Source organism: Borostomias antarcticus, assembly GCF_949987555.1.
Source record: "Borostomias antarcticus genome assembly, chromosome: 24".
NCBI classification, from domain to species: domain Eukaryota; kingdom Metazoa; phylum Chordata; class Actinopteri; order Stomiiformes; family Stomiidae; genus Borostomias; species Borostomias antarcticus.
Window position 1 is genome coordinate 15,374,746 of NC_140257.1, and position 144,179 is coordinate 15,518,924.

Consider the following 144,179-nt stretch of genomic DNA (forward strand, 5'->3'; position numbering starts at 1 on the left):
ATAGATAGATAAAGATGTAGATACAGATATTGATACAGGTATAGATATAGATACAGTACAGATATAGATAACGATATATACAGATTCAGGTACTGATAGAGATAACGATATATACAGATTCAGGTACTGATATAGATAACGATATATACAGATTCAGGTACAGATATAGATATAGACACAGGTACAATATAGATACAGGTACAGATACAGGCACCGGCGGCCAAAACAACCTGGAGCTCAATTAACGCTCAGTGGAGGTAGTCGGGAACCCAGCCCCCCCCCATCATCACCTAATAGACTCTGTGAAGTCCCTCCCATTTCCTGGGCACCATCATCAAACAGGACCTCAAGTGGGAGCTGCTCCTTCACCAAGAAGGCACAGCAGAGGATGGACTTCCTGAGGCAACTGGAGAAGTTCAACCTGCCAAAGCCATACAGAACCATCACCTCCTCCATCCTCACCTCCTCCATCACCTCCTCCATCCTCACCTCCTCCATCACCAAGTCCATCCTCACCTCCTCCATCACCTCCTCCATCCTCACCTCCTCCATCACCAAGTCCATCCTCACCTCCTCCATCACCTCCTCCATCCTCACCTCCTCCATCACCTCCTCCATCCTCACCTCCTCCATCACCAAGTCCATCCTCACCTCCTCCATTACCTCCTCCATCCTCACCTCCTCCATCACCTCCTCCATCCTCACCTCCTCCATCACCAAGTCCATCCTCACCTCCTCCATCACCAAGTCCATCCTCACCTCCTCCATCACCTCCTCCATCCTCACCTCCTCCATCACCAAGTCCATCCTCACCTCCCCCATCACCAAGTCCATCCTCACCTCCTCCATCACCTCCTCCATCCTCACCTCCTCCATCACCAAGTCCATCCTCACCTCCTCCATCACCTCCTCCATCCTCACCTCCCCCATCACCAAGTCCATCCTCACCTCCTCCATCACCGTCTGGTGCGCTGCTGCCCCCGCCAAGGACAAGAGCAAACGACCGCATATCGTCCTCTGTGCTGAGAGGGTGATTGGCTGCAACCTAGCATCCCTCCAAGAACTGCACGCCTCCGGGGCCCCGAAGCGGGCGAGACAGATTGTGGCCGACCCCTCCCTCCCATCCCAGACACAAACTCTTTGAACCACTTCCCACCGGCAGGAGGCTGCGGTCCAACAGGACCAAAACCTCTCAGTACCAAAACAAACAAAAACTGGCAACTGGCAACTTTGCGCAGTCCTGGTCTTGCACTACTATTGTCATGCACCAACAGACCAAAGGCAAATTCCTCGTAGGTGCAAGCGGATAGCAAGCGGATCTGGGCCATATACATGCCAGATCTGGCCCTTGTGGCTTAGTTCCGGCCCATATATGGCCCAGAACACATCCATTGTTTTTAACAACGTACATGTCTGATGTTTTTGGTCTGTCCTTATCTTGTATGTTTCTATATGTGTATTGTTGTCTTGTGTTGTTTTTATGGCTGTTTTATGAGCTACGTGGCATTTTAATTTCCTTCGGGATAAATAAAGTGAATCAAATCAAATCAAATCAAAGAATCATTACACATCCGCTTGCTATCTGGGTACATATTGACACAGGTACAGATTCAGATGAGCAGAGTGAAAGACCGAGATACTAATACTGAGGCACAGACAGAGATCAGGGGAGCTGTTCCAGACACCGCTGAGCGTCTTGGACCCATCGCCTGTTTAAACACCGTGAAGAGTCAGTGCCACCGGATGAACGGCACATGCAGCGTCACGTAGAAGTACTTACCGTCCGCTGCCGTCATCTCCACTATGAGCCGTACGGCGCCGACGTGCCCTCCCGCCACGGCGTGGTGCAGAGGGCTGGCGTTGGCTTGGTCTCTGAGGGCCAGGAGAGCCAAGTGCTTCTCCAGCGCTGCTGTGTCACCATGGCGAGCCCACTGACACGGTGAGTGGACATATATAAATCATAGTTAGGAAATATTTTACAGGGTGGCTAACTAATATATATATATATTAGTTATATATATATATATATATATATATATATATATATATATATATATATATATATATGCTTCTCCTTATTATTCAACACTTATTGGGATTAGCCCCAGAAAGGAAACGCAGGCAACTATCCAAAAAATCATCAACTGTAATGCTGTGGAGGTGCAGCAACTGAAGTAGGGTAGTCAGTTGAATATTTGTTGATACTGTAGTGAGTGGAGCATCCTCAACAGAGTTTAAATGGCTGAATTGTGGAATATTTCAGAGATTTACCTTTTGGAAGTGAAGTGACTACGAACCTTTTTCATATTTTTTTTTTTTTTTAACTCACCTCAAATATTTGGTCAGAAATCTCTTTTGCGTCGTCTCCAATCATCATACCCTTATAGGTGTTGATTCGATTGGACATTGTGTGGTTTATTGGGCTGCCTTGTTCATGATGACATTTCCTCCTAGTACTCGAGGCTTTCATGAGTTTCCAGATTAAAATGTTAATTTTGAAAAGGATCCATAGTTTAATGATTGATTTCAATCTCAACATTTCACAACTTATAAATCCAGTACAGTAAGCTTAGTTTAAAATGATAGGAAGCGAATGCCACCAACTGAATACAATCAAAATAGAATGAACATAGAATACCCAGCACCATATTATATCATACCACAATGTGGCGTGTTCTGATCTTACCTTGTAGTTGTGGAGTAACGTGAATGATCTGAGCAGAGGGTGTGAGTGCCAATATCACAGAGAGGCGTGTCAACCGACAGCCAGATCAAATGACACTCTCTTTCAGACTTGGGGCTGACGCAGGAGAGCCATACGACTCGCACTTAATTGCCTCCAAGCATCCCATAATGCAACTGATTGGACGGCCAGCATTTCCTGTAAAACAGCATTATCTCTAATGGGAGGGACACTGCAGAGCCATCAGACTTTACACACTCGTTTTATGGTGGCCCTCATGCAGTATAATTGAATTCTGCAAAGTGTAATTGGAAGGAATAACCCTAACCCATCAGCCTGCCCCCACCCCACATGTAAGAGGATTAAGTCATGATTGCCTTCTTGAAATACTTGTTTATTCCAACTGTGTCCATTGGTTTATATAATAAGTTTGGTACGTGCCGCATTTGGACACTACGAGGAGTAGTAAGTAAGGAAATAACAAACTTTTGTCACTGTGTGGTAGTTAGGCCACCTCTGTGGAATAGTTCTTAGCTGAGATCAACAACACATCTTTCTGAAGATATCTTTTAACTAGAAATGATGCTCAGAGAGCACAGACCTCCGACCCAGAATGCATTTTGTGGCTCTCTGCACGCCAAAATTGAGTGAGTTCTAAATGGACCCGTGCTACACCCCTCCACCGAGTTTCATTAAATGTGGTCTCGTAGTTTTTGCTTAATACTAGCCCAAAAAATGATTGGTGGAGAATGGCCAGCCCGGCTGTCATACTCCTACATATTCCAGATGGAAGCAAAAAAACAGTAATCACCCGGGGGCCAGATAAGTGAGCTGTAAAAATTCTTCCCTGACCCCTCTCAACGAGGCGATCGAGCAAGCTCCTGGAGTATGTTTGTCTACCGGCTAAGAACATTTATAGAGCAATAAATAACATTAAACACTACCTCTTGTGCTGTCGCTGGGACGGAGGTAATTATCATGAAAATATGGACAATTAAGGAATTGACAGCTGAAATCTTCTAAACCATTGTAAAGCCATGATCTGTATCTACTCGTGTTGTGTTTGTCATTTGCTATGTGAGGTTCCTCTTTCATGGTCGTATAGAAACTGCAGATATGCAGCCTGCTATTGAATGAATGAATCCACATCATGGCTCTATGAAGAGTTCCTCGCACACCTATCCTAATATTGACTCTCATTCAACGGCTGGTGAAACAGCTGGTCCTTATTTTATTCCTCCATGAGTTGGGGCAAATGCGTTTAGGTTTTACAGTACATTATTAATAACGATGGCTGTACACGGTGTGGGTTATTGAACCATCAATAGGGAGTGGTCAGAACCATCAATAGGGACCTCAGTTAGAAAGCAAATCCCTGTCAATATTTGTTGAGTGGAGCCTTGTGGTAATAGTGTTCACTAGCTGTCTTAGTGTAGTCCCACTATAAACTATAGTATGCTTGATGGCAACGTACTGTAGTTGGGCTATATAAACATAATGAATGAGTCATGGTTGTTATGAAATATTGCTGATCGCGATTGGATGAAAAAGATGATATAGGGTAGTTGTTTGTTCCTGCTGCTGTCATTTCATATCACTAAAGAAAGGGACATACTGTATTGTTGATGTTTCAGTGGAAAAACCTGATACTGCCACAGCATCAAGTTGCCAAGCTGGGAAATGATTATGGTATTGATCTAGTGCAATGTGAGGTATATGACACTAACATTCACCTATCAAGGAAGGATTCTTTAGACCTATTTTACAATATCCACTAACATAAACATGCTTTGTTTCAATTCTCTGTTTTGTGTAGTAGGTCAGCTGCTTAAGTACTGTAAGTAAAACTATTATTTCAGCTATCCAAGCATGTTAGATCAGATATTATCTCCAGAAAGGGAGGACAAAATTACACATTTGAGAGAAATGACCTTTGTTTTGCCTCTGTGCTGTGAGCGATCAATCTACCCCCCCATGTGGTGACTTATGATACCTGGTAGCCTACCTTCTCCAAGGACACACAATTCAATATTTACAAAGTACCAGCTCTTGGTACAAATGTTTTTCTTTCTTGACACACAAATCTAACTTCCATAGCGGATGAGGATGCCAGAGGAGACGCCTCCCAAATGTCCTCCTGCTGCTATAGAAATAAATTGGACTAGCAGAGACTTCCACAGGCCTGGAGATAACTAATTGGACTCAGGTCAAAACAACTTGTAGGCTTGAACCTTAGTTTCCCTGGTTTCAAAGAGGCTGAAAAGTTCCATACGCCTCCATACTGAGGCAGTGTGTCAGTGACAGTAACTACATAAACAAATATGTGATTGCTGTATTCCTCTAGTCAATTTATCTGTCTAAATCAATCAATCTCTCTCTCTCTCTCTCTCACACACACACACACACACACACACACACACACACACACACTTTAATATCTTTATTTGTGTTTACATTTGACAAGAAATCCATGAGCACAAACAATAACACGCTTTGGCAATCTCAACAACATAATTTCTCCGTTTCAGTTCACGGATTCAGGAAGCAGCATCTACTCCACTCCTCCATATATGGCGATTGCCAATTATTGCAGAAATCGAACTGAATTTTGCCATTGCCTTAGTGTTTGGCTTGGGCAACCCTGTCATCTGCAAGCCCCTCACAACTAGTTTGTGGACATTACCTAGGCATCTAAACATAAACACCAGCAATTTACATTTGTAAGGCTGTATTATAGCATCCTTGAGCAGTTGGTACTCATCAATCAATCAATCAATCAATCAATCAATCAATCAATCAATCAATCAATCAATCAATCAATCACTCACACACACACGCGCGCGCGACCGCCCGCCCGCACGCACAATTTCCGCAACAGCTACAACCCCCCCCCCACCCCCCCCCCCCCCCCCCCCCCCCCCCCACCCCGTCCCTCGCCCGTTCATCACCCTTTCATCGCATCAAAGTCTTGTTCTCTAAACTTTGTCCTGCGCTTCATTAGCACGCGAAGCCTCGTCGAGTTGAGGTCTCTCGCAGCAGCGGGTTGATCTGGAGCTGTCCTTGGTGATGAACAGTTCAATCCAATTAGGCTTCACCTCCGGGCTGAGGCAGCCAGCGGGGAAGCAAAGCTCCTCTCCTCCCAGTCGGGTCCTGCTATGCAGATAGGCTCCAGCCCTACGGGTTCTTTACATGTTGGAGATGCGAGTGCTCCCCCTCTCGTTAATCACTCATGGAGTATACGGTCTGCAGTTTGACTTCTCCCGGTAGTATAGTTTTTTTCGTTACGAGGGAAACATTTCTAGTATGTTTATCTCTGGTTATGCCAAACGGAAGATGTGAACAACCCCCTCGACCATAATCACAGGCGGCTCGGAGACGGAATCGGATGGGAGGGGAGAGTAATCGCGGATAATCAACCCAGACTGTGACTCTCTTCAGGGAGAAGAGTTCCGATATAAAGGTGTGAGGTAGGAGTTTTATATGAAGGTAGGGGACGGAAGGTTTGCTCCTATTTTATAAACTTTAAATGAAATGTGTCCGAAATGAAAATTGTATGGAGGCTGGTTGTTTCTTGATGGGATATAGGCTACTGTAGGAAGATGTTGACAGTTGACTTGGCAGTAGAATTCCACCATCCCACTGTCAGCATATTGTATTGGGAAGGTCTACTATATAAAGTTAGTGTTTTGCAATTTATAGCCTATAATAACTTATCTTTGTGTTTAATGGAATAGCCTATGTAATGCATTAATTAAACTCGACCTTACAGAGGAAATCCACATCTGAATGCAGCATAGCCTCTAAAAGTCTAAACCAGGGATGATTTGGGGCTGATTTACTCTCATAGTGACGCAGCTGGCGGCTACTGACGTGTGTCCTATGGTGTCCTCCGCGTAGATATAGCAGCTATAATTAACCCAGGTAGCCTACAGTGGACTGTACTTCCACCAGGATTTGTGGCCCTCCCTATTACACAATCACTTGAAAGCCTCTTGTCGCCGACGCAAAGCTCTTGAACAGCCCGTTCTACAGTTGTAGATGAAGGGGTGGTAAAAAACTTTTGCGAATGTAAAATTAATGATGTTGGTGTGTTTAATAGCTTATATCCTCAAGAGTTGGCAATTTATGTCATTGATACAAGCACATAAGGCGTAGGCTAGTGCAGTAGACTATGTCACTGCCATTTTTCAAAAGAATCTACAGTACCTCTCACAAATACACATACAATATATAAACAAAAACCATTAAAAGGTGCCCGCCAGATAGCCTAAAGACAGCTGAATCTTCAAGTTGACTAGATGAGGCGAAGGCATATATATGACCCTGACTATCGTGTGTCAGCCATTGTGTTGTTGTGCTGTTGTCCCTAAGGTCAGTCTCCATTAAGCCTGTGTGATGAAAAGAGAAAGGAGCACAAAGTGTACTGCCCTCTCTGCTTCAAAGGCCTAAAGACGGCCTCAGAGTCTCATAAAAATAACCTTCCAGAAACCGTTCAATTGCACTTTTCCCCTCAGTCGACTTGCTGTTATTTAATTATTTATCCATCAATCCCTTTCTACCTCCAGCCATGGACCAGTCCGTAGTCTACTGATCGGACAGCGTTGGTGCGGGCCCATCCAGATCCCAGGGTGCAGTGGGAGTCGCCTTCCTACAGAACCGAACCTGACCCCTGAACCCTGACCTCGCCGTCATGGCGGACCGGATGCCCAAGCCCAGCCAGCGGGTCGTGGGCTCCCTCCCGCCCGAGCCCATCGACATCATCCGCACAAAGACGCGGTCCCGGAGGGTCCGGATCAACGTGGGCGGCCTGGTCCACGAGGTCCTGTGGCAGACCCTGGACCGGCTCCCCAGAACCCGACTGGGCCAGCTGAGAGACTGCAACACCCACGAGTCTCTAATGGAGATCTGCGACGACTACAGCCTCAACGACAACGAGTACTTCTTCGACCGTCACCCCGGGGCCTTCTCCTCCATCCTGAACTTCTACCGCACGGGAAAGCTGCACATGATGGAGGAGATGTGCGCCCTGTCGTTCGGCCAGGAGCTGGACTACTGGGGGATCGACGAGATCTACCTGGAGTCGTGCTGCCAGGCGCGCTACCACCAGAAGAAGGAGCAGATGAACGAGGAGCTGCGGAGGGAGGCGGAGACCCTCAGGGACAAGGATGGGGAGGAGCCGGAGGAGGGGTGTTGCCCGGATAAGAGGCAGAAGCTCTGGGACCTCCTGGAGAAACCCAGCTCCTCCCTCGCCGCCAAGGTAAGGAGGGGGAGGGGATGTGGGGGAGCGGTTGACGGTTTGAGTCCTTGGCGGTTATTTGAGCGGTGTTGTTTTGAACGGGAGTTTCGATGCCGCCAGGCAGGTCCGCGTCCAGGCGGGGTTGGTTGGGGTTCACCTGAGCGTGTTGTAGAATTTCTCGCGCAACATTGGGTTAGGAAGCCAGAACAGTTCAACAGAGATAGAAGAATTTAGTTCATCCGAAAATAAGTACAACACTTGAAGTCGCACTGAAATGAAAAAAACATTCTGTCCCATTTTGGTTCACATAATTGGTCATAGTGTTCACCTATTCAACGATGTATGCTAAAAAAATTTACAAAATTCTACTTTTGTTGTAATCGTATATCAAAGTATATAATTTCTTACTTCCTGGAAAACGGTAGGTCACGTGCAATGACGACAACAGGTACCTTAGATTTTAGGCCAATAATCTCACGACATCCACCCGTCAATCAACGCTATCCTTCTATCGAATCTGTCTAAAGTTCTTAAAACCCGTCCACTTGTCAATGTTCCAATCAAATTCCTCTAAACGCATGTCCCACCCTCATAGCTTGTTTGCGTCGGAAATACGTCAAACTACGGAAGTTAAATGATCTCAAACGTCCGTTTCAGTGCGACTTTAAGTGTGGCTCTCTGACAAGGAACCTGCACAGAGCGCGGCCAGTTGAGCGAGAGGCCGATGTTCTCTGGAACTTAGAATTCATCCACACAGTGTTCATCTTCCCGTCTACTATCCATAAATCAGAATGTAGATAAAACTCAGAGAACTAAACATGGGTAGAGACACTATGCATTGTCCAGACCTTCCAGGTCCCAGGTGTACGTCGTAAAGTTCCCCAGGACATGGATCAGAGGCGCCTGCCCATTCCATCCCACCCAGGTATAAAGATGACCAGATCACCTAGGCTGCCCCAAACCCTTAGGCTGCCCCAAACCCTTAGGCTGCCCCAAACCCTTGTCTCACAATGCGATACATAAACATTTAACACTAAAACAATTAAAACAATTTAAACATTAAAAACATGTTTTTTTACAATTACAAGCGTAATGCGCTTCCTGCCCAGATAGCTGATAGGTGGGGTGGAGTTTATCCAAAATGAATTAGGGTCCTCACACTCAAATACACACAAGGCACAAGACCTACTGCAGCTAGATGAGGCCTGGGCCAGGCCCCTTCATCCGAGACACACCTGGATCTGAGAGATACACTTTTGTTCTCTTAGGGAATCATTGAAGAAGACTGATTAAAGTTATTAGAGTAGTAAAGGGAAAATACATGTTTAGCCCTGTTTTAAGGTTACTTATGTTCATATACAATGGTTCAGATCAAAACGTTGACAAAACTAGCACTTTTGAGAAAGTCTGATAATTGCTCTACCACCGTTTTGGTCATACAATGGATGTGGGTGGGCACCGTGAAAAATCATTCAAAAACATGTTAAACTCTCAATTTCAAAGACAAGAAACTCACCGAGGTATTAGTTGACATTCTGACATATAATTCGCCATAAAGTAAGATTCTAGTTCATCTGGAAAGGCTTTTTTAAATATTTAGCATAGAACTCACAGCACATACTGTACGTGTGTAAACTTCCGCTTGAACTGATACAAGATCTCGCGCAATGCCTTGAAGTAGTTCCGCTTCCTGAATCCCCTCTGCGGATTGATCTACACATCTACAACGGTCACGTCAATACAAGTCAATGGATTTCATAAAATGATCAATAAAACCCTACAGAATTCATACTTTGCGGCAAATTTGATGTCAGAACACCAACGGACACCAATTACCCCCTCCAACCATTGTATATGATAAGTAACCTTAAAACAGGGCTAAACATGCATTTTCCCTTTACTACTCCTTTAATGGGATATTTGTTTTATGCAATAATAAATGTAATGGACTGAGCTGTGACAATACAAAGGATCAGAGATTTGTGCTGGAGCATCGAATTACAGCACAAGGCCTCACAGGAGAAGTGACCAGTACTTCATTGGGAACAGATGTTTTTTGGGGACCCTGTAGAAGGAATGTGTTTTGCAGTCTAGAATTTCCCTCTCTCTCTCCCTCTTTTTAAACATATGATTATTTGGCCATTGGCCAAATTATGATTGGATAGATTTTACTGCAGTATTTTATATACAGTAGAGTAGATGATAGGTCAGTATTTGGTGCAACATGTTAATTATAAAGTATAAATTCGAGAATCGGACAAAGGATTGTCGAATGAGTAGAATCTGTATGCTGTCGAAGACGATATAAAAGGATTCTTGGAAAGAAATTGTAGCCTTGGTTTTTTTTTTTTAACACAATTTGAAGGTCCAGACCTCACCAGAGAACCTGTTTTTAATTAGGCTAAAATCCTCATCATCATCTAGTTAATTATTATGCAATCCTTTATGATCCACAGTGACCCATTCATGGTCCACCGCCAGCTGTTATTATAGGTACTATAATCCTCCTTGGAGTCGGTCCAAATTTCCTCAATGATCATTTTCATGTCTGTCCCCTCCAACATTGTCACATTGTGCCACACAAGCACCTACTGTAATTGCACTGAATTTATGATCAGTAGTTTTGCCAGGCTGCCATAACCCTCTTAAAGTGGTTACTGTGAAAAATAGGGAAAAACAGCCTTCTGTGAGTCAAGCACCCCTACAGGCTTCATAGTTTATCCTGAAAAATCCTTATTTTGTTCTGTAATTGGATAAAGACTAGAAACTATCATTTACATTGGATAAACACTGCCCCAAGCACCGTTAACTTATTACTCAAAATGGAATATATTTAAATGTATCCAATAGTACGTTGTATCATATCTGATTGTATCATACTGTCTAGATCTTGTGTAAAAACACAACAGGTCTCTCCTCTGACCCACATCTCTCTCTCTCTCTCTCTCTCTCTCTCTCTCTCTCTCTCTCTGGCCCTCTCTTTCTCCTCTCCTCCATCTTGATCAAGACAGTGTGGGCAGAGTGCTGTGGCATGGCAAAGCTAATCCTCTTTAACCTATACTGTAATCAGATGAGACACAGGCAGAGAGATTAATGTTCGCATGTTCCTAGTCTGCTCTCAGAACTGTATAGGCTCACATGGAAAGAACAATACTCAGGGTATTGTACTGTAAACATACACACTATGTTGAATGCTGGATTTCAGTGAATTCATAGAGGGTGCTAGATGAGAGTGAATGGACACTCTTGGTAATATAAACGGCATTTAGAATAGCCATTGAGAGTGCATTATATTATATCTTAAGCTAGGTCCACTGTATGTCTCTGTTACCTCCCTCATGCTGTTGGTAGAAATGGCGAGCGCTGTTTGGGGAGCATTGCTGCATCGTCATCGCCTGCTCTACACAGCCTGCTGGCCCGGCCGCCGCGCGCTGCCTGTTCACTCGGACTCTGCCGAGCCAAGCAGCCAGTCTGGCCATTACTAAAGCCTTTAATGTCCGCGCTTTTATCTTCCTCTCTTTTTTATCTCTCTCACCAGAATGGAGAAGTGCCATGCCTTGCGTTCCCGCTGTTGACAGATCTCCCCACTCTCTCCGCCCTCTGGGCTGATGGCTCTGCCTGAAATGTTTAATGGAAACACGTACCAGGGCCAGCCTCATATTAGAAGAAACGCTGTTGGAGGAATTAGATTGCGTCCATACAGGAAGCGGAGATAAGTGATAATCAACAATCTCCCGATTCATTTGTTGTGGTGGATCTGTCGTGATAGCCAACACCGATCCTAGGGGGTGCGCAGATTTTCCCAAACAAAGTGAAAATAAAGCGCTGTAATTGAATTGGCAGTCGTAGAGATAAATGTGGCCCAGTCGTCGAGTGCCTGTACAAGGATGATGCTGTCCAGTCATGTAGACAGTCAGTATGTGACAGTGAAATGTTGCTGCCTTCTCCAAGTTTATGCACAGTACCAGATCCAATACTCCAATACTCAATTTACAATGGGGACTGCCTTCAACGCTAAGGTAGTTTAGCCAACATTCATCACTGGAACTTGCTTTCGGTGAGTGCATTGTCTGGCAGGCTGAAAAACGAGCGATAAGTGGATAGATTCACTTTGGAGGAAGGTGTGAGAGAGGTGGGTGGATGGGGGGGGGTGGGGGGGGGGGCACAGATGGTCAGGGAAAGCCTTTGTCCAGCTAGCTCATCCTCTAGATGCAGGTGGTCGCCATGGTCTGCCTCACCAGCCTGCCCTGACGACTGAGACGTCTGTGTTCTCTCCGCGTGGGTTCAAGTTCGTCCTCTGCTTATCTAACCAGGGCCAAACATGATAGTCCGACATACGTTGTGTGTGCTTGATTCAGCCTGCTTTAGATTGGGCACTTTTGATTGGTTAACCTATCTCTTTGTGTGTGTTAGGGTTGTGTGTGTGCGTGTGTGTGTGTGTGTACAGTGTGTGTATGTGTTTGTGTTCGTGTGTGTATGTGTGTATGTGTGTGTGTTCGTGTGTGTGTGTGTGTGTGTGTGTGTGTGCGTGTGTGTGTGTGCGTGCCGTCTGGGAGGGTGATCGGGACATTTTTATCCTTTGAAATGTGCGTGTCTCCAATGTCCAAACATGGACATCCCCAGCAGGCTGTAACCCCTCTGTGTGGCGAGAGTCTGAGGAAGTTTGATTTACACCACGCTACGAGACACTACATTACCAAGATCAGAGCACTTCATCCAAAGTACAGACAGAGGACCACACACTTTGTCAAATTAGCCAGGTGATTTATAGTGAAGGAGGAAGGCACCTTCCACTACAGCACTAATCTGCCGGTGGCCTCCAAGGCCAGGGGGGGGGGGGGCAGGCGGGGGTGGGGGGGGGGCACATGAGGCTTAAGCAGTGCTTAAAGCAGTGCCTAATCCTGGCGCCTTGCTGTCCCTCTGGCCCTGAGGAAGGACACTCAGTCCTGTATGAAGGCAAAAGGCACAGCGAGCGGCTAGCATCAGCGTTAGCCCTTCCGCCCCCGGCGGCGGGTGTGACTCCAGCTCAGGGGGGGGCGGAGAGGCGGGTGCTGTCTCAGGGGGGTGCGTTCGCTAGCTGTCACAACAGTTGGTTCCCCAGCGGGCGACCTAAGATAATATACTGACTTGGCTGCCAGAAAGTCTTATTTATGAGGCAGCAACGTGGTGACAAAGCGCCCCCCCCCTCTCTGGCCTCTGTCTGATCCCCAATAGGCTATATACACGACTCCAGTACTTCCTGAAATTAGACTTGCTTCCCCATTTCCTGTCTTACACTATTGGAGGAAGTGATTAATCAGGTGTGCCTGACTGCAGCACAATGATCAGGCACACCTGAATAATCCTTTCATCCAGTAGCGTAGGACAGGAAATAGAGAAGCATGTCTAATTTCAGGAAGTACTGGAGTTGTGCATATAGCTCATTGGCTGACGGATATGTGCTGACAGGAATGGAAAGCCAATCATATTACCTCGCTCATTCATAAACTGCAGATGTAAGGCACCAGTCATAACTGTCGCTTATTTACGAGGAGACTGGGTGATGTCAACAGTCGACGCAAACCCGTTTGGTAACGGTTTAGAGTTAATAATCCATTTATAAAGCATCTTTTCATAGTCAACATTTACAAATCATTATTAGAACATTTTTAAACATTAGTAAGCTATTTTTAAATGAGTAGTTATGTATTTATAAACATGGTTCAATTGGTTTATAAGAGCATTTATAAGGCATGTGATAATGGTCTGCTCACCATTTATGGGTAATTATGAATAACCTTAATGCTTTGTCAATTCATAAATGTTAGCAGTAATACCTCAGTTGATGCTTAATACAGCTCTTTAGAAACCATTTATTAATCATTAGAAAAGTGTTTTGCGACGATTGATCTAAAGCAGACACTAACTATATTGTATAGATATTCATAAATGAACCATTACTCCGGGACATACTGTAGAAACTATTTACTAATCATTAATAATGTTTTTAGCAGTGCTTGATCTAAAGTGGGTGTGACCACTCTGATTAGCCTACGCTGTATTTTTCTAACGTCAGCTAAATGTGATCATCAATTTCTTGTGAGATTTACAGTATCTGGTTAGTGCTCCCAGAGAGGCCTTGAATCACCACTGTAACACTTAACGCGGACTACTGTAGATTTATACAGTATTCAGATATCAGCTGGTTATCCATGCTGCTAAGATATCAATGCTAAGGACAGAATGGAGTAAGTGTAAGTTTCAACAAGTGTAAACCTGAAAGTCTTAACTTCTTGAAGAGGTTCAACAGTTCTTTTCAGAGCCAAGTCTGTGTGAACGTATTGTGTTGTGCCGAACCAAAGCCAAGCTTTGTTCCCTGTGAGTCTCGTCTCTTGTAGCTGCCGCTGAGACTGAGTCTTGCCTCTTGTAGCTGGCGCTGAGACTGTGAGTCTTGTCTCTTGTAGCTGGCGCTGAGACTGTGAGTCTTGTCTCTTGTAGCTGGCGCTGAGACTCTGGGTCTTGTCTCTTGTAGCTGGCGCTGAGACTGTGGGTCTTGTCTCTTGTAGCTGGCGCTGAGACTGTGAGTCTTGTCTCTTGTAGCTGACGCTGAGACTGTGGGTCTTGTCTCTTGTAGCTGGCGCTGAGACTGTGGGTCTTGTCTCTTGTAGCTGGCGCTGAGACTGTGAGTCTTGTCTCTTGTAGCTGGCGCTGAGACTAAGTCTTGTCTCTTGTAGCTGGCGCTGAGACTGTGGGTCTTGTCTCTTGTAGCTGGCGCTGAGACTGTGGGTCTTGTCTCTTGTAGCTGGCGCTGAGACTGTGGGTCTTGTCTCTTGTAGCTGGCGCTGAGACTGTGAGTCTTGTCTCTTGTAGCTGGTGCTGAGACTGAGTCTTGTCTCTTGTAGCTGGCGCTGAGACTAAGTCTTGTCTCTTGTAGCTGGCGCTGAGACTGTGGGTCTTGTCTCTTGTAGCTGGCGCTGAGACTGTGAGTCTCGTCTCTTGTAGCTGGCGCTGAGACTGTGGGTCTTGTCTCTTGTAGCTGGCGCTGAGACAGTGGGTCTTGTCTCTTGTAGCTGGCGCTGAGACTGTGGGTCTTGTCTCTTGTAGCTGGCGCTGAGACAGTGGGACTTGTCTCTTGTAGCTGGCGCTGAGACTGTGGGTCTTGTCTCTTGTAGCTGGCGCTGAGACTGTGAGTCTTGTCTCTTGTAGCTGGCGCTGAGACTGTGAGTCTTGTCTCTTGTAGCTGGCGCTGAGACTGTGGGTCTTGTCTCTTGTAGCTGGCGCTGAGACTGTGAGTCTCGTCTCTTGTAGCTGGCGCTGAGACTGTGAGTCTTGTCTCTTGTAGCTGGCGCTGAGACTGAGTCTTGTCTCTTGTAGCTGGCGCTGAGACTGAGTCTTGTCTCTTGTAGCTGGCGCTGAGACTGTGGGTCTTGTCTCTTGTAGCTGGCGCTGAGACTGTGAGTCTTGTCTCTTGTAGCTGGCGCTGAGACTGTGGGTCTTGTCTCTTGTAGCTGGCACTGAGACTGTGAGTCTTGTCTCTTGTAGCTGGCGCTGAGACTGTGGGTCTTGTCTCTTGTAGCTGGCGCTGAGACTGTGAGTCTTGTCTCTTGTAGCTGGCGCTGAGACTGTGGGTCTTGTCTCTTGTAGCTGGCGCTGAGACAGTGGGTCTTGTCTCTTGTAGCTGGCGCTGAGGGATGGGTTTCTCAAGCACAGTGCTGTATAGGGAGTGATGTGGAAGTGAGACTTAATCTCCTTTGGGGCTTTTCCTCAGTCTGCTCCTGCAAATAGACTGCTGCAGAGGCTACAGCCTGCTAGTTCACACGAGAGGGGAGAGGGGGGGGTGGGGGGGGGGGGGTTCTGAATGAATGTGTGTGTTTATGTGTGTGTGTTCATCTTTCTTTCTTTCTTTCTTTCTTTCTTTCTTTCTTTCTTTCTTTCTTTCTTTCTTTCTTACTTTCCTGCTTTCCTTCTTTCTTTCTTTCCCTCTTTCTTTATTTCTTTCTTTCCTTCTTTCTTTCCTTCTTTCTTTCTTTCTTTCTTTCTTTCCTTCGTTCTTTCTTTCTTTCTTTCTTTCCTTCTTTCTTTCTTTCTTTCCTTCTTTCCTTCTTTCCTTCTTTCTTTCTTTCTTTCTTTATTTCCTTCTTTCTTTCCTTCTTTCTTTCCTTCTTTCTTTCTTTCTTTCTTTCTTTCTTTCTTTCTTTCTTTCTTTCTTTCTTTCTTTCTTTCTTTCTTTCCTTCTTTCTTTCTTTTCATCTTTCTTTCTTTCTTTCTTTCTTTCTTTCTTTCTTTCTTTCTTTCTTTCTTTCTTTCTTTCTTTCAGTAAATACTAGTAGCTCTACTTAATCAACTGGAATTATTAGTGGGAGAAGATGTTGATGGCTGTGATAAGGGCAAATGAAGTGGGGTTGCTGTGGATTCCAGGAGAACATCTATAATTGAAGCTCTACCTTGATGCTTTGGTCCCACTCAAGTCATACTATTTGAACATTTCAGCCCTTGACTTGGCATCAAACTGGGACTTGGAATATCTGTGGTGCAAAGCAATGTGTAGCACATGTAGTATGTGCAGGCCTATCTTGCTATTGGCTACTGTCTGCCGTTCCGCTATGGATAAAATTACAAAATATATTTATGTTGTATATTTTTATTTTTATTTTGTTTATTTGTTGTGCTAGCAGAATAAACAGATAATCTCTCCATGGACTACCACCTTCAGGCTCTCCAAAGTAATGATGAGGAAGTGAGGTCAGAGTCATTAGTTATAAGAAAGTCGTCAATCACTTTGTCAATTGTCTCACAGAATTTGTCATCATGTAACAGTGTGCAATCCAGTATCCAGGATGGCCGTGTTTTTTTGTAGGAGAGCAAATGAGAGCATGAAGCAATGGGGCACGATCAGATATCACTATAGTTGAGTACTCCACACCCAAGTAATTATCTATTCAAAAGTAATAAATTCTTGAAAAAGTTTTATGAACCTGAGAGTAAAAAGAAAACGTTTTTCATTGGGATGGAGGAAGCGCCAGGGATCCATACATCCAACAAACCAACGCATGGCCTTAAGCGACGTCAAACTATTTGATCTAGGTTACAAATGTGTCGCGCTCCTGTAAGGACGCGAGCTCTAAATAGCCTCGGGCGTTCGATGTTCCTCGCTGCAGCAGGGCCTTGTGGGAACGGGTGGGGGGGGGGGGTTCCACGGTTTGGGCCGGATACAGTACCAAGCAGCATAGACCATGTTCCAACCGGCAGATACAAGAGAACGCCAGCACGTTTGGCAGTCTGTGCACCCCCTGCGGTTTGAACTGTACGCCACCCTAGCATGGGGTTATATGTTGTTTTCTAAGAGGTGTTGCATTAGAGGAGAAACCTCCCAACTGTCTCTTGTCTCTTGTAGGTCACCAGTAAGTGTGCTGCTACAGCATTCGATTAGGTCCCAGTCAAGAGCCACTATAAAGGGCAAAATCACATCATGATCCATCTCATCAAGAGAGCATTTCTAAGTGCTGCTGATATTTTTGGCAGGCAGAGGGGAATGTACAGAGGTTAAGATTGATTACTGTTATGATTATACAGAGATATTATTCTGTTATTGACATATGGGAGGAGCGGCCTTGGCAGGGAAACTGTCCTCTCAGCAGAACGCGTCCCCGCTCTCGTCCCCCGGCAGCCACGGCACGGGGACACGCCAGGAAATTATGTCCAAGATTTCCATGTAGTGAGGTAATGTGCTGCCTGTCATAATGTAGCGATCTGTGTCTCATTCTCTCCTCTCCTCTCCTCTCCTCTCCTCTCCTCTCCTCTCCTCTCCTCTCCTCTCCTCTCCTCTCCTCTCCTCTCCTCTCCTCTCCTCTCCTCTCCTCTCTTTTTGTCTCCTCTCCTCTCCTCTCCTCTCCTCTCCTCTCCTCTCCTCTCCTCTCCTCTCCTCTCCTCTCCTCTCCTCTCCTCTCCACTGCACTCTCACCTCTCATCTCATCTCCTCTCATCTCATCTCCTCTCTTTTAGACTCCTCTCCTCTCATCTCCTCTCTTTTAGTCTCCTCTCCTCTCCTCTCCTCTCCTCTCCTCTCCTCTCCTCTCCTCTCCTCTCCTCTCCTCTCCTCTCCTCTCCTCTCCACTGCACTCTCACCTCTCATCTCCTCTCCTCTCATCTCCTCTCATCTCATCTCCTCTCTTTTAGACTCCTCTCCTCTCCTCTCCTCTCCTCTCCTCTCCTCTCCTCTCCTCTCCTCTCCTCTCCTCTCCTCTCCTCTCCTCTCCTCTCCTCTCCTCTCCTCTCCTCTCCTGTCATCTCATTACATTACATTACATTGCAGTCATACAATGACCTTCTACTTGCCATATCTCAAAAGTGCATCTCCTTTCTAAAGCGTAAGACTAAGAGCATACTCTAGTGCTGAAGGCAAAGTGCAAGGATAGCAATCTAAAATACAATACTGCTTAAGAGGGAGGATCGTTGTAGTACTTCTTGAAGAGATGAGTTTTGAGCCTGCGATGAAAGATGGGCAGCGACTCTGCTGTCCTGACGTGAGTGGGCAGTTCATTCCACCACTGCGGGGCCAGGACAGAGAAGAGCCGTGACCGTGTCGATTGACCGCAGGGGCCTCGGAGTGACGGAGAGACAGAATGTAGCGGTCGGGAGGGGGTGTAGGGTTTGACCATGGCCTGGAGGTAGGAGGGGGCTGTTCCTTTCATTGCCCTGTAGGCTAGTGCCAGAGTTTCAAACTGGATGCGAGCCGCTACAGGGAGCCAGTGTAGGGAACGGAGAAGGGAAGTTGTGTGGGAGAACTTGGGGTGGTTGAACACCAGGCAATCAACAGCTTTCTGGACAAGTTCCAGGGTTTTAATGGCTGACGCCGGGGTTTAATGGCTGATGACGGGGCCCCAGCAAGGAGGGAGTTGCAGTAATCCAGACTCCTCTCCTCTCATCTCCTGTCCTCTCCTCTCATCTCCTGTCATCTCATCTCCTCTCCTGTCCTCTCTGCTCCTGTCCTCTCCTCTCTTGTCCTCTCCTGTCCCCTCCTCTCCTGTCTTCTCCTGTCCTCTCCTCTCCTCTCCTGTCTTCTCCTCTCATCTCGTCTCCTCTCCTGTCATCTCCTCTCCTGTCCTCTCTTCTCCTGTCTTCTCCTGTCCTCTCCTCTCTTGTCCTCTCCTGTCCTCTCCTCTCCTGTCTTCTCCTGTCCTCTCTCCTCTCCTGTCCTGTCCTCTCATCTCCTCTCCTCTTGTTTCCTCACCCCAGGCCTAGTACCATTCCCTCTGCAGCGTACTCCCCTTCACATCAAAAAGCATGACTTTTGCCCATTCACATCTCCAGTGATGAAACAGACTTTTTCGTCCTTTCATGTCTACATTTTTGAACTCAATACTCATCCTACCTCTCCTTTTACTGTCTGTAACTTTAATGTACAGAAAGTTGATACGAAGCCACGATCATACCACAAGATCCTCTTTTTTTTCTCATAAACTCCTGTTTAAATCTTTCGAATGATGACTTTGCCTTTTTTCCTGCAGATTTATGGTGTGAGTGTTTAATTCCATCTGGACGTCCCTAACTGCAGGTCTAAATCATCTGTCACTCCCGGTTGACACTGGCTCTCAGGGTCTCTCATTATATCCCAACACAACTCGGCAGTTTGCGCTTGACTTTTTTTGTGTGTAGAAAAACACTGTAAAGTAATTACTGCATTAACAATGTGTTATTAATATGTTATTACACAGTCGTGTATTGTAATTAATTGGTTATAGAGTTGAGTGGTTATAGATGTGAGTTAGGCCTTATTCCACTTATTGAAAAAGACCTATGTGTAACAATCACCAAATCATCATCAATGAGATATGAGATTACAAAGTGATACCATGGTAATCACAGATGTATTACAGAAAACAGAGTTACTTCATATAAAGTGGTTTGTTCTGTGGATACTAGGATGCAAGTACAGTCGTGGTACAGCATTTTATTGTTTTCAGAGAGTTTGGGGTGATTTGTTTGATATAATTGGCTGGTTCTGTATGAGGAGCAATACACTAGATAGATTTACCTTTGAGGCTGGCCGGGGGAAAAAGTATAGTTTGTTGTTATCAACTGGTATTGCTGACAATGGCTAATTTTGGGGCCAAAGTGGGGTTTTCGTGTTTTGTTTATGGAACACGTTCAACTGGGATGTGACGTTGACCCGGGCACCAAATCCCCCTCCGATACAAATGGAATGCAGCATTAGAACTGACAGTCTGGAAGGTTCTATGGTTGGGCTGTTGTTAGAACTGACAGTCTGGAAGGTTCTAAGGTTGGGCTGTTATTAGAACTGACAGGATGGAAGGTTCTAAGGTTGGGCTGTTGTTAGAACTGACAGGATGGAAAGTTCTAAGGATGGGCTGTTGTTAGAACTGACAGGATGGAATGTTCTAAGGCTGGGCTGTTGTTAGAACTGACAGGATGGAATGTTCTAAGGCTGGGCTGTTGTTAGAACTGACAGGATGGAATGTTCTAAGGCTGGGCTGTTGTTAGAACTGACAAGTTAGAAGGTTCGAAGGCTGGGCTGTTGTTAGGACTGACAGGTTGTAAGGTTCTGGTTGGGTTGTTCCCACTAAAGCTCACTGATGCTGACAAACACACAGCCAGGGAAGAGCAGTAACAGACAGTTCCCCCTGGAAGCAGGTGGCTGGTTTGTTCCAGCTCCATCCGGTAGACAAGATCACACATTTTGGTTTGCTTTAGTTTGGTTGTGATACTCACTGTGGGCAAACGGTCTTGCCCACTCTTCAAGCATGGCCTCACATCTCTTTAATTACTAGGCTGTGATTGGCTTATGTGTCAGAATGACCAATCGAGAGCATGTTTTTGACTAATTACTGTAATTAGGACCCTCTCCTCCTTCCCTCGGCACAAAGACCCGATCAGAGGATCTCTGGTTCAGCTCCCATCAGAGACGAGGACAATAGCTGGAGCCACCAGGGACTGAAATAATGAAGGGCTGTAGACTGTAATAGCATGCTGTCTGTTATGTAGATAAGTGGTGAAATTTACTCCGCTCAGTTCTACCACCTTAGTAGAATCTGCAAGGCTGTTATCAGCGTGTTTTTCTACTGGACTTGGTGTTGATTTGAATTTGAGTTTTGATTTGGCTCCGTTCGCAGTAATGAATTGCCTGGTCAGCTTTCAGTTGCTTTGTTGGGTTTTAATTAATTGCAAGCCTTGCGTGAGATAATTAAGAATCATTCCGAGTATCTTTGCATTCAGAGTCCTGATTTTCTGCATGAAAGTGTGTTGATCCAAATATTGACATTGTATTAGCATCGGTTTGCTGAAAGGTGATGTGTTGCTGTTCCAGTACTTTAGATGGTGAACTGCCACTGTGTCCCTTACTCAGCACAAGCCCCTTGACTAATGTAGTGGGCGGCCATAAGATACATCAGGCCTATAAAAACACCAGCAGTCCAATAGATCCCGTTTCCCGTTTCCATAAATACCCTCTGGTATTGATCAAGACGGTCTTGGGTTTCTCGGCGGGGTTGGTTTCCTCTCCCAAGCCCTCTGCTGCAGTGATAACTTCCTCCAGAAATCATTTAACCTTCATCCTTCCTCTCATCTTCATCCTCTGCATGCATTGTGGCAGAATGTCTTTTTTTATCTTGATGACGTGGAGGGTGTATTTCACATCAAATTAGTTAATTTACTTACTTCTGGTGATTCCGTTCTCAAGACGTGAGAGTCGCTGTTTGCTGAGTATTATAGATGTGTGTAGTGTGTACCTCAGTTTTACTACCTCAGTTTCATTCCCTTATTTGATATAATATCTCAACAAAAGTCTCAACAAAGGAGACATTTATTACCTTGCAGCGAAAATAATGTCTGTGTGATTTGAATTACTGCCACTAATATAGTTTCTGCACACTTGTCGATTAAGTAGGGCCATTTCTGGGTGACGGGGGAATCGAGGGTTTGTGTTCCTGTGATAAAGTGGCCTCGATTTGTATGAATAAAAGAAGCACTGAGTCAATTAAATTCAATTTATTTCTCATAAAATGGATACCAATCGCGGCATAACCTGCAGCACACGGGCAGATTACGTTCTGGAGCTTAATCTTTGTCTTTCAACAGATTGTCTTCCATGAACAATCTTCCCTGGAACATTTGTTGTTGTTGTCATTGTCAGTTTATTTCCCGGAGTCTTTGTATGAGTTTAGTCAAAATGCAAGAGCAGGTCTGTGAAGGTTTGCTTCTGTGTGAGAGACACAGATCTCTCAGTTAATCTGCTTACTGCACTTCCTAGTTCGCCAGATGTTCCAAAGACTGTACTCTACAGGTATAGGGTCACACGTGGTGTGGGCCAAAGCAGCCACCGTAGTTGTCCTGTTCGCCTGCCCTGACACCTCACCTATCTCATTTCATCACAACTCTCACAACTCTGCCATCTTGAATGGTGTTCATGTATGAATGAACACAATATCCTCCACTGGATTTAGTGCCAGAGGATTTCTTAAGGAAACGTTGGATTAGGCCGAGCAATGAGGTCTTAGCCTGGACCTCCCACGCAGAATTTAAGACAGCTGTCTGTCATTTAGACAGGTCTGTCTGAAGGCAAAATACATGACTGTACACAATGTTGTATTTCAGGTAAAAGCATATCTTAGAAAACACAGTGATCTAGTTTGGAACATCCCTTTAGCAACAACAAGCTTGAGAAATTAATGAAAGAAGTATGTTTTTTTATTGCTCTTTGGATTGTGAGTTTCACTGTGTATCTGTGAAACTTTGCCTGGGCAGAAAAGGCTGTATCGTTAGTAGAGTTTAATGTGGGTTTTGGCAGCTACCGGGCGTCAGACCAGTTTGAGGATTAGGGCTTGTACGCCAGGCTCAGATACAACAGCTAAGAAGGTATTTAGCTATTTCAGAACAGATTTCTTTTTTCTGTAATTACCTATTTAATGTCTAAATTAGAGTCTTGAACATTTATAACAAGACACGCATTCTCTTGACTTGTTGGCTGTTGTATCTGAACCTGGTATATAAAATCATCTCAGAGTAAAAGTACTGATCTGGGACCAGATTTAACTTCCTACCCTGGGGTACCTGACCGGCACGACGAAGTTCTACAACACCGATACAGCAGAGCCACTTATGGCTGTGTACAATCAGACCAGTTAACTGGTACAGTTGATGAGACCTCACTACATACAACGATATGACAGTTCTTTATGAATTGTCCATTGAGTATACGAGTGGATCTTCCATTCCTGTGCTGCTGTCTTCTCCCTCCATCTTCCACACTTCTCCTCACCATCCTCCCTTCTCCTCCTCTCTCCCTCCCTCCTCCTCTCTCCCTCCCTCCTCCTCCTCCTCTCTCCCTCCCTCCTCCTCCTCCTCCTCTCTCCCTCCCTCCTCCTCTCTCCCTCCCTCCCTCCTCCTCCCTCCCTCCCTCCCTCCCTCCCTCCTCTCTCTCTCCCTCCCTCCTCCTCTCTCCCTCCCTCCTCCTCTCTCCCTCCCTCCTCCTCCTCTCTCCCTCCCTCCCTCCTCCTCCCTCCCTCCCTCCTCCTCCTCTCTCCCTCCCTCCTTCTCCTCCTCCTCCTCCCTCCTCCTCTCTCTCTCCCTCCCTCCCCCTCTCTCCCTCCTCCTCCTCTCTCCCTCCCTCCCTCCTCCTCTCTCCCTCCCTCCCTCCCTCCCTCCCTCCCTCCCTCCCTCCCTCCCTCCTCCTCCTCCTCTCTCCCTCCCTCCTTCTCCTCCTCCTCCTCCTCCTCCTCCTCCTCCTCTCTCTCTCCCTCCCTCCCTCCTCCTCCTCCCTCCCTCCTCCTCCCTCCCTCCTCCTCCTCTCCCTCCTCCCTCCTCCTCCTCCCTGTAGCTGGTCAAGTCCCTTCCCTGGCACAGGCTGAACTGGATCTGTTTCTCTTTATGTCCCCATCACAGCTCATCATGTAATCATGTTTGCGCAGATCTCAAGATAAGGCTGGGTAATCCCTGCCCCTTCCACCCCTGAGAACCCAGAGCCATTCAGAACCACGGCCGCCTGTCTACCTGCCCCCCCACCCCACACACACACACACACACACACAGACACACACACACAAGCCAGACGCAAGGTACTTTACACAGCTGTATTGAAGACGCAAGATTGTCTTCTGTTCCTGGGCTATTGAAAACATGATGGCTATGCGATAGCCTGTCAGATTTTAGTATAGAGTACTTTAGTTTGACGTAGAAATATCTCTTAAGCTTCATAATTCAAAACGATTGGTTTTGTTTCTAGACTGTTTTTTTTTGCCTCTTAGTTGTGAGTCTTTTCACACAGCAACTGTATATATATGTCAAATATATATATAAAGTATATATATGTCAAATTCATTGCTTGTCAGCCCTCGTATAGGATGGCAGTGAGGACATGTGAGTGGTTGTGTTAGCTGGTTCTAGTCCATGTGCTTTGCATGGCTCAGGATATAATACAGTACACAAGATACTTTCATAGAGGAGACAAATATATTGAGATGACCCATTCAGATGACACAGTAAGCTTAAAGGTGCAGTGTGTGATGACTGGTGGCATCTAGTGGTGAGGTTGCAGATTGCAGCCAACTGAATACAATCACATGGTGCAACATGGCGCCCCCCGAGGGAAGAACCCGCTCCCTGCAGTAATCAAATGATTCAGAATCGATTCATGAATCCCCAAATCGATCTTTTATTTAATGAATTTAATGAATGAATGAATAAATTAAGGAATGAATAGTTAATTAATGAATTCAATGATTCATTCATTCATTTTTGGAAATCAGTATCGATACCCAGCCCTAGTATTGATGTGTTGCATAATTTGGCAGTCATGTAATTAAGGTTACAGCTAAAAAAAAAAAAAAAAAGGTTTTAGTAACACTAATCGATATTGAATCGAATCGAATTGAATCGTGATAATCGACAAATCGATACCCAGCCATACTTTGCAATAAGATTAAGATATACGTCTAAGACGCATTTTCGCTATTCCTAATTATCAGAAGAGACATCTCTCTCTCTCCGCTGCTCCTAGTGTGTTGCCAGCAGACAACCCTGCTGTGAGTGGAGAGAAGGAAACGCTCAAAAGTGTGGTTGCTCGTTTCCGCAAGTGCAGTTTCTTGCTCATGAGGGAGGAAACTCGAGCAATCTTTTGAAATATTTAGCAAAAGTGCATCACAGGCTACACATGGAGAAACGCTGTAGGCTAAACCGCTTTACACTGCCTAGTAGTTTTCTCATTGCCAGTGTAACCGAGTGAAAAATGGAGTAGCTGGTCACTCCTCAAAGGAGCGCTGACAGTCCCTCCTAGAGGGACGTACCTGTTGGTGAAACTGTCAGCGCGTCCGCCTCCCAAGTGGGAGACCTGGGTTCTAATCCCGCCCCGGGCATGCCGAAACAAATAGGTTACAATGGTGCCGTGACCCGGATGTCCAGTGGTGTGGGTTCTAATCCTGTCCTGGGCCTACTGAAACAGATGGGTTACACCAGAAATATGCACAGGGACATTGATTTGACTTTAGCTGTGTCAATCGATTGATCGTAGAAACTGTTGTGAGTTGCTGTGCGTCATTGTCGTAAGGAGTCTCTGAGCACACTCATGCGGCATGAGACAAAAAAGAAAAGGCACATTCAATGCGGAGCCTCAATCAATCAATTGGGTGGTTACAATTCTGTTTTGTTCCAATGTTAGGTAGGCTAACATTTGGTCTGGTCACCCTACCCACACAGAGCTAAAATTATACAAACATGAGTTAATGATTTAAAGAAGTCATTCGCCTGCTAAATTGTTTGGCTACAAATTTGAATGATTTTGCAACTTTTACCGTAGAATGTCCTGCAGTGCATAAGATACTTTGTTTCTTGTTACATTTGTTTGTTATTAACTAGGTTAATCGCTAGAAAAGTCGTTGTTACATGCAGCCCTACTAGATATAAAGGGCTCATTCTAAGGTAACAAAAACACAACTGTTCTTATTTTCAGGGGATAATACACTAATTAAAACATACTCTACATATTAATATTATATTCAATTAATGCCAAGTCTGTTTCCGCAAGATGCCACTATATTCTACACAGTGCACTTTTAAGAAGATAAATACTGAAATATTGCTGTCATGCAGAATTGTCAAACTTCTTCAGTTTAGATATTGGCCGGGTTTCCCGAACGAGTTAAGAAGCACTTAACTCCAAAGTACTTCTTAACTCCCATACAAAGGGTTGCTTAAGAAGGGTTCCTTAAGAAATGTCCTAATCGGAAAACGTGGCCATTGTCTTTATCAATAAATTCACCTCCTCCACAAGTCATTTAAAGGGGACAGATATCACTGACATCTTAGCATTTTAAACATGATCTAAAGCAGATAAATGACAGTGAATTTACAATAGGACGGCCATTTAGCAGCTAAGCTGTCATATCAGTTGTGACCACAGAACTTCTCTTTGACTTGACCTCTGCTGCCATGGTGGTGGTGGTAGTGGCCAGACAGAGGCTCATCCTGGCGTGACTCGGACAATCCTCACATCTGAGCCGACACTCCAGGCTTCCACCTCGTACCCCTCCCCCTCACACACACACACACACACACACACACACACACACACACACACACACGCACACACACCCACAGACCTGCAAACTAGCACTACCATCATTACTTCTAGAGCTGCTACTAGAGCTAGATGGGCTTACTGACTTTTGCTTTACCACCACAACAACATGTACTACTTCAGTTTTTCATGTATGGATCAAGCAATCCTTGTAGCACCTTAAAATTCAGATTCTGAGATTGAAATAATATTTATAAGTCTAACATTTAGATATGCTGTTTTACAGTGCTTGTGTGTAGAACTATTTTAAGTACGACACTGTCAGGCGTGCTTAGTGTAGGTGTGGTTGCAATCTATTTTTACCGTGCTAATTTTATTATTGTTAGGGTCAGATATCGTGGTCAGGGCTGGTTCACTGACTATAGGGTAGACAATGGTTACTAGATTGTAATTATAATGCTTCAGTATAAATATTGTAGCTCAAAGTGTTACATATTTCCTCCAGATTCAGATTCTTGATATTTAAGCTAACTGTATCCTACCAGTCCTCCTTCAAAACAAGCTTTCACACATCGCAGACTGTCATAACAGTACTTAAGACCAGCTGGAAGTCAAATGCATATTTGGACATTAAATAATTCATATGGTGTGAATGATTTAGCTTGTCTCACATGCAAAGTGTGCCATTCTTCGGGGTATGGCTGTGCTACGTAAGCGCAGTAAGCAAGTGCACTCTGGGTATTTCCACTTTTCCATATTGTCTAAGTAGATTATGTCAACACTAGCCTACCCACCAGGCTGGTTGTGAGTCTGAATCGTAGTGAGTTGAGCACGCTACACAGCAGCTCCTAGCTCATCATGGCGAGAGGCCTTCCTAGAACCTCACGGGAGGAGGCGTTTTCTTAGAACAGGTGACGACAGGTGCTGTCTGCTATGCGCAAGGGCAAGGGGGCGTGTATACGGTAGGCAGATATAAACCCCGGTCTCTTGCTCAGAGCTGTAAGTACAGGGACCTGGCGCTGTCTCCGCGTCAGGACATAGCAGGATAATTGTAATAGGATTTGGTTGCTATCTATAGTAAGGATAGAGAAGGTTAGAAGTGGTTACTCATTCTTTCCTCAACAGGAAGAATCAACCAATAATCTGATACTACACGTCAGTCAACGTAATTCTACACACCTCCGGTGGAAACTCGGCATCGGAAATAAAAAATGCCTGTGCTGGATGTATGTTCTTTGGAGGACGCTGAGTGTGCATAATTGTGCCACTAGTATGAGCCTCTGCCATTCGATCTGGCCGGTGTCCGCATGTTAGAGTCGGTTCGATGACATGATCATGTTTTACCTTTTTCTGACGTTTGAGATTCTGCAAGGTTTTAGAAATCTGTACTGTAGTTGTTTCACGAGGAAACAAGCAAACAGAAAAGGGATTGTATTGATCTGTCTGACTCACCGGATGTAGGTTTTGGGGATAAGCCTTGTCATTAGTTTATTACTGCCCAATCAGTGGCGATGTGAGATTCTTCTGGCCCAATCAGATTCAATCCAGACTACGTGAAACAACAACAACCTAGCAACCGCTCTGCGCAAGATGATTGTGATTGGTTTAAAGATTCGCAGCACCCCCGCCTCCCACTTATCTACGAATGAGTCCAACCAGACCTTTGTCCAGCCGTTAAACAAAGTGTGGAGGTGACCATGACTCACAAGGGCAAGGGTCACATTAGTGTCATTATCTTCGAGACGGAGTTATCGGAGCTCCACGTTGGACATGGCTCTTACACCCGCTCCCACTTCCTTAAGTGTTCTTTGAATGAAGAACCCTCAGCACTGGAGCACGGAACATAATAACTGCATTACTGTCTTTACTATGCACACCTTTAATCCTGAACTAAGAAAATAGATGAGTTACTACTCTACATCTTCCTAGTAGACCTCAGGTGAATACCAGTGGAGTAGTAGTACTGTGGTGGAGAGCGCTTCCATTTTCTCTCCCAGTGCAAGTACAGTAAGATTATTTTAGTTTATGAGTCGGCTGTATCACGGGGTAATTCTCCTCTGCAGCTGTGATTAAGTGAGTTCTGTGTGGAGGTCATGAGCATGTGACGACAGCGTCAGTGCTGGACTGGGTACTGGAGCCAGGAAAGAGAGAGAGAGGGGAGGGGGGGAGAGGTGGAGGAGGAGAGATGAAGAAGTGGGAGAGAAGGGATAATTAGTTGTAAGAATTACTTACTAGGAGAAAAGAGAGATAGATAGATAGATAGATAGATAGATAGATAGATAGATAGATAGATAGATAGATAGATAGATAGATAGATAGAGAGAGAGAGAGAGAGAGAGAGAGAGAGAGGGGGGGGGGAGAGGTGGAGGAGGAGAGATGAAGAAGTGGGAGAGAAGGGATAATTAGTTGTAAGAATTACTTACTAGGAGAAAAGAGAGATAGATAGATAGATAGATAGATAGATAGAGAGAGAGAGAGAGAGAGAGAGAGAGAGAGAGAGAGAGAGAGAGAGAGAGGAGGGGGGGGGGAGAGGTTGGAAGTCATCCAGAGTTACCTTACAAGGATATACAGTACACATTGGCTAAATATACAGGGAAACTTGACCTGTCCTTGATAACAAAGTAAACACACTGACACACACACACACACACACTCTCTCTCTCTCTCTCTCTCTCTCACACACACACACACACGCAATTTCTCTTTCTCTTTCTCTTTCTCTTTCTCTTTCTCTTTCTCTCTCTCTCTCTCTCTCTCTCTCTCTCTCTCACACACACACACACACACACACACACACACACACACACACACACACACACTCACTCACTTAGTGAGTTTCAGTTGTTCAGTTGTCTTGGATGTCAGTGGTTTTGCTCATTATTGTGTCTGTATATCAAACTATAACATCATAACTTAGTTAACAAACAGCTGAGGGAATGTCATTTACAATCTTTAAGAAAGATTGAAGCATTGAAACATTTGCCTCTTTGCCATTTCTTCTATTATCCTGTCCTTGATTAGTGTATCCAGCAGGGAGGGGTGGAGCAGGATATTGTCATCCTGTCCCTTATTGGTGTATCGGACAGGGAGGGGTGGAGCAGGATATTGACTCATCGATCAACAATTTCTAAAGGCTCCTAGCATTCTGTGTCTCAGGGGATGAACAGTATTCTGTTATTTTTCCTCCCTACTTTATTTTATTACATTTTACATTTCATTGTCCTCCGCCTGATGAAATCAGAGGCTGTTGAAGTGGCACTCGTCTGTTGGTCTGTTCATTCATCTGTCTTGTGAGATGTACCACAGCCCACCACTAGGAGTGCTAGCCTCATACTGTGTGTCTCAGTACAGTAAGGGGTGTGACGATTAGGGATGAGACGGTATACCGTAAAACCGTGAACCGCGGTATAAAATGTCCACGGTATTAGAACCGTGACATTCCCTGTGTTTACGGTCTTACGTTTACGGTATTACACAATAATGCGCTGCTGAAACTTCACATTTCAAGTTGCTTGCAACAGTTAATTTTGTAATTTAATATAAGCTTGCTATTAATAAACTGAGCTTAATTACAATAGTGTGTATTTTTCATCATGTGTTGCACTGTAGTTCCTTCAAAGTAAAATACTTGTTTTTTTATGTGTGTTGGGGAGGTGAAATGCCGTATACCCTGAAATACCGTAAACCGTACCGTGTAACTAGATATCGTACCGTACCGTACTGTAATGCAAAAATCCATATCGTCTCATCCCTAGTGACGATACACTGATCTCAAGATATGATACACGATATTGGGTTCACAATATTGATACGGTATGATATTATAACAATATTTTAATCACAATTTGAATGATGAATATACGACAGGAAAAGTTGTCTTTTATTCAGAAAATGCAAAATGCAAAACAATGCTATTATTTGCCCTATAGTTCCAATGGACAATGGGTACACCTGCTCAAGCTTAGCTTGAAAGTTGGTTCCACTAGAACACATGCATCATACAGTAGATGTCCATGATGAATTGGCAAGGGTGGCTGTGTGTGTCTGGTAATGCTCCCATTCAGACAGATTTCCACCCGGTCTGTTCTCGACCGGGTCAATCACAACCGTTTATCTAATATGGGGCAAGCTTGATATGATGACTGTACTCACTTGATACGATGACTAACCCACGCTTCGCTGCTCTGATTGGTTGTAGGTCTATCCAATTGCGTGCAGAGGCATTTTTGTCTGAGACTGTTGACAACGCCCCTTAGGAATGGAAAGTGAACTGAAAATGTCCAGACCCTTTGCATTTTTGCAAACTGTGTCTGGCAAAGTGCACGTGTGCATCAGTTGGCCTGACGATGCCGTGTTGTCATCTTCCACACAGGATGGTCAGAGCTCACCTCTAGTTGTACTTGTTAGAAGTTGCTGTTGGCACTGCCAATGGATTTTGCTTTGAAAATTGAAGCTATGCTACAGTATGTGTACAGTCTATTCAACACAGGGTTGGTTGTCTGGTTCCACAGAGTTAAGAAATGCACTATACAAATAAAGCTTTGATTGATTGATTGGTTGATTGATTAAGACATCCCAACGTCCTGGCTTGTTTAAGTCATGGTTTTACATGTTAGGATTTTCATACATACAGAATATTTTATTCATTCAAAAATAAATACCACATTTCCACTATATCGTTGCCATAAAGGAAGGTGCATTATGGGTGGGGACCACATGTTTCTGAGCACTTCTATCTTTATACTACAATATACTTATAACTCCTACACAGTAACTCCCTCTAAATCAGTATCCCTTTCACAAAACAGTTGGAAATGGTAGGATAGACAGTTTAACTTAATATTTTCGCATACAGCATGAATAATGAAAAATGTAGGGCAGAAAATGTTACAGTAGCTTAGAACAGTATTCTAGTCATGGTTTGAGTTGATATGATTATAGATAATTAAATTAAGTGAATTAGTTCCACACCCTGTCCAGACTCTCTCATGACAGACAATTAATTCATGACAATAATAAAGTCTCATTAAGTTATGCTATTTCTAAATATTCAATAACACACATGCAGATGCTATTTATTTACATAATCAACCCTATACCAAATTTTGCCCTCAGGCCTTGAAATCCAATCAGCCTTACACAGTTGTATTCCTTTTTATATTTGGCCATATTCAAGCTGCTGTATAACATATTTTTTCATTAATCTAATTTTTCTCTCTCTTCCAGTTCTTGGCCGTTCTCTCCATCATGTTCATCATCTTGTCTACCATCGCGCTGTCGCTCAACACCTTGCCCGAGCTGCAGGTGGTGGACGAGTTCGGACAGTTCAACGACAACCCCAACCTGGCCCACGTGGAGGCAGTGTGCATCGCCTGGTTCACCATGGAGTACATCCTCCGCTGCCTGTCCGCCCCCAACAAGTGGAACTTCATCAAGGGCCCGCTGAACGTCATCGACCTGCTGGCCATCCTGCCCTACTACGTCACCATCTTCCTGACCGAGTCCAACAAGAGCGTCCTCCAGTTCCAGAACGTGCGGCGCGTGGTCCAGATCTTCCGCATCATGCGTATCCTCAGGATCCTGAAGCTGGCGCGTCACTCCACGGGCCTCCAGTCCCTGGGCTTCACCCTGCGGAGGAGCTACAACGAGCTGGGCCTGCTCATCCTCTTCCTGGCCATGGGCATCATGATCTTCTCCAGCCTGGTGTTCTTCGCCGAGAAGGACGAGGACGCCACCAAGTTCACCAGCATCCCCGCCTCCTTTTGGTGGGCCACCATCACCATGACCACCGTTGGCTACGGCGACATCTACCCGCAGACGCTGCTGGGGAAGATCGTGGGCGGGCTCTGCTGCATCGCCGGCGTGCTGGTCATCGCCCTGCCCATCCCCATCATCGTCAACAACTTCTCGGAGTTCTACCGCGAGCAGAAGAGGCAGGAGAAGGCCATCAAGAGGCGCGAGGCCCTGGAGAGAGCCAAGAGGAACGGCAGCATCGTCTCCATGAACATGAAGGACGCCTTCGCCCGCAGCATGGAGCTGATGGACGTGGTGGTGGAGAAGGCCGAGGAGAAGCGGCCCGTCGACAACCACCTCATGCCCAGCAAGTGGAGCTACCAGAAGCAAGGCGGCGGGGGCGGGGGTGGCGGGGGCGGGGGCGGCGGCGACGGCAGCCCGCGGGCCCAGCAGCCCAGGTACCAGGAGGTGGCCCAGCTGGGCTCCCCGGAGCGGCTCAAGGCCGTCAGAACCAGCCCGCAGCACCTGAACGCCCGGCGCCTGGAGGACACCTACAACAAGCTGACCCGCTCGCCCAGCCTGAAGCTGAGCCCCGGGGCGGCGGGGGCGACCCAGGAGCAGGCCAAGCGGCTGGAGCAGGGCCTGGAGATGAAGGCGGTGGGCGGCCGCGGCGGCGGCGCCGGCGGTTCCAGGTCCCCGCAGGCCAAGGAGAGAGGCGGCGCCGGCGTCAGGGACGCGGCCAGCGCCGAGAGCTTCTCCAGCTGCGCCACCGAGTTCAGCGAGGGGGAGAAGGGCTCCCTGCTGCCCAGCAGCGCCGGGGTCCAGAGGCGGCCCCCTCCGCTGGACCTCAGCCAGATCTCTTCCAAAGAGTTCCGGGGGTCCGAGAACATCCAGCCGGCTGTCATCATCAAGGAGGGGCTGTACGAGTTTGTGTGCGTCGAGCCGGACGGCAGTGGCGGCGGCGGCAGGGGGGAGGACAACCAGGCCTTCGACATGACCGTGGAGAGCGTCCGCAGCTCCGTCATCAGGGGCAACAACCAGCAGAAGACGAAGGCCCTCAAAGTCAACTTCATCGGATCCCAGGAGGAGGCGGCGACGCGGGCGGCCACGCCGTCCAGCGCGCCGGGGAGTTTCCCGCAGGCGCTGCTGCACGACGTGTCCCGCCCGCCCCAGTCGCTCAGCGCGGGCTGCATAGAGGCGGCGGCCAGGGGCTCGGAGGGGGGCGGTCAGCCGTCCGGCTTGAGCCACGCGGGGAGGAATCACACGGACAGGGCGGCGAGCGGCGCCAGTCCCCTGTCGCCCAAACCCGGCGCCCTCTACCACTCGCAGGACGTGACGGGGGCGGAGGATGGAGGAGGAGGAGGAGGAGGAGGGGAGGAAGCCGCCCAGAGCAGCCAGACGCAGAGCGGCGGAGTGGAGAACCACATCGTCCTGGACGGCGGCCTGCCATCGCCCTGTGAAACAAGCATGTGACGCTAACTCCGGTGACAGAGCAATGAAAGAGGGGGGGGGTGGGGGGGGGGGGGCAAACCAAGCCTGTAATGTTTGTGAGTAAAAGACAGAAGTACGCACTCGCACTGCTGTACCAAACGTTCCGAGGTCGTCATTGATGTCAGGCTCACAGTGCTGCACCAAAACCTTCTGAGGTCGTCATTGATGTCACTATTTTTAGTGAAGGCCAATGAGTCTGCTGTTCGCTGCAGAGAGCGGACATTGACGTATAGCTGTGGATTTTATTCACAAGGGGCTCCAAAGTGAGCAGAACAAATTTTAGTGTATAAATTGAAGTTTTTTTTTGTCCTTTCTCCTGTTCTTTTTATGTATCTATTGCAAGTTTTTTTCCCCCCGCTTGCTAAATATTTTGGACACTTGGTGATGAAGAAAGAATTTGGATTTTTTTCTTCAGAAATCCTCCGTATTTGTGGAGCAGTCCTTTCTGCAAGAATTGAAACAATGTGTTTTGTCACTTTTTAATGCTTCTCATGTCTTACACTGATATCTAATATGGCTTTGCATTTATTTGCCAAGGCCCAATTACAGCTCATGTCATTTGATCAGCTTAGATAGAGCTTTTTCAGTGAGGGACAAACTATACATGGAACGAGACACAGGGTCTTAGTTCTGTGATATGACAAATGAAACTTAGCAAATTAGAAGGGAATTGTAATAGTTTCCTCCTCAGTAGCTTGCCTGTATGGAAATAAGAACTGAAGACCCATGGAACAGTATTATCAATAGCCTATACATCAATATTTAAGACTGCATTTCAGTATTTCATGTTTTACTTTATATTCTGTTCAATATACAGTATTGGAACTCCCTTTTGGCTGTGCTGCTAGGCAACTGCGCTTCTGTTCTATGGGAAGTGCAACCAGGCAGGTGCATCATGGGGCACCTCTTGGACGTTCACATCAAAGGGACACATAAGTCTGACTGTCAGTATGCATTTGAAAATAGCACTTTGCTCAATTAGATTCAAACAATAACATATCGACTGAATAATCAGTCAGGCTTTCAAACACAGAGTGTTTGTGATCGAGTATCAGATCAACTTATCAAAAATGTATTGTAACTCTCCACAATGTATTTATGTTATATGCTGCCTTTTGCTTAGACAGAAGTGTAGACGGCTGGAGATGGTAGTTGGAATGAACACTGTGTGTATGCGTGTGTGTGTGTGCGTCTGTGCATTTGTGTGTGTTGTTTGATGTGTATTAATTGAGGAGTCACGCACATCCAAAAAGACCTTCAAGGCAGGTACTGGACCAGAAATATGCAAGAAAGAACCAGCACACTGTTCCATAGCTCCGTTTAGCTCCTTTATTACAATGTACATTTATTACAATGTAATCAATGAGCTGTAGGGAGCTAGAGTGTGTGGACCCTTGTTTGATGTGTGTACATGTACTGTATTGAATGGGGATGATCGTGGGCACGGCCATTCAGGCAGGAAGAAAGGGGGGGCACTGCCATCTAGAGACACAGGATATCAAGGCACTTTATTAACCACTAAGACTTCACGCCTGTCTCTAGCTGCAATCTCTATCAATATTGGAACACATTAATTCATTGTGCATTCAAGTATTGCATGGCTGACACACACACACAGTGCTAACTGATGGGCATCTTAACAGTTCCAGCTTCAGAAGAAAAGCTCATTGAGTCACGGAGCTGACAATCTGAATCATGTAAGAAATATATAAATGATGTGCTTTTATTGCTGTATATATCATAGAATTACGGTACAATATGTTTAGTTGGCTCAGTCATATAATTGACTCTATTTTTCTAATATTAAATTAATCAGGGCTGTCTTCATATTTCCTGATAAATTTATGAAATGTGTGCCTTTTCATAAATACACATTTATGAGAAGGCGAAAACCAATACAATTTGGCTGGTTCCTGGAAATCTCCACAGATTCCTAACTTTGCTCTTTTTAGGGAGACACGAGGTCGTGATATGCACGTATATGATGAGTTCTCAGGTTCTGTGTGCAACTTGGGAGCTTCGTCATGTTTTGGCCTGCGTTTCCCTGTCGAGCGTGATGGTTGATGTCAGTTCTTGTGCGTTGTGATTCAAGTCAGTGCATTCAGGGAGTTCGCTACCGTACTGACCCACCCACTGATACATATAACCCCACATCCATCCACAAGTCACTTGTCAAACGTCATCATTACCATTTCCGTTTGTATTTTTGTTATAATAACACATTTCTGTTGTACAGTTAGTATCTCAGATTCTCAAATCAATACGTACAACGACAACACTCAGTCTAGCGATCTGTCCCTCTATATCCTCTCATTATTGCCTGCTTTTGGTTCGTTGATGTTCCCTCATCCCCCGTTTACTTTGGTTGTTTAAACAGTATGTGACCATTAGACCTCTTTAATCGCAAGTCATCATAACTTGATAGTGAATGAATAGGAACGTATTGTTTCCAATGAGTTTGAAACAAATAAAACACATTGAAACAAATTAATGTGTTCATGTGATATTCTCTTGTTCTTTTCATATTTAATGAGTGGTCATCAAGTTTGAGATTGTCAGTACCAGAACAGAACATGAAGAAAGCAACTGAGTAGCAGGCTTCTGCAGATGTGGTCAGTATAGGCCTATGTGGTAGGAATCAGCATCAGGACCAGTGAGACCAGCTCAACAAGCTGAGGGACAAACTGAAGTCCATCCTGGATAACCCCTCCCATCCCCTCCAGGACGAGCTGTGGCAGATGGGGAGCAGCTCGCTTCAGGCCCATCCCACCCAAAGGTAGGACGATCCTTTGTGCCAGGAGGCATCAGATTTTACAACCGCGCTTGAGACCCCCTACCCACACACACACACACACATTTTTATAATGTTATAGTTTGCTATGTATAGCTATTTTGTTATTTTATAGTTATTTTCATAATTTGCATTAATTTTTTTCCTTTATTCACGTGTAGCCTATTGTTTTTGTCCACTTCTATTGATTGTGTGCCCTGAAGGTTTATGTATAGGCCTATATGCTATTTCTTTTATGTAGAATTCAATAAGTGGACAGCAACTCGCAACTTCCACAACGTGGTCACTCACTCTTGGGTGTGAAAGTGAAACAAGTCTCAAATTCTTATTCACTGATTTGCGTCAAACCAGGAACTACTGTTTACATCCAATCAGGAAAATGGGCGGCATCGGTACAGTACTTGTTCACAAAGATCAGTGAGCGCTACACGCTGCGCACAGTCGGTGAGTTGGGGAATTTAGTGGACTGCTTTGGAAGTGGGGACGATTGCGCAGAACCTGAAGCGCTGACTCTCATAAACAAGTCTGAATAGAGTCGGACATGAAAATTCCACACAATCAACTCCACTTATCAAAGTTTACATTTCACATGGGTTGATCGCTCCTCTTTCCTGGAGTGAATCCCCGGGGATAGCTTTGGATGTCCGAGGAGTTTGTCCAAAGCAGTCCCTTTAAAAATGAATGTATTTGTGGAATTCTGCTTGGTGACATGCAGAGTAGTGTGGTCTTTTGTGTTGGCTGGGTGGCGGTGGGTCGTGCGTCCCCAGGAGAAGGGGGTTGGGGGCCAGGTGTGTGTGATCACCGGAGCTGGGGGGGGTCTGGGACGCGTGTTTGCGCTGGAGTTCTCCCGCCGGGGGGCCACGGTGGTTCTATGGGACATAAATCAACAAGGCAATGAAGAAACGGCAGAGATGGTGCGACAAATGCACGGTTAGTGTTACTGCTTTTTCCTGCGGGTCAATTGTATATTTTTATACTGTATCATACTGTATTACATTAATCATACTGTATTACTCTCATGTAGTAATCATTTTATTAAGAATAATGAATACACTTCACTTTAGGTGGGACTGTGTTAAATTAAGGAGTTTAGGTGGGTTACAACATGTCTTTTGTCCTAGGATCGCGTTACAACTGTAGGCTAACTGACTTCAGAGACACTCAGAGACAAAGGAGAGACAAAGGAATGTTTTCTCGAGTAAACATTCCTTTGTCTCTGTGTGTCTCTGAAGTCAGTTAGCCTACAGTTGTAACGCGATCCTAGGAGGACACAGGAAGGACCCAAATAGCCCCTGTGTCCGGAAGGGGGCCAAAGACCAGCTGACACCTTGACCAGTCAGAATATCAGTTGAACCGTTTGTGACTATATTTGTGTTAATGAACATTCCCTGTATGCAAATTTGTTTGTCATGTGATTCCTGGCCTGAAGCCAGGACATATAAGCTCGGCGCCTCGTATGAGAAAGTAGTATTTGCCTCGAGATTTGACCCTGTGTTAGGCATGCTCAATAAAGTGATGATTCGACGTTTTGGGCCTCCTTGAAGTTCTGTTCCACACGAAGATGATGCTTTTGAAATACACTGCACAATGTCCACCATGCAAAGGCAATGGCTGCCTTAACGAATGAGATACAACTGCTAAATACTAACCTATCACCGAAACATTATAAAAGATTGAAATTAGTGTCAAAAGCATCTCCCAACCTCGTCCATGAGAATAATGCACTACAGTCTATTTTTTGGGAAATTCTGCTTTCAAAACCTAACTCCAACCCCAGTGGTAGAGGTAGAGGAGTATACCCACTTTATCTATCACCCACAGTATATACCCACCTCTTTAATGTAAAAACGGCAACATATATACTAGAGTTTAGTCAGAGTATACACTTCTTTAGTCACCACTACACCCCTGCTTAACTCTATCCCTAACCATAACCCACATATAAGGTATTTATGGCTAAAATTCTTGAAATCGGTACTAGTCACTGCCTTAGGGCAATATTACTGTCTGAACCTAGGCCTTTACTTCTGCCCACACAGCGTTCAAGTCGGTGGAAGCTGAGAGGCAATGTTAATCGAAATGTTCAACTCGACCGTTTTCTATCCTTCCGTCTGTCCACAGGGGATCGGCGTGGAGACGCAGCGTCGTTGCTTCAGCCCCCGGTGCACACATACGTGTGTGACGTCAGCAAGCGGGAGGACGTGTACCTCACTGCGGAGCGGGTGCAGCGGGAGGTGGGCAGCGTGGACATCCTGGTCAACAACGCCGGGGTGGTGTCGGGGCATCACCTGCTGGACTGTCCAGATGAGCTGATTCAACGCACCTTGACGGTCAACTGCCACGCCCACTTCTGGGTGAGTCAAGCGAGACGCAAGCGCCCATGTTCACCATGGCATGTTGCAGCAGTGTTGTTGGTAGCAAGGCCCTACGGATAGTGATAGAAATATCGCTGACCGTCTGGACATCTCTCTCTGATTTCAGACCACCAAGGCGTTTCTCCCCAGGATGCTGGAGATGAACAGTGGTCGTATTGTGACGGTCGCCCGCTCTCTGGGTCTGTTCACCACCGCTGGAGTTGAGGTCAGACTGGTCACAACACCAGCAATCATACATACACATCCACGTTTTAGACCCTTTACTCACTGGTCATGCATGAGGATAATTGGAAGACCCCGCACGCTAAACTTCCATTTCCTGATCAAGACTTACCGGAAAAAGATTCATACAGAATCGAGACGTCACATCCAGGAAGTGGAAGTCTATTGTCTAGTGCCTTCTGTGAAGAACCACTGTTAATTCACTGATACTTACTTTAGCATTAACACATACTTACTTTAACTTTAGCATTAATGCATACTTACTTTAGCATTAGCATTAACGCATACTTACTTTAATTTTAGCATTAACGCATACTTACTTTAACTTTAGCATTAACGCATACTTACTTTAACTTTAGCATTAGCATTAACGCATACTTACAAATTATGACAATACACTTCATCCGTTCCAGGTCCAGTTGTTCAATGGTTTTGGCCCGACCCACGGCTGTCACCCGCACACCTCATTTAAATCTCTGTTTAGTGTTTACACAGTCACATTAAAACTGCAGAGTGCAGATTAAGGCAGAATAAAGCACAAAAAAACAAAACAACAACTGATAATTGCTGTCATCTCCCTACCAGGACTACTGTGCCGGTAAGTTTGGTGCGGTGGGCTTCCACGAGTCACTGAGCCACGAGCTGAACGCGGCGCAGAAACACGGGATAAAGATGACCCTCGTCTGCCCGTCTCTGGTCGACACGGGCAAGTTCAAGGGCTGCAGAATCAGGTTTGTACATCTGTACACTACACAATCAAAAGGGCTACCCTCACTTACTGAATTAAACACACATAGACACACACACACACACACACACACCTTCTCTCCACAAGGATCAAGTAAAAACGGGTGTTTTATTGTTTTATTGTGTATTATTACTGTTCAGGAGAGAGAGGGCTCCTCCTCTGTTCCCGCCGTTGGAACCGGAGCAGTGTGTGAAGCAGGCCATGCGCGCCATCCTGACTGACCAGCCCGTGGTCTGCACGCCTCGGGCCACCTACATGGTCACCTTCATGAAGACGTTAGTATGCGCAGGCACACACACACACACACACACACACACACACACACACACACACACACACACACACACACATATGGCTGTCTGCCTGTATCTACAGATGTGTAGCTAAACGTATTATCTTCATGTATTTTTATCGATTCATCATAGTCACTCAAATCATGAATGTGTGTTTTTCTCTCAGGGTCTTGCCCTTCGATGCCATCGTGTGCATGTACAGGTTTTTGGGAGCTGACAAGAGCATGTACCCCTTCCTAGCCCACAGAACGGACATCATGAACAACAACGAATCCAAGTCTGATATCTAGCCGTCTCTCTGTCTGTCTGGGATATAGTCTGGAGTCAAGCATCACAACACATTGGCAGAGGGGCGGAGCCGGAACTTTACCGTTCAAATCCTGCTGCATTTGAACATTATTTCATCAGGAGCGTATAGTCGGGACTAAATGAAAAACTCATTTAGGTAATACACTTTGCCGTTTGTGTAATAAAAACCTCCATGAAGTGAGAGTTAACGTGGAATAAAGTCCAAGGAAATTGTATTGTGTGCCAGATGTACTACCGACAACATGCATGAGTGCAGGACTCATTAGCAATACTTGAAAAGTGGAAAGCTATGGTCAGTGACCTATCGGAAGCCAATCAGCCTCCCCGCACTGCCCACTATCTGCGTGGGCCAATCATCGTCCTTGAACAAAATCCGATCGGATTCTCATTGGTGTCCACGAATATCATAGGTTGTTCCCAGAAGTACTCGCCGCATAGAGAGCTTCAGGGAACTCAGATTATCTGGGATGTGTCCAGATGGCAGGAACATTCTGGATATAAAATGAATATTATCCATACAGTTGCTAGATTTGATAGATTGATTTATTGATGTTTCGTGTCCTTCAATAAACACGTTACTACGTGCTCAAGTCTTGTTGCTTTTGTTTTTTTAGCATTTACTCTTGGGAGATTTGCTGTTGTAAACATGGAGGGATTTTGCAACATTGTGTGTCGTAAAGATAAGGATAAGAAAGCAACAGCAGTTATCTGGATATTGACAGATGGAGACACATGTTCAGTGCTGAATCCTCATCTTGAGCGTATGGTTCTGGGTGTTGATTTTGCATGTTCTCCCTGTGCTCTCTCGGATTCCCTCCACATAGAACCCACAATATGAAAAACATGCAGGAGAACAGATGCTCTCCAGTCCTGACCCTGACCAGGACCTGGACTGAGGACTTGGACTTGGTCCCCGTGCGCCACTGAAGAGGCTGTTTCTGGTCCTGGCTGCCCCTGGAGGACAAATAATAATAAATTCCACCGGCGACCCCTGTTGATGCATGTGTTTGTGTGCTGTGTGTTGCCTATAATAAATAAACTTGCCTTGCCTTGCCTTGCCTCTCACTCACGCATGTTTTGTGTGTAATTGCCGTGTGGCGAATAAACTCCCCTAAGTTCCAGTAGTTATTATTAGTAATTATTATAGTCTACATTAAGTGTACTGGGCTACTACAGTGGTGTCTTTGACATGGTTTAGGGGAGTGTGCTATTAGCCTACCCATTTCCACACAACCAATATAGAAATGTATTTCACTCATCTCACTCAATAACCGGTAACACTCATCACATTCGTTCTTAACTCTACTCTTATTCCACAGCCATATCGGCGCCAGCCGATGTACAAAAGAAGTGCACCCAACAAGCCTCAGTAGCCTGCCCCGGCGGAAGAAGAGATTGGTTCTATTCATGGATGTATTATATAAACTGGATACAGCCACTCCATTCACTGGCCGCTATCAACAATGAAGCCCTATTGAACCGCGCCATCTTGGCAAAATTTGTAGTCATTTGACTATTTCCGGTTACTTTTGACTTGCGCAGTTGTGCTTTTCTGGCCTTCCGGTTACTTTTGACTTGCGCAGTTGAGCTTCTCTGGCCGACGCGCGTCCACGAAAAAGTTCACATTTCTTAAGGGTATTAAGGTATTAAGGGCTTAATACATACAACAAACTGATCAGGCTAATCATTTTTTAATGAAAATGACCACAAGACAACCTCCTGTGCATAGTTGAAATGGTAGTGGGATACGGTGATAAACTGGAGTGATCATTTGACAGCAATTATTAGCCTTTTCCAGGAATGGACAGAAATGGGATATTTTTAGAATAACAGGAATTTATTCACATACAATGTAAAGGAGTTGATGTGTAGCATGAAGATAAAACGATACACTGAGTTTGGGTGTTTTCAGTCAACGTTGGCGTTGACCGCTTCCAGCTATCGAATGGCCGACTGGTGTAAGATGGATAGCCTAACGTTAGAGAGATAAATGTAGGCTATGGTTATGTTAATAAAGCTAACAATGATGTTGTAACATGCATGCAGCACTGCCGATCTGATCTGAACGATTGATTCATTATTACCATGGATCGGTATTGGGATTGATCAAGGGCGAGTGTGAAATAGCAGCCACGAACTCAGCGGGTTTTCCGAGATGCGGTAGCCGCGGCCAGAGCTCCTGCTGGCGGGGAGTGAAGCTCTTCAACTCGCCTGTCACTGGCTCCCTGGAGGAATTTAGCCTGGCTGCAATAACGTTATCGCGAACGGAATGAATACCATCTACTAGCAAACAAAACATGTTCAATTATATTTAACTTGTTAAAACTAAGATGCCAGGATCAAAAAATAATTTCTCCAATTGATATATTTGACAAAAACAGGTTAATATGCAAGCCGGTTTTCATTGCTAAATCAAAGCGGGGAGAGCCGGGAACGCGCGTCTACATTTCAGAGAAATGTGAACTTTTTCGTGGACGCGCGTCGGCCAGAGAAGCTCAACTGCGCAAGTCAAAAGTAACCGGAAATAGCCAAGTGACTACAAATCTAGCCAAGATGGCGCGGTTCAATAGGCCTTCACTTTAGATTTCGATTCCTGGGGGCTTGGGTTCTATTGCACTGTCCCAACTATGAAGTAGAGAGAGAGAGACTCCGGGATAAGGTCGGAGAAGCAGGACGGGAATGGACTTTGAGGGGTTTACTGGGCACGGAGGGGGAGGGGGTAGGAATAGGAATCTGCAGGAAGGCTCTATTTACTTTCTTGGGTGACACACGGTTGTGGGGCAGACTGTAGTCTGTAAGCACTAGGATGATGACATGATGGTGCACACTCTTGTACAGTAGGTGGCGGTATGCACCTTTAAGCTGTTTGCGATCCGCCATAAAACCCAAGGAAGAAGAAGAAGAAGAAGAAGAGATTGAGCTTGGGACTTGTAGGAAAAAACAACAGCCTCATGCAGCGTCTGACAGCCCGATACTAGCTTTCTAACAAGCTAGTTAGTTCATAGCTCACAGTTTCATAATGTATCAAATGTACATAGCTCGTGGGTTCCGTGCAGGTATCAACGGGAGGCTCGCTGCTATCGGATGCAGAAGTTTGCCTTTGAAGAGCCAAGAGCACTGCTTTCATGCTACCAGAAGGTCGTTTCCCAACGTGGCTCACAAGGTAGCTCCCCGGCTCTCTTCTTCTTTAGATAATTGCTAGTCAGTGTTCTTTCTCCTTCGTTATGTTGCACTTTCTGCTAGGGAAGATGATGTTTTCATTTACAGATTAAGCGGCATTGATGATGTTAGCATTGCCACATTAATGATGCTAGCTAGGTACAGTAGCTACGCTACACTCATTAGAGAGCATAGCTGGCTTCAGTGAGTTTGATAGTGCTGCAATTGATTTGTTAGGCCTGCATTGGTAACTTGAAGGGGCATTTCAGTGGAAAAACATAGTTGTCCTTCATTATGGTCTAGGAACCCCATATTGTTCTTACGGCAGGTTTGCTTCTTATGTATGGGTGGCTTTGGCTCAGGAGGTAGAGCAAGTCGTCCAATGATCGTAGGGTTGGTGGTTCGAATCCCAGCTCCTCCTGTCCACATGTCGAAGTGTCCTTGGGCAAAGACACTGAACCCCAAATTGCTCCCAATGAGCAGGTTAGCACCTTGCATGGTTGCTGCCGCCATTGGGGTGTGTGTGTGTGTGTGTGTGTGTGTGTGTGTGTGTGTGTGTGTGTGTGTGTGTGTGTGTGCAAGCTAATTATTTTAGTTACCGACCATGAAGCTAGAATAAAAACCTATCTTATGTTATACCAGGCACTGTAGTACTTGTAGAGCTGATGTAGAATGATGTATTTTTGTGCTTCCTTTCTCCAGGTGCAGTCCTCTTCTCCGCGGCAGGTCTGTTTGGCTCGATGCTTCTCCACCTCCTCCTCTCGCCTCTCTGACGACGGGCGCCTCGTCTACACAGGGAACCTCGGCAAAGCTGTTCTCGGTATGGTGACCTTCATCGTCACACCTGTCGTGTTTAAAAGCCACAATCTTGAGGCGTAATAGTAGTTTTTTAAGGGGAACATGCCCCCTGTTACCGTACAACATGTTGACTGTTACAGTATGTTATGCATATCATTAGCGTGGTTAGAAGTAGCCGCAAGCTGATTACAAACACTGGTTCACTGATTCAAACACACATTTCCACATTTCCTCCTACAGGGATTAAAGTTCATATCTATCTATCTATCTATCTATCTATCTATCTATCTATCTAAAATTTGAATGATTCAGCAGCAGTTGCACAAAGAATCACATATTTACTCACAATTGATCAGCGTATAGCATGGTGTCAGAACCGCCATAAGCTCTGTTTCTCTGTGCCGCGTTCCAGGCGTGAAGCTGTTCTCCTACTCCAGCAGCGCGTTCAGCCTGTGCGTGATGCCCTACGTCCTGCTGAAGACCGGCGTGGGTGCGACCAGCCTGGCGCTGCAGGCCGCCTTCTGCGGCTTCATCGGCTTCTTCACCTTCGTCACGCCCGTGTGCCTCCACCTCATCACCAAGGGCTACGTTGCGCGCCTGTACCACGACCCGGACACGGACACCTACACGGCCGTCACCTACAACGTGCTCCTGATGGAGAAAAAGACCGTGTTTCGTCAGAGCGACGTCAAGATACCGCCCATCGCCCGGATGTTCACCAGTTTCTATGGCGGTAAGACGTCCCTGATGGTGAACCCTGACCTCTTCCCAGTTCCACACGACTATAACCACCTGATGGGGTACGATAAGCCCTTCACCTTCGACCTGGACGACCTGGACAAACCGGACAAGAGTTAGCTTGGAATAGAGAGTGAGTGTGTGTGTCTGTGTGTGTGTGTGTGTGTGTGTGTGTGTGTGTGTGTGTGTGTTGACAGACCACAGTATAGTCGGAATAGCATACTCTGCCATGATTGAGTATGAGATCGTATTGGATTATCTGAACCATCCTGAGAAAATGGGAATGTTGTTCAAATGTGTGTGTGGTTAGAACAGCACCTTCTGCTAGACTAACCTTTGAGAGGCGTCGTGTTGAATGATGAGATGTCCTTGACGATGTGCAAAATGTCGAGGAGATGAGTATGTGTCAATAAACGTTGAAATGTTTTGAATAAAAAAAGTTAGATAATCTCTTGGTGAATCCCGTCAGTTCATTGTTTCCTTGTGTGGGTTGGAGTTTCAACTTCCCTTATTTTTACTCAAACAATACCTTGCTATTTGAAAAAAAACATTTGTGCAAAATTCTGCAGGCTAACCATGAGAAGTTGATGGAAGGTTTTTGTCTCTTACAGCCAGTGAATTATTAAACACAGACAGACTAGGCCATTAACACACTGGGAAATATGAGTGTTTCTCCGCTGAAACTACCAGGATGTTTACATTAGTGATATTTATTATTTTGAGTGTTTCGTTTGTGTCTGGACAGCGAAGGCTGCTTTGCTCTTCAGAGAACGTAGACAGTTGGTACACGTATAGTGGTGAGTAGGCCTGTATGATTCTTCATTTAGATTTGATCAAAACAGACGCATTTTGTTAGATGACAAGTACCTTTAGGACTACTACATGTACATGTACTATGCTGTAACTGTAACTCAAAAACTCCTGTCCTGTACTCATACTGCCCTGTACTCGTACTGTATTTTCCCCCAGGGGCTGTGTATGATTTGTCCATGGCAATCACACCCTGTGTTAATGGAATGGAGAGATTTACCATCACCTATACAATGATACCATGTGAGATTTTATGATGCCCATTTCCATCTGCTCATTTTGTTCATACAGTATTGCGTCTAAGGCTGGTTGAACCTTGGTACTGATTCTCATTGAAAGGGCCTCTTAGTTCTAGACTGTGTGTGGGAAATAGCATGCAGTAGGGTAAGGGTTGCGCTAAATGGCTGAAATGTGAAACAAATGTGGAACAGCTGCTCGTTGTAACTTCCAGTGATCCAGCTGAACCTTTCTGGTGCCAAAGCAACTGTGTGGTTTAACGGTCGGAAGTGTCTGGAGAGCACTAAGCCAGACATAAGTTGTCTTGACATGAAGATATGCGGCGCCCTCAAAGGGGGTTAGTATCTATATCTACCTGCTACCTGTTCTATCAGTCTGTTACTATTGTTTCTCTATGTCACCATCATCATTTTATCTTAAAATCCATTCAATAGCTAATGTGAAAGTTAATGTAATTGACCGGGACTCGTGTTAACAAAGTGTGAATTGAGCTTTAATTTGACCTTTTTTTGGTCATGTGTAAAAAGTACATGTTTTTGGTTTGCAGAAACCCTACACGATAGAATCCCAATTATCATCAAGCAATATGATTTTCCAAAAGTGAGTTTGAATTTAAACCTTAAATGGACCTGTTTATCTTAAATAACTTACCCTAATTTAAACCATAAATGGTCACCCTTTGAACATTGTTAAATGTTTGATTCAATTGATTAAAGTAAATGTCTTTCCCTTGTTTAATTTCAGGGGAGGTTGGGGATTAATTTCAGGGGAAGCAATCGTTGCTCCAGCACGCTGTGCTCATGCATGCTGGATCAAGTGAGGAAGCTATTTCGTGTCTAAAGACGTTTCTAAAGATCATATTACAGAGGCATGTGAAAAACCACAACAGGCCTATGCTCTATGTAAGCACAACTAGCGATTCATCAAGACAGATTGATGAAAACAACCGTTTCGCGGCAGAAAATAGATTTTTAGAAACTGCATTCTCAGTGCCCCGTCCGCCGCCATTACATGGATATACTGGCTCTCGCTGGATTTTAAATTTCTTCTACATGCCTCCGAACTACACCAAAGTTATCTCGGTGAGTCAAACGTCTTATAATATGTCGTAAATAAGGTCCAGGTTGTCAAAAACGAGTTGTTTTGTCCTTTAATACAAAGCTGTGGTACAGGCGTATCTATGCAGTGTTGTGGTGTGCAAGACACCAATTAAAATGAAAATGTTTCTATTTTGTCACGGAGGTGAAAAATGTCCTTTACCATGAGCATATTCCAGCTCTGTCCTCACTCTGTGGACTCTAATGTAATGATGAATATAGCCACTAGGGGGCGGGGTAAGTCAACTAGAAACAACCGCTGATGCGGTAGTTGGAACTCCTGCAAGACGTTATCTATAATTGGTATCTTGAGTGAGTAATTCAAACAACATGCTGTTTTTCTTAATCTCAGGATTAAAACACGTGTCTTAAACTAAACTGTTTGTTTTTAGAACAAAAAGCTGAGGGTGTTTTACAGTGGTGCGTGGTCGAAGGCACAGTGACAAGTGTGTATTTTAAGACTGAGAGGAAAGCCCAGTACACACAATACAGAGACAGAGAGAGCACGCACACACACACACCTATTCTCTCTCTCTCTCTCTCTCTCTCTCTCTCTCTCTCTCTCTCTCTCTCTCTCTCTCTCATACACACGCACACACACACACACCTATTCTCTCTCTCTCTCTCTCTCTCTCTCTCTCTCTCTCTCTCTCTCTCTCTCTCTCTCACACACACACACACACACACACAGCCCCCCTGCCTGCCAGGCTGCCATTTTGTTGGAGCAGGCCTGACTCATGGGAATCCACATAGCCAGCTGCTCTGTATTGTCATTCATTAAGGAAGCGAGGCTACAGACCTGATCCCCCCACCTAACAGGAAGGACTGAACGACTGAGACAGAGCGCTGAAATCGATCTCCAGCTCTCTCCAGCCCGGGGGCATGTGGATCAGCCACACTGACACCTCATGAATCAATCCAGAGCCATCCGTGACAGTGACATAAAGTCTTCTTTCATCAGTGTCATTTATCAATGTGAGCCAATGTTTTAATCTGTCAAAGATGCCTAATGACCAATTCTCGTATGGCAGTACATATTTCTGGCTCCGATTCAGTTCTGTTTTTGAGTGACTGTCAAACCGTAGCACAGTTGGAATGTGTGGTAGCCATGGTATACCAGCCACAAAAATCCAGGGCCCGTAGCCTTTTTCAATCAGAATAAAGACAAATTGAATGAATATTAAATAAATATTCTGAAATTAAATATCTTCAATATCACAACTATCTCTATTGTATTTTCCACATGCACCTCATTGTGCTTGGTGGGCTATTAATCTTGACTTTCAACTCCCCTCCTGTTAGTCAAAGAACATAATGATATTCAGAAGCCTGTATTTAAGCTGTGAGCTAGAGAGCCTCTGGCAGGTGAATCCATATGTAACAGATGACGTACTTGGGCAAAGCCAACAATGCCGTGCTCTAAATATAAATGAACTTTGGCAGTGTGAGGAACTTGACGGTCTCAGGGGCTGGGGGCCCTAGAAGCAGAGTCATAGAACCGCCTGTGTGGGCGTAATATTGAGTGTGGGGCCACTAGTGGTCCAACTTCCCTGGTCTACACAGCCTGTTTCTATGTTTGGTGGGTGCCCAGGGGAGGGGTGCGGGGAGGGTGGGGGGTGCAGTGTTGCCGCTGGCGTTGCTACCGGTGATGGGGGGGAGCAGGTGCCGTCGCGGATGAAACGACCTCAGTGCTTTGACCCAGAAGGCCTATCAATCTAGCTCTAATGGCAGGGGGGGCAGGGGTACTGTAGCCAGTGGGGGGTGAGGGGTAATTGGAGGGGTAATTTGGGAGGTTGGAGTGGGGAGGGTTAATTGAGGAGTCCTCCCCCCTCCCTCCTCCCCCAGATCTGGAAAGGTGAGGTTGAAAAACTGCTGAGCAGCATTTTTCACATACAGTATGACCTGTCACCTGGGCTAGGGTTAAGACAGGTAGATTCCAACCATGACCCATCACCAATAGGTAGTGGCTTTAAATTTAAAGGCATTTTGATTTGCAACTTTCCATGAACACCAATGAATGCAGTGTGTAGAAAACTGTCATCTGGTCGTTGAACTCGGAGCTAGAGAGAGAGCATGGCCTCTCTCTGTGTCATCTTGATTGGTGAAAAAACAAATGATAAGTAAATGTATGTGGTATTCCGTGCCCCAGAAGTGCTGACCTGTGAAATAGGAGAGTGTGTGTAGTGGGAGATGTTTGAGGTTTGACACGGTCTCCCATCCACATGCCTGCCCGCGACTGTAACCAACGCTGCTTGACCTTGACGATTCCCACAAAAATATCTCTCAAGTGGAGCACGCTGGGACTATCTGCTGAAACTTAAAATCAAACTCTGGGCTTGTATTTGACTGCTGAACAAATGTATTTGACTGCTGAACAAATGTATGGGCCCAAATACATGTTTGTGTTGGCTACAAGAGCTCCACAAGGACTCTCTCTAGGCCCAATGTGCATAAATCCAGTCAGGTGTGTTGGAGCGACTAGCCCTTCACCTCAGAGTCTGTCTGGAGACACAAAAGAAAATAGAACTAAACAGTTGGTTAGTGACCTTTCGCTCCTGTGTAGTGGGCCCAATGCGGCAAGTACAGAGAGATTCGCCCCTCTCTCTCCCTCTCTTCCTCTCGGTGCTTTCAAATGTGACACCATCCCAGCCTCCGCAGCTGTCGGTCACTATTTTAGTCCGGGCATCACCACAGATATCCCTGAGACGAGGGCCAGTCTTCACACTCCGGGGGCTAGACCCACGCTAATAAAACAGTCCGCCTGCCGCTCAGACAGATCCGTTTAAGCATGGGGGAATTCCCCCTTTCCTCCAAACACAGCTCCACCTCACCTAGCGGGATGTTCATTGCGTGTTTTCTATTTCTCTCAAGAAAGGATGAAATGAAAGGGGGCTGAGTTCTTGTTTTGACAGGATTGGTGCCCAGTAATTTGGGATTTGGGGGTGCGCTTGGTAAGCCTGTATCATGCACAATGGGATGTGGGGAGTAGGCCTACACGCGTCACACCAAGTTTCTCCCTCACTCAAGAGAGAGTAGCACAGGAAATGAGACAAACACTGTTAATGTAAACTGACTTTTTAATCGTTCTTGGTGGAAACCACGGCCAAAAATACAATAGCCGTACAATGTCGTCTGAAAGACTGTAAATATCAAACGTATCTTGCTATTCATGTTGAACTACGTGACATTCCCTGGGAATCTTGCAACATTTGATTGATGTTAAAATAATTGGACAAACTAGCTATCAAATTGTAAGTTACAATTTGCAACAGGCTGGTTTTCCAAAATACAGTTTAGAACATTTTAGAAAAATACCTAAAGGCTCTGACTTGTGCTTTGTAAAAAGGCCTAGAAACCATAAACAATGTGCATTCACATACAAATCATACAGAAAACTGTTAGTATAATTTAAACATCAGTAATAACAGCTCATCATTTGGGGCAAAAAAAATAAAAATAAAAATGGATGGAGCGTCAGGTAAAACTAGTAGAAAATAGCCTTATAATAGCCTTATACATAGCTGTGCAAATACAGTTTAGACAAGAGAAATAAACTCCATCACTCATGGCTCTTTCAGCTTCTCAACTTCTGAGTTCATTAAAATGCATCAAGATATCGATATCAACATCCATTAAACATGGCAGCATCCCCATGCCTCCTTCTGACGCTCTGCTCTTCCCTCCTCATCCAATCCCATCTCACATACTGAGGCAGTTAGATCACACGTCTGCAAAAACAGGCAGTGTCAATACAACGTCACAGCAACGTTACCACAACATCAGCACAACCTTGCACCCTCGTATCCCAACTGGCACATGACACAAACCATACATTCCGCCTTTTCCCACTGAAAATGTTTATCCCTTAATACCAGGAAATGCATATAAAAGCGTCAACAGTGATGTATACTATACACATTATTCTATGAATATAATGGCACAATATTAATTATTCACAAAGAACTCTGCATGCATAACTAGGCATAAAACTGATAACATGGAGATAATACAGCAACAATTAAGACGTTGGCTCTTCCTCTGAAGTAAACTGGAACATTCAATTTAATTAAAGACAGGCATTCATCTGAACATTCAGCCAACCATTGTATGTACCTGAATGTATTCAACACTGCATCAGCCAGTTATTGCAGGTAGGGATGTTGAGAAACAAACGTCTTCACAACGTCCATGCATGTTAGTGAGGTCAATCCTTAAAGTCTGGACAACAGGGAGGACAGCTGGTTTGGGCCGAATCAATGATGCAGAAGACACTGACAGTCAAATAAATATAACATTCATCATCCAACTCATGCAGAAAATAGGTCTAATTCTAAAATAGCAAAATCCAACAAAACTCCTTTTACATATTAAGGATAACATCATTTAAAATTTTAAATACTAAGGCTCAGAATCAAACCAAAACGAAATACTTTACAGTGGTTTATTTTCTCTATACTCAATTTGTTTGACTATAAATAAATGAAAACCTGTCAATGCCATATTAAAAAAAAAAAAAAAAAAAATACAATCACAAAGATTTTGGCACATTATCATGACACCCACTTCATTTGGTAATATATTATTGCGTGTAATTAAGATTCTATTTGCATACCACTATGATTCTTGTAATGTGACTGCTGCAATCATACTCTGTAAGAGCAGCCAACGTACAACTAGATTTTCAAATAAGTTTAAATCAATCAATTGGAAAGCTACTAATTTGGTGCAATCTAATCTTTAGCAGCACTAAATTAAAAGATACAAATCTAAAACTTTCTTTGTTGATTGAATACTGCCATGTTTGTGAGGTCACTTAGCCCTAATACCTAATTCAGAAAATATGAACACTGATTCACCTCTAAACATGTCATCAACAGTATCTGTGTTACATACAGTCAGCACGACAACACTGGCTATCGTAATTCAAATGATGTAAAAACATAAATAGCTTATTGCTAACCTCTTTCAATCAGTACTTCATGCATGATATGAACATTGTAGTTTGCATAATAATTGCTCTATAGATAAACTGTTAAAGGAGTAGTTTGGTCTTTAGGATCATGGTCCATATATAAAAAAAAAAAACTTTGCACTCTGGAGATTATCTGCTCATTGTTCATGTCACAGCTAAGTACAGTAGAACAAAATGGAGCTCTATGGACATATAAATGCTTAGGAACATTATGGATCGCATTGTGTACTTACTGTAACTGTGACATGAGCAATGAGCACTAATATCTCAAAAGTGCAAAGCATGGCAACATTTTTATATCAACCGTCGATCGATACAAAAATCTGATTCGAAAATCGACCGATATGATCGTAAATAACTTTATAACAGGGCTCAGGATGTGAAATACCAAACTGCTCCTTTAAGCATGAAATTAAACATTTATACTGCAAAGACGGCCAGTATGTGTCACAAATGCTGGAAGGAAATTCCTTTGGGATTCCAAAGACCTGGAAAAAGTTGCGAGTGCGCAATATATTTCTAGACTTAAATAAATAAACGAATCAAACATCCTCTTGACTTATTCTAAAAGATAATAAACCAGTAACCAACAGATACACGTAACCCGGGCGCCGCCCCCCTGCCCTGCCCCGGGCGTCATGTGGCGCGGAGCGTGGGTCGTTAGTCCGAGGACACTAGACAAGGCTTTAGGGGTGGCGCTGGTGGCTGTACGACTGCTGACCGGTGGTGGCCGCTGCGGAGCGGCGTACGGGTTTGTCCTCCGGCGAAGGGGACGGCGAACGCCGAGATGGACGGAGGGACGGGCGGGCGGACGGACGGACCCGCTGGCAGGAGCGGAGGAGACCGCCGAGACGCATTCCTCCCCCGGCGGCCTCTGGCACGTCTCTCCCCCTCTCACACGTCAGATGGTAAAATAGTAAGGCAGCTGTTGGCTTCCGTCAACTAAAAGTGCATCTCCGAACATATCCAGTCAACCCCCCCGCCCCCCCCCCCCCCCCTCACCCGCCCTCCCACCCCCAGCCCCCCGTACACCCCAACACCCTGCTGAGCCCCACACACACACACGCGCACACACACACACGCACACGACCCCCTGCCCACCCCCCTCCAAGGCAGATGGAGGGGCAATGTTGCACTTCATTGGTTGCAGCTTGGATCAGCAAATTTCCTTTTTTTTTTGTGTCCCCCCCCCTCCCCCCAACGACTGCTTGCTTCAGCTTTCACAGAACCCGGGACAAGTCGCAAATCATCGCCAGCGAATCGGGGTGGGGCCCCGGGCGGCCTGGGCGGTCCAGGTCTCATCTTTCGCTCTCTCTCTCTCTCTCTTGCCGTGTCTCGCTCTATTTCCAGTCCTCCGTTTTGCCCGCGTCTGTTCCTGACCGGTGCCCGTTTTTAAAGGCCGACTTGCAGAGTTAGGGAGGCCGAGGCCGCTAGTTTGGTTGAGTCCACTAGGGTCAGAACAGGACGTTACGGGGTTAGCTCGTTATGTTGAATCTCATTCAGGTGTGCAGTAGCTCTTCATCAACGTATGGCAATTAGCAGATAGAGAACAGAACCAACATAATCATGATACAGCCATGGTACATATCAGAACGAGGAGGGAGTTGAACTATTTCTTACCTGAGTTGAGATTTTGTCAGGTCAGAAAATGGACAAAGATTATTGCTAGACCAATATTCAACAGCATTACTAGGGCAACCAGAATTGAATTAGGACCCTGTGAGAGACAGAGAGGAGTAGAAGAGAAGAGGAGAATAGTTTAGACAACACATTATTATTGACAGAAAGAAAAACAATGCAAACAGCATCAAGTTACAACTTCTTGGCCTGTCCTGTGACCCAAAACAAGCCAAAGCTTAGAAGCTTTTACTCCATTCAAGGTAATGTATATCCCAACTGCTACAGACCTACAGTTCCCTCGGTATCAATGTCCTGAGCTAAATCAAGCAAACACAGAGTATTTTACAGTTTTTGCAAGTAGCAATTGATCATAATACAGTAAGCTAGGCTACGCTGTACCTGGTTCAACCATGGAGGTATTACAAGAAGTGGATGTGGAATTGAAAGGTAGCCGCCCATTCATTCCAATGAAAGTTGCTCACCCAGCGCATGAAAGATTTTGAACATATTTCATATAGCTCTTGGTGGATTCTAAAAGAACATGGACCCAAAGATTTAAAACTTGATCATTAAAAGAGTTGTTTTTGAATTTCAGTGACACCCAGATTTTTTTTATTCTTTCCCCAGCTGCTTCTTTCCCCATGAACAGTAGTCTATGGCCTTCCCAGATAGCGAGCGGATCTGGGCCATATACAGGCCAGATCTGGCCCTTGTGGCTTAGTTCCGGCCCATATATGGCCCAGATCCACTTGCTATCTGGGTTGTTAACACATAGCCGGGGATCTGGGAAAACGGTGATATTTATCTGCGTTTGTACCTGTCGTTTACACGTAAATGGAGGTTTTAACCCACTGAAAACGATTTGATTCAGAATCGATTAATCGATTTTTTTTTAACCCAGCCATAGAGTTGACACACTAAATAGAAGGGGACCTTCATTAATGTAATCAATCTATCAATCTATCTATCTATCTATCTATCTATCTACAAAACCCTGTTTTCATCATTCACTTTCATTAGGTTGATTGTAGACTAGTGATGTAATTTGCACATAGGCTAGATAGATGTGCACTATATTGCAGTTCTCCTTATAAAACTATGCCAGGATGAATGGAGCGCATGGCGTTGGGACAGCTTACGACGGGTCAACCTTAGCTAAGGAGGCTCCGGGAACCAGCGCTCCATCTAAAGGGAGATCTTACGGCGTAGCGCTACGATGGCTCTGGGAAACGCGGCCCAGAGCTGTGCTTGTGTTGAACTCATCCCTGATATCTCATCCAGAGCTCTTATCCAGAGGCACCCCCTCTACTCATCCCATTGTCCCTCTACAGGGTGCTCTACTTACTGACTCTTCCTCCACTAAATCCGTGCTGATCTCCATGCTGGCCTTCTTGGTTTCCGCCAGGCTCTTCGGCCTGTACGAATCCTGCTTCCTTAACTTGGGCTCCGGCTTGCTCTCTTTGGCCGGCTTGGGCGTGGGGGGTTTCGGCGTGGGGGTGCGGTACACCTTGGCGGGCGGGGGCATGCGGGCGAGGGCGGCCGGGATCATCTGAAGCTCCTCCTCCGCGCCCATTGGCTCGTCCGGAGGCGGGATCTTGACGTCGGCCTTCACGTAGTAGCCGTGGTACTGGGTGTGCAGCTGCCCGTTGCCGGGGCTGTCTGTGGCGTTGGGGATGGCGGATTCTACCGTCTTGAACGGTTTAGGCACTTCCTGTCTGACTTCCTGTTTGGGCAAGATTTTACAGGCGGCCTTGGTGATGCCGGCAGCCAGGCTCTCCGCCATGGGGGTCTTGTTCTCTTTCCCAGAAGGCTTTGCGGTGGTCTTGCTGCCGAAGAAGCTCTTCTTAACGGCAGGGGGTGACGGAGGGGGCGTGTGGGCGGGACTCTGGGATGGGCTCTGATTGGGGGAGTGGTCGGGGGTGGTGCCTTTACGGTAGAAGTGGGGGCTTCCTGATGGCGACTTCTTCTTTGGCTCCTCCGGGACCTCCTTGACCTCGATTGGCTCGTTGAACCTCTGCTTGATGTAGTCAGGGCCTGGAAAACACAATGAGATTTCAACTCAATTTCATTCAACAAACTTTGATGTTCAGTCATTCTATTTGCAGCGTGAAATCATTAACCCTTACTTGGGGTACATGCATCCACGCAACACCATATCTCTTTTTTTTTTTATCGCTGGGAGAATCATAATTCACATTTATTCACTGTCAGTTGGCTCACGGTTAGCGTTCCTGCTCCGCAGCCATGAGTTCACAGATGAGGTATTTGTTCCTTAATGGAGTTTGAGGAGCCCTGGTGGGTTTATATTTCCCTGTAAAACGTTCCATGCATTCTCTACATGCTCCTGGACACTGATGAGGGCTGCGCCTGGGCCGTCGGCCTGCTAACTCCAGCGCCATCACCCGCAAGCTAGCCAGGCGCACGGACAACAGCCATTTTGTTTCCTTGTTTTCAAATGGACGCTCTTCCTTTGCCTTCTCTCACTCGCTGTGTCTGTCTGTCCGTCTCCTCCGAGACTCACGAGTCGGTCTCTAAACGCTGCGCTCAACTAGAGACTGAGGACATTCCTCCAGATTTCGTTGCTAAAAGTGGGTGGAAACAATTTGAGAGGTTGATTAAAACCTGCATCATTGGACCAATAGAAAGTCTCTGACAGTCCTTGCTAATGCATGGGGCGGTGACATGTTTTGATTTCAATGTTTTGTGCTGCATTCACGTGCTCCTCAGAAGGTCAAATCTCTCGAGATGTGAAGTCGTTCTTTCGACTTCGGTGTGTTCATGAGCTTTTAAGTCGTAATATGGGGACAATATGGATGATACAAAGAAGATAATGTATTTTATTGCCCCGGGCATTTAAACAACCAAACCCACTGGTAGCTGTTTCTAGTTTTTGCTTGACAATAATGAGCAAAGGATTCTCTGAAGCACAAAGATATTGCTTTACCTGACTTGAATAACTTAAACAAATCTAGATCACTCTACGTGGACAGCAACTAACGCTTACAACCTAATACCATATGACTTACCTTACAAATTACATGTGAGCCAAAAAAAACAGTTTATTACCACCACAACTAAACATTTAACCTACTTTTGTCCGCTACTTCCTGCCTATGACTTCACAAGCCGGCAAGTCGTGTACCAACATTTTTGCTGACTAGCTGACTTTTTGTTCCGACTTGGGGGGGTGTTGATGGGATTTTTCCGAGTTAGAAACCAATTTTTCTGATTATTCTGACACCACATGAATGCAGCATTGATTCCCCAGATAGCAAGCGGATCTGGGCCATATACAGGCCAGATCTGGCCCTTGTGGTTTAGTTCTGGCCCATATATGGCCCAGATCCGCTTGCTATCTGGGTCTCCACTCAGGTTTTTTTGTGGTAAGGTGGGTCCTTCACCCTATTGGAGATGTAGGCAGTGGTTCCGATTGGAAGCGTTGGGCTCTAGCGCTGTTCTAGCACCAATTTTCAATGGAGATGCCTTTGGACTTTCGGAGTAGGAGATCTCCAAAGTCTGGTATCGCGAGATTAGACTCCAGGAGAGGTGGGCGTGCTACAGCCTCCTCACACTTTGACCACGGTGCTTCAGAGCAGTTACTGTGGATATGATACAGCTAGAATTGGTAGAGCATGGACACTTGACTTTGCTGTTTTAATACCCAAGCCCATTGGTTTTAATGTAATCAAGAAGGCTCATGGTCCATATGTATCTTTCACACCTTTCTTCTAGCTAGACTAGCTACATTGACACCTCACTGGGCTGGGAAGAGCCATCTTGTTTTCAATCGCTGTCTATTTATTTATCTCTCTCTCTCTCTCTCTCTCTCTTTCTCTCCCTCTCTCTCTCTCTCTTCCCACTCTGTCTCTGTGCAGACTGAGAGGCACACAAGTAGCTAAGTTATGTAAATGATATTCATCCCCTAGCATTCATTAGCATGTACATCTCTTACATTACCATATGCATCTGCTGCATGCAGAACATGGAGAGATAGAGCCCCGACACAAAGACCCTCGGACAAAGGTGGTCACAAAGGGGACTTCAGAAGCAGCGACGGGGGTCTATAAGCCGCGGATCAGACCGATCCAGATCGTAGACTGATCCGACGGTACGTCCGGCTCCTCGCGGCGCTCCAGGCCAGTAAGAACCGGGTTCTATCGGGTTCTATCTCTGTCCCACGGCGGCCCGGTGCCCAGTAGGCACGGCTAAGCCCACAAAATGCCAGCCTGGCACTGCTGTTTATAATATCGTGACAGGTTGTAGGCAGTGGATGATGTATCAAGAAACACTGGGGAACAGATATCGTGGTGTGTGTGTGTGTGTGTGTGTGTGTGCGTGTGTGCGTGTGTGTGTGTGTGTGTGTGTGTGTGTGTGTGTGTGTGTGTGTGTGTGTGTGTGTGTGTGCGTGTGCTTAAATTCCTCCTCTGGCAGAGCGGAGCCGAGGACCAGTTCTCTGGCCACACGGTCATAGAAATGTGACATAAAATGAACACGGATGAAGTTCCAACGCTCTGAGTGAGTGACGGGACGGTGGCGTTTATTCCCAGATAGCAAGCGGATCTGGGCCATATATGGGCCGGAACTAAGCCACAAGGGCCAGATCTGGCCTGTATATGGCCCAGATCCGCTTGCTATGTGGGTTAGGACCGAGCGAGATGCAGAGGCTGTGGGGGACAGACCCCCGGCTAGTGAATCCCCCCGGCGTGTCACATCCTGGAGGTGTATGTCACCTACAGTGACGGCCGAGCCACCGGAGGTCTGGTTTACCTGGCTGGTGGAAGCCTGGAGCCAGCTCCCTGGCCACGGCCCTGGCGATGTCGGAGTCCTGACCGGCCGACTGGGCGGCCTGGTCCGCCGCGTCCCCCTTGGCCCGGGCGTGGGCCGTCCTGGAAGACAGGAGACAGGAACCGGATCAGAACCAGGTGTTTATGTCAGTGATGCAAATGTCTATATACACCCCCCCCCCCCCCGGATTATATACTATAGCTATAGCATGTACATAACTCACCCATGCCCCCTGGGTTATTTATTTGTTTATTTATTCACATCCATATATAGCATGTACATAATTCATCCAGACCGATATCTATCTTTCTTACCCTTATTTTATACTGTAAAGAAATGGTACTTATTGTGTGATTTGTTCATTTGTAACTTGCAAATGTGTCATTTGTAAACTGAGTACTGGAGTCTATCTGTTATTGAGCATAATCGGCAGCAACATGTGACTGTGACTACGGAAGAGCATTAGGGCCAACAGCAGTTTTTTTTTTTTAAGTTTTACTTTTAAAGTCAGAAATTCTGAGTTTCTTTCTCAGAAATTCTGACATTAAAGTCAGAAATTCTGACATTAAAGTCAAAAATTCTGACTTTAAACTCAGAATCTTAAAAAATAAAAAATAAACTCAGTTGTTGGCCCTAATGCTCTTCCGTACTGTGACTGTACACGTACCTGTGACAACGACATTTTTAATCTTGAATAACCTGGTATGCCCCTTAGAGTGATAGGTATGATCTGTGCAGTGTTTTGAATTACAAAATTGTCTTAGCTATCAAATAAAAATCATCTTTAGATTCTAAAATAATGCTACGAAAACCTGAAATACAGAGGCCTAAGCTTGGACTTTTCAGACAGAAACCTTTCCCAAGAACTTTTGGACATCTACTGTCCAGACTGCCTGAGTGGGCCGGCAGATGGTATGCTAGTGCACCAGCTGTTCGGGCTAAGCTAAACTAGCTAGCACGGCCACACACACAGCAAGGCCGTATTCCTGTCAGCTGTTGATAAGCCCAGTCCTGCCAGGCCTTATTTAGGCAGGGCCCACTTCTGACGCACGCACACACACACACACACACACACACACACACACACACAGAGCTCGCTCTCTTTTTTGCCCACCCTCCCTCTTCTCTCTCTCACCCCCTCTCTATCACCCACTCTATCATCATCTGTATCTCTTCACCCTCCTCCTCCCTCCCCTGCCCTCCTCTCCATGTCTCTCTTCATCCCTCCCATGGGCTTCCTCCACACAGATGACGGGGGGAGTGACGCAGGCCGAGACCCCTCTGTCCTGCACGTTCTTGAGCTCTTACCAGGCCGGTCAACTATGGCAGCGCCACATAACGGCAGCCTTCAAAGACGGCGCCCCTCTCTGCATTCTCACACCCCGCACGGGGACATATCTCTGTTTCGTCGCACCGCCGCGGCGACGAGATGAGTCCAGGGCGCTGGTTATAAACAGGCATCATTATAATTGATGAGCCGGAATAATCAGAAGTTAAGAACACGCTAATTAGTGTTTTTTTCAACATAGGACACACAGCATCGCGAGGGACAGCGAGGACGTGCGGGCGTCGTCGGGAGTTGCCGTTTAGCCTTGTGTGAACAGACAAGTGAATGTTTTATATGCCGCTATAGTCGTAAGTCACTCCACGACCGTGCATTGTAAAAGACAGGGCACAATTAATCAATGTTAGGCTACTGGTTTACAGAGCGCTGACAGAAAACATAGTGGATGGGAGAGTGGTGTTTACACTGAAGCAGCCTTTGTTAACGACTTCTGGTTTGTGTCTCTCTACCTTGGGTCTTGTGGGCCTGTGCTCATGCAGTAGCTACTGCTTCCCCCATTAGAACCGGTGGACTTGTGATCTCAGGGAAACTATTAATACATCCATGGGGAGCCTGCACAACCACAAGAGCTTAACCTGACCATACTGTAGCTTCCTTTCGCTTCAGCGCGACCCCTGGGGTCATGGCTCATTTGTACTGTCGCCTTTATCGTCGAAATGATTGAAGGTGCATTGTGAAAGTAAGACAGGGTGTGTTTTAGAGTGAACGAGTCACAGACAGGGAATTTGACTCTTTGCACAATTTACCCCCCGGGGATCAATAAAGCAGCTACTACCACTACTACAACTACTAATTAAAAGATATAGTGATAGTGTCAATAAAATGACATGACTGAATCCTGACTTCCTCACTAAGCAATAATAGTTTGATTGATATTGTATTATATTATTATTATTATTATTGATATTAAAGACAGTTGCTCCAGAAGTCTACACTAGCAAGTTTATAAATGTTATAGGTAGTTTTGTATTATAAGCTATTTAACGTTATAATTTACAAGCATAGGCTATACAACGGTCCATATAAAATTGTTGATGAATAGTGCACTGTTGAGATATTAGTACTCATTGCTCATGTCATAGCTAAGTACACAGTGGATCAGTCTGTCAAAGTTTTATTATTTAAGTATATGATCGTAAATAACCTTAGAACAAGGCTTGTAATGTTAAATACCTAACTACTCGTATAAAAGAGTAATGGCGGTGTTATTACTCGTGTGACATCAATCTAGCCTCATTACAGACTGTAGTTGAACTGAGTGACAGTATGATCGCTCTCCATTCCCTCACACCTCTGTTCATGACAATAATAAGAGAGAGAGAGAGGGAGAAAGGGGGGAGAGAGAGAGGGGGAGAGAGGGAGAGAGAGAAAGGAGGGAGAGAGAGGGAGAGAGAGAAAGGGGGGAGAGAGAGAGAGAAAGGGAGAGAGAGGGAGAGAGAGAGAGGGAGAGAGAGGGAGAGAAAGGGGGAGAGAGAAAGGGGGAGAGAGAGAGGGGGAGAGAGAAAGGGGGAGAGAAAGAGAGGGAGAGAGAGAAAGGGGAGAGAGAGAGAGGGAGAGAGAGAAAGGGAGAGAGAGGGAGAGAGAGAAGGGCGGGGGAGAGAGGGAGAGAGGGGGGGAGAGAGAGAGAAAGAGGCACTCCTGAAACAGCTGCCCGACCTTCAGACCAGCAGTGCAGAAACTGGCCCATGGTGCATCACACATTCAGACTATCATCATCAATATCCTCATCGGCATCGACACCCCCACAAACACACACACACACGTACACACACACACACACTTGTGTAGATATGTGAAAGGGAAGGTCGGTCTCAGCAGTAGTAATGCAGCCCACCCCTACGCCCTCCTCTGTGCACTTTCCAGAGATCTGAGCAGATCCGACAGGTGGAAGCTAAGCAGTAGCATCTGGTCGGCACTGGCTATGTATTACTTTACACATACCTTTAAAATCCCCACAGATCTCATCAAGAGCATTTAGGCTTACGAGGAGTGGACCTGAGGGACCCCGAATTCAAACGCACCCGCCCCCCCCCCACCCTCCCCCTGCGCGAGTGTGAGGCGCCGTTACCTTGACGTGGCTATTTCCACCTTCGTCCTGGCGATGGCGGCGGCCCGGATGGCGCCCTCGACGGCCCGGTCCACCTTCTGCTTGGTTTTGGCGTTCTTCAGCGGAATGAGCTGCTTCTTGACGCCCCTGGCCAGCGCATTGTTTTTATACTTCCCCTCCTCCTTGGTGCCGTCCGGGAAGATGGTGCAGCCGTAGCCGTGGCGCTTGTTGTTCATCCACTCGCCCTCGTACTTCATCCCGTTGGAGCGCTCGCTGACGCCGAAGCCGTTGCGCTTGTCGTTCTTCCACTCGCCCATGTAGGACTCGGTGGTGGTGGCGTCCACGTTGTCCTCCAGCGGCGCGTAGTCGTCCGCCATGTCCCCCTCGCCGAAGCTGATGGTGGAGTTGGCGTCGCTGGAGCTGATACGGCTCATGGCGCCGTCGCTGCGCGCCGAGCTGCGCTTGCTGGAGATGGACGAGCGCGAGTCGGACTTGCGCAGCTGCCGCAGGCTGCCGAACAGCGAGCCGCGGCGGAACAGGCCCTTCTTCTTCTCCGCCGCGCCGTCCGAGTGGAAGTTGAGGACGAAGCCGCCGCGCGTCCCCGCCGGGCCGTCCGAGAGGCCGTCGTGGAGCGCCGTGCCGTTGCTCTGCTCCGAGCGCAGCGAGGCCAGCGAGGTGCGCAGCGGCGAGCGGATGACGGTGGCCATGCCGTACGGGACGCTCTGGCGCACGCCGTAGCCGTGCCGCATCCCGCCCGTCCACTGGCCCTGGTACGTGCCTGTCGGGAGGGAGGGAGCGGAGAATCAATGACTCAATGACTCAATCAACCAATCAACGAAAACTGAATTACACAGACACAGGTTCAGCGTACTCAGGATTTAGAATGCCCTTTCTAGTACCCAGGGTTTAGAATGCCCTTTCTAGTACCCAGGGTTTAGAATGCCCTTTCTAGTACCCAGGGTTTAGAATGCCCTTTCTAGTACCCAGGGTTTAGAATGCCCTTTCTAGTACCCAGGGTTTAGAATGCCCTTTCTAGTACCCAAGGTTTAGAATGACCTTTCTAGTACCCAGGGTTTAGAATGCCCTTTCTAGTACTCAGGGTTTAGAATGCCCTTTCTAGTACTCAGGATTTAGAATGCCCTTTCTAGTACTCAGGGTTTAGAATGCCCTTTCTAGTACTCAGGGTTTAGAATGCCCTTTCTAGTACCCAGGGTTTAGAATGCCCTTTCTAGTACTCAGGGTTTAGAATGCCCTTTCTAGTACTCAGGATTTAGAATGCCCTTTCTAGTACTCAGGGTTTAGAATGACCTTTCTAGTACTCAGGGTTCAGAATGCCCTTTCTAGTACTCAGGGTTTAGAATGCCCTTTCAGTGATATCAAAATAAATAAATACAGGGTAAACCTCTGCTAAAAAGTTCCCGTTTTCTACACTAGTGGATGCAAATCCAACCTCACTAAAACCTAAAACTTTGACCTGCTGGCCTCTCACTGCACCGGAAAGGGGGCGTGGCTTAAAGCAGGGCTGGACAGGTGCAGAACTATGAAGAGTGTACATCCCAGCTGTAGTTTCTCCTATGAGTCGTTTCAAAATGGCACGGAGGTCAATTTTGGCAGTTGAGATGGTGTAACTTGTTGCGTGAGATTCTAACAGGAACTACCAAACCCTAACCCGAACAAAGCTGTGTCTAATCATGTCAAATATGAATGAGTACTGTGGAGGAATGGCTTGGCAACACGGCGACCATCAAGGCACCTCCACGCCGGGGTTCGGGGGGAACAGGCGTAGTGCCTCTCTGCCTGTCTTCAGCTCCCTGGTCCCTTGAGCAGGGGGGAGCATGTGCTATTTTAAAAGATAGAAGTAACTTGAGACGTCGGGAAGTTTGTCAGCTCAGGCCAAACATAACTCCGCCTATCTTGCTATGTGAACCGATCGCTGCGGCCTAGAAAAGTCCATCTGAGCCTTTGGAAAGCCAGTCTGACATGCAGTCGAATTTCCATGGACGCAGCATCACAGTGAGGGTAACGTGGTTTCTGTCCGGCTGCCACGCATTTGGAAGTGTTGAATTGCTGTAAGCGAAAGGTTAAAGGGCAAGTCAGCCAGTGGTGTGGTGGAGAGTACAGTACACCCACTTCTTTAATCACCACTACACCCCTGTTTCCAACAGGTTATTCACGCTTCCATGAGAAGCAGTGAGCATGTGCAGACTTCAGACGCAATGGCTAAGAACTCGGTTGTAGGGATTCAAGTGACAGAAAGTGTGGGTGGGGAGAGAGAGAGGGAGGGAGAGAGGGACAGAGAGAGATAGGGAGAGAGAGAGGGACAGAGAGAGAGAGGGAGAGGGAGAGAAAGGGGGAGGGAGGGAGAGGAGGATGGAGAGAGGGATGAAGAGAGAGAGGAGAGAGGGAGTGAGAGAGAGGGAGGGAGGGAGGGAGAGAGAGAGGGAGGGAGAAAGGGACAGAGAGAGGGGGAGAGAGAGGGAGGGAGAGAGAGCGGGATGGAGAGGGGGAGAGAGAGGGAGAGAGGGACAGAGAAAGAGGGAGAGAGAGGGAGGGAGAGAGGGGTGGAGGGAGAGAGAGGGACAGAGAGAGAGGGATGGAGAGAGAGCGGGATGGAGAGAGGGGAGGTAAAGAGACTACAGGTGAGATCAGGAGGTCAGGGTAGATATGGGATATCTGGTACTGGCTGCATATTATATACATTCTCCCCTCCCTTCCTCTCTCTAAAGCACATTGTGTTTCCTCTGTGTATGAAATTTGCTATAAAAATACTATTGGATTTGATTTGATCCTTTAAGAATGGGCCTGGAATTCAACCAAACCCGCACTGCCAAAGTAATGCTTACTTTTGCCCAATTGTAAAGCACACCTTGACTGCTGGTCAAACTCAATCATTTTAAAGATATTCTTGGAATTTGAATTGAATGCAATATTGTAATTATGAGTGTGATTTTGTCTGTCAGTAACTGACAAATATGTACAGTAGGCTATCGCTAGCTATATTTGCCTAAAAACAAAAGAGAATGTGTGGTGTCGTGTGCAATAGTCAATTATCCTTATGTATTACTACTATGAATATTCATATTATCATAAGATGATCTTGTCTATGGAATATACTAGGCAACCTACAAAATGAAGATTTAAGTGCAAGATACAGTGCACAAAAACTTTCCAGACCATGTCACAAATAGACAACAGACAATCTTGCAAAAAATACAAATGACTCTCAAAAGATAATTGCAGCAAAACAGTCAATATCGACATATTGACTCTCTCGTTCATGGAAAATGACCATGAAAGAGTCAATATGTCGATACGTCTGCAGCTGGCGAACAGCGTTTTGATTTTCTAGAGTGGATGAAGTTTCTATTTATAACCTGACCTCTGTGAGAGCTGACCAGTCCCAAATTAGCATCTAGCCCACTAGCGCTGTGTTTGAGGGTTTATAACACAAAAATATAGCCTACATTGTTTTATAGGATTGTTCCTAGGCTATTATTTCTTATTGCCTACCACTAGCGCTGTGTTTGTTGGTTTATAACACAAAAAGATAGCCTACATTGTTTTATAGGATTGTTCCGCTATTATTTCTTATTGCAAAGAAGGGTGATTAAAACGATCTGCTAATACACTAATAATGATTGTTTAAAGTGTTGCTATAAAAGGCAGAACTGTCTCCTCTTCGAAACTGAATGTTCAACTTCAACCACAAACTGTTGCTGCCAGCTCACCTCCATCCCCGTACGTCTCAACTCCATATCCGTCCTGCAGACCGTTACTCCACGTCCCATCGTATCTGGCCGGGGTGGCCAGACTCTGACGGACCCCGTATCGACCTTTATATCCATGAGTCCATTCACCCCGGTAAATCCACCGGCCCTTCGACTCCACCCCGAGTCCGTGGCGTTTCCCCTGCGCCCAGTACCCCTGGTAGACGTTCCCACTGGGCCAGGTGTAAACCCCAACTACCTCGAAGCCGTTCGACCAGGATCCGGAGTACTCGCCTTGGCCCTTGGGTCCGGTGCAGATGCCGTGTCCGTGGGCTTTCCCATCCTCCCAGCCGCCGCAATATGTGCCACCATCGTCAAAATCAAACCGTCCGCCTGTCATTCAGAAAAGGAGGGTATGAGGAGAGCGAACCGTGGTAGAAGCCCGATGTTGCGCGGTCACTCGACAGGCCGGAGCGAATTTTACTATAAAAAGGGGAGCGCGGAGATGGGAATCCGAGGGACGGTGTGGACACGGGATGTCGAAGTTCCGAGGGGCGGTGAATGGTTGTCAGTGTGGGCATTTGTGGTTGTCGGCTGAAGCGTTACGGCTACGTGGGAGGGTGAGAGCGGTGCCACCGCTGCCAGAATCGTCCCCGGTGTGTTTTATGACTCTCTCTCTCTCTCTCTCTCTCTCCCTCGCTCTCTCTCTCTCTCTCTCTCTCTCTTTCTCTCTCTCTCCCTTGTGCGCTCTCTCTCTCTCTTTCTCCCCCCTCCTCTCTCTCTCCCGACGTAGCCTATCTCTCTTCCCCCAGTCTTCCAAGTGACTAAGTGAGAGAGAGATTTTGTCTGTGCAAGTCTGTGTGTGTGTGTGTGTGTGTGTGTGTGTGTGTGTGTGTGTGTGTGTGTGTGTGTGTGTGAAGAGAGAGAGAGAGAGAGAGAGAAGAGAGAGAGAGAGAGAGAGAGTGTGTGTGTGTGTGTGTGTGTGTGTGTGTGTGTGTGTGTGTGTGTGTGTGTGTGTGTGTGTGAGAGAGAGAGAGACCGAGTGACAGAGAGAGATCTACGTGGGTGTCTGTCTTGCCTAGCCTATATGATGGTATAAACTGCAGTAGGCCTAATCAAATGGAAATGGTTGACACTTCTGAGTTCATGTTTGCAGTCAATACAAAATAATACAGCCTATAATAACTTGGGTCCCCCATCAAAGACAAAGTTTGCAATAGGCTACCCTACAGCGTTACATGGTTTCGATCAATCCAGCTTTTAGGATTCTAATAGATTATATATTGCAGGTCATAGTAAATTCTAGACTAGGCTACTCTAGACTAGTCATTCACCGTGAGACCGATTAAATTATTATCAGCTTGATATCAGCACGGGAAATAGGGTCAGTTTAAAACAACAGCGACATCTAGCGGTACTGATCTCAACAGCAGATTCTTACAACACTGCATGGCTCTCTATGCACCACAGGGTGTCAGTGTAGGCTACACTCCTACTCCTAGAAGGCTACATTGTTGGAGTAGAAACTTGACGCTAAAGCCACGTTGGCTTTTCTCCCCCAGGATTTCGTCTCCAGATAAGATCCTCTCAGTGATAGTTGCCTATTGTAAGAGCTCTAGACCCAACTAGGCTACTTCTCTCAGCGACGACACAACGTGTGTATTATTTATTTGCCAAAACAGCAACATTAGAGCAAGAGAGAGGAAGTCTTCTACCTAAACAAGTGCAGACAGCAACAGCCGTTAAAATGACAGATCCGTCTAGCCTACGGTAAATTCCGCACATAGATGCGTCCATGACATATGTCCCCACAGAATTCACCCAGTAAAAATTGGGCGGCAGGGGAGTTGCCAGTCCAACAGGGCGGCTCCAGTCCACGTGAGCCGGTAGTCCACCGAAACGCGCTCCGGTTTGCCGCCGACGTCCACCACAAAGTGCTAGTCACCGGGTTTCCAGGACGCTGAACGGGCAGCCATCAGGGGGTCGCAGGGGTCCATGGTGGGGCGTCGTGGCGGACGAAAATGTACTCAACCAGCTGTGGACCCGTGGGGACAAGGGACGGTGGGAGGCCGCGTTGCGAGGCGGGGACCGGACCAGAACCAGACCAGGACCGGACCAGGAGCGTGGCTCGCTGGTCAGTGGCGCACCAGGGAGCAGTGGTGTTTGGGCGAAATCCCCAAGGACTTGCAGCGGTTGGCCGTAGACCAGGGCTGAGTTTCCCAGAGGCATCGTAGCGCTAAGTTCATCGTAGCGCTACGATGAACGCCGCATCTTACGATGAACGTAGCGCTACGATGCCTCTGGGAAACTCAGCCCAGCTCGGCGGACGAGGACCGGAGGTCGTCCTTGGGGGCGATCCTGAGGCCCAGCATGACCCACGGGGGCTTGTCGATCCAGCTGCCGGCCTTAAGGTCGTCCCGTCCCGAAGTCTGGCTTTCATGGAGCAATGAAAACCGCTCGCACAAACCGTTGGCCTGTGTGTGGTACGGCAGGGCTGCGTCCCCAGGACCCTCTACAACTGCATTCCAGAGCTCGGATGTGAACTGCTCGCCCCGGTCGGACGACAGGTCAGACGAGGCGCGGAAGCGGGCGTCCAAGGTCCCGATGAACCCCCCCGGGCTACCTCGGCGGACGCCATCCAGTCGACCTGTCCACCGTGGTGATGAAGCGTCCTGTGTAATATCTCTACCTGTCCATTAGATGGGGCCACATACCCAGTATTCTAGGTTACATAGGGCCTTCCTATGCGGGCCTTCCTATGCTTTTCACCTTTGACCCCTGAGCAGCCATGTAACTGTGCGTTCAGAGCAGCCCTGTCATGAGCCACATGAGTTGTGCAGCCTGGGGGATAAAGCGTGGGTAGAAGGCCACCATTTTGAGGAACTCCTGCAGGGACTGTCCTGTGATTCACATTCAGGTTAGGTTATTCACATGTAACGTATACAATGCATTTTAATCTTAATCTTAATTTATCAGACATTATTTCATGTCATTTCAATTCACAGCTATTTCAGTGGCATGACTAGCTTCCGTCCTACCAGTCCTGAACAGAAACAATCCAACCATGCACATAAGCCAGGCTGGACCTGGCCTGGTTATGCAGTGTTTCCCATAGCCTACATTAGGGTTGGGTGATTTGACGTAGTCTCCTCAACTGCGCATTTCAAAGCGTGCGCAAATAGGCTCATGCATTGGGCAGCAGTCAACAAAGAAATGGCTGCCACGAAAATATTTTTTGCAGATGTTAGAGCTCAATCCATCTATGGAAAAAATGAGTTTTTCCAGCGGATATCTTAGTTAATACAAGAAGATTAATCTAGGAAAGCAGTTTTATGTTGTAATATTTCATTTGGGAAACGCATGCAATTGCTGGTGCATAGGCTTAGTAGGCTAGGCTACACACATAGGCCTAGTGTATATCGGTTTCCTTTTACTGCACAACAAATATAGCTACGGTAATAGCCTAGGTCTAAAACGAATGATTAGCCTGTCCTATATAAATCACAAACTGGTGGGCTAAGACCACTCACCTGCCTTATCTTCACAGTGGACCAAAAAAACGACTGCTCGACTAGGAGACAGCCCTAGAAAATAGTCCATTGCCTGGGCGGTTGGGGTCTTTCAGGATTCTGCTGGCCTTAGTCTGGTGTAGACGTCCTCGAGGTGAGGGAGTGCCCCCCCCCCCCTAAGATACTTTCAGCTGACTGTACCACTCTCTGTAGGGCCTTGCAATCTTGTATGCTGCTGCTCCCATACCAGGTGGTGATATTCCCAATCAGGATGCTCTTGATCATAGGTATAGGTATAGATACTGCATTTGTAATGCGCTCCCCATCCAGTTGTTACACTGGCCCGGAGCGCCATTCACACACCAACGGTGGAGCAATTTGGGGTTCAGTGTCTTGCCCAAGGACACTTCGACAGGTAGTCAGGAGGAGCCGGGATTCGAACCACCGACCCTACGATCACTGAACGACCCGCTCTACCAACCGAGCTATACCGCCGCCCCGCTCTGAATTTCCTCAGTTGTCTGAGGTGGTGCAGACTCTAGTGTTTTCCTCACCACAGTGTCTATGTGTGTTGACCATGACACTTCGACACCAAGGTACTTGAAACAGTCCACTCTCTTTACAGGGCGTCCCGTTGATGATTAAAGGAATAGTTCAGAATTTTGGACACAGCGCCTCATTTAGGACTTACCCATAATGTTGTTGATTGATGGAGAACATTTTCAACTGATTCCATTACGCTTTCCCTGGTTTGGGCATTCACAGCATGCTAATAGCCTACTAGCGCAATCAAACCAAAAATGGCTAGCATTCAAAAAAAACTAATTTATAAACACTCCAGGGCACAGAGCCTCATTTATGACTTAACCATAATGTTGTTGATTGATGGAGAACATTTTCAACTGATTCCATCATGCTGTCGCTGGTTTGGGCATTCACAGCATGCTAATGCTAGCGCAATCGAGCCAAAATGGCAAGCATTCAAGAAAACTCACTTATAAACACTCCAAACAAGTAAGGATCGCAAAATAAACTAAACTCCTCATCAAAGTTGGACACATCCCTTTTGAACGTGGCCATTGCAACTTGTTGATAGTAAAAAAAAGAGTCCTCTCTTCTGTTCCTTGTTGTTGTGAAGACAACAGTGCCAACTCGTTATGTATTGCTTTACCTCCTCTCTATAGAATGAGCCATATATGTCCGAATAAACGAATGAGTTCAATGATAGTCGGACTTCAAAAATGATGGTGTAAAAACCCAAATGAGCCCCCGACAGACTGTCCTCACGTTAGATTTGGGTGCACTGTGGAGTGTTTAAGTGAGTTATCTTTGAATGATAGCCATTTTCGTTAGATTGCGCTAGCATTAGCATGCCATGAACATGCAAACGAGGGACAATGGAATCAACTGAAAATGTTCTCCATCCATCAAAAACAATTTATGGGTCGTAAAAGACGTAAATGAGACGGAAATGTCCAAAATTCTGAACTACCCCTTTAAGAGGGTGTAGTTCCTTTCCTGCTTCCTCACAAATTCCACAAGCATCTCCTTTGTCTTACTGTCATTCAGATGGAGGTTGTAGTCTGACACCACTGGGTCAGGAGCCTCACCTACTCCGGATAGGCCTTCTCATCAATATTGGAGATCAGGCACGTCACTGCTCTGTCGTTGGTAAATTGAATGATGGAACTGGAGTCAAAGGTGGCTACACAGTTGTCTGTGTACAGGGAGTACAGTAACGGGGACAAGACGCAGCCCTTTGAGGCTAGTGAGGGTGAGGGAGGTTGAGGTATGGTTGTGAGGGTGAGGGAGGGGTATGGTTGCCTACCGTTACCACTTGGGGTCTAACCAACAGGAAGTCCAGGATCCACCTACAGAGGGTGCTGTCTAGCCCCACGGCCCGGAGCTTGGTGTCAAGCCCGGGTGGAGTTATGGTGTTAAAAGCTGGGCTGAGTTTCCCAGAGGCATCGTAGCGCTACGTTCATACATACGCATACGATGAACGTAGCGCTACGATGCCTCTGGGAAACTCAGCCCTGAACTGTAGTCAATGAACAGCAGTCTCACATAACGCAACACGTTCCCCTGGCTCTTGTCTAGGTGGGATAGGGTGGTGTGGAGGATGTGGGCAATTGCATCCTCTGTGGATCTGTTGGCTCAATATGAAGTCTTCATTTGCAAAAACAGATATGTGCGTTTTGATACATTTTGATAAATCCATTTTAAAATCAAATATCAATCAAATTGCAGTTGAGTTGTTTTTATTAAGTAAAGAAGAGTCTTCTTTACATAATCAAAAGAACCCAACCAACCCAACCCAGAGTCTTCTCACAACCCAACTGAAATTGATATTTGATATTGACATTTCATTGAAAAAAATATTTATAAAAATTAGTCAAAACACACATAGCCTATCTGTTTTTGCAAATAAACTAATTGTATGCAAACTGTAGAGGGTCCAGTGTGCTGGGCAGTGAGGAGCAGATGTAGGAGATCGTGTCTTGGACAAAAATGGGGGGATTGTGAATCAATAGGCTTTAAGAACAAAAGGCTGAAATCTGAAAGGATTGAGGCCAGTTGTCTCTAAAATTCCATGACGCTCACCACTGTGGTTGTAGTAGGGGCCAACACCATGTACAGTAGTAGAATTTCATATCATCCACGGTGACGTCCCGAAGCGCGAACTGCACTTCCGTCTGGGCGAACCAGGCCGAGGCTGACGATTCCCAGAACTCCAGTACTTCCAGAGGGACAACGGTGACCGTCACGTTCACTTACAGTCGTCTCTGGAGATGTCCAGGAGATAAACGTTGGGGTCACCAGTGTAGGTAGGGAGTTCTGAAGAAAAGACCCGACTACTTCTCTCAGCGACGACACAACATGTATCATTTATTTGCCAAAACAGGAACAACAGAGCAAGAGAGAAGAAGTCCTCTACATTACATTACAGTCATTTAGCAGACACTTTTATCCAAAGCGACTAACAATAATTGCATTTAACGTAGGAAGAGCCAATGTACTACTACTTGCCAGAACTCACAAGTGCATCTTCTCTCTAAAACAAGTGACTAAGAGCATAATCTATTGCTGAAGGCAAAGTGCAAGAATCGCAATCTAAAGTACAGTGCAATATAATATAATACAATAAGTGCTTAGGTGGGAGGATTGTTGTAGTACAATCTTCAATTCTCTACCTAAAGAAGTGCACACTACCTAAACAAGTGCACACTACCTAAAACAAGTGCACACAGCAACAGCCGCCATCACAACAGCTACACCCATAGCCTACAGAGTGAATTCAGTTTGTACAGTAGATGTGTCCACTACCCTATAGCATTAACATTCATATTAGCCCTTATAAGGAAACTATTGCATCGGCTACCTGTATCGAAAGTACAATAATTCGCCCCTCGTAATGCTACTAAAGCCTACTGTACTGTACCACTTTTGGCAAGAAAATGTTGTATATGTAATACAGTATTGTACAAAGTTGGCATTGTTCCCGGAAAAAGGGGGAAAAAAGCTGACTCTTGAGAGAAAGGTGATCAGTCACTGTATTCATATTAGAGTAGAGTTAGGAAAGGGGCTACTTCTCCGACATTGGAGTTGCTTATCGGCCCTAATGTATCAGCTAAACTAAACATTGAATTACATCATCTACTTTTATAGAAACAATGATTTCAGCAGGGGGAACGCAATGCCATTACGTCATATGTTATTGTTCAGGCTGATTATTGTGAAAGCTGAACTCACAGCATGTGTGTGTGTGGATGTGTGTTTATGTGTGTAATCCATCTATCTATCTCTATCTATCTCTCTCTCTCTCTCTCTCTCTCTCTCTCCCTCTCACACACACACACACATGCACCCATGCATGCTTGCTCGCACACACACAAATACACACACTCACACAAATGCACCCACTCACACACACACACAAACACACACACACACACGCAGGGCATTGTCTTCGGACTACTGTCACCTCACTATCCCTCTTTTCCAATCATTCTGAAAGAGAAAACATCATTTGTCTGCTAACTGCCAACACTTTTCATGAGAACACAGTAGGGTTGGTGTTGATAGAAATGCACTCTGTTAACGTCAAACATGAAATGCTACATGGTGGTATTCTAGTTCCTGTTAAATCATTGGTGGATTTGGAGGGAAAACACTCTTAAGGCAGAAGTATGTGGAACACCTGCCTCCAAGGACTATTTTGGTATTTCTCTATATATGGTGCTAAAATTATGTTTCCCTCTGGAGACACAGCATAACTCATGTTCCTCTAAGAACAAGATCTTAAAAATACTTATTGAAACATCAGATCATAACCAACAACATTTTCAGTCAGTCCTGTAGGCCTTTTGTGAAATTCAATGACTTGTTCTTAACCGAATCTACAGCAATAAAGGCTTTAAACACCTGCCAGTTGCTTTGGTACGGGTGTCTAAATTCAGCATTTCCTGAAAAACGCATCAGAGAGCTAAAATTAGAATGAAGTTGGTATTCAATTCATGACATCATTCCAAAAATAGAACATAGCCTTTATAGAACACTGCTCTTTAGCTGGTACACCATTATCTAGAACCATGGCTAATACGTGGTTCTGATTTGGCAGTGTACGATTAGTAGGGATGCACCGATTGTAAAATTCTGGGCCGATACCGATGTTTAAAATAACAATCTGGCCGATGTTAATTTTATTTTATTTTTATTCCCCCTTTTGTGCCAGGGAAACAAAGAAATGAAGTGTTTGGTTCCAAAACGCCAATTTTTATTTCACTATAATTTGAAAGCAAACTACACGTGCGTTTGCGGCGTTACGTCACGGATCTTCTCCGAATCTGCAGCTGGGTAGGCTACGTTTTGCAACAAAAAAAGCCGTAATTGTTGCTACATAACATCGGCCACTACCATCGGTCAATGTCATTTTATTTGCCGATGGGTCGATGGCAGTCAACAAGGCCAACATCGGCCGATGCCGATGTTCGGCCGATGCATCGGTGCATCCCTAACGATTAGTGTTATAGTACGTGCACAGTTTTATCTCAGGCATGCCGCCTCTAGGCCAACGACTAGGCCAAAGTAAGCATTCACGAATTGGGGATCTTCATAAAGACATGTCTCCCCTAATTTGTCCTACCATCAATTCAACAGAAGTGAAGTATACGGTACATCCAATAAGTGCCCTGGCCAGAAACATCCCCTGACCATTGGTCCCTGGACACCTCTGTAGATCTGGGCTGATATAAATAGCACACATTTACCTTTTGCAAAGCCGAGTTGCTTTTGCCTATCAATTTCCTTTCAGATCTGATGAATTGCCTTGGAGAAGAGGGAGACGTTTTTATGGACAAGGCCATGGCTGCAGGGATGCGGTCTGAATTCTATCCTCCCGCGAAGCGCCTGTAGAGCGTTAAGACTGGTTTTGTCAGTAGAAAGCCAGATTCCCATGCTTCTGAATGATGCTTTATAGCCACAGAAGCGGCCATAGCTCTAAGCTGGACATCTCACAAAACAAATTTAGAACTTCCACACATAGTTTTCTGAGGACTTAAGCCTTTATGGGTTGCTCATGGTCAGCCAAATGGAAAAGACATTCAAACTACCCATATATCCGCAGGATTCTTGTTTTTCAGGTGAAAGAAGTCTTCAAAACTGCTTGTTGGACAACGTAAAGGTCAATCTTGTCTAGCCGACAGTCCAAACCCAGTGAAGCGAAGCAGAGGTTATGAGAGGACAGAACAGTATCCGTTTCCAGTAGCAATCCTCTATCCTCTACCACACAGACTATTTTGTTGGTCAAAATTACTATACAGTATCACGATGCAAGCAAGTAAAAACTGCAACTTGATAGTTCAGGTAAACCATCCCTCTTTCTAGCCAATCCAATCTCCTCCTTGGACTAGGACCTGGAACATGAACAACAATTACACTGAAGATTCAAGACACTCCAAATGAACTGCTGTACATTTGGCGTGTGTGTGGGAGTGTGTGTTTTATGTACTGTATGTTTGTAATTGTGTATTGTGAATTATGTATTGTGATTTATTTATTTTTATTCTGCCATCAACCTGACAAGGGACTACAGATGAAAATTATATTTACATATATATACAGCGCCATTACTGCTCAACACAATCATGAGAACAAGTCGCTGAACAGTTATGGCCATCTTCCCAACAGTCCCAGAACGACCATAAAACAGATGGTGACAGTCTGGAGCTCTGCCACGTGCCTCCCAAATATCTTCCTCACAGACTGTAGTGAGAGGAACTACAGGGCATACTGTATACTGTATAGCGCATGAATATGTTTGATCACAGCCCTGCTCCACTAGTGTGCGGTATGATGGAAGCGCACGGTGAAACGTGAGAGGATCATCGACAAAACACAGGGAAAGCATTCTGGATGAACCCTAGAGCCGTTCTCAGGGTAACGCCTAGTGCCCACACTCTTGCCGGATTACTGATTGGGTTGACTTTATTGCCCCCCCACCCCTCAAGATGGAAAGCAATAGGTGACTAGCAAGGTAAATGTGTTCCATGCAGCATTTTGCTCACTGACTGGTTGAAGCCATCTTGAAGTCTAACGTACTAGGACTGAAACTGTTACTGTGATTTGAATCAGACTTTGGATGTGTACGGGAGGTGAGGAAAGTTGGAGTTTGTGTGTGCGTGTGTGCGTGCGCGTGCGTGCGTGTGTGTGTGTGCGCGTGCGTGTGTGTGTTCTTTCTCTCTCTTACTTGTCACCTAGGTGACAGTCTCTGAATGGACAGACTCGTTTCTCTGTTTTTCCATCTGATACCCCGGATCCTGATATTGCTTCATCCTGAGTTGGTTGTTTTCACAAAAACACAAAACACCCAAATTTCCCCTGTCCTGTAAAATACAAACATCTGCTTTTCTACTAAACCAGTCACTGTGACCTCAGAGGACACATTGATACTCTCCAGAGATAGTAAATAGAGATAGTAAAGAGAGAGTAAAAAGAAGGTGGGCGGGGCTAGTCTGCTCGTCCTGGTCTGCTTCAACACATCAGAGATATATGGCACTGAGCACATATTCACCAGCTGGTCACGTTTGCTTTGGCATAAGGCCGGCTGTGTGTGGTGACCAACCAGCCATGGGTTTCCTCTGGAAATATTCTCACAGTCTTTACAGAACCCACACCTGTTTACTCACATGTTAGATTAGCATGTCCGATCAGCTGCGTCGACGTATTTGACGCATGACGATTCGTGTAGCCCTCGATGAAGTCAAACAAGTACATTTGTTTAATGAATAACTGGGACATTTGTTTTTATGTCAGATGTTGTGTCATGCATAGACGGATCATGAAAAAATGGGGGCCTGGGCCTGGGCGTGTAGAGGGGCCCCCTCCTATCAGTTCCACCCCCCCCTACAGCCTCCCCCTCCCTACCAGCCGCCCCCCCCCCCCCCCCCCCTACAGCCTCCCCCTCCCTACCAGCTCCTCCCCCTCCCTCCCAGCTCCCCCCACCCCCCCCCCCCTACAGCCTCCCCCTCCCTACCAGCTCCCTCCACCCCCCTACAGCCTCCCCCTCCCTACCAGCTCCCCCCACCCCCCCCCCCCTACAGCCTCCCCCTCCCTACCAGCCCCCCCCACCCCCCTACAGCCTCCCCCTCCCTACCAGCCCCCCCCACCCCCCTACAGCCTCCCCCTCCCTACCAGCTCCCCCCACCCCCCTACAGCCTCCCCCTCCCTACCAGCTCCCCCCACCCCCCTACAGCCTCCCCCTCCCTACCAGCCCCCCCCCCCCCCCCCCTACAGCCTCCCCCTCCCTACCAGCTCCCCCCACCCCCCTACAGCCTCCGCTGCAACACTGTTGTTCTCATCGTTTGTTTTCTTTTAAAAACTGGAAATGCGAGGAACCTGCTGTAAAGCATCTGACTGACTTGACTCTTTTTCTTTTCGGATGTTTCGTTTTGCTGCTCCGCTTAATATGTGACGGTGCTCCATTTTACATGTACGGTTCTTTGTCAAGATCAAACAGATTGAACCAGTTGACCTTGTGACCTGCACCTGTGTGATCTGTCTCGAGTTCACAAACTTTAATAGTTCCCTCTATAGACTAGTTTTGTAGCCTACTCATTTATCTATGGAAAGGTAGCCTACATTCCCTCCCATTAGATTAACGAGTAGGCTATAGAAAATATGTAGCCCACACAAGCTTCTCTCTTTTTTAAAAAGATGTGGGCCCCTATAAACTGTTCAAAATATAAATGTTTTTTTAATGTTTGTGTAAGGAATCTCACCCTAAATTTATATCGGTGTCCCTGCAACAAGAAATGCAAAGGGCCCCTTGAGGTCTTGGGCCCCTGGGGCTGGTGGCCCGTTCGGTAATATGTCTTTGGTGTCATGTACTAATCGTTCATGACCCCGATTTGGCATTGTTATGATCTGGCGTGCTACTTGTTTTCTGTTGGATGAATACCAGTTAGTTGACGGTCATCTTTTACAACAAGGAACCGCATTGGTTTCAGTACATGTTCTCCCGTGTAGAAGTAGAACAAGCAGCCCTCGGTTTGCAAACACGATGCCTCTCCCTACTACCGAGACGCTCATCAAGACCACTCAAAAATGTTTAGATTTAAAGTTGCATCTGTTATCTGTATAGAGTGGTGAGGTCTGATGTCACTTTGTAGAAGACTTAAAAGTTAGCATCACCGCCAGTTGAGTCCAAAATCCCTGAGGGAAAAATGTATAGAATTCGCGAAAAATGCTGACAATAAGGTTCCTATGTGTTTAACAGAGGTTCCCAGAATGTATGTTTTGTTCTAAAAGGTAAAGCACATAATTCAAGATGGGTTTGTGAATTATATGTGTGGTTTATATGTGTGATACAGTATTTATTCAGTTTAGGTAATCTCATGTCCTCTAGTACTAGCGCAGGCTATGAAAAAAAAAAATGGCGGCAATTTGACTGCTGTAGTCCAGTTTCAATAATGGTTAGCATACAGTATCTCAACAACATCATCCTCAGAACCAACTATGGGCTTCAAAATTCATGAAAACCATCTTCAGTGATGTATTTTAACTTTTAGATGAAACTCATCAACAAAATGAGGACTTCATCTCACCACTCCATGGATGCATCTGGGACCTGTGGGACCAATCAGCTCTTGGAGGTGAGAGCCAATAGAGTGGAGCTGCCCCGCCCTTCTGAGTAACCCATTGGCTGAGGCAGTGTGGGGTCTGAGGTAAGACCATGCGTAAATCATTCTCATGGCCATCATCGCTGGTTGCCAGCCAGTACTAGTACAGCCTGCCAAGTCTCCACTGTCTATGAGAAGGCCAACTGTGGATTCCGAAGAGTAAGCCATCAAAAAACTGTATATCAATGGAGATTAAACCGACAAGGGGGATATTCAGTTTACTGATATTCTTTACTTCCCAGAACCGTTAGAAATATTGACAAGGGATTGCCCAGAATAAATGTAATTAAATGGGTAATTTTGGACATAAAGCGTCATTTACAACTTACCCATAATGTTGTTGATTGATGGAGAACTTTTTCAGCTGATTCCATGCTCTCTCGTTCCGGCGTTAGCGGCATGCTAATGCTAGAACAATGCATTAGAAACGGCTAGCATTCAAAGAAAACTCACTTGTACACTCCACAGTGCACCCAAATCAAATCAAAGACTTAATTATGACTGTCGGGGGGTCATTTGAGTTTTCATACAATCATTTTTAAAGTCCAACTATCATTGAACCCATTCATTTGTCCGGACCTATATGACTCTGTGTAAATAGGCAGGCGGAGTGATATGTAACTAGCCGGCACTATTGTCTTCACAAACAAGATACCGAAGAGTGGACTATTCTCTTACTATCAACACAACAAGTTGCAATGGCCATGTTCGAAAGGGATATGTCTGACTTTGATGAGGAGTTTAGTGTGTCTGATGAACCTTACTTGTTTGGAGTGTTTATAAGTGAGTTTTCTTTGAATGCTGCCATTTCAGTTGGACTGCGCTAGCATTAGCATGCCTCTAATGCTCAAACGAGAGAGCGTGGAATCAGCTGAAAATTATCTCCATTAATCAACAACGTTATGAGTAAGTCATTAATGAGGCTCTATGTCAGAAATTCTGAACTAACCCTTTAAGGTAATGAATGTTGAAAATGATGTAACCTAAAACACCAAATGTTATCTTAATATAAAATTACCAGCCAATAAAAAGTAGTCATCTAATATAAAAATGTGTTATAGTAGACAAGATCGGCACATTATAAAACTACATTATTTCTAGGTTTATTTGGGAGATGCACTTTACCCAGTAGGGCCTGTGGCGAGACAGCTTGCGACCTGTTGCTAATAAAAGCAGCCAAATGAATGCTTGGAGAACGCTCCGCAGAGAAATACTGAGGGCTTAGCTGGAGTGTTTCTGTTGGCGAGAACGGCGGATAAATCAGCCTCCCCCAGACCTCTGCTGCGTTGGCCTGCAGCAGAGAGATGGGACGGGGCCACTTGTTCAGCTCTGTCAGGTCTCAACCAGAAACAACCACTAGACCCTGGCTTCTACCTCCTACTGTAGCTCCAAGCCCCTGCGTCCCACTCTTGTCCCTACCTACCCCATATGCCCATTTCAACAGATTGTCCCTTTAATACTGTATCGTTTTATATAGGGATTTATGGACAAAGCTGAAGCAGTACCAGTTCTACTTTAGACTTTTATGGTAATTGATGATAGTGGACGTTTATGGGCAGGAGCTTACACTTGCCAACCGGGTAAAAATACCATAGCTTGTTTGGGCTTTTATACTTTGCTTTTGATACAATACAACATTGCAGAGTCTCAGGCTGAAGTCGTAATGGGTTTCCTCTAGGTCTGACCCCTGCCAATATGCAAGAATATCATTGGGTGGAGTGCATTAGTGGTCCAGCAGGCGTAAAAGAGTATTTTAAAACACCACTGATGTGGGAGTCCAATATACTCTAAGCCACATGCAAGAGTCCAGTATGCTCAAGATGACCAGAAACTCACTGCGTAGTGGACGCGGTTTGGAACCACGCTTTTGTACGTAGGCCCCGAATGTCACTGTCCGATCACAATGATATATTTTTGGTGGAGTGAGAGAGAGAGAGAGAGAGAGAGAGAGAGAGAGAGAGAGAATGGCAGCAGGGCCTGGGTATCTGCAACAACGGTGAATAGAAATACTAATTGATTTTATTTATAAAGCGCTTTTCATTGCGAAACAATCTGGATGGATGGACCTGCAGTAGTCAAATGGATGTTAGGCTGCTTCTCAACGCTGCAACCTTTATTTACAGGGGATAAAAGGACAATCAAGAGTGATGATCTTATATTTGAATACGTGATGTATATGGTTGGTGTTTCTGTACAGTACAATACAGTACATTGACTGAAATTATCACCAACAGGGCCGGCTCTAGACTTTTGGAGGCCCTAGGCAAAGTTTTCTGTGGAGGCCCCATTTTGAAATAAACCCTACCCACCATCAAGCAATCAAGCATCAAGGCGCCATCATTCCATCGTCATGTATGTTATGCCATCCATCACTTTAGCCTATCAGCAGCAATGACTCACTTGAGTATCACATTTGGTTGGGGCTTCAGCCAATCAGATCAATCTATTGCTGGGGGAGGGGAGGGAGGGCTCCCGGAAATCAGGGTTTTATCATGACTGGCACATACTGTATCCAATGAGAACGTTATCACAAAAAAATAAATTTCAAACAAAAAAAGTTGCAAGGCCGGAGGCATTTATCTACCCCGCCTATAGGAGGCGCCAGCCCTGATCACTGATTACAACGCGCATATCAGTTTCTATCATTCCTAAACATGTAGGCCTACACTACATTTAAAACCGATATTGAATCATAATAGGGGTGTGAGCCCATATTTTGTAATCATATCTCTCTCGTTTGCACAACTGTAGGCCGAATCTGACAGCGCAGCAGATACATGTGTAGCTATACACTTCTGAGAAAACTCTCAAACTCTGATGAAAACGAAAAAGAGCTGGAAAAAAAACGAAGTAGTAAAGATCTGAATCACTTTGCTTTAATTCAGGCCATGGAAACAGCAGCTCAGGGGAAAACCCAGGAGGCTCACAGACACTGAGCAAGTGCAAAGTCTCTGAGTGTAATGAAACTGACAGTTGGCCAATAAGAGTCCAAAACCAGCTACAGGACTGTAACTGATGACTAGTTGTGTTGCAGTATGGTTGGAAAATCTGCGTCCTTTGTCTGATTGACAGCGCAGGGCGAGGTGTGTGTGTGTGTGTGTGTGTGTGTTTGTTAGCAGGATTACGCAAAAACGACTGGACCGATTTTCACAAAATTCGGTGGAAAGGTGTAGCATGGTCCAACTTAGAAGACATTTTATTTTGGAGCAGATCCGAAGCATGGGTTGGGTCCACACGCCGCCCAAACACAGCTGGCCTTTCCCTTTATTCCCCTTTATTCCTTTTTTGAACCAGGATTACACAGAAATTACCTGACCGATTTCCATGACACTCAGTGGAGAGGTGCATCATGGGCCACCTTAGAACCCATTACATTTTGGAGCGGATCCGAATCACGGGCCCGATCCACGAATGAAAACAAAACTTAGAACGAAGCCAGCTCCCTGTGTGGGGGTACTAGAGATACGGGGTTTGGACTGGGGTGTGTGGGGGAGATCCCGGAGCACACCACACCACACCCCGCCGGCTGTGACCAGAGGGGGGTGCCACAGAGCTGGACAAATACAGCCACCCATTCAACTCTGGTCATTTTTAACTCGTCCCAGTGAATCATGAGGTGGGTCCACGAGCCGTCCAAACACAGCCCGGGCAGCCATTCACCTCCATTTATTTTTTGGACTAGGATTACGCAAATAACTACCTGACTGCTTTTCATGAAACTCGGTGGAGGGGTGTAGAATAGGTCAATTTAGAACCCATTCAATTTTGGCGCATAGAGCCACGAAATGCATTCAGGGGTGGAGGTCTGTGCTCTCTGAGCACCATTTCTAGTTTATGTTTGCACCTAACAGCCAAGATGATAAAGGTCATGGCAGTGTAGACCCACATTGGTTTGAAATCAAAATAAGACCCGTCAGTTTATATCCAGGCATAAAAGTGAATACGAGACTGGTGCAAAAAGTTTTTGGGGTTTTGATTAATTGCACATGTTGTACTGCTTGCCCAGGTGTGAGGAGTCTGATAGGACAGCGGGAGATGGTTTGCTAGCCTACTGAACAACAGACCCAGTCCACACACACCATCCAAGACCCGCTTTAGACCGTGATTATAAAACCGCTGTTTGACAAGGGCAGTTCGTAGTGCAGAGAGAACAGCTCGTTGATTGGTCAGAACGGAGAAGGACCTCTTAGGCTCACATTTGGAGTTTTGAAACAGCTGGACGACTGATACAGGATATCTCTGAGGTAAGACGATGACAATGATCAAACAAGTATGCATGTTATCTAAAGGTCGGTCCCGGTAAATTAAACAATAGATCTTTGTTTGAATTAGTAGGCGCACGAATGGATAATTCCGAATTTAATTCTCTCACACGCGTCCTCATAATAATCAACTGCATGTTTATGTGGTGAATTTCAAACCAACTGCTAATCTTCTTTTTCTCTGTTTTTAGCACGACTTGAATGAATTAAAAAAATGAGATGCATCAGCATTTTGGTAAATGTGGCCCTTCTGCTCAGTGGAACAAGTGGATTTGTCTTCAACTCGACGGATTACACACCAGCGGGCAATGTCACCGACAACAAATCGACCCTTAAACCTCCCGTGTCTCCCATCATACCGAAATCCAGGCGAAAACGTTATATTTCTCAAAATGATATGATTGCCATTCTAGACTATCACAATCAAGTGCGCGCAAGCGTCTTTCCACCTGCCGCAAATATGGAATACATGGTAAGATTCTAAAAACAGACTACTCTGCTTTGAACGTTTCTTCATACCTCACATTCTTGCTGGTAAAGTAGTAAGTTTTATCACCCAATTACTTCTTTAAGTTCAATTAAATATGCTGGTCTAGCCTATTGCGCTCTCTGCTGGATGTAAAGGTTTACTGCAGGTCGGGACTTTTTCAGGATACGCCTGCTAACTAGAGGTGTGGTTGCTACGGTCTTGATTTGATATGCAGAGTCCTGAGTTAAAATCCAGTGTTAGCTGGTTTGGTTTTATGGGTATGGGCCTCATGACACACAGGATGGCCATGATTCATCCAGTCTGTCATACTCCGCTCTGCGTCTGGTGTCTGCCACTTATGCAGGTGTGGGACGATGGTCTGGCTCGGACCGCAGAGGCCTGGGCGGCTACCTGCCTCTGGGAGCATGGACCTCCGTACCTGCTGAGGTTCTACGGCCAGAACCTGGCTGTCCGAACGGGGGGGTAGGTACTGGACCCCTGCATGACACTGGGGGGGGGGGGGATGTGGACCTGGGTATCTTCTGTTCTGATACCTGCGGACAGAGCCTTATAAGGCGGTACCTGCCCGAACCAGTACGCCAGAGTAGGACAGTGTCCAGCAGACCAGTCATTATGGGACTACCGTACGTTAACCTGGTTGGAACTATTACACACGGCTGGAAATGAGCTCTTTCGCTAACCCCGGCACAATGACTTTTGTATTTTGCAACTGTCATTTGCCCTGTCCCGTCTAGTCCTTGCACGCTGTCTACCGTTGTCTAACCATCAGTGTTATGCACCAACTGACCAGAACAAATTCCTAGTGTGTGTAAAACCTACCTGGCAATTAAACTGATTCAGACTCTGATGTACACTCATGCAATTTTGTTTATGCAGATTGTTGTGCATTGTCCACTTTCTAATAAACCTAATAAATGAATGAATGAATGAATAAATGAATGCATGAATGAATGAATGAATGAATGAATGAATGAATGAATGAATGAATGAATGAATGAATGAATGATCGGCCCCCAGCTACCGTTCCATCCTGCAGCTGGTGAAGCCGTGGTATGACGAGGTGAGGGACTACGTGTTCCCCTACCCCCGGTATTGCCAGCCCCGCTGCCCCATGCTCTGCTACGGACCCACATGTGCACACTACACACAGGTAGGGTCACTATGAACACACACACACACACACACACAGGTAGGGTCAACACACACACACACACACACTACACACAGGTAGGGTCAACACACACACACACACACACACACACAGCCTGGCACTGCAGAGCTCAGGAACTATATAGAGCCATTGATAAAAAAAGGAATATAAAGAATGTTGTATTGAGTTGTATGGAAAGGACTTGACAGCGGACTGGATTGAACCGGGCCGTAATAGCATGAAGCTGACTGGCATTGAACTGAACCTCATCCACTACAACCCCCTCATGCCCCCCCCGTGTGTGTGTGTGTGTGTGTGTGTGTGTAGATGGTGTGGAGCAGCACCAACAGGGTGGGATGTGCAGTCCAGACCTGCTATAACATGGTTGTGTGGGGAGTTATATGGAGACAGGCCACATACCTCGTCTGCAACTACTCACCTAAGTAAGTCCTGCTTCATTTCAACAGTTCATACCCCACACGGTTCATACCCCACACGGTTCATACCCCACACGCTTCATACCCCACACGGTTTATACCCCACAGAGTTCATACCCCACACGGTTCATACCCCACACGCTTCATACCCCACACGGTTCATACCCCACACGCTTCATACCCCACACGGTTCATACCCCACACACTTCATACCCCACACGGTTTATACCCCACAGGGTTCATACCCCACACGGTTCATACCCCACACGCTTCATACCCCACACGCTTCATACCCCACACGGTTCATACCCCACACGGTTCATACCCCACACGCTTCATACCCCACACGGTTCATACCCCACACGCTTCATACCCCACACGCTTCATACCCCACACGCTTCATACCCCACACGGTTCATACCCCACATGGTTCATACCCCACACGCTTAATACCCCACACGGTTCATACCCCACACGGTTCATACCCCACACGGTTCACAGGGGTACGTCATCTCTACAACAGCCTGTCGCTGTGTATAATTGTTTAGCATGTTACCAAAGGAAAAGCCATTAGGCACACACCCACAATTATGTAATGATGATGTAATAATACCACATAATTTATTATGAAGCTTAGAGTAATTAGCAGACTGTATTGTTAACCCATCACTCTCTGTCCCAATGTGAATGTTAATTTCAAGGTGCAGAACAGTGTTCAGGAAGTAGCTAGGTTCATTTTAGTGGCATCACAGGTAAATGTGAACACTTTGTTTTTCCAGGGGTAATTGGATAGGCGAACCCCCCTACAGGGTTGGGGTCCCGTGTTCCTCCTGTCCTCCCAGCTACGGGGGTTCCTGTAGCAGCAACATGTGCTACCCAGGGGTGCAGTCCAACTACCTGTACTGGTTCAAGTAAGCCAGCCTCATCAACAACCATGTGGAAACGCTACGAGTTGTCAGATAGTGTGTTGAATTATTTTATATGTTATATGCATATACTTTTTTTTATACAGTTGATATGTACTGTACATTCAAATTAAGCTACATTGGTTTGAAACGCCAAAAGCCATTTGAAAAGTTATCATTGCATTTTGAGAAGCTAGCTTATATTATGCATTGCTGCCATACTGTCCATTGCTATGTTGTAGCATATGGCTTTTTTAGGTCTTACCATCATATTGATGGTCAAACGTATTGATCATCAGTCGTGTTGTATCAGTGGCATTGAATTGAGTACAGTGGGTACAGTTCCAATAGCTTACTTGCATATGGATGGATGAATTCCGGTGCTAATCTGTCAACAAACTTATGTCCGGGTGCTAATACGTTATTGTGGCATGAGCACTGTTTAAAACGACTCAATCGCATGTTCTTTATGGCAAGGTGCATTTGCAACAGTGATATGTACAGTTCAGTGCAAAGGTTTACTGAATTTTTGTGGGTATCCTTTAATGTCTTCCAGCTGAAAGTGTTTTTATAGAAGTTTGTACCTGATTGACTTTATTCAAGATGCTATACATTTTCCCATTGTGTCCCATTGAAATACTACTTTTTTTTTGTAACTGGTATATAATAAAGATGGGCTGCTGTCCTACATTGTGGTAGCCTACATTCTAGTAGCTTGGTTCAGTAGTTTCACAGGTGTCGTTACAACCAGCAGGGGGCGATGTGTGCCAAACCAACTCTGCATCCAGTGAAATATTCCCTTGTGAATTTTCAACATCCATCATGGAAGTGCCAGATCATCATTATTGAGCTTTTACCTGACTACCATAAGTTATTGTAAAGCCATTCTGGATCTAGCCCTGCTTGCCAGTGAGTTGATCCACCAGAAAGCCCTGTTCCTCGGGATGTCTGGGAGGATCGCTGCGGTCGGTGCCGTCACATGGAGGATGTTAGGACAGAGCGCTCCCCTGCTCTAGGACCTGGCTCGGTGATTGGCAGGGCGCGGACTCCCACTCTACCTGAGCTGACATGTTAAGGTCACGTGGGCTAATTCCTCCAGATGTCTGTTAGACAGGACTGACACATGACTGAACACCCCCCCCCTCCTCTCTCTTTCTCTCTGTCTCTCCCTCTCTCTGTTTTTTCATCATTATCAACTGCTCTGACGATTGGACATCACAAGTGTTTCCCAAGAACCTTAACTCACATCATCAGGCAACATTTTCAGTGTTCATTTCAGTATGTATTTATTCTCTCTCTCTCTCTCTCTCTCTCTCTCTCTCTCTCTCTCTCTCTCTCTCTCTCTCTCACACACACACACACACACACACACACTCCACATTACAAATGCTGCTCTATGTAAACCAGCAGTGGTTTGGCGTTCCCAGATCAGACCAGATCATGTCTGAATAACAGCCCTGTGGTCAGGTCAGGTCACAGAAGCACACGGCCCACCGTGCTAGCATGGCTGCCTCCTCTGAAGCAGGCATTCTCACACCTGAGAGTTCAGTCAAGTTCAACAAGCACAGATTCACTTGTAACTTCAATGCTCGATGAAAAGTTGTTGGCTAGCTCTAGGCTTATTTCTTATTTTACAGAAGATCAGTTATCATAGTAGCCAAATTTTTGTCACTTGTCATTAATATCATTACGTGTTTTTCCTGTCCACAACTGCAGGCAGATATACAGTATATTGTAACTTGGTGTGTTTATAGCCGAATGGTCTACCCATATATTTTTGCAGTCCTAGGCTGTAGCTATGTGCCCGCATGCTATAATACTGCGCGTAAAATCAACAAATCAAATGCATTCATCGCGTAAATTAAAAACAAACCCACAAACCTGACAAACAAACATAGAATACAGAAATGCTACTCTGAGAATGTACGTAAGTGGGCACTCTCACAACCCAACGAGTTTACCTTCACGTCACGTCGAGTGGAATCAAGCTCAGTCCTCAAATAGCGCGCCCCGGGGCGCAGGGAGCCAGATGGAGGCGGGGGAAACCGGGCACGTTACGCATCGCTAAACCCAAATTTGGCATATAAACCAAAAGTGCGCCCCTGCGCTCACACTGCTTGACCTGGAGGATTCTGCAGGTAGCTCACTCTCTCCCTTCTCCTGTCGTGGATGTACAATACCGAAACACACCCTGATATGATAGTTTTGAGAGGTGTTCTGAGGTTACATTTATGATAACTTGCCCAGGAGAGCAACGTTCCGCAGTTGTTAACCAGCTGGACATTGGATACCGGAGATATTTAATCATAATCGACCGTTTTATTGCAAGGTAAATTGCCAACTTCTGACGATTTCTATTCATTCACTATTCTGCATTGCATACATGACACACTGGAAACTATGTGGGCTTCCTTCTTGCTGTAGTCCAGATATCATACATATCTTATAATCTATGCATGCTGAAATGTTTTATGTTCAGTGTAGGCTGCAGCAGAAATATTTTAGTACAACTAGAAATACCAGACACTGTATGCACAGTGCATGTGCTCAGGTTAAGTCAGCAATATTCCCAAATAGCTGAGTTCAGCCTTTTTTTCTCAACGTAATATGTTTCCTGATATAGGCTACTGCTTTTCCTCACAGCAGGGAATCAATCAGCACTATCACAGAATACAATTGTTGGCACTGAATGAATACCTGAACATTTAATCAAATTATCTGTGGATGAATAAATGTACATTTAATCAAATTATCGGTGGATGAATTAATACCTGTACATTTACTAAAATTATCTCTGGATGAATTAATACATGTACATTTAATCAAATTATCTCTGGATGTCTACATGTCAATCGTATATCCTCCCCCCTATTCTTCTGCTGTTGCAGTGCATCGTGTTGCTACATCTTCCTCCAAACCACAGCCATCATGACCTGCCTGCCTTGGGATTGGTTGAGAGGCCTGGGGTTGCTTTTCCTGTCCCAGGCGGTGGTTTCCATGGTGATACCTAACTCCACCCACCTGGAGTCCATCTTGGAGAAGTACCTGGACAAGGACGACGATTGGTGGGTGGCCAAGCAGAGGGGCAAGAGGGCCATCTCCCACGGGGACATGCACCTGATCCTGGACATGCACAATCGGCTACGAGGCCAGGTCTACCCACAGGCCTCCAACATGGAGTACATGGTGAGGCAACAGAGAAAGGACCATTGAATAACTGAAATAATTTATTGGACAATTGAAAGGCTAGAGTAGTCCTGGCTGAAGCCAAAATGTTGGGTCCCGTGGGTATGGAGAACTCCACTTTGGTCTAAAGGTAGAAGTTTGGGTTCACATGGGAAAGGCTAGTTAAAATATTATTTCCCCTCTGCCAGAGCAGACCCTTGTGCAGCCATGAGCAAACTGTGAGCAGACACTATTCTCAGATCCAGCGGCTCTGCAATAGCAATGTCCTCAGGCGCTGTTTGACAAGTTCAGCATAGTTTTTGAGGCACTGCATGGTACAGTAGTACAACTGTATTTTCACGCTAGCATGTGGTCTTGGTCCGATGGTCCGATGAAGAGAGTTTCACACCGAGCTCTTGGAGCACGATGATTGCTGGCCAGCCTAAATCAAACAGAACTAGAGTAGAACAAGGCCTGAGATCAAACAGACCTACATGTACTAGAACAGATCAAACAGATCTACATGTACTAGAACAGATCAAACAGACCTAATGTACATGCTCTATATTAGAACAAGGCCTAAGATCAAACAGACCCACATGTTCTACGATAGAACAAATCTAACAGACCCACATGTACTACGATAGAACAGATCTAACAGACCCACATGTTCTACGATAGAACAGATCAAACAGACCTATGTTCTACAGTAGGGCTGATCAAACAGACCCACATGTACTACGATAGAACAGATCTTACAGAACTATGTACTACAGTAGGACTGATCAAACAGACCCACATGTACTACAGTAGGACCAGCCTGAGCCCTCCTTGCCCTGCCAGCCAAACCACCAGCTCTGCCTCTGGACCGACCCTGGCGGGCAGCCAAGCCCCGGCCCCACAGTGTTATCCTGCACTCTGACTCAACCGTTTACACTCCCCTTCCAGATTATTATGCTTGGTTTGATCTCGCTGCATTTTGTTTGGCAGCCAAGATGAATCTGTTTTGGGACGGGTAAAAAAAAAAAGAATTTTTTAGCTTAACTGTTGAGCGTTGTTGTCACTGATGGACACAATATGGCAGTTCAAATGAACTGTATGTTGTTTTTTAACACGTCAGATCCTCCGTCAGGTGAACTTGGCTCTGATCGGGATTTCACGAAGAGGGGTAGAATAACAAAATCTTGTCAAGAAAGGCAGGAGAAATGGTTTTGAATGGATGCGGTTTTGCAGGGATATGGTTTGTGCAAGGGCATGATATGTTTGTTCAGATCAAATTAAAAGAACTGGAGGTAAAGTGGAGTAGTTAGGAGCAATAGCTCGAGAGCTAATACAGAGATCATTATGAATTGGTTACAATGTCATCAGCTACTTAGTGATGAAGAGTTTATACAGTGATTTGACTGTGAGGTATAGCGTAGAAGCACACACTCAGAGCAGAGATATGGATGAATGTGTTCTATGTAGATACTGTTTTGGGCTGAGGCCAACATTGTGCAAAGTGCAAATATCGCTACTGTGAGTGTGTGAATGCACCCAGAACTCAGAACCAAGGCCACTGTGTAAAGGCAAAAGTCGGTGTGTGTGTGTGTGTGCGTGCGTGCGTGTGTGTGTGCGTGTGTGTGCGCCCTCCTGAAACACATGGAATGAATTAAGGCTGTAGTCCAGACCAGCTGACTCTACTGCACATTAGTATTTTTCAATTAGCGCTGGTCTGTGAAAAGCCTGATGCGACAGAACAGCACTGCAGAGAACCAAACTACACTACAACTATTCTTCTCAATCTCACTACTACTTGGCCAAAACACCTGAATTCCTTGTAAATATGCAACACTTTGTCCGAAACAAGAGGTGTAGGAATACTTTAGAGTTTGAAACTCCCAGTGGAGCACAGTTAGATGTGTATCAGGGGTCTGGTGCCGAGTTTGACGCACACACAGGGGGCATTGGCAGGGGTGTCAGCCAAGGCATCCACAGTATACCCACTTATCCATCCACGGCCAACACACACACTCACTTCTCAATCAGCACTAATGTGAAAAAAACTGTTTTTTTTGCAGCTCATTAGCTATCAGAATATCATTCCCACTTCTTTGGTGAGCGCTATTTTACATTACATTACATTTAGCGGACGCTTTTATGCAAAGCGACTTACAACACTGGGAATTGGACTCAGTGAGTTCCAGAAGGCCCCAACAATGACCCTCTGTGAGTCTCCGCACGGCGTTTTACAGCGCAGCCAAACTGTTTTCCAGAGTTGTGTCTCTCTGGAGACCGAGTCTTACAGTAAGCCAGTTCCAACATGGCCGTCGGTAAATAGTAGCACGGACCTGCAACCTGATGTGCCTGTGTGTGTAGCTGATAGACCAGCAGTGACTCCTAACTATTTGATGGGGTGGGTTCCCAGAAACACACAGAGCCAACCTCTGAGCTGAACTCTTGGAGATCCTCCATTAAAGTTTGTTGCTATATGTGTGTGTGTGTGTGTGTGTGTGTGTGAGTGTAGGTATAGGTGTGAATGTGTGTGTGTGTGTGTATAGGTGTAGGTATAGGTGTGAATGTGTGTGTGGGTGTGTGTGAATAGGTGTAGGTATACAGTAGGTGTGAATGCGTGTGTGTGTGTGTGTGTGTGTATAGGTGTAGGTATAGGTGTGAATATGGGTGTGGGTGTGCTTGGGTTGGGTGTTGGAGATAGATTTTTGTGTGGCATGTACATTGATATGAAAAATATAAATAAAAGTAATATTAAAAAACAAAAAAGTTTGTTACTACAGGCTCAAAGTACAAGGCTTGGCCCAAAGGTTCAAGATGTATGTTGTTTATTTAGAGCAACTGTGATTTCATTTCAAGGGTTTGGTGTGTGTGTGTGTGTGTGTGTGTGTGTGTGTGCGTGTGTGTGTGTGTGTGTGTGTGTGTGTGCGTATGTGTGTGTGTGTGTGTGTGTGTGTCCCACAGGTGTGGGACTACGAGCTGGAGCGGAGTGCGGAGGGCTGGGGGTACAGCTGTCTCTGGGAGCATGGACCCCCTCATCTCCTCACGCAGATCGGACAGAACCTCGGAGCGCACTGGGGAAGGTATGCATGGGGGTGTTTCTGTGCTTCAGGGTGAATGTGTGTGTGTCCATACCCCCATAAGTGTGGATGTGTAAAAAGTGTGCGTGCGTACTCAGTTTGCATCAAATTCTCATTCCTTTGATTAGAGAAGAGGCTAATAGAAACACACACACACACACACACACACACTTGAATCTTTCCTCAGAGACCGACCGCCTACCTTCCACGTCCAGGCTTGGTATGATGAAGTGAGACACTACAGCTACCCGTACCCCCAGGAGTGTAACCCACACTGCCCCTTCAGGTGCTCGGGGCCTGTCTGCACCCATTACACACAGGTACGGGTCCAGCTCATACATACTGTCTACCCTAGGTCTGTCTGCACCCAATACACACAGCTATGGGTCCAGCTGATATACGTACATACTGTCTACCCTAGGGCAGTGCATCTCTCCCTATTCTATAGGGTAAATGTCTACTGTACCTTGTCCCTCTCTTAAAAATAAATAAAATCAATCAAATCAGTCTGTCTGCACCCAATACACACAGCTATGGGTCCTGCCGATATATAATATACTGTCTACTGTAGGTCTATGTTCATCTCTTTGAAACGCACTGAGAAAGTGTGGTAGATACTGTAGATTGATGTTTGGTTTCCGTCAAGCAACCGTGAAACTCTTGCTTTCAATGTACAGTAAAGTCGGCTATACTGTACAGAGGAAGGGCATCCCTTCACTCGTGAGGCTGAACAGGAGTGCGGGGAACGCTAACCCAAGGGAAGCCATTTTGTTTCTCGCGCATGTAGATGGTGTGGGCTACGAGCAGTCGCATCGGCTGCGCCATCAACGTGTGTTACAACATGAATGTGTGGGGGATGATCTGGACCAAAGCCGTCTACCTGGTCTGCAACTACTCCCCACCGTAAGCTCGTCCCCCTCTGTCTGCTCCGTACGGATTTTCACCCGTACTGTTGTTACAGCACGTGTGAATGAAATTCAAGTCTCACCAATGTGTTTTTGTTTTCCTACTTGACTGTTGTTATAACTTTGTAGTTCATTGCTCTAGAATCAGTCTGTTAAAACTACAAATTGTTTCTGTGTGACATCACTTCCCTGTCCTCTTCATCCTGAAACTGTGTCCCTTCCTTTTTCACGTTATAAACTATCGCTTTCGTCCCCCAGTCACTCACTCTTGCCTGGATTCACTTCCTGTGCTTTAGTCCTTCTTGCAAATCGTAACATAGAATAAACTTATTGTCTTTGTTTGAAACCAGCTTGACCGACCACTCAGCGTGTTCTTTGAAATCTAAACTAAACCAAGTAAGATTTTTAATTCACACGCGCTTCACGCTGAACTGACATTTATTAATCCGGCTACATCCTGAAAACACAGTGGTCTAGGGAGCAACGGTGTCACTGGTATGGCTTGTTTCCAGACAAGACTATAATGGTTCAACGTGTTTTACAGTACGATGATGTTGTTGTTTTGGTGTTTACTACAGGGGCAACTGGTGGGGCCACGCCCCCTACAAACATGGCAGCCCGTGCTCCGCCTGCCCGGCCAGCTACGCCGGGGGCTGCAGGGACAACCTCTGCTACAAAGGTAGGTCACAGATGTAGCAGAGGTGGTTGGGAGACAGGCTATTACCATCCGGTGGCCCCTGAGACGTACAGTGTGTAAACCCAAGACAAGTAGACAAGTTAACAAGCAATGTACCGTAATACACACAGCGTTGAGGGGCGTTAGGGGCGGCTGTAGCTCAGTTGGTAGAGCGGGTCGTTCAGTGATCGAAGGGTCAGTGGTTCGAATCCCAGCTCCGACTGTCCACATGTCGAAGTGTCCTTGAGCAAGACACCTAACCCCAAATTGCTCCCAATGAGCAGGTTAGCACCTAGCATGGCAGCTACCGCCATTGGTGTGTGAATGTGTGTGTGAATGGGTGAATGAGAGGCCATTGTAAAGCGCTTTGAGTGCCGCTAAGGTGGAAAAGCGCTATATAAGTGCAGTCCATTTACCATTTACCATTTGAGTCTTCAAATGAACAGGAAGAAGACATTGACGTTGCACGTTTGGTTGTTGGAATGAAGGCCTGTCTGATGTTTGTTCTCAGACGGCGGGGTGGACAGACGCCCGGCTCCAGAGACCGAGGAGACCAACTACATCGAGCCGGAGCCCCCGGGGGACAGGGAGCCACGCCCCCGTGCCCAATCTCCGAACCCCTCCCCCAACGACAACCCAGAGAGGAACGAGGTGGTCAGCACCGAGCAGATGTGTAAGATCTCCTCTTAAAAACACTTTCATTCAAAAGTGTGCAACTATACAGGGGGTTTATAGATGTTCATGGCAAAAAAAAAAAAAATATATATATATATATAAAGACCCTGGCATATCTTAGCCTATTTCCATAGGAAAAGTATATGTTAAAATCTATACACTAGTCTATACACAACCTGGGTTGTGTGACATACAGTATTGTGTTAAGCTAAGCTCCACTGATTGTCACACACCCGAGTGTGTGAAATTTGTTCTCCGCATTTGACCCATCCCCTGGGGGAGCGGTGAGCAGCAGCGGTCAATCATTTGGTGATGTCACGCATCTGGTTATGTTGCGTCCTGGAACTGAGAAGCCTCATGTACAGCTATGGATCCATTTAGCGTCCCCACCTCGAGTGTGACATCCCCTGTTTGCTTTTGGTCTTTCCACAGGTCAACAGGTGTCCTGTGAGACCAAGCTGAGAGACCAGTGCAAAGGCACCACCTGTAACAGGTACGTCTCCCCCGACAGCGTGAGCAGGAACTCACGTTTTCCACAATCTGACGGTCTAAAGACGTGAGGTGATGAAGGAGATGGGTGTGTGTGAAAGGGCAGTTAGTCAGTAGCAGCTACCGTACCGTTACACTAAACTCTGGGTCAAAACTTTTGGTTCCCTCCATTTCAGATACGAGTGTCCTCCAGGCTGTCAGGACAACCACGGGAAGGTAGCAGGGGACGAGTACTATGACATGGTAAGAAGTAAAGAATTAGAAATTAAATTCAGTATGTACTCGATCTGTGCACCCGGCTAGTGTCAAAACCCCCGTCTTGAGTCAATCAATCAATCAAAGCTTTATTTATATAGTGCATTTCATACCCAGAGGCAACACAATGCACTTTACAGAGAACAGGGGAGGTGGGCATACGACCCACCCCTACATATTCCAGAGGGAAGCAAAAAAACAGTATCACCCAGGGGCCAGATAAGTGAGCTGTAAAAATTTTTGAGTGTGTGAAGCCCAGTGCTTGCCATTTGACCAAGAAGCCCACCGTGTGACGAGTCTTGTCCCGTCCCGAGGGCGACGGAGTTCATCCTCTGCCCTTGTTCTCAGCAATCCAGCATCTGTGGCGCCGGTCTGCACGCCGGGATCATCGACGACGACGGAGGCTGGCTTGACGTCACCAGACTAGGCAGGAAGCCGTACTTCACCGAGTCCTACCAGAACGGGGTGCAGTCGCTCGGGTCAGTCCACCTTTCGCTCTGCGTCTTTCTTCACAAAGGAAGACGGTCATTATCAAATCATGACATTAGAACCGCCGGATCCATCAAACGCCTCTCATTCACAGGAAAAACAAGAGTGCTAATTCTTTTTCGGTGGCCACAGTACCAGGTAGGCCTGATATGATCACACATAGTAGTAGTATATGTGGTGGTAACATACTGTATATGGTATAAGATACTGTATGTTTGAGCTTGTGCTATCTTTATGTTCCTAGTGAAAGCTGTCACGTGTGAGACCACTGTTGCAAAGTTCTGTGCATTCAAGAAACCTGTTAGGCACTGTCCCAGGTAAATAAAAACAAAACAAAACAAAAACACTATATGTATGTATATTGTTTGTTGGTCTTAAATCATTTTGAGTCATTGATTTTGACAAGGATATCCACATGTTTGAGTGATTCTATTGGTCCTCTATAGGTTGTTTTGTCCCAGGAACTGTCTTCGTGAGAGTCGTGCCAGAGTTATTGGAACCAAATATTACTCGGACGTAAGTTGTCAGCACATCTACTGTAGGTACTAATAGTGTGTCAGGTGGGTGGGAGTCTGGAGGGTCAGGTGGGTGGGAGTCTGGAGGGTCAGGTGGGTGGGAGTGTGGAGGGTCAGGTGGGAGTCTGGAGGGTCAGGTGGGTGGGAGTCTGGAGGGTCAGGTGGGTGGAGGTCTGGAGGGTCAGGTGGGTGGGAGTCTGGAGGGTCAGGTGGGTGGGAGTCTGGAGGGTCAGGTGGGTGGGAGTCTGGAGGGTCAGGTGGGTGGGAGTGTGGAGGGTCAGGTGGGTGGGGGTCTGGAGGGTCAGGTGGGTGGGAGTCTGGAGGGTCAGGTGGGTGGGAGTCTGGAGGGTCAGGTGGGAGTCTGGAGGGTCAGGTGGGTGGGAGTCTGGAGGGTCAGGTGGGTGGGGGTCTGGAGGGTCAGGTGGGTGGGAGTCTGGAGGGTCAGGTGGGTTGGAGTCTGGAGGGTCAGGTGGGTGGGAGTCTGGAGGGTCAGGTGGGTGGGTGGAGGTCTGGAGGGTCAGGTGGGTGGGAGTCTGGAGGGTCAGGTGGGTGGGAGTGTGGAGGGTCAGGTGGGTGGGAGTGTGGAGGGTCAGGTGGGTGGGAGTCTGGAGGGTCAGGTGGGTGGGAGTCTGGAGGGTCAGGTGGGTGGGAGTCTGGAGGGTCAGGTGGGAGTCTGGAGGGTCAGGTGGGTGGGTGGGAGTCTGGAGGGTCAGGTGGGTGGGAGTCTGGAGGGTCAGGTGGGTGGGTGGGAGTCTGGAGGGTCAGGTGGGTGGGAGTCTGGAGGGCCAGGTGGGTGGGAGTCTGGAGGGTCAGGTGGGAGTCTGGAGGGTCAGGTGGGAGTCTGGAGGGTCAGGTGGGTGGGAGTGTGGAGGGTCAGGTGGGTGGGAGTCTGGAGGGTCAGGTGGGTGGGTGGGAGTGTGGAGGGTCAGGTGGGTGGGAGTCTGGAGGGTCAGGTGGGTGGGTGTCTGGAGGGTCAGGTGGGTGGGTTTGCATTTTTGGGAACAACCCATTGGTTACATTGTGCCAGACTAGACAAATCAAGCACAGACAAGTAATTAAAATATTTTAAAATGGTCTTTTTGACCCGGGTCTGGTTCTCAGGAGGAACTTTCTGTCGCTGACTTAATGTTAAAGGTCACGGCTATGTCTAACTCCACTTCTGTGCCTCACTTGTTTGTAGAAATCGAGTATCTGTAGAGCAGCCATCCACGCTGGTGTGATCCAGAACGACTCTGGGGGCTACCTGGACGTGATGCCCGTGGACAAGAGGAGGCAGTACAGCGGGAGCTACCAGAACGCCATCACCTCAGAGAGGTACGGGGAAGGAGGGCTAATCTGAGAGACAGTTCCACCTGGGATTATCTGTGATCATCTCTGAACGCTGGGTGTGGGGAGACCCACACTACATTGGAACTGGGTCAAATATGTTATATACTGTAGATAAAACTCTGAAGTGTATTTAATTTAGCCAATCCTTGATTGGTTTCATTGTTCTGGGTTTATTCAATAACGTACACCTACAATTATTTTCAAATATTTATTTATCAAATAAAATAATGTACAGTATAGCCCCAGGTCTGGTAGAGATGTGCCGGTCATTCATTTGATTTCTCCTTTCCTGATGCAATCGAATCCAAATCCAAAACTGTCTTCTTCCATCCCAGTTTACAGAATCCCACAGGTGGCAAGGCATTCAGAGTCTTTGCAGTCATTTGAACCCACACTGCAAGGACACTGGCTGGCCATGAAACGGAGAACTTGACATCTGACAACCGGCCGTTTTGCCAACCATGTCATTACGTGGGCTCTGATTAGGCCTCTCTCACGGAGCTGGGCTGCACCTCAGCTTCTCAAGGCTTCTCGCTCTGGCTGTGATCTATAAAGAGGTACACTGTTCTCACGTAGGTCTTTTTTATCCTGTATATTTTTGTATATATATCGTGTTTTTTTTTGTAAATATGTTGAATTTCTATCAAATCCAATTATTACCCTGTTTGTTTTTTATTGCTTTCTCCATTTTTGCACCTGGAAAATATTATTTTATTCACACACAGCATAATGCATGCATAGTAAAGTTACATTTATCTTTATTATTTCACATTCATATGTGTGTAAATATTGTATACATGTATTGTTGTGTTCTGTTGTATAGTCTAAATCATAGATTTATTCAGAACAAGCCTGGCTGGCCAGGAAAACATCAAAGGTTTAATGTAGTACAAATCACAAATCCACTATCGAGAGTCCAAACATGTATTATTTATTTACATTCACAGTGCAGGAAATAGTAAACTCAAGCTGGGCAGTTGTAATAGTCACAAAAACTAGCTGCATACAGTACATGCAACATAGTATAACCATTAAAGGTTTTATTTAACATTTGAATCATCTGGTTTTCACTGGGCTCTACTGTTCATGATACTGTAGATTGTTGTAGTTTACAAAGTACTACCTTACAATATTCTAACACTTGCGTCTAGTTAACATTAAAGTATTGGAATATACTGCTACAGTGTTCTGTGTATGAAAGATAAAGAAAGATGTATTTCTTGTATCAAACGTATGCTGGGATATTGTATTTCACTTACTGTACATTTAGAGATGAATTTAAACCATAACTTGGCTTTTTCACTAAAGACACAGCTGTTCACCTCTCCCCAGCCGCAAAAATTATCACAACTATTACAACTATGTGGATCTATGGTTTTGAATTCAAGCTCTCACATTGAAACCCGGGGTCTCTTTCCACCAGGACATGTGAAGAATGAAAGCTGAGCAGAGCTCATGTTAAACTACTCTGGCCCTCTTGCTGTGCCAGCAAGCTAAACAGACAAAGACGCACTTTGTGTGTGTTGATCTCAATCTCCCTTCCCAGAATGCATTTCCCGCCTCGCCTGGCACAGATGTGGTCGGGCTCCAGCTGAAAGGTCCCCCGTCAGTCACCCCTCACACACACGCACGCACGCACACACACACACACACACACACACACGCACACACACACACATACACACACACACACACACACACACACACACACACACTGTTGCAATACTATCAATATTTGCTAAGTGACCAAGAAAAGAACCTTCTAGAACCCTCTTCTAGAACCTTATTCTGCCTCTTCAACACTATCACACCTTCAACACCGTCAGTCACAATCATTACCGCTATACAATCCCCATCCATTCTGCTAGTTACCAGGGGGCTATTATTGACCAGAACGTTCTAGAATGACGACCATTCACGATAAGGATCTGCTACCATCCTCCATAACCGCCTGTCTCCCTGTCTGCTTTTCTCGCCCGCTTCCAGGCCTGCCTGCCTGGTTCCCTGCCTCTCTGCCTACCCGCTCTCTTGGCGGTCTGCCTCTCAGCACGCTTGCCTGCCTGTCTGTCTCCCCCCCGGCCTGTTGTGCTGTCTGGTGGCGCTGGGCTGAACGGGGGTGCTGCAGGGCTCCCTGGAGAGAGACGAGGCATGCATCAGAGCGCTGTCAAAATTCACATGCCGGTGTTGCAGAGGAGGCCATTGGCACAGGAGAGCAGTGTGCTGCTGGGGTGTTAGTTACACAACAATATCACCACAACCCCCACCGCTATCGGCCTACACACACACACACATACACCCCTCCACATGCACACCACTCCACATGCACACGTATGTGTAGGCATAAACTCTCTCTCTCTCTTTCTTACACACACACCTACACCTACACATATGCATACACACACACACACACGCATGTAGACACACCTCCATGTACTTGTAGGCACAAACTCTCTCTCTCTTTCATACACTCACACACACACACATACACACACATACAGTACACACATACCTGTACACACACACACACACACACACATACACACACACACACACACATACACACACACACACACACACACACATACAAATAAGTGTCCGCACACCGTCTACAGCACTAGCACTGTTTTGATCAAACAGGGGACCTTCTCAGAACGTTGGGGGACATTAGGTTCTTGAAGGGGTGTTCACATAGAAGGAACGTACTGAATACATCGGCCCTGTAATCTTCAATTACATCCTCACACAATCTTCCTATGTTTAACTGCAGTGGAGGAGTCTCCTGACAGGAAATGAATAAATAGCCATAGCTGTTATTTCTGTAGCTCTTCAGCCTATAACGACATACTTCGTGTTTCCCTTTATACAGACAAAACGTCTAAAACTCTTTTTGATTGTGGATGTCGGTTTACAGGACAGGGATTTGTAATACGGTGTAATTACAAGGTTTTTGAAGTATGTCCGAGATTTCACGGCAGCTCACCACCAAGAGAAACATGAGACCGTGTGTGGAGGTGAGCGGTTTCTAAATATGACTCGCACAACCGTTCTCATGCTTCACAGCCTGCTCCTGAGGTTGGATTCTGGGTGGACATACATGATGTTCGTGGGCCAACAATCACTGGAGTCCAGGGAAAAAAGTGTACAGTAGGTAGTGGCTGGTTTCTGTTCCCCACCACTCTGGACGTTAAACATTATTATTCTAACATAGTTAGCAGAGCTGTGTTTTGGTGGAGTAGAGCAGTCCTATCTGCAGCGATGGTTTTATAATGAGGCTGAGGTATTTTTCAAAGTGTGGTCATTTGAATTCATCTTCCCGTGTATGAGAACCGAGTGATCATGTGACTGTCATAGCATATATCAATGCTGGTGTGCTGCACATTCTCATCGACCATATTGCTGTGATTCAGCCTGGGACCCCCTGAAGAAGCTGGACACACCCCCTCAAATCGGGCAGGACCGGCTGCATCTTTAGTTTCCTGATTTGAAAACAGGAAAAATACGATAGGTTTCCTCTCACTACAACTGTATAAGGTAACATACTGTACATTTTCATGAATATTGACATAGTGTTTAGTTATTCGATTCCTGGGGGCGCTCACCACAACTATGCTTGGTGTCTCAGTAAAAGTAGGTATTCTATTCAGGAGCCCCTCTACTTTCTAAATATTTAGAGCTTGAGGTGTTTAGTACAGTTAGCTCTTTTGGTGCTTGTTCTTACACCCTGTAGAATGCATTGAGCATATCCATTATAGCAACAGTTACAATATATGGACACTGTATGGACAGCAGTGGGAGGCGTACCGTGTATTCCAATACTGGGCAATGGACCATGGTGAATATGAAACAGCCTCTTGAGCTGAAATATTGACAGAACATGACGAGGATGGGATTTAAAATGACCACAAGATTCTAATGGAATCCATTTCTGGCATTTTAATGTCAAGGTAAACAACTTTACGTACAAAATATGAAACAATAATTCATAAACGTATGTTTTCTTTATCGTCAAAGATGAAAGTTGTACAGTGACATTTCTTGATTGCTGGTGGACAGTGATTGAATTGAATATGTTACAGACATGCCAATAGCCAATCACACCCGACCTATTGCCCAATCGTCCCCTGTTGCTGCTGTGGAGGGTCCGACGCACAGTCCCGCGGGATCCGGCCATATTGGGATCTGGCGAGATCAGGGCCGAACGCAGCGGTGGGCAGCTGCACCACCACGGACCGAATGTGAAAATAATGTTATGCTTTTGTGTAACCTTGATATTTGCTTCTCAGTTTAATCATAAGTTGATAGGATATTCTAATGATTAGGTTAGATTCTCTGCTTTCCAGGGATATGTAATTTGCTGGGATGACGTGCATTTAAAGGGACAGTCTCAGACAATATGTAATCGATGCAGTGAAAGTACCTGCCAACAGGTACAGCCCTTATTCTTATACCGATCTTATTATATGGCCTTATTATTATTATTATTATTTATTTTTTAAACATTGCTTTTTTGATTACAAATTATTTGTCCTACAGAAAATCACTTGTGATTGTTTTTATATGAACTATTTTAATTCACTACTTATCTTAGAATAAATGCTTACATTTTAGACCAAACAAAAAATATGATGGGCCTAGAAAAGCCCACTCCACTTAACAATTCAACAACTGTACATGGCGACGAGGTGCATCATGGGTGGGGGACGACAGGTTCGCTGTGCGTTGTTATGATGTTAAAGTGACACGTCAGGTCCGACATGCTGTGTCTAAGTCTTGATGTTCGATATTCTTAACCGGCCACTCGAGGACGCGGTAGGTGAAACTAAAAAACGGTTGAAAAGGATCAAACATTGGACGTTTGAAATTCATTTGAATTACAAATACGTCTATCTCGTCCGACAAGGTGGAGTTGTACACTAGGGGGACTAGTGAGAGCAGTGCAGAAGCCTGGCAGTGAGTGTCTTGCAAAAGTGGTAATAAACTACATAGGCCGAAATGTGACTTCCATGTGAAATAATAGGTGATGTCAAGTAAATTGGGACATCAGGTAACTGTAAAAAACCTTTAAGAAAAAACAACAACAAACAATCGCTTTGTTTGGTCAGAGATGTAATATCCTAGGGATATCTGGCTAAACAATCACAGCATTGTTAGAGGAGCACATGATAGGATGGTAAAGGCAGTCAATGGATCAAAGTGACATTGGCATAACATGATAATCAATGAATAAAGAGACGTTAACCATAAAGTCGTAGTATGAAATTCCTTTATTAGACATTGATGGAATGACAGTACGAAGAATATAACATGTCAGAAGTGGGATCTGGTGTGATATTGTCATTTTCGGCTTAGAGTTGTGACACTCTAAACATGTACTACACTCTACCTCTGTTTACCAATTCCTGTCAGAATAAAACATCTCTTGCCCTGTGCTTACATTTTTCTCTATCTATATGGCCTGCGTGTATACATGTAAGCCTATCCTCTCTTAGTGTGTGAGGCACAATGACTTTCTCACCCTTAAACAGGATACCACCCATCTCTGAGATCTCGCCTCTGTGGTTACGACTCTGCCACGTTGAGTGGACATGCCTTTCTTGTCTCAGGCCATCCTGACCTGTAGATCTGTCAGAACGCGATGAGTTGTTCGTCTTGTGCGGTGGCTGCTCTGATCTCTGTCGTCTTGCGATCAATGTGTGTACTTGGGCGTCCATACCCTCACTCAGACTGCTGCCATGGTACAGTATGAGATCGACTTTATGGACGGGGTATGTGCCACTGGAATGACTTTCCCAGGGCGGTGTGCAATGACTATGTCATACTTTTGCAGCTGTATTATCATATGCTGCAGGCGTGGTGGCACAGCTGCAAGGGCTTTTCTGAGTATTGAGTGGTTTGTGGTCTGACTCAACAACTACATAACATTAACGATGGAATTGTTTGCAAAGAGAACAGCATACAGCTCTTTCTCGATTTGGGCATAGTTTCTTTCAGTTTTGTTCAGTGCTTTTGAGTCATGTGTGACGGGCTGCATGAGTACAGCCCACTTTGTGAAGACCTTGGAAGTCTCAGTGCTTTGCTGTGGTCAAGGTAGGCAAGTACAGGGCCTGGCTCATGGGTGATGAGATCCTTAATTTGCTGGAAAACTTTGTCGTGCACAGAGCCCTACACAAACTCACCGCTCTCATTCAGCAGGTGGCGTGATGGTGCGTTCACGTCCGATAGTCTTGGAGAAAGCTTGGATAGGTACATATCCATCCCCAGGATTGTTTCCAGCTTAGCCTTGTTCTGCGGCAAATCCATCTCCTTTATTGCCTTTACTTTGTCCGGGTCTGGTCGCCATCAAGTGTCAACCTGTGTCCAAAATAGCTCACTCTGGTCACACAGATGATGCTCTTGTCTGGGTCTACCTTCACCCCTTTCTCTCTGGTTCTTTGTAGCATGGCCCGTGAGTTGATGTCGCGTTCAGCCTTGGTGCATGGCCATACACAAGGATATTGTCTACGATGGCAGATGCACCACTCAGGCCCTCATAAGTCTCATCGATCCGTCTCTGGAACTCATCTTGCACTGAGATAACCCCATATGGGGAGTCTCGGGAACTTGTATCTGCCGACTATGGCGTTGAAGGTGGTTAGCATGGAAGATTGTTCAGTTAGCTTAATCGCACAAAAACCTGACCTTGCATCTAGCGCGCTGAAGTATTGTGCCCCAGCCAGCTTCGGTGTGACATCATCTAACATCGGGAGCAGATAGTTTGACCTCTGAATCACCTTATTCAAGTCTCGAGGGTCCAGACTAGGTATGTCCCCAGCTTTCCCGTGTGTGGCTTTTCAACCACGACTAAAGCATTGATCCAGTCTGTGGGTTCCGTCACTTTTGTGATGATTCCTGCCATCCATTCCATGTCATCCAACTCCTCTTTCAGTCAATTAGAGAGGGGGAATGGAATTCTTTTGGGGGGCTAGGTGGATGTCCAATACCCTGAAAAACATCTGGCAACTCTTCGCTTATGTTAGTAACTATCTGTGCATCAACTATATGTACCAGTTTCAAAATGTCTGCTGGTATTACATTAGCTTGGACACCTGAGTCAATTTTAAAACAGATTTTGTGTCTGTTTTGCCCAACTTCTATTGTAGCAAAAGTCCTTTCTCCTGCGGTATGAATCTCTCTCTGTGTGGCTTCGGCCCAGTGACACATTGGCAAAGTAGTTAAACTTCTTGCATTTGTTACTCTGGCATCATTTTGCTGGACATTCCTCTGATTCTGTGTTCTCTTGCACAAAACCCACATGCTTTTCTAGGATCATTTTTGCATCTTAGATCATAATAGACAGAATGAAATCTGATCCTACACCGGCACTCTTGGCACATCTCAACTCTTGGCCCATCTCAAGCTAACTAGCTACATTAGCTCCTATGCTAATGTACGTTTTCACGTTCCTTGTGTGGGCATGCAATGTCCACAGCCTTGTCTTAGGTTCAATTTCTACCCCAAAAAACTATAAGGGGTATGTATGATTTTTTTTCAGACCAAATTTATTTTTATCTACAATCCTCATGCACTTTCACAGGTATGTAGAACAAACAGTTCTGATTATAGATCTGCCACCCAGGGGTGTCTAGTCCATTCCTAGGCTGAGCAGTGAGGAATTTAATACATCCCAAAACAATCATTTCTACCCCAAAAAACTATAAGGGGTATGTATGACTTTTTTTTCAAATTTATTTTTATCTACAATCCTCATGCACTTTCACAGGTATGTAGTACAAACAGTTCTGATTATAGATCTGCCACCCAGGGGTGTCTAGTCCATTACTAGGCCAAGCAGTGAACAATTTAATTATGTCCACCTGAAAAAAAACATAAGGGGCGTTTTTTTTTTCAGACCAAATTTATTTCTATCTACAATCTTCATGAACATTCACAGGTATGTAGTACAAGCCATTCTGATCAGAGATCTGCCACCCAGGTGTGTCTAGTCCAGTCCTAGGGCGAGCAGTGACAAATTTAATTATTTCCACCTGAAAAAAAACATAAGGGGTATGTATGGCGTTTTTTTTTAAGACCAAATTTGTTTCTATCTACAATCTTCATGAACATTCACAGGCATGTAGTACAAGCAATTCTGATCAGAGATCTGCCACCCAGGGGTGTCTAGTCCATTCCTAGGCCGAGCAGTGACAAATCTAATTATCTCCACCTGAAAAAAAACGTAAGGGGTATGTATGGCGTTTTTTTTTTCAGACCAAATTTATTTCTATCTACAATCTTCATGAACATTCACAGGTATGTAGTACGAGCCATTCTGATCAGAGATCTGCCACCCAGGTGTGTCTAGTCCAGTCCTAGGGCGAGCAGTGACAAATTTAATTATTTCCACCTGAAAAAAAACATAAGGGATATGTATGGCGTTTTTTTTTAAGACCAAATTTGTTTCTATCTACAATCTTCATGAACATTCACAGGCATGTAGTACAAGCAATTCTGATCAGAGATCTGCCACCCAGGGGTGTCTAGTCCATTCCTAGGCCGAGCAGTGACAAATCTAATTATCTCCACCTGAAAAAAAACATAAGGGGTATGTATGGCGTTTTTTTTTTCAGACCAAATTTATTTCTATCTACAATCTTCATGAACATTCACAGGTATGTAGTACAAGCCATTCTGATCAGAGATCTGCCACCCAGGTGTGTCTAGTCCAGTCCTAGGGCGAGCAGTGACAAATTTAATTATTTCCACCTCAAAAAAAACATAAGGGGTATGTATGGCGTTTTTTTTTAAGACCAAATTTGTTTCTATCTACAATCTTCATGAACATTCACAGGCATGTAGTACAAGCAATTCTGATCAGAGATCTGCCACCCAGGGGTGTCTAGTCCATTCCTAGGCCGAGCAGTGACAAATCTAATTATCTCCACCTGAAAAAAAACATAAGGGGTATGTATGGCGTTTTTTTTTTCAGACCAAATTTATTTCTATCTACAATCTTCATGAACATTCACAGGTATGTAGTACAAGCCATTCTGATCAGAGATCTGCCACCCAGGTGTGTCTAGTCCAGTCCTAGGGCGAGCAGTGACAAATTTAATTATTTCCACCTGAAAAAAAACATAAGGGGTATGTATGGCGTTTTTTTTTAAGACCAAATTTGTTTCTATCTACAATCTTCATGAACATTCACAGGCATGTAGTACAAGCAATTCTGATCAGAGATCTGCCACCCAGGGGTGTCTAGTCCATTCCTAGGCCGAGCAGTGACAAATCTAATTATCTCCACCTGAAAAAAAACGTAAGGGGTATGTATGGCGTTTTTTTTTCAGACCAAATTTATTTCTATCTACAATCTTCATGAACATTCACAGGTATGTAGTACGAGCCATTCTGATCAGAGATCTGCCACCCAGGTGTGTCTAGTCCAGTCCTAGGGCGAGCAGTGACAAATTTAATTATTTCCACCTGAAAAAAAACATAAGGGGTATGTATGGCGTTTTTTTTTAAGACCAAATTTGTTTCTATCTACAATCTTCATGAACATTCACAGGTATGTAGTACGAGCCATTCTGATCAGAGATCTGCCACCCAGGTGTGTCTAGTCCAGTCCTAGGCCGAGAAGTGACAAATTTAATTATTTCCACCTGAAAAAAAACATAAGGGATATGTATGGCGTTTATTTTTTCAGACCAAATTTATTTCTATCTACAATCTTCATGAACATTCACAGGTATGTAGTACGAGCCATTCTGATCAGAGATCTGCCACCCAGGTGTGTCTAGTCCAGTCCTAGGCCGAGAAGTGACAAATTTAATTATTTCCACCTGAAAAAAAACATAAGGGGTATGTATGGCGTTTATTTTTTCAGACCAAATTTATTTCTATCTACAATCTTCATGAACATTCACAGGTATGTAGTACGAGCCATTCTGATCAGAGATCGGCCACCCAGGTGTGTCTAGTCCAGTCCTAGGCCGAGCAGTGGCAAATTTAATTATTTCCACCTGAAAAAAAACATAAGGGGTATGTATGGCGTTTTTTTTTTCAGACCAAATTTATTTCTATCTACAATCTTCATGAACATTCACAGGTATGTAGTACGAGCCATTCTGATCAGAGATCTGCCACCCAGGGGTGTCTAGTCCATTCCTAGGCCGAGCACTGACAAGTCTAATTATCTCCACCTGAAAAAAAACGTAAGGGGTATGTATGGCGTTTTTTTTTCAGACCAAATTTATTTCTATCTACAATCTTCATGAACATTCACAGGTATGTAGTACGAGCCATTTTGATCAGAGATCTGCCACCCAGGTGTGTCTAGTCCAGTCCTAGGCCGAGCAGTGACAAATCTAATTATCTCCACCTGAAAAAAAACGTAAGGGGTATGTATGGCGGGGTTTTTTTTCAGACCAAATTTATTTCTATCTACAATCTTCATGCACATTCACAGGCATGTAGTACAAGCAATTCTGATCAGAGATCTGCCACCCAGTGGTGTCTAGTCCATTCCTAGGCCGAGCAGTGACAAATCTAATTATCTCCACCTGAAAAAAAACGTAAGGGGTATGTATGGCGTTTTTTTTTTCAGACCAAATTTATTTCTATCTACAATCTTCATGAACATTCACAGGTATGTAGTACGAGCCATTCTGATCAGAGATCTGCCACCCAGGTGTGTCTAGTCCATTCCTAGGACGAGCAGTGACAAATTTAATTATTTCCACCTGAAAAAAAACATAAGGGGTATGTATGGCGGGTTTTTTTTCAGACCAAATTTATTTCTATCTACAATCTTCATGAACATTCACAGGTATGTAGTACGAGCCATTCTGATCAGAGATCTGCCACCCAGGTGTGTCTAGTCCAGTCCTAGGCCGAGCAGTGACAAATCTAATTATCTCCACCTGAAAAAAAACGTAAGGGGTATGTATGGCGTTTATTTTTTAAGACCAAATTTATTTCTATCTACAATCTTCATGAACGTTCACAGGCATGTAGTACAAGCAATTCTGATCAGAGATCTGCCACCCAGGGGTGTCTAGTCCATTCCTAGGCCGAGCAGTGACAAATCTAATTATCTCCACCTGAAAAAAAACGTAAGGGGTATGTATGGCGTTTTTTTTTTCAGACCAAATTTATTTCTATCTACAATCTTCATGAACATTCACAGGTATGTAGTACGAGCCATTCTGATCAGAGATCGACCACCCAGGTGTGTCTAGTCCAGTCCTAGGCCGAGCAGTGACAAATCTCATTATCTCCACCTGAAAAAAAACGTAAGGGGTATGTATGGCGTTTTTTTTTTCAGACCAAATTTATTTCTATCTACAATCTTCATGAACATTCACAGGCATGTAGTACAAGCAATTCTGATCAGAGATCTGCCACCCAGGGGTGTCTAGTCCATTCCTAGGCCGAGCAGTGACAAATTTAATTATTTCCACCTGAAAAAAAACATAAGGGATATGTATGGCGTTTATTTTTTCAGACCAAATTTATTTCTATCTACAATCTTCATGAACATTCACAGGTATGTAGTACGAGCCATTCTGATCAGAGATCTGCCACCCAGGTGTGTCTAGTCCAGTCCTAGGCCGAGAAGTGAACAATTTAATTATCTCCACCTGAAAAAAAACGTAAGGGGTATGTATGGCGGGGTTTTTTTCAGACCAAATTTGTTTCTATCTACAATCTTCATGAACATTCACAGGTATGTAGTACGAGCCATTCTGATCATAGATCTGCCACCCAGGGGTGTCTAGTCCATTCCTAGGCCGAGCACTGACAAGTCTAATTATCTCCACCTGAAAAAAAACGTAAGGGGTATGTATGGCGTTTTTTTTTCAGACCAAATTTATTTCTATCTACAATCTTCATGAACATTCACAGGTATGTAGTACGAGCCATTCTGATCAGAGATCTGCCACCCAGGTGTGTCTAGTCCATTCCTAGGCCGAGCAGTGACAAATTTAATTATTTCCACCTGAAAAAAAACATAAGGGGTATGTATGGCGGGTTTTTTTTCAGACCAAATTTATTTCTATCTACAATCTTCATGAACATTCACAGGTATGTAGTACGAGCCATTCTGATCAGAGATCTGCCACCCAGGTGTGTCTAGTCCAGTCCTAGGCCGAGCAGTGACAAATCTAATTATCTCCACCTTAAAAAAAACGTAAGGGGTATGTATGGCGTTTATTTTTTCAGACCAAATTTATTTCTATCTACAATCTTCATGAACGTTCACAGGTATGTAGTACGAGCCATTCTGATCAGAGATCGACCACCCAGGTGTGTCTAGTCCAGTTCTAGGCCGAGCAGTGACAAATCTCATTATCTCCACCTGAAAAAAAACGTAAGGGGTATGTATGGCGTTTTTTTTTTCAGACCAAATTTATTTCTATCTACAATCTTCATGAACATTCACAGGCATGTAGTACAAGCAATTCTGATCAGAGATCTGCCACCCAGGGGTGTCTAGTCCATTCCTAGGACGAGCAGTGACAAATTTAATTATTTCCACCTGAAAAAAAACATAAGGGATATGTATGGCGTTTATTTTTTCAGACCAAATTTATTTCTATCTACAATCTTCATGAACATTCACAGGTATGTAGTACGAGCCATTCTGATCAGAGATCTGCCACCCAGGTGTGTCTAGTCCATTCCTAGGCCGAGCAGTGACAAGTCTAATTATCTCCACCTGAAAAAAAACATAAGGGGTATGTATGGCGTTTTTTTTTTCAGACCAAATTTATTTCTATCTACAATCTTCATGAACATTCACAGGTATGTAGTATGAGCCATTCTGATCAGAGATCTGCCACCCAGGTGTGTCTAGTCCATTCCTAGGCCGAGCAGTGACAAATTTAATTATTTCCACCTGAAAAAAAACATAAGGGGTATGTATGGCGTTTTTTTTTTCAGACCAAATTTATTTCTATCTACAATCTTCATGACCATTCACAGGTATGTAGTACGAGCCATTCTGATCAGAGATCTGCCACCCAGGTGTGTCTAGTCCATTCCTAGGACGAGCAGTGACAAATTTAATTATTTCCACCTGAAAAAAAACATAAGGGGTATGTATGGCGTTTTTTTTTTCAGACCAAATTTATTTCTATCTACAATCTTCATGAACATTCACAGGTATGTAGTACGAGCCATTCTGATCAGAGATCTGCCACCCAGGTGTGTCTAGTCCATTCCTAGGCCGAGCAGTGACAAATTTAATTATTTCCACCTGAAAAAAAACATAAGGGGTATGTATGGCGGGTTTTTTTTCAGACCAAATTTATTTCTATCTACAATCTTCATGAACATTCACAGGTATGTAGTACGAGACATTCTGATCAGAGATCTGCCACCCAGGTGTGTCTAGTCCATTCCTAGGCCGAGCAGTGACAAGTCTAATTATCTCCACCTGAAAAAAAACGTAAGGGGTATGTATGGCGTTTTTTTTTTCAGACCAAATTTATTTCTATCTACAATCTTCATGAACATTCACAGGTATGTACTATGAGCCATTCTGATCAGAGATCTGCCACCCAGGTGTGTCTAGTCCATTCCTAGGCCGAGCAGTGACAAATTTAATTATTTCCACCTGAAAAAAAACATTATGGGTATGTATGGCTTTTTTTTTTTCTGACCAAATTTATTTCTATCTACAATCTTCATGAACATTCACAGGTATGTAGTACGAGCCATTCTGATCAGAGATCTGCCACCCAGGTGTGTCTAGTCCAGTCCTAGGCCGAGCAGTGACAAATCTAATTATCTCCACCTGAAAAAAAACATTAGGGGTATGTATGGCGGGTTTTTTTTCAGACCAAATTTATTTCTATCTACAATCTTCATGAACATTCACAGGTATGTAGTACGAGCCATTCTGATCAGAGATCTGCCACCCAGGTGTGTCTAGTCCATTCCTAGGCCGAGCAGTGACAAATTTAATTATTTCCACCTGAAAAAAAACATAAGGGGTATGTATGGCGTTTTTTTTTTCAGACCAAATTCATTTCTATCTACAATCTTCATGAACATTCACAGGTATGTAGTACGAGCCATTCTGATCAGAGATCTGCCACCCAGGTGTGTCTAGTCCATTCCTAGGCCGAGCAGTGACAAATTTAATTATTTCCACCTGAAAAAAAACATAAGGGGTATGTATGGTGTTTTTTTTTTCAGACCAAATTTATTTCTATCTACAATCTTCATGAACATTCACAGGTATGTAGTACGAGCCATTCTGATCAGAGATCTGCCACCCAGGTGTGTCTAGTCCATTCCTAGGCCGAGCAGTGACAAATTTAATTATTTCCACCTGAAAAAAAACATAAGGGGTATGTATGGCGGGTTTTTTTTCAGACCAAATTTATTTCTATCTACAATCTTCATGAACATTCACAGGTATGTAGTACGAGCCATTCTGATCAGAGATCTGCCACCCAGGTGTGTCTAGTCCATTCCTAGGCCGAGCAGTGACAAGTCTAATTATCTCCACCTGAAAAAAAACGTAAGGGGTATGTATGGCGTTTTTTTTTTCAGACCAAATTTATTTCTATCTACAATCTTCATGAACATTCACAGGTATGTAGTACGAGCCATTCTGATCAGAGATCTGCCACCCAGGTGTGTCTAGTCCATTCCTAGGCCGAGCAGTGACAAATTTAATTATTTCCACCTGAAAAAAAACATAAGGGGTATGTATGGCGGGTTTTTTTTCAGACCAAATTTATTTCTATCTACAATCTTCATGAACATTCACAGGTATGTAGTACGAGCCATTCTGATCAGAGATCTGCCACCCAGGTGTGTCTAGTCCAGTCCTAGGCCGAGCAGTGACAAATCTAATTATCTCCACCTGAAAAAAAACGTAAGGGGTATGTATGGCGTTTTTTTTTTCAGACCAAATTTATTTCTATCTACAATCTTCATGAACATTCACAGGTATGTAGTACGAGCCATTCTGATCAGAGATCTGCCACCCAGGTGTGTGTAGTCCAGTCCTAGGCCGAGCAGTGACAAATTTAATTATTTCCACCTGAAAAAAAACAAGGGGTACTGTATGTATGGCTTTTTTTTTTCAGACCAAATTTATTTCTATCTACAATCTTCATGAACATTCACAGGTATGTAGTACGAGCCATTCTGATCAGATATCTGCCACCCAGGGGTGTCTAGTCCAGTCCTAGGCTGAGCAGTGACAAATTTAATTATTTCCACCTGAAAAAAAACATTATGGGTATGTATGGCTTTTTTTTTTTCTGACCAAATTTATTTTTATCTACAATCTTCATGAACATTCACAGGTATGAAGTACAAGAAATTCTGATCAGAGATCTGCCACCCAGGGGTGTCTAGTCCACTACTAGGCCGAGCAGTGAACAATTTAATTATGTCCACCTGAAAAAAAACATAAGGGGTATGTATGGCATTTCTCAGACCAAATTTATTTTTATCTACAATCTTCATGAACATTCACAGGTATGTAGAACAAACAGTTCTGATTATAGATCTGCCACCCAGGGGTGTCTAGTCCATTACTAGGCCGAGCAGTGAACAATTTAATTATGTCCACCTGAAAAAAAACATAAGAAGTATGTATGGCGTTTTTTTTTCAGACCAAATTTATTTTTTGTCTACAATCTTCATGAACATTCACAGGTATCTAGGCCAAGCAATTCTGATTATAGATCTGCCACCCAGGGGTGTCTAGTCCATTACTAGGCCGAGCAGTGAACAATTTAATTATGTCCACCTGAAAAAAAACTATAAGGGGTATGTATGGCTTCTTTTTTTTTTCAGACCAAATTTATTTTTTATCAACAATCTTCATGAACATTCACAGGTATGTAGAACAAACAGTTCTGATTATAGATCTGCCACCCAGGGGTGTCTAGTCCATTCCTAGGCCGAGCAGTGAGGAATTTAATACATCCCAAAACAATAATTTCTACCCCAAAAAACTATAAGGGGTATGTATGACTTTTTTTTCAAATTTATTTTTATCTACAATCCTCATGCACTTTCACAGGTATGTAGTACAAACAGTTCTGATTATAGATCTGCCACCCGGGGGTGTCTAATCCATTCCTAGGCCTAGCAGCGAGGAATTAATACATCACAAAACAATAATTTCTACCCCAAAAAACCATAAAGGGTATGTATGAATTTTTTTTTCAGACCAAATTTATTTTTATCTACAATCTTCATGTACATTCACAGGTATCTAGGCCAAGCAATTCTGATTATAGATCTGCCACCCAGGGGTGTCTAGTCCATTCCTAGGCCGAGCAGTGAGGAATTAATACATCACAAAACAATAATTTCTACCCCAAAAAACCATAAGGGGTATTTATGACTTTTTTTTTCAGACCAAATTGCCACCCAGGGGTGTCTAGTCCATTACTAGGCCGAGCAGTGACAAATTTAATTATTTCCACCTGAAAAAAAACATAAGGTGTATGTATGGCTTTTTTTCAGGCCAAATGTATTTTTGTCTACAATCTTCATGAACATTCACAGGTATATAGGCCAATCAATTATGATCATAGATCTGCCACCCAGGGGTGTCTAGTCCATTACTAGGCCGAGCAGTGAACAATTTAATTATTTCCACCTGAAAAAAAACATAAGGGGTATGTATGTATGGCGTTTTTTTTTTCAGACCAAATTTATTTTTGTCTACAATCTTCATGAACATTCACAGGTATATAGGCCAATCAATTCTGATCATAGATCTGCCACCCAGGGGTGTCCAGTCCATTCCTAGGCCGAGCAGTGAGGAATTTAATACATCCCAAAACAGTAATTTCTACCCCAAAAAACTATAAGGGCATACTATAAGTATGACTTTTTTTTCAGACCAAATTTATTTTTATCTACAATCCTCATGCACTTTCACAACTCCATCTCCTTTATTGCCTTTACTTTGTCCTGGTCTGGTCGCCATCAAGTGTCAACCTGTGTCCAAAATAGCTCACTCTGGTCACACAGATGATGCTCTTGTCTGGCTTTTAACAATTGTGCTATCATGTAGGTCCATGTACTGTATAGTCTTTGAATGAACAACACTCCCCTACTCTAAATTCCCCCACTCTTCTTTCCTCCCACACATCCTCCCTCCCTCCCTCTATTCCTCCCTTGAAGTCCCTCCCTCCCTCTCTCTCTTTCCTCTCCACACTGACCCACCAAGTTGTGACTTTGGCCGCTCTCCCTCTCGCTCGCCCTGTTTGTTGCTATCCCACACAGAGACTTCACTGCCAGTGTGGCGATCGTGCACAACTACCCGCAGCTCACACTCCCGTAGTAAAGCAGTCAGTTCTCCGTGGAGACTACTGTTTGTCCCTAAAGAACCTCTATGAAAACTTTCCGCAGCTCCCAAAATATTTTTCTGATGTTTTGGCTTGCTTAGTTGGTGCCCTCCTGTCGCAGACCCGTGAGCAGAGTACACATTAAACGATGAGACTATTTTGGACTTAATGTGTATGAAATTCATGAAATCTGGTTTTGATTCACTGCATTGAAAGGATGATTTATGTTTGTGAGATCTAGCCGATATTGCCGGTACATCTACAGGACCTACCCAGTCATATACTGTAGCAGAACAGAACACTGCTGATTTCCCTCTACACTACATCTCTGGGCTCTGTCATTCGCTCGCATGGTTTCTCCTATCACTGCTATGCCAATGACACCCAACTGGTCCTGTCCCTTCTGATACACAAGTGGAGACACGCATAGCTGGGTGTTTGGATGACGTCTCGGAGTGGATGACAATACATCACCTCAAGCTAAATCTGGACAAAACTGAGCTGCTGTTCATCCCGGGGAAGGGCTGCCCACACCGGGACCTGGCAATCACCGTGGAAGACACAGTGGGGACACCGACTCGGGACTGTGAGGAATCTGGGTGTGACCCTGGATGACCAACTGTCGTTCTCTGCATAAATCACATCTGTCATGCGCTCCCGCAGATTAATGCTTTACAACATCAGGAGGATTCGCCCTTTCCTCATTGATGCAACGGATCAGGTGTTCATTCAGGCCCTGATCATCTCCCGCCTGGACTACTGCAACTCCCTTCTTGCTGGGGCCCCAGCGTCAGCCATTAAACCCCTGGAACTTGTCCAGAAAGCTGCTGCTCGCCTGGTGTTCAACCACCCCAAGTTCTCCCACACAACTTCCCTTTTCCATTCCCTACACTGGCTCCCGGTAGCGGCTCGCATCCAGTTTAAAACTCTGGCGCTAGCCTACAGGGCAATGAAAGGAACAGCCCCCTCCTACTTCCAGGCCATGGTCAAACCCTATACTCCCTCCCGACCGCTATGCTCTGCCACCTCGGGGCGACTGGTTGCCCCGTTACTCCGAGGCTCCTGCGGCCGATCGACACGGTCACGGCTCTTCTCTGTTCGAACTGCCCACTGATGTCAGGACAGCAGAGTCGCTGCCCATCTTTCGTCGCAGGCTCAAAACTCATCTCTTGAAGAAGTAATACAACGATCCTCCCTCTTAAGCACCTATTGTATTTTAGATTGCTATTCTTGCACTTTGCCTTCAGCGTTAGATTATGCTCTTAGTCACTTTTTAGAAAGGAGATGCACTTGTGAGTTCTGGCAAGTAGTAGTAAATTGGCTTTTCCTACTGTATGTTAAATGCAATTATTGTTTCGATAAAAGCGTTTATTGAATGATTGCAATGTAATGATTGTGGGTCTTTACTGTAAAACCGATAGCGTCATGTCGAATGGAGTTTACAGTAGATGCAGATGCTGCATGCCTGTGAGACAGACAAGACAACCATAATCATCCATATCTTTGTGGAGAGCACGCTTTGACATGTACTCACCAGACATCACACATACATACAATATACATACACATAATATATATATATAAACATACATACAGTACATACATACATACTGTACATACATACATACTGTACATGCATACATACATAAATACTGTACATACATACATTCATGCATGCATACATACAGTATGACATAAATACATACATACATACATTCATACATACAGTAGTACATACAGTAGTACAGTCCACCTCATTATATCCCTGTATAGGCTACTTGCATTTTGACTGTACAATAAAAACATAAAAATACCGCTGTGGTGACAAGAGAGGTCGTCCAAGCCTACCATGTTTATTTAGCTACCTGGTTTTGGGGTGCAGTGAATAAACAAGTAGAAACGCTACAAATAGAACTCAGCCACTTAAGAATATAGTCACAGAGGGGGCTGGGTTTCTCTGCCTACGTCATCTCTGACCTTTTTACTGTTTGCTAAAGGGTTTTGATTTCACCTCTCTCTTTTTTTTACATTCACACTTAAACCATTGTGGCTTTGGGTATAAAATAGTGTCTTTGTCGGGATGAAATGGTGTTGCACGACCCTTCATACTGCTGCCAGGCTATAAAAGAATGGGCCGGCAACCAGCACCAATCACACACTCCTGAGCTCACCTGTCGAACTGGATAATGATTGTCAGAAAGAATAGGCTACAAAGCAAGCCCTGAAAATACAGACCTGAGTTTCTACTTTTAAAGGTATAGTTGAAAGATTTTGTCGTAAAAAAAAAAAAAAAAAAAAAAAACAGAAAGGTTTAGTCATATTTTAAACACATGAAAAGTAGTCATATTGAGAATAATCCATAGCCTTTGTTATTTCACTGATTTGTTGCTACTTATTCATGCTTTTCGTCAATCAATTCATTTGACTGTGATGTTCGCACCCACAGGTAAATTTACACAGATAGTGTTTCTTAAACACATTATCGTACCACTATGGGAATAATTATTCTATACATTGATTACTGATTAGTATACATTGACTGATATACTGAACAAATTCAAAGGCCCACTACATGCCAGGGCTGTAGAGAAGAGCGAGAGTTATACCTATGGCATTCCTGCCCTCTAGAGGACATTCTGCCCTACCACATCCTCAGGGCCTTGGTGTGTGTGTGTGTGTGTGTGTGTGTGTGCGGTATGGTAACCCTTTACATGAAGGTTACCTTTGTAACAGGTTTTAAATGGGTTACAAATGTACAAATGCATGTATAGCAATTATTATGACACATTAATAATAATAATAATAATTATTATTGTTATTATTATTAATAATAATAATAATAATTATTATTATTATTATTATAAAAATTGGCAAGCTGTACTGACCAAACAGTGAGCCTACATCATGGACACAGACATAGTCATCCATGATCGGATGGGATAAGATGAGGATGATACTGCTAGACTGCGGATAGTGTAGTAAATTGACAATTTGGGAACCTTTAAATGTCTACCTGAGTACCCTGGACTGGAATGAGGAACTGATTGGCAGTGGTAAGGACAAGCGATTACAAGAATTCCAATGGACCTGTACCTATACTTGCTACACTTGGCGAATAAACTTTATTTTCTTTCTTTTCTATTTTAGCCTTTATTCACCCACAGCATACAGGTGAACGGTGTAGGAATTATAAACAATTGTAATTCCTTTTTAAGGGACCAAAAATAATTGGTTGCTCAGGTGTTTCATGGCCATGTGTGTGTGTGTTGTTATTTAATTTACAGTACAAGGAGTCCATCAGAGAGACAGCAAAAACATTAGGTGTGGCCAAATCAACTGTTTGGTACATTCTTAACTAGACCAGGCTAAGCCTGGCTTATGGGCTGGGCCGGTTTAATCGTCTTAATCGTCTCCGCTTCCGCTCATTGATGCACAGATGGGGCTTGGCATCCTGTGCGGCGTGCGTGTGTGGCGCCGAGGAACAAACCGCAGACCACGTCATCCAGGACTGTCAGATATATCGGACACCCAACAGAATGCGTGGTCTGAGGTGTCCCATTGACCCAGACTCGGGGTGGTAAAAGGATAGCTCCCTGGCCCCGAGCCTGGGGGGAAAGGATGTACCAACTCACCCAAACGACGACGACGATTAAAGAGCTTATCAAACAGGTGATTTACAAGTTTGAGCTATAGCAATAGAGGGTATATTTTTCCTAGCTATTAGCATACTGTAGTCTAGAATGTTTTGTTTAAAATGCAGCTGCCCAGCCATCCAGCCAATGCCAACAGTCACCAACAAATACATTTCCATCCCAGTTTGTTCCATTTCTGGTGCCCATTCCCTGCTTTTAAAATAATCTCAAATCCAAGATAGCCTACATATTCCAATCTTTAATTGTAATCTCAATCTGTGCTGCTGTGATAACAATATTATAGCCTATTATTACTACTGTTCATCTTATTAGGGCCCGAGCACTGGCGGTGCGAGGCCCTATTGAAACTCGAAGGATTATTATTATTTATTTATGTTTTAAGAGATGAATGGTTGCAAACCATGAACTCAACCAGGTATATTGGAATGGATTTAAACAGTTTCCTTTGCTCCCCAACCACCATCTCATCTACTTTGTATTGCTGCATTTTTTGTTTTATTCTTTAATGTTTGTAGAGCAATCATCTTTTACCAAGAGGACAAAATTAAGTCCATCCATTCACCCAACTTCGTCCTGGAGCGTAACATTCCATAGGGCTATAACGATAACTAAATAAAAATGAATGTATGATGACAAAAACTATGACTATATCTATTCACATTTTCGTCAACAAATAAAAACTAGACTAAAATGGTTATGGAGGGACGTATGGGAAAAGTTCAAACCAGAATGTCGAGGTTTGGGATGTGCGCAGTTGGATCATGGATGTATTAATAGAACGAGTTGGATGCAACCTACAGGTAGCCTGTGTGTATAGCCTACATTTGAATAGTACCGTTGCTACACCGGCCGGCGGGAAGTCAACTAACAGCATACGACTGCTGCGCCTGAACTGTTCAGTAAATGACCACAGTTCAGAAATGTCTTTGTCAACGTTCGCACACACCGGGAGAAAGAGGAGAGCAGACATCTGGATAAACTTCATATTTGATGCAAAGGAAAACAAAACCATTTGTAAACCGTGTGGGGTGAAAATGACTGGCAAAAATACAACAAACTTAAAGCGACATTTGGAGAACAGTCATCCCGACCCCCACCCCCGGCTAACGTTACTATATTAGCTAAAACCAAGCTGGTGTGTTTCTGAAATACTTCAAATACAATACAAGCTAAAAGAAACCAGTGTTTCACGTAGGTTTGTGGCAGGGGAGAACTGAAGTGTCTGATTATTGCAACGCTAACGTTAGTGGCTAGCTAATGTTAGGCACAGGTTAGCTAGCAACAAGTGGGGCTATGCTTGTGGCGGCTGGCGGGGGTATCTAGCGTTAGATAGTCTGGGTAAGCTAGCTAAGCAACTACTGCTGCTGTCTAATGTTATACTGTAGCTAGATGGATAAGACACAAACAGTTAGCTACCTGGCGCCGCCATAGCCCCTCTCCTCCGGTGTGACGTTAGCTAGCCTGTGCCTGATGTTAGCTAGCCTGACTAGCCAACTAGTGCTGACATGATAATGTTATAGCTTGCTATATCAGGCACAAACACAGTTAGCATCAGACTGGGGGAGAGGAATGCTTCATCTATTCCAGTAGCATCAAGTCCGAGGAGTCAAACAAGCTGGTCAGGAGGGCTGGCTCCGTCATGGGGCAACAACTGGACAGCCTGGAGTCTGTAGCAGAGAGGAGGATGAGGGACAAACTGAAGTCTATCCTAGACAACCCCTCCCATACCTTCAATGGCGAGCTGTGGCAGATAGGGAGCACTTTCAGCCACAGGCTCCTCCCACCCAGGTGCAATACGGAGTGGTTCAGACGTTCCTTTGTGCCAGCGGCCATCAGACTGTATAACAGTGCCTGAGCGTTCTGTGTTATAGAGGTGTGCACGTATGTATGTATACATGTGTATTGCTAGATATACCTAGACAGCCTGGATGTATGCAAGTATGCATGCATATATGTATACTCCTTGACTCAGTTACTTGTATAGTTAAATGTTTATACAGACTGATTGCAAGCAGGTACATACTGTATAAATCTTGTACATATCTATTGTGTACTCCTAGACTTATGTACTTGTATAGTTATATATATTTATACAGACTGAATGTATGCTGGTACATATATATATAGCTTATTCTATTCTATACTGCACAGTTACTGTGGATGTATATAGCCCCTGATATCCTTTTTTTATGCTGCAAACCCAGCTGATTGGACTCATTACTGAGGAGGGCCTTCTCACTCCTCCCTCAGTATAGGAGGAGACTGACCTTCAAGTCTCATACTTTCACTCCAATCATTTTAATCCCAGAGTATTTGATACCATTCACCATTCAAAATCATGTTTAGCCCTATTTTAAGGTTACTTATGATCATATACAATGGTTCAGATCAAAAAGTTGACAAAACTAGCACTTTTGAAAAAGTCGGATAATTGCTCTACAGTACCACTGTTTAGGTCATACAATGGATGTGGGTGTGCACCGTGAAAAATTATCAAAAACATGTTAAACTCTCGATTTCAAAGACAAGAAGCTCACAGAGGGGGGTAATTGGTGTCCGTTGTTGTTCTGACATCAAATTCGCCACAAAATATGAATCCTGTAGGGTTTTACTGATCATTTTATGAAATCCATTGACTTGTATTGACGTGACCGTTGTAGATGTGTAGATCAATCCACAGAGGGGATTCAGGAAGCAGAACTACTTCAAGGCATTGCGCGAGATCGGAATCAGTTCAAGCAGAAGTTTACACACGTATGTGCTGCGACTAAATAATTCTATGCTAAATATTTAAAAAAGCCTTTCCAGATGAACTAGAATCTTACTTTATGGCGAATTATATGTCAGAATGCCAACTAACACCTTTGTGAGTTTCTTGTCTTAGAAATTGAGTGTTTAACATGTTTTTTGAATTATTTTTCACGGTGCCCACCCACATCCATTGTATGACCAAAACGGTGGTAGAGCAATTATCAGACTTGCTCAAAAGTGCTAGTTTTGTCAACTTTTTGATCTGAACCATTGTTTATGAACATAAGTAACCTTAAAACAGGGCTAAACATGCATTTTTCCTTTACTACTCCTTTAAGTGCTCAGGACTCAGGCTCAAATGTGAGGGGGCGGAAGGGTGGTTTGCGCACTCAGATTGAGATTCAGCTAATAGGGTTAATTTACTATTAGTACATGGTAAATGGACTGCAGTGGGTTAGCAAAGGCTGATATGCCTTGTGGACTAGGGCGATTCACCTTTGCAACATCCGGCGTAGCACAGTGGATAGTATGTCGGCTTTGCAAGCAGCAGGTACAGAGATCGAATCCCGTTCAACCATATGTCTGACTTTTGAATTTCTCTGGACCATCCTTGACCCTTGTCAAACATGTCGTCATTCTAGCTGATTCCTTGGCTGCTTGCAGCTAAACTGCTTGGCCCCCACATTGCTGCTTGCAGCTATATTTCCTATTGTTTTTGTGCGTGGCTGTAAATAAATACACTGACAGCATGCACTTTCAAGTTCCTCGGTAGTGTAGTGGATAAAGTGCCCGACTCCCATGCGGAAGATCCTGGGTTCGATTACCGGTTGAGCACGATCCTGTTTGATTTTTAACTTTTAAAGCCACGACCTTTCTTCCTCTCCTCTCTGCCCCCTTTTTTCAGAACCACGGGAGAGATCCCATGGGAACAAAACATTTAATTTTGCAGATGAATTAACTGTGTCAAACTGATTGCAGAAACTGAGTGACCAATTAAGTGACCAATTAAAGTCCCACTGATATACTAGCCTTGTGCTTACTTTTATGTTTCTCTGTGTATGCAACAATGTTTTGTTTTCTGCTCCTCCTGTTCTCGGTCCCACTCCCAGATTACCAAGTGGATACAGTTATAATTAATATAATTCAAAGCATTTTAATAAATATGTGCATTGTGATTTGTCATTTGTGTTTGTCACTGATGTTATAGAAGCTATGTAAAAATGTGGTTACCTGGTGGTGCTATGTCAGTTATTGAATTTATGTGCAGTAATTGAACATTTGAAATACTCTTATACTATTTTGAAATGATACCTACAATATAGGTGTCTCAGTAATTACCCATTATATACTAGGCTATAATTGGCATACCTATTATATATTAGGCTATACTTGGCATACCCATTATATATTAGGCATGTATTTACAGTACCAGGTAAATGTTTAGTAATTGGGGGACTATTAAAGGAAGGGTTACCCAAAAAATGTTCAGAGTAAGTTAATTTAGCAATAGAAATCCATAAGCCTAGGGCCAATGGGCCTAGGATATAGACAAACTACCGGTGGAATGGTGGTGAAGCAATAGCGGGAGCATTTCAGATTACTAGCGGACAGCTGTCCCTGACGCTAATAATCTGCCAGAGGTCCCCTTGCCATTCGATGTGCAAATGGCCTGGAACCCACCAGCGGATTCGGCCGGAGGTCCGTCAGCTCGTCCATCGGGGACCCGTTGTAGGTCCGTTAGCCTTGTGTTATATTCCGCCGGAGGTCCGTCAACTCGTCCATCGGGGATCCGCTGTAGGTCCGCTAGCCTTGAGTTATCTGGATTTATCCCTTACCTTTGTCCAGAAACAGACGTTTAACAAATTGCAGCATAATACCTAACATTACAGGAATCATCAGTGTAACTGCTTTAGCCACTGACCGCTACAATTAATGTTATGGAAGCTGCTGCTAGTTGTTGTGAGTTCATGAACTAACTGGCTATCCCACTCTTATTGTGCTGGATTAGCATTGGAAGCATTGGAACTGACGTGTCCAGGCGATAAGACCCATCTTAATTTATCAGACATTATTTCATGTAATTTCAAAGCTACCAGTCCTGAACAGAAACAAGCCAGCCACGCGCATAAGCCAGGCTGTGCTAAAAAAGTTAATGTACAACCCTGCGCTGGTGTGTCTTTAACTCTCCTGACGTAGTGAAGTTCTTCCCACACTGGTCACAGTGATATGGTTTCTCTCCTGTATGAACACGCTGGTGTGTCTTTAAGTTTCCGGACTCAGTGAAGTTCTTCCCACACTGGTCACAGTGGTATGGCTTCTCTCCTGTATGAACACGTTGGTGCGTCTTCAAATCTCCAGACGTAGTGAAGTTCTTCCAACACTGGTCACAGTGGTAAGGCTTCTCTCCTGTATGAAAACGCTGGTGTTTCTTCAACTCTCCTGATGTGGTGAAATTCTTCCCACACTGGTCACAGTGATATGGTTTCTCTCCTGTATGAAAACGCTGGTGTGTCTTCAACGTTCCAGACTCAGTGAAGTTCTTCCCACACTGGTCACAGTGATATGGTTTCTCTCCTGTATGAACACGCTGGTGTGTCTTCAACTTTCCGGACTCAGGGAAGTGCTTCCCACACTGGTCACAGGGATATAGTTTCTCTCCTGTATGAACATGCTGGTGTCTCTTTAAATGTCCATACTCAGTGAAGTTCTTCCCACACTGGTCACAGTGATATAGTTTCTCTCCTGTATGAACACGCTTGTGTCTCTTTAAATTTCCAGACTCAGTGAAGTTCCTCCCACACTGGTCACAGTGATATGGTTTCTCTCCTGTATGAACACGCTGGTGTGTCTTCAACTTTCCGGACAAAGTGAAGTTCTTCCCACACTGGTCACAGTGATATGGTTTCTCTCCTGTATGAACACGCTGGTGTCTCTTTAAATTTCCAGACTCAGTGAAGTTCCTCCCACACTGGTCACAGTGATATGGTTTCTCTCCTGTATGAACATGTTGGTGTGTCTTCAACCCTCCTGACGTAGTGAAGTTCTTCCCACACTGGTCACAGTGATATGGTTTCTCTCCTGTATGAACACGCTGGTGTGTCTTCAACGTTCCAGACTCAGTGAAGTTCTTCCCACACTGGTCACAGTGATATGGTTTCTCTCCTGTATGAACATGTTGGTGTGTCTTTAACTCTCCTGACGTAGTGAAGTTCTTCCCACACTGGTAACAGTGGTATGGCTTCTCTCCTGTATGAAACCACTGGTGTTTCTTCAACTCTCCTGACATAGTGAAGTTCTTCCCACACTGGTCACAGTGATATGGTTTCTCTCCTGTATGAACACGCTGGTGTGTCTTTAAGTTTCCGGACTCAGTGAAGTTCTTCCTACACTGGTATGGCTTCTCTCCTGTATGAACACGCTGGTGTGTCTTTAACTATCCTGACGTAGTGAAGTTCTTTCCACACTGGTCACAATGGTGAGGATTCTCTCATGTATGGACACACTGGTGTGTTTTTAGGTTTCCTAACTGACTGAAGTGCTTCCCACACTGTTTACAGTGGTACAATCTTGGCTTGTCCGCGTCACTCTGTCTCTGGGCAGAAGCTGTAGTGAGAGGGGTTTTGGAGGTAGTGATCAAGAGGAGGACGAGGAGAGAATCTCAGGTCTAATCTCTGTTCCTCAGCAGAGAGACATATAGGTTGTCATGGCTCCTCTTGATGTGCTTGTGGAGGTACATCTGGGAGGTGTAGGAGAGTAGGCACTCGGAGCAGGAGAACTGGGGCAACTCTGACAACACTCTTGGGAGAGTGAAAGAGAGACAGAACATTCAAAAGGATTCTCGCATTGAGTTCAAGTTCAAATGCTGTATAGAGTGATTGTATGTAGCTATCACATCATTATCAACACTAGATTGTATCACAGAAAAACAATTAATACAGAGTTACATCTTGGATATTATTTTCCTATGGGCTATAATATGTAATGTAACAAGAAAGGTGATTTAGCCTAACAATAACACTTGTCAATTTATTTCCATGTCTATATATCAGTCTATCTCTGTCTAGTGAATGTGTATCTATATATGTATGTATGTATGTATGTATGTATGTATGTATGTATGTATGTATGTATGTATCTACTGTATCTATTTCTCTCCCTGTGTTATTAAATGTAGTCGGTAAAAAGCATGTTAGTTGGGTCAGTCCTTATTTCACCCCACTAATAGGCTCTGTGCACCAGCTCCACTACTTCCTGAAAGTCACTTGGCATCTTTATTTCCTGTCCTATATGATTGGCTTAAAGTCCCAGTTAACCAAAATCCGAGATTTGCTTGAAAACACATTCTATGTGTTAGTGATGCATTGCTGATAACATGTAAAAATGGGATGAACCATGTGTAGTACTGAATTGTGAAGTTAGACCAGTTTTGTGTTTTTTACCAGTTTTGATTTCTGGATTTTCTGGGCGGGCTTAAAAACGGTACCGGATGACGTAGAGCGGTGTTCTTAGCATATCCCCGCCCTAACACTATATAAAGCTAGAACGGATTTGAATCTTCGGTTCTCCTGCTCAATCTTGAGTCTAGAATTAGCTAGTTTTATCCAACAGTCTAGAATTAGCTAGTTTTTCTTAGTTAGCAATGCCTATGCATAAAACTAAACGAAAATGCATCCTTCCTGGATGCCAGCAGGAATGGGATGATAAGGTCTGCTTCTTTCACTCCCGAGTAAAGCTGAAATGAGAAGCAAATGGTTAGCATTTTTGAAGAGCCATGGTGTTACAGAGGAGTCTGTCACCGCTAGCGCCCGCCTCTGCAGCAAACATTTCACTCCCGAAAGCTTCTGCAATTATAATATGAGGCTTTTGGGTTTCACGGACTCACGACTGGTCCTGGTGAATTCGGCGGAGCCAACCATCTCCCTCCCCGGCCTCCATTCTCCTCCTGTCGCATCAACCTTTGGTGCCGACAGCGCTGCCTTGTGTGCTTATAGCTTATTAACGTTATAACGTTAGCTAGGTAACGTAAGCAATAGGAAAATACACTGCTACGTTAATATACAAAACATGTCTCAAAACCATGCATGTGGTAATGTCAGCTATGATGAATTATGTAATCTTATGAGGAATTATAGCTAACATTAGCTATGTAGCTTGTTGCAGATGGGAGTGTGTATATAACCTTAGTCTAGCTAACAGCTAGCAGCACCGACCAGGCGACCACCCACCAAATAACGTTACGGATGATATATTATGACTATAAGCGTTAACTATACAGAAACTGCCTGCCATATTTGTGGCACCTGATGTGCGTATGGGTTCACCGGTAATGGTTACAGTATATTTCTCCAGCGGGAGACCGGGAGGCGGGAGCGAGGGGGATGGTTAGGTAGACCAGGTAGACCAGCTGCAGCTGGAGAAAGACGCACCCTCTCCCAGTGAAGCGGTGCTCGGAGGCTACTGGCTGAACATTCCAGTTCTGTTGGATATTATATTATTTATATATTTATTATATGTTGCGGGAAAGTTGAAGCCGAGTGCTCGTTATTCTCACACATAACATTGCCAACGAGAGTGGATGAGTCTGTCCCGATTATCAACTCGGTAGTGTACGCTTCTTCGCGCTATCAGCGCTGTTCAAGCCAGTGACTAAAAGGTACATTTTAAACAACTTTTTCCATTGATCCCAAGGGACGACAGGATCGCCTGGGAGGGATAGGAATGGGTCCGGAGGTGGCAGGGAGAAAATAGGGACAGACTCATACATTCCTCGTTGCCTGTTTTTGTATTTTGCATCTAAGGGCAGTAACACTGGCGCGTTGGTATAGAGTAGCTACAGTTTTACCTGTGTTTGTCAGGAGGTAGGTTAGGAGGAAGCATCTGTGCGTTTGATTCATTAGACAAGTGTAATTTCAACTCCTCTCTCCTGTTTTCACAAAGCTGTGCCTTCCTACCACAAAAGAGACGGCGTGCCAGTGTGACTATGCAGACCAGAGAACGGTACTATTTGACAGGTTCTTCCCTCCACACCCCCTCCCCACGCAATTGGGTGTGGCTTCGGTGCCTTCAGCAGACACGCCCCCACAGTCTCAGACCAGAGAATGCTGCTGATTTTTAACCGATTTTGAAGCCTTATTTTATATACTTAGCGACATTTTTAATCACTCAGATTTGGCTGGGTGGTTAATGACATGTTTTCCTGTGGTGTGTGAAGCTCATAACAAAAAATTGAACTGGGTTAACCTGGACTTTAAGTGATTAATCAGGTGTGCGCTGGGTCTGCCGCACACCTGATTAATCACTTAATCCAATCATATAGGACAGGAAATAAAGATGCCAGATGAGTTTCAGGAAGTAGTGGAGCTGGTGCACAGAGCCTATTGGAACGGTGAGGTCCAGGAAGTGAATTCTGTATTAATTCACTCCATTGACGTTTCAGATTTTTTTTTAAACCTGGAACCAAGCCAACCAGGGTCCGTGGATCTTCTAGCCAATCGATTTCCGTTTCAAAAACAGAATATGATGAATAAAAAATGAAAGGTTATTTGATTTTTATTTGAAAATGCAAAGTCAGAAGATAAAGCCATGTACTTTGGTCTTAATAGTAGTATAACACTAGTGAGTGTTATTAGAAGGAATAGTAAACTTAATCTCTTCTCGTTTATCAGTCTTCACGTTTATTTCCACACCTTAAACTTTTTCCCCAACTCCCACTCCTCTCTCTGTGAAGTTATATCTCTTACAGTAGCCTATTACTTTGGCCACCATTCCAGGAACTTTTGCCTCTGCTTCTTTGAAGCCGATCACAACAGTCTGACTGTGAATAGGTTTCGCATCACGCAGGTCATAAGCCATCTGTACAGATCTAGAGTAGACGTATCAATACATTATGCAAATAAAACAACCAGTACTGTACACCTTGTTGCTAAATATCAATGTCAATGACTATGCTATTAACCAATGTTTCATAGTGAATGATAAGCTCACCACAGACCATTAAAAGTTTGATGAATCTTGCATGAACCACCACTGGGAGCAGTGGATTCAGCTCTTGAAAATGCTAATCTGGCGTTCGGGGTGCTGCATCACTTGTAGAAGGCACAACATAACCCTAATAAACTTAATAATGGCAACCGGGTGTCAATTTATACTATAACTAATAACAGGATACTGGTTTTAGGGAGTTATCCGCCACACACACCGACACACAAACAGGCAGACAGAATTTGGGTAAAGGACGGAAATATCTGGATTAATGGATTGTTCTAATTTTTGATAAGAAAATGCGGTGACTTTTAGTTTCTGGTCGTAAGGAAGAAGAATCAGATCCGTCGATGCAAGTTTCAATACTTTATTGAATCTCTGGCATCAACATCACACTGCAGTTGTGATGAGTTCACTCTCCAATTGTCTAGCATGAACTGAGCTGAAACAGAATATCATCTGATTATATGAAGAGGTGTTTTCCATTAATTATCTCATTGTGACGTTATTCCTATGTTTCATTCCCTTATCAGAAATTAAGAAAATTGCATTTATCCAGAATCCAGATGTTTCCTTTTAGCGAAGCAAATTCCTGTGCATGTTTGTGTGTCGGTGTGTGTCTGTCGGATAACTCCCTAAATACCAGTATTCTGTTATTGAAATACCTCATCTTGTAGAAACTTGGCATACAGGTACATAGGAGACACTCTGTGCCCTGGTACACCAGTACAAGGAGACTCTTAGCATCTGGCTTGAAGCCAATTTAGGCCTGTGCTACGTGTGTTACAGTAGAAATGGACAAAAGTTGAAACACCGATCACAGACTGCAGTCATCTGGATCTGATTCTCCTTTCTTACGACCAGATACAATTTCGGAGGCTAAGACGCTGCAGTGGCTTCAAATGTGTGATATTATGTATCCGGCACATGTCTTCCATGACTTCTTGAAATATTTATTCAGGTATGTCCTTTTCTTCCATCGATTTAAATAAAGCAAGCGGAAGTAGGAGGCAGGCTCTACACTGTTGATGTTTGTTCATTCCCGAGACAAGTGGGGAAAACGAAAAATGACTTGATTCTCGTTTTCCTACTTTACATTTTAAAATTAAAATCAAATAATCTTTCATTTTTTGTTAATCATATTCTGTTTTTGAAACGGAAATCGCTTGGCTAGAAGACCCACGGCCCCAAAACATAGTGGGCGGTCAATGTTAATATAATATAGAAAATAACAACGAAATTAACTTACCGAATTGAAGGCGTAGCCTACTGAACGGCTGGTGAGTAGGGGAACCTTTGTTTACTCGAAAATAATAAAGAGCTTGTTTCTTGTTTTGATCAGTAATGGACGAAAATGAACGAACAAATCTTGTTGAACGACTCTTTTTAGTGTCCGATACGAACCGAACAGTCTGAGCAGCCGAACTCCCCACCGCCCTTCTTGCAGCTGTGCTCTGGGATCGACTCGAGTTGTCAACAGAGAAGGGGGAGGGGTCAACAGTCTATATTTGTACCCTGACCTATTTGGGACAAAACTCGACAAGTTGTAGATTCGATTTGAGAACTTACAATAAATATGTGCACTTGTATCTTAATATTTGCACTCGTAGACCTGACTTGAGAACGTGTAAAGTAAAAATCTTAAATCGTAGGCTATATTGAGAATTGCATTTGCAGATCTTGACTTTTGATACAGCCGCCATACCATGAATTGACCAGCAGATGTCATTGTGGAACTGCTGTATCGACTGCATCAATAGAGCAACACTTTTCCGACACAATTGTGTCGAATGTGTAAATGCGTCGGAAAACGTTTCCTCCATCACTATGTAGCCTACGCCAAAGCAAATAGTATATGCAATGCATCAACTTTTTCAACTTAAATTACGGAGTTTTCTACACAAGTAACAACATATAGGCTAAGGATCACTTTACACAGCGCATACATCATGTAGTCAAGCCTACTACGGCAACACCACAAGGACAAAACAAATACACGCACACCTGCTGCAGAACACCACAACTCCAAAGGGGGCTCCACAACAACTAACGCTGCTAGGGATGCTCAATTACAGCGAAACTCGCATAACCAATAGTATGTTTCTAACTTTGTTACAAAGGCTATATGCCTGTCTCTGTTTAATCTAGGATCTGTAATATGTGTCCCTTCTCTCCCCTCTCTAAACCAATTTTGCTCTAATCCAGTGCTCTATCACTCAGTCAGAATCTTGTCGCAATTTACAAATAATTCCAGGATGAACACAGCATTGGTGCTCTCCACCATCCTCCCTCTCTCTCTGATTGTACCTTTGGGGTTTGGTCCTCAAAGGGTATGTATGGAATACCAAATGTGCCAATATTAAATAAATAAATATCCCTTCATTATATAAATAATCATATCTATAAATACAGGAATATAAATAAATAAATAGATAAATTGTGAAATCGCTAAATAATTAAATAAAATACAAATTAATATTAAATTTCATAATTAATGTTTTATTTCATATTTCACATTTTATTTTCAAATTGCACTTTTTATTTATTTCATAATGGTCAGGGACGTGCACAAATAGACATGAGGTGGTGCTAGAGCACCTGCCCTTTGCCCTCTGGACAAGGCAAGTGCCCTTTTTTTATTTATTTTGTAACAGTGTAGGCCTACTGTATGTGGCCCATGGTGACATCGATCAATTCTCGATTAAAAGCGTGTAATAATAATACCCCAAAATGCGTTGTAATTTTGCCAGCACAAACACACGTGCCCGTGGCACACCCGTGCCCCTCCCCTCCCCCTCTTCCTTTGTCAACGGTAAACGCGAAAAGCGGACACAAACGGAGGCGCGCTGCAGCAGCACTGCACACAGCACACACATCTCCTCCCTGCCCTTTCCCCATCCAGAGTGCCCGAGTGATGACAGTTAACCAGACAGGTAAAACATAAACCAAACGAGTGTATTGTTTGCGCCCTAAGCCTCAGTTGGCAAATTATAGCTATATTTGTCTCTGTTGTGAAGTAAGTCTCATACAGTGCCAAACAGCTGAGCCTAAATTAGCCGACTGCCCACCTGCTTAACAAGCTAGACGCTAGGAAATAAATGGATTTAACGTAATGATGACCACCACACGACCAATGTCGGTAGAATTTGTTGTTGGTAGAGCATGTGAAGCTATCAGTATACTTAAACTCGCGCACAATCAAAAAAAACTGTCAGCACCCCCACCCCCCCGTCAACATCTCGCCGCGCAAGGTACCCTAATTTTTCACTGAGCACCTGCCCCCCAAAATGTCTGTGCACGCCACTGGCTGAGAGTCACTGGCTGGTTCTGGTGCTCCATAGTCCTCTTTATCAAACTCTGCTTTGATTTCTTCCACAGTTGTGTTGATGGGTAAAGAGTCTCTTTCTCTGTTCTCCACAGCTGGAGTTTGGTAAAGAAGTGGGAGCTGAGACGAGTCCTCCGGATCACAGTGGGTTTTCACTCTGGGGGAAGTGAATATGGAGTCTTTAGTATCAGACTGCAGCCCTTGTAGCTGCTCTCCTCCCTGACTGGTCCACAGCTCCTGTTCTTCTTTCATCTGTGGGGGCTCTGAGAGAGAGAGCTGCTGGACGTCTGGGGGAAAAGGAAGATCCATATTAGGATAAACGCCTACTTCATTTTTCTACAACCTTACAGGTCTGATAGTGAAAATCAGTGTATTGAGTGGATGAGCTCCACTTCTTTCCGTTGGACCCAGCCTCACCCACTGTGCCCTAGTCAGCCACGCCTCTCATAAACTCATTGCGGACTTCAACTCAGCCCGTGCTGTGGGAGAGAAGTTGACCAGCTTCTCGCGAGACCGGTGTTCAGTAAGAATATCTCCCTCCATCTATGAATGCATACCCTAACCCACCCATCCTTCTGAGCAAACACTTGACGTTTGCCAAGGGGCCATGCACGGAGAAGCCCGGGGAGGAACTCAAGGCGAGAGCTGCTGAGATGGAGCGGAGCGCGCTCTCGATCGACCTGGTTGAGGTGAGTCACCTTGTGAACCTCCCAGAGTTGCTGTGGCCTTATTCAACTCCAACGGCACATACAGAACAAAACAAACTTTCTTGAGGACCATGTTGATATGTTGATGAGAACTGGATTTTTACCTCTGAACCCTGCTACACTAGGTGTTAGAATATAGAATAATAAGCCATAAATAAATGTAAATAGGCCAGATTTAGCCACCAGGTTAATTTTCATCTGTAGTCCCTTGTCAGGTTGATGGCAATGAAGGATAAAACAAACTCACAAAATTACAAATGCACAGTACATAAAACAGAGCCGAGTAGTTTACCTAGCCAGAAGCTTACTCCACGCAGTAAGGAACCCATACATCAAATGAAGATAACACCTTCAGAGAATCAAGGTTATAAATGGTGGTGTAAGAACATGCACAAGCACATGCGCGCACACACACACCCCAAATCAATGTTTATAGTGTTGGGTTTCAATTAGACATTTCTTAACACTGCACTTAAAAGAATAGTAGGATAGGGACTCTCTAATTGAATGAGGTACTGAATTCCACTGATGAGATGCTCTGAAGGAAAAGACAGCCTGGCTAAATGCACTTTCTCTGAATGGGGTTGTGCAGTCCCCCCTAGCCACACCTCTAGTAACCCTGGTTGACGTGGATTTAAAGTTAATGAGGCCAGACAGAGGAGGAGCAGCCAACCCACGTATGATTTTAAAGACTAAGCAGAGATTTTTGTATTTAACAAGGGTTTCCCAGCTAAACTGTTTATACTTTTTAAAAATATGACAGTGATGATAAGTGAATGGCCTCGTCTAGGGTTTTGTGTGCTTGTTTATATAATGACTCCAGGGGTTTTAAAATAGTAGGCCTAGAATGTGTATTAGTAGGGGTGTAACGGTACATGTATTCGTACCGTACGGGGCTTTCGGTACGGTACAGACATGTGCCGAGCGAACCGAACGGTACAGTCATGTGCCGAGCGACCCGACAGATCATTCGAGCAGATCCCTTTCAGTAAACTGACAGTTGTGACAATGGGCTGTTTCTTAATCGACTCTTGTGAAATAGCGCCACACTTTGAACCTTTCACTCTCTGCCATCGCTTCCGTCACTGTGAAAACGAGTCTCCTCGCATCACAGGCGTGTGTGTGTGTGCGCCCCCCCCCCTCAGTTCGGCTCCCTCACACAGCGAAATAGGCTATATCCTACATGGGGACCTTTGTAATCCATCTCCCATAATTGTACCGCAAGTTACTTAGGCCTACCATATTTTGCCGAGCGCATAAGTCATTTGATATAGGCTACAGTCCCATGCGACCTGTCTGTGATTTGGAAGCGAGTAGCCTACGAGCAGTGTCATCATATCAGCGCACAACTCACATTTGTCAGTGGGCTCGCGCTGATATTCAGCTGTCCTCAATACCGTCCTCCTGAGGTAAAACTATTAATTCTGTTCGTTTGCCTTAGCCTAATCCACCGTAATGAAACACAGGTAGGCTGAGGGAATAATTTATATATCACGGAGTTTCAAATGTAGGCTATAGTCCTTGCAATGAGAGAAATGAAACTCCGAAGCTGCACACAGCGCGTGCTCGTTTGTATATGCACGTTTGCACACATAGTCTATATCTCTGTGGGAAAAAAGGCAGATTTATTTTTTAGTAAAGATTTTAATCTATTGTTTCAATTTTTATTGCATTTAATTCGTTTTAAATAAGTGATTCAAAAACATATTTTTAAGTAGGCTATTCGTTTTTATTTCATTTTCTACTGCTGGGGACATCGTCACTGCCAGCAGGTCTTCCCTGTCTGCTGACAGTGTTGACAAGTTGATTTTTCTGGCCAAAAATATGAATGATGAGTGAAGTGGGGTAAATGGGGTATGAATGAGGGGGAAACACTTACAAGAAAAAGAAACAGCAAAGTTACTTGACACAGCATTGTAGGCTATTCCACTGGTCAACATTGTTTTTTTGTTTTGTTATGTTGTTGTTGTTTTTTTTTTGGGGGGGGGCAGTGGTGCAGCCTGAAAGGTATTGCTGTTTGTAAATAAAATTATATGAAAAAGATTGATTCAAGATCATTTTCAAAGAATAGAAAAGGAATCAGAGTAGTGCAGGTGCGCCGCTCCTGAACCGAACCGAGACGTCCGTACCGAGGTACGTACCGAACCGTGATGTTTTCCTACCGTTACACCCCTACTAGTTACTGAAAATGGTGCTGAAAAGTGCTAAAAACTAATCAAAAGACTTGTTACAAAGATAACACGAGCAAACACTGAACAGAGACAATAGACATGCTGCTCCTCCTTGCTGGAGATGATGTGCTGGAACAATCTTTAACAGAAGCCTGTGTGAGAACATTAAACATGTATATGAAGTCCTAATGACAGCAGTGGTTTGCATAAAAGTACAAATAGAAAAAGAAGAATTCTTTTTTCTGGTGCATGTGTGTATCATTTTTTGCCAAAATGCCATTTTGAAAAAGGATCGTTAGGTTTTGGTTTCTTATGGCTTCTTATGAGCCAAATTCCGCAACAACCCCCCATACCCCCATACACACAAATGAACACACTCTCTACAGTATCTCTCTCATTTCATAAAATGTTTATTTAAAAAAGTTTAAAAACAAACATGCACAACATTCTGAAAAGTATTTAGTGTGTGTGTGTGTGTGAGAGAGAGAGAGACCTGGGAAATGTCTTCAAGAAACTAGGTCCATTCCAACTTCAACGACAGGTCCTTCTCTTTCTCCAACTCCCTTCTCCTCCTTCATCTATCCCTTCTTCAATAGGTGGTGGTGAACCTTAGAGGAGAGAGAAAAAGGGAATGAGAAGGAGTTGAATGTGGGGGGAGGGGGCATGTTTGCGTGGAAACTCTTCATGTACTGTTCTGTATGTGTAGTTGTACAATATGTCTCGTTGCCCTTCAGGAAAATAAAGATCTTGAGAATATAAACGATAAAGATCTTCAGAATATTAAAGTCAATTTCATGTCAATTTGATATCAGTTCAACCAACAGGGGGAAACATGCGCGGACACGCACACACACCACACAATATTGCTTACTAAGATGGGCAGGCTTCCGTGAACTCTGTGAAGCTCTTGGATTAACTGTATGAGCACAATGATGTCTCTTTAACTGTCCTGACATAATGAAGTTCTTCCCACACTGGTAACAGTGGTAGGGCTTCTCTCCTGTATGAACACACTGGTGTTTCTTCAACTCTCCTGACGTAGTGAAGTTTTTCTCACACTGTTCACAGTGGTATGGTTTCTCTCTTGTATGAACACGCTGGTGTTTCTTCAACTGTCCTGACGCAGTGAAGTTCTTCTCACACTGGTCACAGTGGTATGGTTTCTCTCCTGTATGAACACGCCGGTGTGTCCTTAGACTGTCCACTCTAGTGAAGTTCTTCCCACACTGGTCACAGTGGTAAGGTTTCTCTCCTGTATGAACACGCTGGTGTCTCTTTAAGTGTATTAACTGAGTGAAGTTCTTCCCACACTGGTCACAGTGGTATGGCTTCTCTCCTGTATGAACACGCTGGTGTGTCTTCAACTCTCCTGACGTAGTGAAGGAGGTTTCTCTCCTGTATGAACACGCTGGTGTGTCTCTACGTTTTTTAACTTAGTGAAGTTCTTCCCACACTGGTCACAGTGGTATGGCTTCTCTCCTGTATGAACACGCTGGTGTGTCTTCAACTCTCCTGACGTAGTGAAGTTCTTTTCACACTGGTCACAGTGGTATGGCTTCTCTCCTGTATGAACACGTTGGTGTATATTTAACTTCCCTGACGTAGTGAAGTTCTTTCCACACTGGTCACAGTGGTATGGCTTCTCTCCTGTATGAACACGCTGGTGTATCTTTAAGTTTATTAACTGAGTGAAGTTCTTCCCACACTGGTCACAGTGGTATGGTTTCTCTCCTGTATGAACACGCTGGTGTGTCCTTAGACTGTCCACTCTAGTGAAGTTCTTCCCACACTGGTCACAGTGGTATGGCTTCTCTCCTGTATGAACACGCTGGTGTATCTTTAAGTTTATTAACTGAGTGAAGTTCTTCCCACACTGGTCACAGTGGTATGGCTTCTCTCCTGTATGAACACGCTGGTGTGTCTTTAACTCTCCTGACGTAGTGAAGTGTTTCTCACACTGGTCACAGTGGTATGGCTTCTCTCCTGTATGAACACGCTGGTGTGTCTTTAAGCTTGTGAACTGAGTGAAGTTCTTCCCACACTGGTCACAGTGGTATGGCTTCTCTCCTGTATGAACACGCTGGTGTGTCCTTAGACTGTCCACTCTAGTGAAGTTCTTCCCACACTGGTCACAGTGGTATGGCTTCTCTCCTGTATGAACACGCTGGTGTATCTTCAACTCTCCTGACGTAGTGAAGTTTTTCTCACACTGGTCACAGTGGTATGGCTTCTCTCCTGTATGAACACGCCAGTGTGTCCTTAGACTGTCCACTCTAGTGAAGTTCTTCCCACACTGGTCACAGTGGTATGGCTTCTCTCCTGTATGAACACGCTGGTGTGTCTTTAAGCTTGTGAACTGAGTGAAGTTCTTCCCACACTGGTCACAGTGGTATGGCTTCTCTCCTGTATGAACACGCTGGTGTGTCTTTAAATTTACTGACGTAGTGAAGTTCTTTCCACACTGGACACAGTGGTATGGCTTCTCTCCTGTATGAACACGCTGGTGTATATTTAAATCTCCTGACGTAGTGAAGTTCTTTCCACACTGGACACAGTGGTATGGCTTCTCTCCTGTATGAACACGCTGGTGCATCTTTAAGTGTATTAAATGCGTGAAGTTCTTCCCACACTGGTCACAGTGGTATGGCTTCTCTCCTGTATGAACATGCTGGTGTCTCTTCAACTCTCCTGACGTAGTGAAGTTCTTCTCACACTGGTCACAGTGGTATGGTTTCTCTCCTGTATGAACACGCTGGTGTATCTTTAAGTGTATTAACTGAGTGAAGTTCTTCCCACACTGGTCACAGTGGTATGGCTTCTCTCCTGTATGAACACGCTGGTGTGTCTTCAACTCTCCTGACGTAGTGAAGTTCTTCCCACACTGGTCACAGTGGTATGGCTTCTCTCCTGTATGAACACGCTGGTGTGTCTTCAACTCTCCTGACGTAGTGAAGTTCTTCCCACACTGGTCACAGTGGTATGGCTTCTCTCCTGTATGAACACGCTGGTGTGTCTTCAACTCTCCTGACGTAGTGAAGTTCTTCCCACACTGGTCACAGTGGTATGGCTTCTCTCCTGTATGAACACGCTGGTGTGTCTTCAACTCTCCTGACGTAGTGAAGTTTTTCTCACACTGGTCACAGTGGTATGGTTGCTCTCCTGTATGAACACGCCGGTGTGTCCTTAGATTGTCCACTCTAGTGAAGTTCTTCCCACACTGGTCACAGTGGTATGGTTTTTCTCCTGTATGAACACGCTGGTGTGTCTTTAACTCTCCTGACGTAGTGAAGTTCTTCTCACACTGGTCACAGTGGTATGGTTTCTCTCCTGTATGAACACGCTGGTGCATCTTTAAGTGTATTAACTGAGTGAAGTTCTTCCCACACTGGTCACAGTGGTATGGCTTCTCTCCTGTATGAACACGCTGGTGTGTCTTTAAGTTTATGAACTGAGTGAAGTTCTTCCCACACTGGTCACAGTGGTATGGCTTCTCTCCTGTATGAACATGCTGGTGTGTCTTCAACTCTCCTGACGTAGTGAAGTTTTTCTCACACTGGTCACAGTGGTATGGCTTCTCTCCTCTATGAACACGCCGGTGTGTCCTTAGACTGTCCACTCTAGTGAAGTTCTTCCCACACTGGTCACAGTGGTATGGCTTCTCTCCTGTATGAACACGCTGGTGTGTCTTTAAGTTTATGAACTGAGTGAAGTTCTCCCCACACTGGTCACAGTGGTATGGCTTCTCTCCTGTATGAACACGCTGGTGTGTCTTTAAGTTTATGAACTGAGTGAAGTTCTTCCCACACTGGTCACAGTGGTATGGCTTCTCTCCTGTATGAACACGCTGGTGTATATTTAAATCTCCTGACGTAGTGAAGTTCTTCCCACACTGGTCACAGTGGTATGGCTTCTCACCTGTATGAAAACGCTGGTGTATATTTAAATCTCCTGACGTAGTGAAGTTATTTCCACACTGGTCACAGTGGTATGGTTTCTCTCCTGTATGAACACGCTGGTGTCTCTTTAAGTTTATGAACTGAGTGAAGTTCTTCCCACACTGGTCACAGTGGTATGGCTTTTCTCCTGTATGAACATGCTGGTGTGTCTTCAACTCTCCTGACGTAGTGAAGTTCTTCCCACACTGGTCACAGTGGTATGGCTTCTCTCCTGTATGAACATGCTGGTGCGTCTTCAACTCTCCTGACGTAGTGAAGTTCTTCTCACACTGGTCACAGTGGTATGGTTTCTCTCCTGTATGAACACGCTGGTGTATCTTTAAGTGTATTAACTCAGTGAAGTTCTTCCCACACTGGTCACAGTGGTATGGCTTCTCTCCTGTATGAACACGCTGGTGTGTCTTCAACTCTCCTGACGTAGTGAAGTTCTTCCCACACTGGTCACAGTGGTATGGCTTCTCTCCTGTATGAACACGCTGGTGTGTCTTCAACTCTCCTGACGTAGTGAAGTTCTTCCCACACTGGTCACAGTGGTATGGCTTCTCTCCTGTATGAACATGCTGGTGTGTATTTAAATTTCCTGACCTATTGAAGTTTTTCCCACAATGGTCACAGTGGTATGGTTTCTCTCCCGTATGAACACGCTGGTGTTCCTTTAACGGTCCTGACTGACTGAAGTTCTTCCCACACTGGTATGGCATCTCTCCTGTATGAACACACTGGTGTGTTTTTAGGTTTCCTAACTGACTGAAGTTCTTCCCACACTTGTTACAGTGGTACGATCTTGGCTTGTCCGCGCCACTCTTTCTCCGGGTGGAAGCTGGAGTGAGAGGAGTGTTGGAGGTGGTGATCAAGAAGAGGACGAGGAGAGAATCTCAGGTCTAATCTCTGTTCCTCAGCAGAGAGACATATAGGTTGTCATGGCTCCTCTTGATGTGCTTGTGGAGGTACATCTGGGAGGTGTTGGAGAGTAGGCACTCGGAGCAGGAGAACTGGGGCAACTCTGACAACACTCCTGGGAGAGAGAAAGAGAGACAGAACATTCAAAAGGATTCTCACATTTTGTCTAGTTCAAGTTCAAATGCTGTATAGAGTGATCGTATGTAGCTAGAGGGCGGAACACAACATCACAACCTCAGATTGAAGACAGGAGAGAGAAAGGTATGTAAAAGGTGTTCCTCTGGCTGAGCTCAAGTGAGGTAGAGCGACAGAGGAGAGAGAAGTAAAACAAAGTAGACCTGTTTCATTTCTTATTTGCTGGTGAAAGTCCCAGGAGTGCATATGCTATGTGATATGCAATATAGGATGTGTTTGAATAATGTGAGTATTCCACTATTTGTTCAGTAGGTTGTAGGGATATAGCCGATATTCATTGTAAATAGTTCAATCGGTTGTTCCTATTTGGCCGATCAAATGATCTGTTCAGATGACATAAAATAACTGTGCAGCAAAAATTGCAGGCGAATTGCATAATAGACGGTCACCTCTCTTATTGTTCAAATGAGCATCATTGTCTCACGCTACTTTGTAGATTGCAAGTGACAGTCCTGTACTGCAGTTTTCTAGTTGAGTATTTTATTCATGATTGCATCATGTGTGTAGCCAGGCTTGTATGGGACTACATTTTTACCAACAACGGCATAGTAGTGTCCTGCTCTCATACTACCTTGATTAGCTACACCATTCAACCTCTACTGGTCATCTTGCAATTTCAGGTGAAAGCATTTCATGAATAAAATAAGAATCTTTCTGCAAATTAGTGTCAAATCTGACTAGCTGAATGACCAAAACATTAGCAGTATGGGTCAGGACCGATTGACTTGAGATAGTACAAACAACACAAGTAGAAACTGGACTATGTGTCCAGGTTGTGCACCTCCTGGGTCCTTATCCTGTCTCTTAGCCAGCTCAAACTATATTAGTCTCATTATGACTTCTATTAAGAGGGACCTGGAAGACAAACAGGGCTGGGACCTCTAAATCCTCCGGGAGCATGTTACATTCAGACCACTCTCCCTTACTGCCATGCATAATTTGTGTGACAGTCCTAACCTTAATAGCAAAGAGCTGAGCCAGGTTGTTATTATCTGGTCCACCTAGATACTCCACTTCCCTCTTTAGAACATCAGGTAACCCCAGACCTCAGCAATGTCCTGCTAGGAACCATCAGCCAATGTGGGCTTCTCTTGGGCATCAGACACCAGATATCTCAGCTTAGTGGCATTTTCTTTGTGTCTCCCACTCAAAGCAAGTCTCTTAACTTCAGTGACTACATGTGGAACCTGAGTTAGAGTAATGGACCAGAAAGAGTCCCAAATTCCTGACTCGTGTCTCCGATAGCCAACCAGCTATCTGATTAATCGTGACCAAGTCCGTCTATAGAGACCGCAGCATGCGACACGTTTTTATTTATCAAATGTGTTGAGGTCACGATTAATCCGATAGCTGGTTGGCTTGGCTCCAGGCTTAAATCTCTTTATATAAGGATTTTATGGAAGGAGTGTAGGCGAAATTCACTTCCTGAATCGAAGCTCAAAACATAGTGGGCGGTCAAGGTTGCGCTCTATTCTTCAACATGAAAAATAACAACAAAAGACTCCTAAAATCCTGGCTGGTTTCTCCAGATTTGGATAAGGGAATTCCAAGGACAGGGATTGTTAGGCATTGTTAAGGCTGGCCTTAAAGTCAGGGGGGCGCTCAAAGTTTACCCAAACATTAGGCATGGTGGCCCGTAATATCTATGATATGCCTACTGTATATGGTGCAATAAAATTACCTGGAGTTGGTGGTAAACGCTTCCTTCCTCTTTCTGTGTGCAGTGACTGCGGTGCCTGTAAGAACACACACACAAAAACAACATCATTATCAACACTAGATTGTATCACAGAAAAACAATTAATACAGAGTTACATCTTGGATATTATTTTCCTATGGGCTATAATATGTAATGTAACAAGAAAGGTGATTTAGCCTAACAATAACACTTGTCAATTTTTCTCCATGTCTATATATCAGTCTCTCTGTCTAGTGAATGTGTATCTATATATGCATGTATGTATGTATGTATGTATGTATGTATGTATGTATGTATGTATGTATGTATGTATGTATGTATGTATGTATGTATGTATGTATGCATCTACTGTATCTATTTCTCTCCCTGTGTTATTAAATGTAGTCGGTAAAAAGCATGTTAGTTGGGCCAGTCCTTATTTCACCCCACTAATTGGAACGGTAAGGTCCAGGAAGTGAATTCTGTCTTCATTCACTCCATTGACGTTTCAGAAAATCTTTTAAACCTGGAACCAAGCCGACCAGGGTCTGTGGATCTTCTAGCCAATCGATTTCCATTTCAAAAACAGAATATGATGAATAAAAAATGAAAGATTATTTGATTTTTATTTTAAAATGCAAAGTCAGAAGATAAATGGTGGAAAGCCATGTACTTTGGTCTTAATAGTAGTATAACACTAGTGAGTGTTATTAGAAGGAATAGTAAACTTAATCTCTTCTCGTTTATCAGTCTGCACGTTTATTTCCACACCTTAAACTTTTTCCCCCACTCCCACTCCTCTCTCTGTGAAGTTATATCTCTTACAGTAGCCTATTACTTTGGCCACCATTCCAGGAACTTTTGCCTCTGCTTCTTTGAAGCCGATCACAACAGTCTGACTGTGAATAGGTTTCGCATCACGCAGGTCATAAGCCATCTGTACAGATCTAGAGTAGACATATCAATACATTATGCAAATGAAACAACCAGTACTGTACACCTTGTTGCTAAATATCAATGTAAATGACTAGGCTATTAACCAATGTTTCATAGTGTATGATAAGCTCACCACAGACCATTAAAAGTTTGATGAATCTTGCATGAACCACCACTGGGAGCAGTGGATTCAGCTCTTGAAAATGCTAATCTGGCGTTCGGGGTGCTGCATCACTTGTAGAAGGCACAGCTGAGGCCCCATAAACTTCATAATGGCAACCGGGTGTCAACTTATACTAAACCGCCCGTCAGCTGCTGGAAAGCTTCCTGTGGTCTGTAATATACAGTGTTGGCCTTCACCCACAAAAATAACATTTAAATTGGTAGTGCAGTTACAGTAAGAGACAAACATGCGCTACAAGTAAAAATGAGGCACAGGTTAGGCTATACTTACAGGCCCGTAACAATTACCAACCCCTAAACGTATTAGGCTACGCTAGGCCACTCACTTCCCAAGTGTCTCTGCGTCATTGTTATGAAGTCGCATGAAGTCAGCACCTAGAATGGCCTCTGGCCTATGCTAGATTGACTTTGTGTTGACCTACAGTCCGAACGTAGACTAGCCTACTTTATAGCTAATGTTTCGCAAAATATTTGCAACATTATTACTTGGACAGGTATAGTCAACTAACCTGGAATATCGAGCAGATTTTGTCCAACTTCATGTTTCTTTCAGGCTGTAGTATGTTTTGACCATAGTAATCACATGTAGGCTATATCACATATAGTATAATTATGTTTCAACTTTTGTCCATTCTTACTGTAACATCATTAGATACACAGTGAAAGCACAGAGGCCTAAATTGGGTTTAAACCAGGACACAGTGCTTCAAGGACGAAGTTCAGTGCCTCTCCTAGATAACTTTATGCCAAGTTTCGTTTCTAGAGAATAGGGTATCTCAATAACAGGATACTGGTTTTAGGGAGTTATCCGCCACACACACTGACACACAAACAGGCAGACAGAATTTGGGTAAAGGAAGGAAACATCTGGATTAATGGATTGTTCTAATTTTTGATAAGGAAATGTGGTGAATTTTAGTTTCTGGTCGTAAGGAAGAAGAATCAGATCCGTCGATGCAAGTTTCAATACTTTATTGAATCTCTGGCATCAACATCACACTGCAGTTGTGATGAGTTCACTCTCCAATTGTCTAGCATGAACTGAGCTGAAACAGAATATCATCTGATTATATGAAGAGGTGTTTTCCATTAATTATCTCATTGTGACGTTATTCCTATGTTTCATTCCCTTATCAGAAATTAAGAAAATTGCATTAATCCAGAATCCAGATGTTTCCTTTCAGCGAAGCAAATTCTTGTGCATGTTTGTGTGTCGGTGTGTGTCTGTCGGATAACTCCCTAAATACCAGTATTCTGTTATTGTAATACCTCATCTTGTAGAAAATTGGCATACAGGTACATAGGAGACACTGTGCCCTGGTACACCAGTACACAGGAGACTCTTAGCGTCTGGCTTGAAGCCAATTTAGGCCTGTGCTACGTGTGTTACAGTAGAAATGGACAAAAGTTGAAACACCGATCACAGACTGCAGTCATCTGGATCTGATTCTCCTTTCTTACGACCAGATACAATTTGCCAGAAGGCTGAGACGCCTGGTCTCTCTAAAGAGAACATAAGGCTCCAAGTTAGTCTGGGGCCTGTCTCTTTCGCAGTTGTTTCGCCGGTCTAGAGGGGAAGCGCCTAGGATGACACATTGCACAATCTTCCGGTTTGGACCGGAAAAAGAACAGTTGTTGTATCTATAATTTCGGAGGCTAAGACGCTGCAGTGGCTTCAAATGTGTGATATTATGTATCCGGCACACGTCTTCCATGACTTCTTGAAATATTTATTCAGGTATGTCCTTTTCTTCCATCGATTTAAATAAAGCAAGCGGAAGTAGGAGGCAGGCTCTACCATAGACATATACACTAGACGCCGCATTGCCGTTGATTTGATTGCTGCCAGACGAAAAATGCGGCCGCCATCTTGGTCCCGTACGGAGCTCCGCGAGTAAACTAGTGATGGGTCGGTCGCGAACGATACAGCTGTATGTGCCGGCTCTTTTAAGTGAACGATGATAAATACATAGTTGTTAGCTGATAGATACAACTAAAACTGTTGGATGCTGCTGTTTTGCACTTTGTAAATTTTTATTTTATTTATTTATTATTTATGTTATTTGACTGTTATGGATAGTTCAAAGACAAAAATATTTGTTTCTACTTATCTTCTAGAGTTATCTCTTGATGCAGGGTTACTTTTACTGACTGAAACTGCTGAGGAGAGCGGTTGTCACGTGACAGCGGTACCGGACCAATATGGCGACCGTATTTTGCGCCACTCAATCC

General features: G+C 44.8%; 7 protein-coding genes and 1 long non-coding RNA gene across 8 annotated transcripts in view; 5 read left to right on the top strand and 3 right to left on the bottom strand.

Annotated features, from left to right (window-relative positions):
• The window catches only part of trpa1a (transient receptor potential cation channel, subfamily A, member 1a), a gene marked incomplete at both ends in the record, with an annotated part of 16,586 nt that extends 14,179 nt beyond the window's left edge, over nt 1-2,407 (bottom strand). The window contains 2 exons of the mRNA XM_084458313.1: nt 1,781-1,931; nt 2,330-2,407. Of these exons, the coding sequence (XP_084314439.1) occupies nt 1,781-1,931; nt 2,330-2,407 (229 nt within the window). The remainder of the gene's footprint in view (nt 1-1,780; nt 1,932-2,329) is intronic.
• Nucleotides 2,408-7,373: 4,966 nt separating this feature from the next.
• Nucleotides 7,374-33,630, top strand: kcnb2a (potassium voltage-gated channel subfamily B member 2a; the record flags this gene model as incomplete). The annotated part of the gene is made up of 2 exons (XM_084458314.1): nt 7,374-7,940; nt 31,651-33,630. 2 exons carry the CDS (start codon nt 7,374-7,376, stop codon nt 33,628-33,630), a joined length of 2,547 nt encoding a protein of 848 aa, XP_084314440.1.
• Nucleotides 33,631-36,989: 3,359 nt separating this feature from the next.
• LOC311325305 (retinol dehydrogenase 10-B-like) lies at nt 36,990-40,939 on the top strand. The gene is made up of 6 exons (XM_084457979.1): nt 36,990-37,369; nt 38,561-38,793; nt 38,921-39,019; nt 39,622-39,767; nt 39,925-40,059; nt 40,244-40,939. Exons 1-6 carry the CDS (start codon nt 37,117-37,119, stop codon nt 40,365-40,367), a joined length of 990 nt encoding a protein of 329 aa, XP_084314105.1. The 5' UTR covers nt 36,990-37,116; the 3' UTR covers nt 40,368-40,939.
• Nucleotides 40,940-43,336: 2,397 nt separating this feature from the next.
• On the top strand, nt 43,337-45,439 carry tmem70 (transmembrane protein 70). Its single transcript, XM_084457981.1, has 3 exons — nt 43,337-43,549; nt 44,248-44,365; nt 44,756-45,439. Exons 1-3 carry the CDS (start codon nt 43,406-43,408, stop codon nt 45,199-45,201), a joined length of 708 nt encoding a protein of 235 aa, XP_084314107.1. The 5' UTR covers nt 43,337-43,405; the 3' UTR covers nt 45,202-45,439.
• An 8,394-nt stretch (nt 45,440-53,833) lies between these two features.
• jph1b (junctophilin 1b) lies at nt 53,834-66,101 on the bottom strand (the record flags this gene model as incomplete). The annotated part of the gene is made up of 5 exons (XM_084457974.1): nt 53,834-53,914; nt 55,163-55,851; nt 58,585-58,703; nt 62,016-62,772; nt 65,723-66,101. The coding sequence occupies 5 exons, from the start codon at nt 66,099-66,101 to the stop codon at nt 53,834-53,836; spliced, it is 2,025 nt and encodes a 674-aa protein (XP_084314100.1).
• Nucleotides 66,102-82,000: 15,899 nt separating this feature from the next.
• On the top strand, nt 82,001-85,643 carry pi15b (peptidase inhibitor 15b; the record flags this gene model as incomplete). The annotated part of the gene is made up of 6 exons (XM_084458315.1): nt 82,001-82,005; nt 82,910-83,123; nt 83,485-83,603; nt 84,159-84,291; nt 84,619-84,734; nt 85,508-85,643. 6 exons carry the CDS (start codon nt 82,001-82,003, stop codon nt 85,641-85,643), a joined length of 723 nt encoding a protein of 240 aa, XP_084314441.1.
• Nucleotides 85,644-88,561: 2,918 nt separating this feature from the next.
• crispld1b (cysteine-rich secretory protein LCCL domain containing 1b) lies at nt 88,562-97,589 on the top strand (the record flags this gene model as incomplete). The annotated part of the gene is made up of 14 exons (XM_084457975.1): nt 88,562-88,819; nt 91,754-91,872; nt 92,057-92,189; nt 92,657-92,772; nt 93,353-93,453; nt 93,962-94,123; nt 94,558-94,618; nt 94,791-94,857; nt 95,218-95,348; nt 95,453-95,496; nt 95,603-95,675; nt 95,805-95,874; nt 97,054-97,187; nt 97,538-97,589. The coding sequence occupies 14 exons, from the start codon at nt 88,562-88,564 to the stop codon at nt 97,587-97,589; spliced, it is 1,521 nt and encodes a 506-aa protein (XP_084314101.1).
• A 40,977-nt stretch (nt 97,590-138,566) lies between these two features.
• Nucleotides 138,567-144,179, bottom strand: part of LOC311325308 — a 6,248-nt gene continuing 635 nt past the window's right edge. The window contains exons 2-3 of the long non-coding RNA XR_014631007.1: nt 140,832-140,886; nt 138,567-139,070 (exon numbers count right to left, since the gene is read on the bottom strand). This is a non-coding gene — a long non-coding RNA (uncharacterized lncRNA). The remainder of the gene's footprint in view (nt 139,071-140,831; nt 140,887-144,179) is intronic.

Coding starts and splice junctions, on each gene's coding strand:
- LOC311325305 (XM_084457979.1), top strand. CDS start 37,117: ATGAATGTATTTGTGGAATTCTGCTTGGTGACATGCAGAGTAGTGTGG. Junction 39,020..39,621: donor TCACCACCGCTGGAGTTGAG/GTCAGACTGGTC, acceptor TCTCCCTACCAG/GACTACTGTGCCGGTAAGTT. Junction 39,768..39,924: donor TTCAAGGGCTGCAGAATCAG/GTTTGTACATCT, acceptor ATTACTGTTCAG/GAGAGAGAGGGCTCCTCCTC.
- tmem70 (XM_084457981.1), top strand. CDS start 43,406: ATGTATCAAATGTACATAGCTCGTGGGTTCCGTGCAGGTATCAACGGG. Junction 43,550..44,247: donor TTCCCAACGTGGCTCACAAG/GTAGCTCCCCGG, acceptor TCCTTTCTCCAG/GTGCAGTCCTCTTCTCCGCG. Junction 44,366..44,755: donor CCTCGGCAAAGCTGTTCTCG/GTATGGTGACCT, acceptor GCCGCGTTCCAG/GCGTGAAGCTGTTCTCCTAC.